General features: G+C 34.0%; 12 protein-coding genes and 1 pseudogene across 44 annotated transcripts in view; 3 read left to right on the top strand and 10 right to left on the bottom strand.

Moving 5' to 3' along the window:
* LOC112702537 (THO complex subunit 4C) overlaps positions 1-3,912 on the bottom strand; it is a 5,142-nt gene extending 1,230 nt beyond the window's left edge. Inside the window, exons 1-7 of one of the 3 annotated variants that reach the window (XM_072199163.1) lie at positions 3,612-3,902; positions 3,026-3,280; positions 2,414-2,768; positions 2,034-2,177; positions 1,875-1,943; positions 356-546; positions 68-118 (exon numbers count right to left, since the gene is read on the bottom strand). In XM_072199163.1, coding sequence (XP_072055264.1) covers positions 68-118; positions 356-546; positions 1,875-1,943; positions 2,034-2,177; positions 2,414-2,500 — 542 coding nt within the window. In that variant the 5' untranslated portion in view covers positions 2,501-2,768; positions 3,026-3,280; positions 3,612-3,902. Of the gene's footprint in view, positions 1-67; positions 119-355; positions 547-1,874; positions 1,944-2,033; positions 2,178-2,413; positions 2,769-3,025; positions 3,281-3,611 lie in introns of all 3 variants that reach the window. The other 2 variants (XM_072199164.1, XM_025753622.3) reach the window with 2 other exon arrangements.
* A 2,962-nt stretch (positions 3,913-6,874) lies between these two features.
* On the bottom strand, positions 6,875-10,880 carry LOC112702536 (tRNA(His) guanylyltransferase 1). 19 transcript variants are annotated; one of them, XR_011863696.1, is made up of 4 exons: positions 10,254-10,495; positions 7,711-9,343; positions 7,389-7,566; positions 6,875-7,305 (listed from the first exon to the last, which is right to left on the bottom strand). XR_011863696.1 is itself a non-coding variant. In XM_025753616.3 (3 exons), the coding sequence occupies exon 2, from the start codon at positions 9,277-9,279 to the stop codon at positions 7,711-7,713; it is 1,569 nt and encodes a 522-aa protein (XP_025609401.1). In that variant the 5' UTR covers positions 9,280-9,338; positions 10,258-10,880; the 3' UTR covers positions 6,875-7,566. The 19 variants fall into 19 exon arrangements, 11 of the variants coding, with proteins under 11 accessions (XP_025609401.1, XP_025609399.1, XP_025609405.1 ...); XR_011863700.1 differs by having other exon boundaries at positions 7,389-7,541; XR_003154174.3 differs by having other exon boundaries at positions 7,711-9,338; positions 10,254-10,467.
* Positions 10,621-18,147, top strand: LOC112702535 (DNA repair protein RAD4). Of its 2 annotated transcripts, none has more exons than XM_025753613.3 (14): positions 10,621-10,760; positions 11,606-11,638; positions 11,747-11,832; positions 11,998-12,291; positions 12,378-12,470; positions 12,653-12,745; positions 12,850-12,951; positions 13,227-13,276; positions 13,493-14,242; positions 15,459-15,702; positions 15,777-15,971; positions 16,094-16,246; positions 16,923-17,132; positions 17,528-18,147. In XM_025753613.3, the coding sequence occupies exons 1-14, from the start codon at positions 10,718-10,720 to the stop codon at positions 17,936-17,938; spliced, it is 2,757 nt and encodes a 918-aa protein (XP_025609398.1). In that variant the 5' UTR covers positions 10,621-10,717; the 3' UTR covers positions 17,939-18,147. The 2 variants fall into 2 exon arrangements, with proteins under 2 accessions (XP_025609398.1, XP_025609397.2); XM_025753612.3 differs by having other exon boundaries at positions 10,664-10,760; positions 11,514-11,638.
* A 3,023-nt stretch (positions 18,148-21,170) lies between these two features.
* LOC112702534 (HMG-Y-related protein B) lies at positions 21,171-22,829 on the bottom strand. Its single transcript, XM_025753611.2, has 2 exons — positions 22,342-22,829; positions 21,171-21,931 (listed from the first exon to the last, which is right to left on the bottom strand). The coding sequence occupies exons 1-2, from the start codon at positions 22,390-22,392 to the stop codon at positions 21,437-21,439; spliced, it is 546 nt and encodes a 181-aa protein (XP_025609396.1). The 5' UTR covers positions 22,393-22,829; the 3' UTR covers positions 21,171-21,436.
* A 30,914-nt stretch (positions 22,830-53,743) lies between these two features.
* On the bottom strand, positions 53,744-60,879 carry LOC112701159 (myosin-binding protein 3). 5 transcript variants are annotated; one of them, XM_029287902.2, is made up of 6 exons: positions 58,476-60,879; positions 58,158-58,379; positions 57,956-58,084; positions 57,785-57,886; positions 56,256-57,680; positions 53,744-54,332 (listed from the first exon to the last, which is right to left on the bottom strand). In XM_029287902.2, exons 1-5 carry the CDS (start codon positions 59,749-59,751, stop codon positions 56,299-56,301), a joined length of 3,111 nt encoding a protein of 1,036 aa, XP_029143735.1. In that variant the 5' UTR covers positions 59,752-60,879; the 3' UTR covers positions 53,744-54,332; positions 56,256-56,298. The 5 variants fall into 5 exon arrangements, with proteins under 5 accessions (XP_029143735.1, XP_072055255.1, XP_029143738.1 ...); XM_072199154.1 differs by having other exon boundaries at positions 57,785-57,880; positions 58,476-59,810; XM_025751956.3 differs by lacking the exon at positions 53,744-54,332 and adding an exon at positions 55,824-56,027 and having other exon boundaries at positions 58,476-59,810.
* Positions 60,880-77,167: 16,288 nt separating this feature from the next.
* On the bottom strand, positions 77,168-83,968 carry LOC112702533 (senescence-associated protein AAF, chloroplastic). 8 transcript variants are annotated; one of them, XM_072199151.1, is made up of 13 exons: positions 83,668-83,968; positions 82,206-82,598; positions 81,465-81,593; positions 81,085-81,158; positions 80,548-80,624; positions 80,373-80,444; positions 79,592-79,660; positions 78,945-78,991; positions 78,735-78,864; positions 78,556-78,624; positions 78,346-78,449; positions 77,876-77,951; positions 77,168-77,797 (listed from the first exon to the last, which is right to left on the bottom strand). In XM_072199151.1, the coding sequence occupies exons 2-13, from the start codon at positions 82,535-82,537 to the stop codon at positions 77,591-77,593; spliced, it is 1,386 nt and encodes a 461-aa protein (XP_072055252.1). In that variant the 5' UTR covers positions 82,538-82,598; positions 83,668-83,968; the 3' UTR covers positions 77,168-77,590. The 8 variants fall into 8 exon arrangements, with proteins under 8 accessions (XP_072055252.1, XP_072055253.1, XP_072055249.1 ...); XM_072199152.1 differs by having other exon boundaries at positions 77,168-77,764; XM_072199148.1 differs by having other exon boundaries at positions 81,456-81,596; positions 83,668-83,934.
* A 7,156-nt stretch (positions 83,969-91,124) lies between these two features.
* LOC112702532 (protein RSI-1) lies at positions 91,125-92,582 on the bottom strand. The gene is made up of 3 exons (XM_025753603.3): positions 92,389-92,582; positions 92,037-92,067; positions 91,125-91,588 (listed from the first exon to the last, which is right to left on the bottom strand). The coding sequence occupies exons 1-3, from the start codon at positions 92,470-92,472 to the stop codon at positions 91,407-91,409; spliced, it is 297 nt and encodes a 98-aa protein (XP_025609388.1). The 5' UTR covers positions 92,473-92,582; the 3' UTR covers positions 91,125-91,406.
* A 2,476-nt stretch (positions 92,583-95,058) lies between these two features.
* On the bottom strand, positions 95,059-96,052 carry LOC112701158 (uncharacterized). Its single transcript, XM_025751955.2, has one exon. The coding sequence runs from the start codon at positions 96,050-96,052 to the stop codon at positions 95,429-95,431; it is 624 nt and encodes a 207-aa protein (XP_025607740.1). The 3' UTR covers positions 95,059-95,428.
* Positions 96,053-97,209: 1,157 nt separating this feature from the next.
* LOC112701157 (transcription factor bHLH51-like) lies at positions 97,210-98,302 on the top strand (annotated as a pseudogene).
* A 7,833-nt stretch (positions 98,303-106,135) lies between these two features.
* LOC140174290 (uncharacterized) lies at positions 106,136-106,816 on the bottom strand. Its single transcript, XM_072198703.1, has one exon. It carries the CDS (start codon positions 106,814-106,816, stop codon positions 106,136-106,138), a length of 681 nt encoding a protein of 226 aa, XP_072054804.1.
* A 1,811-nt stretch (positions 106,817-108,627) lies between these two features.
* Positions 108,628-111,872, bottom strand: LOC140174289 (uncharacterized). The gene is made up of 8 exons (XM_072198702.1): positions 111,862-111,872; positions 111,638-111,782; positions 111,277-111,544; positions 110,289-110,373; positions 110,052-110,184; positions 109,884-109,942; positions 108,896-109,019; positions 108,628-108,792 (listed from the first exon to the last, which is right to left on the bottom strand). Exons 1-8 carry the CDS (start codon positions 111,870-111,872, stop codon positions 108,628-108,630), a joined length of 990 nt encoding a protein of 329 aa, XP_072054803.1.
* An 11,893-nt stretch (positions 111,873-123,765) lies between these two features.
* LOC112702531 (uncharacterized) lies at positions 123,766-128,348 on the bottom strand. The gene is made up of 10 exons (XM_025753602.3): positions 127,597-128,348; positions 127,338-127,475; positions 126,762-126,953; positions 125,897-126,034; positions 125,679-125,800; positions 125,399-125,531; positions 125,151-125,280; positions 124,935-125,014; positions 124,693-124,827; positions 123,766-124,365 (listed from the first exon to the last, which is right to left on the bottom strand). The coding sequence occupies exons 1-10, from the start codon at positions 128,134-128,136 to the stop codon at positions 124,141-124,143; spliced, it is 1,833 nt and encodes a 610-aa protein (XP_025609387.1). The 5' UTR covers positions 128,137-128,348; the 3' UTR covers positions 123,766-124,140.
* Positions 128,349-138,467: 10,119 nt separating this feature from the next.
* Positions 138,468-140,483, top strand: LOC112702530 (DELLA protein 1). The gene has a single exon (XM_025753601.3). The coding sequence runs from the start codon at positions 138,593-138,595 to the stop codon at positions 140,201-140,203; it is 1,611 nt and encodes a 536-aa protein (XP_025609386.1). The 5' UTR covers positions 138,468-138,592; the 3' UTR covers positions 140,204-140,483.
* Positions 140,484-144,179: the final 3,696 nt, after the last annotated feature.

Raw genomic sequence — 144,179 nt, 5'->3', positions numbered from 1 at the left:
ATCTTAGGAAAAAGCAATTTCCATATCTATAGCATGCTAAAGCTAAATGATAATAATGTAAACTTACGTGGCAGCGCGACTGAGCCCAGCACCACCTCCAGTTTGACCTCCACGAGACCTGCAATTCCTAACATCAGCATACCATCCAAGATAATAGATGTCTTGTTCAATACATATACCAAAAGATGCATTATTTTAAAGCAACTTTGCAGAATTGTAATACAAATAAAATCCATAAAATTTTCCCATATGTTTCCAGAATACCCGTGGAGGGGACCAGAAAAGAAAAGAAAAAGGAGTAACTAGACGACATATGCATCTAGAAACATATTCAGAGTCCATAGAAATCACATACATCATCACAACTGTCCTTTTCTTCCTTCGCCCATTTACCCCCGATACATTTACCCGAGCAGTTATAGGCAATTCTGCGTTGGCACCAACAATCTCAATCTTCATGGGCTTTCCATCCAGAAGCACATTATTGTATCGTTTAAGAGCAGAAAATGCATCACTTCTTCTTGTATAGACAACTTCAGCAGAACCCTGCAACCCAGTTCAATTCATCATAGAAACAAAAGATAGTGATGTCAAATTTGTTTTCAAAAGTAAAATGAACAAACCAATACTGCCAAACAGCAGATCTTTGAAGCAAACATTTTTTCACATAAGTTAGCGCAATTCCATAGGAATGTCAGACATATATTCAGGCAACAATAAACCAATTGAAAATCACCCCTCTTACTCAACATGACTGTAAACAGGTTCCTCTATTAGACCATAAGAATGTATCATTTACATTTGAAAGAAAAGCAATTAAAGTAATCAAACCAAAATAGCTCATCATGTACAACATGTCCACACCCCACAGGTAAGATTCATCCCCATAGTTTCTAATAACTAAAGCTGTTATAAAACAATTATAATGAAACAAAATAAAATAAAATAAAACTACTATTTCTGTAGTCCGTAATCATCGTGTATTTCATTCTCCTCTATTAGGTGGATGAATAAGTCCTATTACTATTAGGTGAGAGAAAAGAACAGGTCCAGACATTAAACTATTGGAAGGAAGACAGAGTTTCAGATCTCAAAACTTTCAAGTGTCATGGGGTAACATTAGAAAGTAGGGTAAACTGAGTAATGGTCAAGTAGGTTCGTTACAATACAAATCCAAAGGCCACTTCATTTACCCTTCCCTTCCCCTTCATCGTAAAAGCATCTAAAAACATAATGGGGGAATTCATGCCACTTTTCCATTGGAATCATTTAGTAAAAGAATCCTATTAGAATCCAAATGAAAATTACGAATTCAAATTTGTCCTGACTTTCAATATCAACCAGAGGTGCAATTCTGAAAATCCTAGGGCAAAAGATTCACCCATTTATTTTACTCCCTAAAGTGGTGGCTTCTTTAAGAGATGGTCAGTAAGAAGTTTTGATGCTCAATACTTGTATGTAAGAAAGAAAAGAAAGAAATAAAATTATAATCAGAGTGGCCCTAACATCCATGTTTGAGAAACCCTATCAAAGTAGTTGAAGTATTTTGTTGATTATGATAGTAAAGAATAATATACATTACACTGCCATAGTTTATTAATTATTATCTGATTGCTAGTGGGAAAGTTCCACCTGTCAAGGCAGAGTGACAATCTAACGATATGTTCCTTGGTGAATGCCAGTGAAATCAAATTAATATTAATATTGGATACAGAATACAATATCTACATCTACAGAAACATTTGTTACATTGTAACACAACTCTCAACAAGGAAAAAGTGGTAGAGTTTCGACATTCCGTCAAAGTCCTAAAAGCCTAAAATAAAGCTAATCAACAATATCAAGCTCAAGTTGAAGTGCAGTATGATACTTACACTTGGATGTCCAGTTTTATCATAATGAACAACACAGCGCTTCAAGTCTCCAATCTCAGAAAAAAGCTCCTGCATGGTAAATTAAGATTGAAGAGAACTTCAAGAAATATTAGCAGGAAATAGAGACTACTAAAAAGGAAGCCATGACAAAAGTTGTACCCTTATGTCTTCATTGGTTACTCCATGGTCCAAATTTGAAATGTACAACTTTGTACCAACTTCAACCCCTTGTATCCCTGCAGCTCTTATGCTATCCTCAAACAAATCTTGCTGCCAAGGAAAAGGCCCGGTCCTCCGGATGGACTGGAAAACAAAATCAGATGAGATTCTTGAATCTTGAGTAGCAAAAAAACACAACTTCTTAGGTAACCACCATTGTTCAAGAGCAGTCGTGAGAGCAGAAACATCAACATTAAAAGACAAAAGTATAAAGCACGTGGCAAAGTAAATGTAGCCAAAATAATATACACAGAAAGACACACTACATTCAAACACCAATCTTTTAAGTAAATGATGAAAACCAGGAGTAAGAATTCAACCAATTTCAAATAAACTTGTGATATGAATGCTACAATTGAAGCTCGAGTTCTGATGTAAGTGGAGGAAGCTTCATTGCAAAATACCATGAAAGAGGGAAGTAAAGAGAAATCTTGCACTGTAGAACCAAACTTAGCCAGAGGATCCAATAAAACATCTGTCCACACACCCAGCACTCGAGCATTTTAAATCATCTGATCTTAAATCAAATGGATTAGCATGGTTTAGCACTTGGCCCAACTTTAGAGCTACAAAATTTTGCAGCTAGCCATAAGAGCTCCATTTTAAAATTCATGCATGAAGCTCCTTCATATAGTATGCTAGGCAGCACCAAAAACTCCTGAATACATCAGAGATCTGTAGTCATGCCCCCAAACACAAAAGCAAAACTCTTTAGGTTCACATTATTTGCAATGTTAAAGAAACTATGACAATTGCATCGAAGATGCAGAATGATCAAGCTTTAGCTTCTCTTTGGAACAAATACTAATGTATCTTTCCTCTTGCATTTTTTTGAGTTTCTATAATTTTCCTCTCTGGAATAGGATACTAGGGTATCCAAGTATTCCAGAATCTCAAGCACATGTATAAGGATCCACTGTTTTTGAGCTTGCCTTGGCAATGGCATAGGATGACGGCCGGGTATTAAGACCTCTACGAGCAGCACCAGTTATTCTTCCACCAACACCAGGATTCCTGCCTGTCCCACGGCCAGTGTGAGCTCGGGCTCTGCCACGTCCTCTACCTCTTTCTCTGTTACTCCTGCTGCTCTTTATCCTATCATCAAGTGACATATCCAAGGAAGAAGCCATTGCAATTTCAATCTAACAAAAGAATCAAATTCCTCCGAAACTGAGAATAATTCAGCCCTGCAACAAATAAGAAACAAATTAGTTCAATTAGACTAATGTGAATAACATACTCCGAGCTGCTTTTAAATATATATTTAAAAGTTTCTAGTTTTCTTTTTCGTACTTTTCTATATCACCTGAAAGGGGGAAAAAACCCTTCAAATTTATTGTTAACTAAGTTTGCAAACTCTCATAGGTAGCTCAAAACTCCCAACACGTTAAATTGAAAAGCCTAATCAAATCCCAAACCATATCGCAATACCCAAAAATCAAAACGCTCGGGAATTCATATCTTGTGTTGCGGATGAGAGGACATAGTTCAAAAAACAAAAATGAAAATTAGAATTACCTAGAGAAATAGCCGAAGCGAGGGGTGCATACGCAGAAGGGAAAAAACCCTAGAATCCGAACGGAAAAATGGGATGGCAGGAAAGAAAGAGAGGGCTTGAGTTGAGTGCGAGTATTTGGGGGCAGAAGCTTCAACAGCAAGAAGAATAAGAAGGCGCAAAGATTATTAGAGTTTTGATGATCGAAGAAGAGAAAACAGATTCATCCTTCGATTTGTGCGGAGTGTGGTTTCGCTTCTTACTTCGCAGAATAATATAATATATATGAGTAAAGGCGGTGTTCTTCCTCCAATAATTTTGAATAGTTATCATGGCTTTTATGTCATTATACTTTCTCAGGTTTGCCCCCTCGGAGCTTTTGGTAATTTCAGTTATGAAGGTAAAGATAACAATCAAATAAGCTATTTTAGTTCCCAAAATATATAATTCTTTTATTACAAAATAGCCTTTAAAAAAATATAGGAAAAGCCGTAAACAACTTTTAAGTTGTTAATATAATTAATTTTTCCTTTCAATTGTGAAATTATTATTATTTTTATCTTTTGAAAATTTTAAATTTAAGTGTTAGAATTTAGAATTTAAAATTTAAATTTAAAATTTAAAAACTAATCCATATTAGTTGAAAAAATTAACCCTTTATTTGAGCTAAAAAAAAAACATTTTGTCCCTTAAAGTATCTTAGTTTGATAAGATACGTATTCACAGAAAATTTTTTTAGAAATTAGACTTCGATAGTTTTTTATAAGCTATATGTTTAAAAAAATAAAATTTTTTATTCTTTAAATTTGTCTTGATCATTCATATATTGCCTCGTTTCCTGTTCCATTACCCATAGGTATCTTAAGTTTTGCCTCAAACCTAATTGATTCATAGTTTTTCTCTTTGAAAAAATTATAACATAAAGATAAACAAATTAAACTGAAAACATGATTAAGTGTTTCAAAAACATAATAAAGTACAAAAATAATCTCAAATTGTTTACAACAACATATATACGAGTCAGATCGGCCAATACTCATCATAGTCACTCCTATCCAATCAACTATTGAAAAAACTTGTCATATTCGAAGTAGGGTTAGCTGAGTCTACTTAGGTCGGTCTTAATTGCCATCCCTTTTCTCTAGAGACACTAAGCTTTACTTTAGTTTTAGTCTCCTACTATAGTTTTTAGCAACGTGGAATTAGTGGTAATTTTAGGGTGTGTTTGGCAACCACGTTCAAAGAGAAGAAGTACGTTTAGATATCTTGAAAACTGTAATTTTTGGTTTGGCAAATTTTTGATTCATGAACGCAGAAGTGATTTTGCATTCAAAACCACGTTTTCAAGAAGCAACAATTTTAAGCTTCTGCATTTCACCAACCAGCTTTTAGCCATCAATACTCAATCTTTATTTATCTTTTACTAATTTTATCCTTTATGCATACTATTGTATTATTTATATTATTTTTGTTTATATGAACTATCTTTTTCTATTATTTACTATTTTTTATTAATTATTTATTTGATATTATACACTTTTATAATTATATTTTTTTGTATTATTTTTATTTTTTTAATATAATATATTGATCCTATTAAGAAAGTAAATTAAACAAAAAATTAATTGTAAATAATAATAATAAAAAATTATAACATACTAAAAAAGAGTACTAAGAAAACTAAAAATATACTATATAAAAAATATCATAAATTTTTTTTGATTTATTTCAATTACTACCAAAATAAATATTTAATTTTTTTATTATTTTTAGTACTCTCTAAAATTTATATTTTGTTAGTTTTAATTAAAAGTATATTTTGTCAATTTTTATATATTATTTTTATTTTAGTGTATAAATATTAATTTTATTATAGAATTAATTAATAAGATCTATTCAAATATCTAAATTAAAATAATATATAAAAATTATTTAAGTTGATGTCTATTTTAGTAATTTTGTATCTAAAAGTGATTTTAAATAGTGTAATCCAAACAACATTTATTTTACTATAATCCATTTTGATATAAATATTGCCAAACATAAATCACTTAACACAAACTTACTTTTCATCAAAATCAAGTTTGCAAAATCAATTTTATTCAAACTTCCGTTTGCAAACTGTAATCCAAACACACACTTAGAAGTTGGTCATCTAGTTTTAAAATTCTGCAGAAATTAGTTTTGGAAGTAAGATGGCTGAATAAAATCTTTGAATTTTGAACTAGAGTATCCATACAATTATGACCTTTAGTTTGTTAAAAAACTTAATCCAAGACCGTTGTTTCAAGATAAAATTTGCATAATTCTAAAGTCATTTTCTATTTTTCAAATAGGGAAAAAAAAAACTGCATTGGCAAAGCAGTTTTAGTGACAACATTGGTTTAGACTTTAGACTTATTTGATTGAAAACGAAGAAAGATTGTTTGATGACAGTAATTTTTAATCATTTTAAGAATAATAAAAATAAACTAAAATATCTGATCCAAAAATTATTAAGCACCAATTTAAACGTTTACTCTACGGTTGAAAAACAAGAAAGCTTTGAAAAGTCGCAAAAATATCATCATCACCACCATCATCGTCAAATTATTATTATTATTATTATTATTATTATTATTATTATTATTATTATTATTATTATTATTATTATTATTATTATTATTATGTTCCTACGTCACTTGTTAACAAATCTCCAAATTGTTACTCCCAAGTCCCAAGGAAAGAAACTGAGACTGAGAGATTGAGACTCAATATCGTGTTTGTTAGTTCAGAGACTGGTACTAAAATTTCTGTCTCTGTCTCCAAAATTTCAGTATTTCAGTACCTCCAAAAAGTAGGGACACAAGAGACTGAAATTTTTAGAGATGAAGACTGAAACCTTAATAACATTTTATACCTAAAATACTTTCATTTCAATTAATTAATTCCAATTTTACCCTTTATGCAAATTAAATTAGAGTTTCATTCTTGTTTCAATTCCTGTCTCCCATTTTGCACCAAACAGAATACTGAGATTTGTTTCAATCCCTGTCTCTTAGTCTCTGTCTCTCAGTCTCAGTCTTTCTGTCTCTGTCTCTCCGCCAAACGCTACCGAAGAGAACATATCTAAGTTGTTCTGTGTAGTGTGTACAATTTTGCCAAAAAAAAAAAGGAATAATAATAACAAAATAATTCTCTTCCAAAAATACAACGTAGTTTTAGATCGTAAGACACAAATACAACCTGGTTATATATCCTAGGTTCCTAAACTAATTCAGGGACCCAAAGCCCGCATGAAAAGAAATTCGTGATAAATAAATATATTGCAGTAATAAAATTAAAATACAACATAGTTTAGAATCACAAGACACAAAGACAACCTAGTTTTATATCATAACTCATAAGACACAAATAAACATAGTTACCTATATGGCTATATCTATACGGATATAATAAATTTCATAATTGTACGATGTGATATTAGTGCAACCTTACATAAATTAGTGTGATACTAACATCAGATAGAAAAATTCTAAATTAATATTTAAATAAGTCAATAATCATCTCACGCCCGAAAAACAGAGAACATACCATTTTCTACACCAATATCTTCCCCTCATCATCAAAACTTTGGTCCACTGCCCAAAATTCCCTCCATGGTTTTTGCATGCGCTAGCCTCTTATTCGATCTACCGCTGTCCCTGTCCCTTTGCATCTTCATGATTTTCCAGGGAACTTCATCAAAACAATGAGACTGTTAGCGCAACTGCTGCTTCTGTTGAATCTCGAAAGTGTCTCAGGTGACATTGAGATGATACCATATTTGCACAAGACACAGAGCACTGTGAGTTCAAGGTAGGACCTCAACCAGCTATATCTTGAAGGATGGGAAGTGAATTCCAGATTTGAAGAAAGCAAGAAACCAGAAGTCCCTTGGCAATCACCAAAATAAAATGATCCAAGCCATGCATCTGAATCAAATGCAGATAGAAAACCCTGTATTTATATCGAAAGTGTGATTAAGAAAGTAGTTATATTTGTTGCAAAAGAGTCTCGCATATATCATCCTTTAAATTTGTCATAGCAAAAAAATAGCCAAAGACAAGTAATCAAATTTAATTTTCAGAGTGAGCATTATACCTATTGCTTCTCTTCAAGTATGCTTGGGTGTTCCAACCAAAATCCTGATCCAATGATATTGCAATGTTCTACAATGACCCTTCCACAACTTTCCGAAGACTTTCCATTCTGCTGATGAGTGAGAGCATTGTCCATCTTGTCCCAAAAAACTGAGGATCCTTGTCGGAACATGGCTGGTAAATTATTGTAATCAATAGCTAGTTCCTCAATTTTCTTTTGCAACTGAGCACCCTTCAAGTTTTGCTGGGCTTCCCTTTTCTGTTTCCCGGATGCAACAAGCTTCCAGAAACATGAGTTGTACTGATTGTTGATGTGGCAATCCACTTGTCTCCATGAAAGATAGTCTTTTAGAATCTCTGTAGATGGATAACACACTGCTCGTCCATCAAAGGAAGGAGGGTACTTCAACTCACTCTGCGAGAAGAAATCTTTCCATCTCATCACATAAGTGGACGTGAAGAATGACAGAATAGTAGAGACGATTTTACTAGCTCTTCTTTGAAAAAGTTCAGTGGTTTTCTTAAGAATAAAGCTATACTCATCGCTAACCCCATAGGCAAAGACTATATCGTGAGGAAACTCTTCTAACACAGTCATAGCACAAGAATTCATCAAATTAAGGGCTCTCTCATCATTTGGCTTCACAAATTCATGTAGCTCAGAAAATCTGTGGAAGTGGCAACCATCTATTCTAATTACAATCCATGTCAACGGCATCAACTTGCTATCAAACTCAAAGGACTTCACATACTCTGGTTTCACATTGTCAACATCCTCCACAAAACAACCAAGCTCTTTCAAAAGAACAGTTTGATCATTCCAAAATTTTCTACCTGCTATCTTCTTTGAATGCACTGTAATAATCTTTCTCCTTTGTCTTTTAATGGGAACCCCATTATCTGCGTACTTCACAATATCATCAACCACAGCCTTTAAGACACATGACCCTTGTCGGAATATGGGCTCCAGTGTATTGTAGTTGACATTGAACTCATCAAATAGAAGATTGTTTAGGTTACATTTCTCAGCACCCTTGAGTAAATCATGTGCTTCCCTAAAATCCATGCCACGTTTGACAAGACGCCAAAAGCATTGATCGTATTGATTATTTGCATGACAGATATTTTGCCTCCACAATAGATATGCTTGGAGGACATCTACCGAAGCACAACTCGTAACATGCCCATGGAAGGAAGGAGAATACTGCAGTTCCTTTTGTGGGAAGAAGTCACTCCATTTTGTCACAAATACAGATGAGAAAAAAGAAGTGATGATGGATAGCACTTTGCTGGCTCGTCTATCATAAAACTTGGAGGTCTTCTTGAAAACAAAAGTGTACTCATCACTGAACCCATAAGCAAGTACAATATCTGCATACTCTTCAAGCAGGGAAACAGCACAAGAGTTCATCAAGTTCAAGGCATTTTCATCATAAGGCTTGTGAAGCTGGTGGAGTTGAGAAAACTTGGTGAAGTTACGGCCATTGATTCGAACAAGAATGAAGTTGGGAAACATAACCTCATCCTCCAGTTCAAAATTCTTGACATACTCATACTTGCTGTTTGCCATTATGTTGTTTCAAAAATATTAATCAGATCATGCTACGAAGAATATTTTTCCTGTACAAACTACACTAGAGGCATTTTGAGTTAGTTATTTTCTATATGAAATTGTACTCTTCATTTATAAAAAATCATATTTTAATACTATAAAATCGTACTCTTCATTATAAAAGCATTACATCTTAATACTATATCAAAATTATTAAAAATATAAATAAATCACAAATTCAAGAACAAATTGAACATTTCCTCAATTATTTACATTTTGCAGGTTAAATGTATTGTGTAAAAGTGAAATAAAAATAAATGAATGGGTGATAATATTAACAGAAAAGTGATTATCAAAATCACTAGAAGCCTAGACAATTTTTTTCCCCCAAAAGAAAATGATTGTTATATCCAAAGTTCTGAAAATCGAACTATCATCGAACCATTCTAACTACTTGTTCACTGATTTAATGGTTCAACCAGAGTAACCAAATTATAATAAAATGATACATAAATTATAAAGTATGAGTTCAAGAATTTAGCAATTCTAATACATAAATCATAAATAAAGAGCAGAACTTCAAGAAGAGAGCTATGTAGAGTCAGCACCTAAGCATAAATATGCAGCATATACATATAGTATTCTTCCATACATTCGTCTTTGAAACAAGACTAAAAATGCACAAGCACAAGCACAAAAATCAAAACCATGTAAATAACATGACACTTATGTCTAAATTGTTAATAACCACAATACCAGCAGCAGTTTCAATATAACACCAAGAACAATACAGCAAGATTATCAACAAAAAAATAACAGTAATACAAATTATTAACAATAAATCAATAACACAGCAAAAAGAACAATTATTAACACCATAACAAGAACACAGCAACAGTAAAAAACACAGCAAAGAGGATTGCAAGAATTGCAACAGCACAGCATTCCGTACCATAACACAGCAAGAACACAGAAAAGAGGAGATGACTCACCTACCAGAATCTTCGGCGAGCACGGCAGAGCAGAGGGATACCTACGACGAAGGAGAAGGAGGAGCGACCGACGACTAACTGAACCCGAAAACCAACCACCACCAACGAACGGCGGCTGCCTGCGGCGGCTGGGGTTTAGGGTTTCACCGACAGAGCCTAAACTCTCAGTTCTCAGGGGGGGACTGGCGCTGTCCTTTCTCCACAACATGCACACAAGCCAACCGCGGTAATTTTGAAATTTTAATGGCTCTCAGGGGCTTTCGTGCCATTTTACTTCCATTGAGGCCTTGAGGGTGTTTTCGGTCATTTAATTTGTTGCGTGTGCATTGGAAGGTAGTGGTGCAGACGCACGCAGCGTAGCACAAGCGCGGTTTCCTACACAAGCAACAGCTTTGAGCGCGAGGAGGTTCACTTCTTAACCCTCGTCTCCCTCTTTCTCTGCAGAGTGAAGAACGAAACGAACAATGCGACGAAGAAGCCAGCGGAAGGGGCAATCCTCAGTCTCAGGTAGCTAACTTTATCCTTCTCTATCTATCTATGCTTTGATGTTCCTTTTCAGTGTTCCTCAGAAATCACATGGAAGATGCAACGTCATCATCCAAATGTCATTTTTAGTTCCATTGCATCTCATGACATTGAAAATGTACTTGTTTTCATCACTTGCTTGTGAAAATGGTTATTCAATTCTATCCACGTCCAAGATTGGTTTGCGCCGATAACTAATTAGTTAGGCCAATAACTAATTTATTATTCCTCCAGAAAACTGCATATCCATTCCTTTTTTCTTCAGGTGTACATTGTTATATCCATCTTGTGCTTCAATATATATATATATATATATATATATATACACACCTTCTTTCATGGGTGTCTCCCTGTATTAAACTTTTATTCCCCATGGAATTAGCAGCTTGCAGCATGTAAGAAGCATAACAGTGTCTCAAATAATTAATTTCAATTTCAATTTTTAAATTTCTAGTTTGTTAAGGATTATTTACCTAGTATTCTTCTGCTTTTGGGGTGGATGGATGTATGCAGTTTCTTTCGCACGGATTTTTTGACAGCAATGAAATTCAAATTTTGTCTTCCACGGTTGAAATGAAACTATAAATCCATAACATGGGAGCATTAGTATTTGTTTTCCTTAAATTTAAGTTGTCCTTGAGTCAGGAATCACTTTCTTAGTGAAATTGAAACGAAAACATAACAGGAGGTCAAATTCCCCCCCCCCCCCTCTCTTTTCCCTCTTTTTTTTTTCAGTTGAAGCATGTACAAAACCCAGTGCATATTGCTGATCCAAATGATTCTAATGGTCACACATTATTTACGGGCATTTGCTTTTGAAATTGCAGAAAATGAACCAAGATCACAACAAGATTCAGAAGGTCAGAGCAAGTTTCAATCACTTAGTGATAATGATTCTATAATATCATTTCAATTACTGAGCCAAATCATGTTACTCATGATTTGCCAACGTTTACACTGGATTTCAGGAAGTTTGGCGGAAATATCAAGGGAGGCAGTGGGGAAACTTTTACAGCGTGCTAATAAAGTTGGTGGCAGGAGGAGAAAGATGATGGTTGGTTTGTTAATTTGTTATCATTACTTATTCATAAGTTTAACTGCAGTTGTTTTGTTGACTTAGTAACATGGAAGTGGAATAACTTCATTGTCAGTGTTTGACGTTTTATAGTGATGTTGGAAAATTCTAGTGTTTCATGTTCTTCGTTTGATCTTCTTATAGCTGGAGTCTGAGACGGAACAAAATGGAACTCACATATTGGAACAAATCCTCCAACCGAAGACTTCAGAGGTTGGACATAATCATAGAAATCCCATAGGAAGTACTTCTGCAGAGGAGAAATGTAATAACGTAAGTATAGACCAAGGATACTTGAACGACAAGGGCGAACTAGATGACTCAGACTGGGAAGAGGGTACCATTCCCGTGGATGATAGCCCTGTGACTATTGAATTTGATGTGACTCCAGATCCAGCTGTGAAGAAACAAGCTCGTCGTGCTTCTGCCAAGGATAAGGTTAATTACTATCTTTTACCAGTAGCATAGTTGGCTTTAATAGTATAACTTTCAGCCACTTGCTAAAAATTTAGTAAATTCTTCAGGACTTGGCTGAACTTGTACACAAGGTTCATTTGCTTTGTTTACTTGCTCGTGGAAGGTTAATAGATAGTGCTTGTGATGATCCTCTTATTCAGGTTAATCCTTGATAACCTTTTAATCTTTTTAATGAATAAAAATTCTTAGTAACATTTTTAAGTATAAAAAAACTGGATATTATAAATAACTTAATTGTGTTTTCATATCTTGCCTCCCTAATATCTATTATTTTATGATAATTAAATTGCTTCTGAAATTGAGCACTTCTTGATAATGGCAGGCTTCTTTGCTTTCTCTACTCCCAGCACACTTGCTTCAGTTGTCAAATGTCACAAAACTCACATCAAGAGCTCTACATCCTTTAATTTCATGGGTATGCTTTGATTCAGCAATTATATGCTTTGTTTTGTTGCATTTAGTGCTTAGTTTGTACCACGCATTCTATCCTTTTTGATTCCTAGTGTGTAATGTTTGCAGTTCCATGATAACTTTCATGTTCGAAACTATACAAATGCAGAAGCATCACTACACTTTGCTTTGTCATCAGCTTTAGAATCACGTGAGGGTAGTCCTGAAGAGGTGGACCTTCTTTTACTAGAGCCTTGTTGTTTCAATATTTACTTCCTGACTAGTGACTATATATATATTTGACTAGATATTTAGTTTATACTTCAATAAGGGTTGCATCGATCATCATAATATTAATATGATTAGGGAGGTGTATAACACATGCTATTCTAAATAAAATAAAGTTTCTTCAGATCAGATTGGTTGTATCATCTGTAGAGTTCATGCAATATAATCCTCTAACAAAATTAACATGAATTTCTTAAAAAATATTTATGTAATTGCAGATTGCAGCTTTATCAGTTGCACTGTTTAGAGCTTTGAATTTTACAACCAGGTATTGCAACATTATGTTTTCCTCTCTTTTCATCTTCTTTTCTTTCATCCAAAAGTATTCTAAAAACAGAAATCCACTCATCTTTTTTCCTTTCGTACTATTTCCATTCTCTTTTTTATAATATTAATTATTGAGATAAGATTGGAAGAATTTAATTTCTTCTGGTAAGCATTTATGTGAAGTTAAGTTAAATTTCTTGTTGATGCTATATTTTAGGTTTGTATCCATTTTGGATGTTGCATCTCTCAAACCAAATCAATCCATGGGATCAGATGCAGGTAGATCCAGTAAGGGGATATTTAATACTTCAACACCAATGGTGTCTAAGAAAAAATTGGATTTTAATTCAACACGAAAATCATTAACCAATGAGAAAGAAAAAGTCTGTGAAAGCTCTTGTGGGAATTCACGGAGAAGTAAAAAAGGTCGTGCAACAAGCCATGTGTCTGAGTCTAATAATCCTCCCACTGCTGAAAACTTGAATGATAGTGTGTCCAAGTCACAAATTTCTGAGACACAAGATAAGAACTCCAAACCGTGTCTTTCTGAACAATCTTGTAGATCAAAGAGAAAAGGGGATCTTGAATTTGAGATGCAGTTGGAAATGGCTCTTTCTGCTACAGCAGTTGGATCCTTGAATAGTAAATTGGAGTCGGATACAAATGATGATGCAGCAAATGTTTCTTCTCCATCAAAAAAAATGAAGAGAGATATAAGTGGAGAATCTTCAACGCCCCCTCAAGTAATTTCCACAGCACTAGGATCAAAAAAAGTAGGATCACCTCTGTATTGGGCAGAAGTATATTGCAGCGAAGAGAATTTGACAGGAAAATGGGTGCATGTTGATGTCGTGAATTCTATTATTGATGGGGAGGACAAGGTTGAAGCTATGGCAGCTGCATGCAAAACATCTTTGAGATATGTTGTTGCCTTTGCTGGGCAGGGGGCCAAAGATGTGACCCGCAGGTTAGAGTTTCCCCTTCATTTGTGTTCATTTTGAAGCTTTATTTAAACTCAAATTCCCAACAGCTGTGTTCATCGGATGCTTTACTGCTCAAGCTTTCATTTTATTTGTTTTGGGAGATTACTCTTGATCGTAGGATAGAGTATTTGTTTCTCTGATCTGATGAGCAATACTGGCACAAAAATCCATTGAGTTCATGCTGGATGCAAAATAGGCAGCATGACAAGTTTTGAAGTGAAAAAGCATAGCAGGCTTAATTATATTAATTGATATACTGGTACACTAGTATATATTTTCAGTCATTCTTACCCTTGTGAGAGAAAAATTAATGGAATATTTATAAGTTATGGCAAAACCTTCATGATTATTACTGAATTACTTATTAACAGGAAAGGAAAAATAGCTGTCACTACACAACAATTAGATACACTAGATGTGTGTCCGAGATGTTTACAAATGATACCATAGAGCATATTGGACGTATACTAAGCCAGTCATTATACCATAAAGATTGAGACCCATTACCAACTTAAACCGAAAATCCTCTCTGAGGAAGTTTACTGCATTGATTATACTCTTCCAAAATAAGACCCGTTAATAGGAATAGTATTAGTAGCTTGCAAGAATGATCCTTGTTTGACATACTCATCACACAACACTGTAACCCATGGTTTATCAGTTTGTGTCAAACAATTCCAGACTAACTTTCCCAAAAGTCCTACGTTTCTTAGTCTTGTATCCATAGTTCCCAACCCGCCGTACTCCCTTGGAAGAGTAATATTATCCCATCTTACGAGATTGAAACCTTTATCATTGCTCTTGCCACTCCAAATAAAATTTCGCAAGCAAGCATCAATGGAATTACAAATAGATTGTGGCAACCACATGGCTTGCATAGAATAGATGGGTAAAGAGGAAAGAACAGACTTAACCATTCTCTGCCAGCATGATTAAATAGTTTACCTTTCCATGAAGCTAATCTTTGTCCGATTTTTTTCTTGAATACCATAAAATTGAATTGTGACATAGTAGAGTTGCCTAATAAATATTTCATTTCCTGTCAGACATAGCTGTATTTTTCAGAAGGTAGCTCATGCATTTTTACCTCCACTCAACTCTTAAATTTTAATGCTGATTAGTAGCTTCAATTAGTTGACTAGTGATTCATAAGGGTTATGTCTCATTTCCTGAAGATGCTTGTTCATTTTGTTGTATTAGGTATTGCATGAAATGGTATAAGATAGCATCGGAACGAGTTAATTCAATGTGGTGGGATTCAGTATTGGCACCGCTGAGGGACCTGGAATCGGGGGCAACTGGAGGTGTGGTTCCTTCGAGAACAAACCACATCACTTCTACACAATCCAACATGAGTGACTCTTTCGTACCTACACGGAGCTCTCTTGAGGATATTGAGTTGGAAACTAGGGCATTAACTGAGCCTCTTCCAACTAACCAGCAGGTATTTCGAAGTGACCCTTAAAACATGAAGAATTATATTGTGTATATAATTTAAGGCTCTCTTTCCCCTTGCAGGCCTACAAAGCTCATCCACTTTATGCCATAGAAAGATGGCTTACTAAGTATCAAGTACTTCACCCAAAGGGTCCAATTCTGGGCTTATGTGGAGGTTTCCATGTTTACCCTCGGACTTGTGTGCAAACTGTTAAGACGAAAGAGAGATGGCTCAGGGAAGGACTGCAAGTTAAAGCCAATGAACTGCCTGTGAAGGTCTCATCTTGCAAACACTTTTTAGTGTTGTTCCCCTGATTTCCTTGTATTTTTTCCCTTTTGATTTACATCTGTTTGATTCTTTATCCAAAATTAAAAAAAAAATGTAAAAATCCATTCAGGAGCTTAAACCTTCCGTGAAGGCCCAGAACTTACAAGATTTTGAAGCTGATGACTATGAGTGCACTGATTCTAAGGAAAATATTAAACTTTATGGGAGCTGGCAGTTGGAACCATTAAATTTGCCTCATGCTATGAATGGGATAGTACCTAAGGTATTTTCTGTTACTTTCTGCAAAATACTCGGAAAAAGTATAGGTATGAAGATAATTTGATGGTAGAAAATTAGAAATTCCTTGCTAACGTCTTAAACGGTTTATCCTTCAAGATTTCTTATGTAGAAGTATGTTCCATGCATTTTGCTCCTTGGATCAACACTCGATATACAATATAATAGTTTGACATTTTCTGATTTGGGTCTAGCCAGGCTTATTTTCCATAGCAACTACATATTCGAACAGGTTCAGTGTACTGCCCTGATGAAGACCGTCTTGCTCTAAATTACTGTATTTTGTAGACAATGAGGTTGAAAATAAATAAAATAAAAAGAAAGAAGAAAGGAAAGCCAAAACCATCTTCCAAGTCCAATAAAGGGAGTTTGGCAAGTCAAAACCTCACCAGTCAGTTTAATAAAACAGTGCTTTGAGGCCCCATCTGGTGTATGTGGAGCACGGCTGAAGATGTATTTTTTGTATGATTGAATAGAGACTTACGGAGCTCTGAGTAAATTAAGCTAGTTGCCCCTATGTACTTACTGGCTTACTGCACTGCATTTATAAGATTATAATCATAAATATCTGCTAGCTGGAATATGCACATATGTACATCTTGTTTTATGTGATTGCATGAATTCTATTATTATTGATTGTTGCATTTCCTGTTTTGAATTAGAACGAACGTGGTCAGGTAGATGTTTGGTCTGAGAAATGTCTTCCACCAGGGACCGTGCACCTGAGATTTCCAAGGGCGTTTTCAATTGCAAAGAAGCTAGAAATTGATTATGCTCCTGCTATGGTTGGTTTTGAATTTAAAAACGGGCGTTCATACCCTGTCTTTGATGGTATTGTGGTGTGTGCCGAGTTCAAGGATGTACTGTTAGAGGTATTCTTTTTTCTTGCTAAAGAAATAATATTGCTGCAGATAAACTGAAATTTGACATGTGAAAAGTTTGTCACATTATCAACTAAGTAAATGGCTCTTTAGTTCTTTAAATCTTATGAATCTAATGATTACTGTGGCTAGCAAGCAGTTCATGAAAATTGCGTATGCTATATAAAGTAGAAAAGTAGAAATCTCTTGGCCTTCAAAAAAATAATATTAATAATAATGATAGAAATCCCTTAGCCTCTTTAGTTACAATAAAGCACTCAATTTCATCTTCACCCCTCTAAAATTTGGTTTTTTTCCTCGACTCCAGGATGTTAAATTGTTACTTTTGCATCCTGCTTTTATAGTTCTCTGCATTTACCTCTTCCTTGATTTTCTCCATTTCCCAGGCATTTGCCGAGGAAGAACAAAGACGGCAGGCAGAAGAGAAGAGAATAGATGAAGCTGAGGCTCTTCGTCGGTGGTACCAGCTGCTTTCATCTATCGTAACGCGCCAAAGGTTGAAAAATCGATATAATAATGGTTTGTCATCAGAGATTTTGACTGAAATCCAACATGTGAATGATAAGGAATCAAATGCCATAGTGAGTGATAGTTATGACAAGAATCAGACTCCCAAAAACCAGCAAGTAAACACAAGCAAGAATGATAGCGGTCTCGATCTGGAAGCTTTGGTAAGTACTCCTGGTAAAGCACATGAGCATGTGTTTTTGAAAGAGTATGAGAGCTTTGATGAGGGAACCTCTCTATTAACAAAACGATGCCAATGTGGATTTTCAGTCCAAGTAGAAGAATTGTAGCATCTATGCGAAACACTTTCATGTAAAACACCCACCCCCAACAAAAAGAAAATGTATAAAACACGTTTTGTCTGGATGCAGAGTTTTGATGAAACTTGAAAGCAGTTAAAACCTTGTATTTTTCGGGACTCACTTTTCCAGATATGTATATTAAACATACTTCAGTTTGTGAATGCAATTTCACAGAATATAGAAGACATGTTTGTCAACTAATCTTTTAAGAGGGGACCAAATAAGGCCCCCATAAAAGGGAGAAAAGATGGAGCCCAATTGAATTGCTTAACTATAAATCTGTTTAATACCGCACTGAGTATCACAAATTTCAAGAGGGAATAAAATCAGAACCAAACAAAGTGGAGGAAAAATTAGAGGGGGTGTAGTCCAAATTCTAATTTCACTAACCAAGTCCCAGCCGAGGAAGATAGTCGTTATCATCATCTTCTCCATCTTTTTCTTTTGTTTGATTTCGTTGACGTCTTCTTCTTCTCTTATATATGTATAGAAAACTAGAGTATAAAAATTTTGATGCACAACACAATTTTTGTGTATAGCACACAATTTTAAAAGACCACGTACTTAAAATATTAACACTTAACTGACAAAATACAAATAACACAAAATTTGTATGCATAAAATTTTTTAAAGATCATAATTAACTCACCATACCAACAAAATATATTCACAATAAAAATTAATGTACCAAATAAAAATTTTTGTTATGAATAAAAATTTCTATACTTTATTGATAAAATTTTTACTATATACAAAAATTTGCGTACCATGTTTAAAATTTTGTTATATTAATAAATGTGTTTTTCAACAAAATTTTTTGCGCTAAAAAACTGCAGATAAAGAGAAGTAGTGATGTATGCGTGCATATTTTTTTAATTAAATTTGTGTCAATTTAATTAAACTTGACTACAAAAATACTTATACGTGTAACATCACCGATACGAATATTGTTCAAATACAAACTATTTTGTCAATTCATGATAAAACCTCATGTGAATTTAACTTCTGTCTAAATAAATAACAGGTTGCATATGTCCTGAGGAATAAATAAATAGAATCTCACATTTAATCAGAAATTCAAATCCAAAATCTTTCTCAATAAAAACAAATATCCAAGTATTTGAACTAAGCCTTGATGATTATAAAAGAGAGAAAGTTGATATACAAATAGTAGTTGGTAGCTATGTATGTTATCATAGATTATAATAAAAAAAGTTACTTATGGAATGAGACAGAAAAATGAATTGAAATTGAGTAATAATGCCAAATAGATGACATTATATTTTCAGTAAAAGTTGCATGTGGAAAGTGCTTTCAGTTTTATTTATCCATATAACTTCTTCTCTTCTAATACATAAACATCAACACAAGCACATTTAATTATACAAAAAAGTAAGTCAAAATTATTGCCAGTATAATGTGGTACTGCTTTTCTCCAAATAAATGGAACCTACCATTTCATGTCATCAAAACCATCACTATTTTTGCCAAACGTTCCAAATATAATGTAGGGACTCCAAGAAATTAATTCAATTTTTCTCTGGTTCCACATGCATGATGACATAATACCAACAACAACCACAATAATAATTGTAAGCATTACAAACTTTCTCTTTTCCTCTTTTTATCTTATTCACTCCTTAAAATTGGTCAGACTTTTACCTGCTCTTCACATGGACAGATGGACTTTTAATGAAAAACAGCAAAAATTACTGAAGCAAATTGTATTATACTATTACATTATATAGTATCATAATATGTTCGGCCAAAAACTTCAAATTTTCAGTTTTCCTATTGCCGATTTTGCCTAATTTTATGCTATTTTGCGTGAGGCACTACCATAATAAGTCAGGAACAATGGGAGCATGCACGTATTAAATTATAATAGGTCAATAGGATGTAGGAATTATCTATTCCTAAAATTCTGCTTGATTGAACACATTCCATACTTTAGCTGCTAGAACAAGAATACAGGACAAGATTAATTACAGAATATATCAGTTGATGAATGAAATTACATTGGGAAAATAGCTACCACTCAGCATCAAATGAAAGAAAGTGAAACCGTCACATCCAAGATAGTAGAGTTCATTTGATAAAGCTTTTTGAAAAATAACTTATGTTTATTAAAATTAAAAAGTTTAATATAATTTTTTACATTATTTAAATTTAATTTTTAGATTAATGTCAATTATAATATTTTTTAATTTTAAAAATTATTTTACTAAATACACTTATTGTTATTTGTGCTTATTGAAAGCCATTTGTAATTTCATTTACCAAGTATAGAATTATAGATACTATAACTTTTAAAAAATAATCTTCTAAAAATTAACTTATATAAGCTACTTTTAAAAAGTAAGAATTTTACTAAATCAAGTCTAAATAACCTTAAACAACAAAAACCCAAGTAATTTGTCACGTTTAGAATTTGATAGTCATAAATCATAATTTAATGCATCTATAGTTCTATTACTTCTATATATGTGGTAATGACTGTCAATTATGTACTCTGATTTATTCCTCATTCCATTATCTAAAGACATTCAATTAAGATTTTAGAATTAGAATTATGACTATATCATATTTTCTAAACTGACATATCATGTAATCGTGCATAATGAAATAGGTATCATAACCTGATATGAAAATTAAAATGTAGTAAAACACAAATCACTTCTTTCTATTGAATCCCAAATACATTTACCCTTTTCATTTCATGAATTCAATTTGATTCCAATTGTGACAAAACTCCTTAGAGACCACATAAATATCTTAATTTCCACCAACACAAAGTGTGCCAACATCTACCAACATGATTACCTGAGAGGACGAAAAGTCAACACAATACGATTAACTTAAAATGGTTAAACCAAACTAGGAAAGCCACTTCACAAAATATAAGAAATTTTAGTGACACACTTCATAACTGCGACAACTCATACCCAGGTCTTATCAAAGGGGAACAGAAAACAAATAGAGGAATATAACTGTACAACTATTCTGCGCCGTACGAGGTTATACATTCAAATTTCTTACATCATTCTTCATTGAGATCCTTTCTTTTCCCTTATCCTAGATACAGTGCCACGTTGACTCAATTAGGGGTTAACATTGCATTGACCATTGAAACTTAATAAAATCTGAAACAACACCATTTCCTTTTCTTTTCAACAATAATATGAATTTCTAAGTTAAAAGAAACTTAAGAGAACACAGCTACGAGAAAAACCAAATCATCATCATAATCAGCTCAAGTCACTGTCCCTCTTCTTTTGATAATTAGGATAAGAGAAAAGATAATAAAAAAGAAAAACAAAGCCTCATCATCATAATCTAACTACCACTACACAATTTTACAAGGCAGTAACAAAGAACACAAGATTCTAGACATCACACACACCCCCGCCCACTACTACAAAGACCAATCTATCAAAGCATGATTTTTTCTTCTTTCTTGACCACCCAAAAGAACTTATATTCTCTCTATATCTCAACACTCACTTCTGTCAATTGAGGCTTCACCTTTGGAGGCCTACCCCTACCCCTAGGGGTAGAAGGAGCACTCAACGGCGACGGTGGAGGCGGCGCCGCTGTCCGGGGAATCTTCTTAGGCCTTCCTCTAGGCCTACCACTTCCACCTGAAGGCTTTGCTTTCGGTGACTTTGGTGGTGCATTTGGATCCTTTGGTGGCCTTCCCCTTGGCCTTGGGGATGACAAAACAGTTCCCGGAGGAAGTGGCTCCTTTGCCTTCGGCGGCCTTCCACGGCCTCTTTTTGGTGGCGGACTACCATCAGGTTTCATGTAGTTGTTCTTCAAGAACACAAGCTCCCCACTGTCTTTCATCTTGTTGAGGTGGTGATTGAGGAGTGTTGTGTGTCCCTCTGGTAATTCTCCATAAGTGGACTCTATGTACCTCGATATGGCTGATTTGTTGGATCCATTTGGTTCATTGAGTCCGTCCAATGCCTCCATTATCATCTACAACAAGAACCATACCATGATCAGTAACAGCTACACCCAGATGGAATAATCAGTTTGTATCTTCAAAAATGGAATCTTTTTCAGTAATAGATCTTGCCTACTGTAGAAACCATAGATTATTTTACTGGGTTTCCAAGTTTGGGTAAAATTCGTTACAGAGAGGGAGGAAAAATGGATTTTTTTTAAAAAATTGAATTACCCAAAAACCCTAATTCCTTTCCCTTTCTCTTCCTAAAAATGTTTAAATTTTCAGCTAACTGAACAAAATCTAACACCAAGGTCAGTGCAAATGTCAGATCCAAAATAAAAATTCCAACTTTATTATAAAACTATTCGAGTTTTTTTTTTTTTTTTTGAACAAAAGGTAAAAAGTAAATCTTGATTTTTGGAGTATGAATTGAATTTACCTCAGGATAAGGAGGAAGTGATGGAGGCTTATTAACCTCTTCGGTTGCCATTGAAGTTGTTTGTTTGCTGATGAATGAAGAATCTATGAAAGCTTTTTGTGCAGTTCACTCACGCTCACAACAAGGCCTTAAAACTGCAAATTCTAAACAGAGGAAGTTCTCAAAAAAAAAAAACCGAAAATTTTCAGGAAAGTGTTTTGATATGGGTGACACTGCAGTGATCTGAGGATTGAATTTAAAGGAAAAAAAATAAATTTTAAATTGGGAAAAATTTAATTTAAACAAAAAATAATGCTACCCTTCCTTTTTTATTTTTTCAATCTTCTATTGTTCGTTCATCTATCGAGAATATGGACGGCCAGGAATCACCGAAGTGAAGGTAATCTAACGGTGGAGGTTTTTTGTGAAGAAGGTAACTTGGATCAATGACGTGGCATATGTTGTGCTAGTTCATAGGAATTTTTTAAGGTAAGGTAGGGGTGTTGTCTGGGCGAGGATCAATTAATGAAGAAAAAGGTCAGAACTCACAAGGATCGATGACGTGGCAGGTGTGTGCGTTGGAGTCACGGAAACTTTTGGTTGGTACACTCTTGTCTTTTCTTTCCATGTAGCTTTTGAATGAGAATGAATTCTTTCTATTGCGAAAAAAAAAAAATTTGAAGAGTAAGGTGTGATTTTTAATTTTTTAAATATTTTTTATTTATAAAATTAATGATAAAAAATAATATTTTTTTAATTATTAAAATAAATTGAGAAGATTTATTTCTATTTTAAATGAGAGTCTTAATTTTTTAGGGTGTTTTTTTTTTCTTTAATAAGTTTGTTTATTATTTTATTTGAATTTTGCTAACTTATGTTTTAAGACCATATTAAATATCATAAAAAAAATATATTTGACTATAATTATTAAAATTTAATTATTTTTATATTTTTAAATTTTTATTAATATTAACACGTACTTTTAACATATATATTAACTAAATTTATTTATTTTTTAAAAAAACTGAATATATCTATTTGGATTTTGGAAATGGAATCACTAAAGAATTTTGAGAGATTATTTTTAAAATACAAAAAAAAATTATTATGTATAAAATAATTTTGGATACAATATTATTTTTGTTTTTAATATTTGAATAACCCTAATTTTATTTTTAACATTTGACTTTTTATAAATATTTTATTTTATTTATATTTATCTTTTGATAAAAATTAAAATAATTTTTCAAAAATATATTTTTGTCTCGTATTATTTTTTTTATTACTCTTTTACCACTTTTATGCTTCGTTTGGAAAGAAGAAAAAATAAGAGAAATTTTTTTTTAAAAAAATTGAAAAAAAAAGAGAAAGTTATATTTTCTTTTCTATTATTGGAATGAAGAGAAAAAAATAACTAATATATAAAATGAGATATTTATTCTTTTCATAAAATAAAATATAACTGTTTATATTTATTTATTTTTATTGGTATTTTTAAATATTATAACAAATTATAAATGTATATATCGATATAATTAATAAATATAATGTTTAAGGAAAAAATTATTTTGTGATAATTTATGAAAATTATTAAAACTAATTTTATAATAATAACAATATATAATCAAGGTTACTATTGGAAAAATACAAAAAAAAACCACGCACTTTAAAAACACTCCTTTTTACTATAAATTTTACAATGATGATTTGGTTGCCTATTTTTTTTACCTCTACCACATCCTTCTTCTACTGTTTATCCATAATAATGACTACTCTATTTTTATTATTTACCTTTTCTGTATACTAAATCTTAAACCCTGAAGTATATAACTCCATTGCCTTCATCCCTACCCATCTCGTTTCTTGCAGGCGCATTATGTTAATCTTTTTCTTTGTTATAGTATTTACCACTTTCATAGACTTTTTTATTAGTGTGCCTATATTTCATGTCTCAAATAGAAGAGTAGGCCATATCTCCAAAGCCATATCTCCAACATAAGAGTAAAATATTAACCCTAATAATATCACTCCTCATTCCCTTGTATCATATTCATATAAATATCACACCACTTTAAAGATAAAAAAGAGAAAATGGGGGATATTCATTTCCTCAAGAAGAGAGGAAAGAAAAGCAAACATGTCGCAACTCCATTCCAGATCCATCATCGCCGTGTCATTCCAGATTCATCAACGCCATGCTATTCCGAACCCATCATATGTTCCTGTACCGTTCCGAATCCACTGTGTCCGCTTTCCTTTTTGTTTTGCTCTATTTGTCCTCTCTCTTTTTTATATTTTTCTCTTCTTTTTTTTTATTGCACTTATTATGGTTTTCTCTTATATGCATTCTATTCTTTTTTCTAAGGAGAACCCACCCAAAATGACATAATTTTGGGGACAAGTTACATAAATAAATCATTTAGAGATCAAATTTACGCAAATGTAACTTTCGTAAACATGTTACATTCTTGTCCTAAACCAACTCTATGTAAATTGCTGTACCCTACCACGATTTACTATTTACACATAATCTGCTATAGGGTATCACAGATTACACTCAAAATATAAAATCATAATCTGCTACACCCTATCGCGGATTATAAATAAAAAATGCAAGGTGATGGAATTGCTAGAACTTGCGAAGGGGGTTGAATCAAGTTAACTCATAAATAAAGTTCTTATGCTCTATTTTTGCGGAAGCTAATTATGCAGGAGATTTTTCACGTTTTGTCTCTAAAACCAGATAAAACACAGAGAATGGAAGAAGAGAATGAGACCAGCATGTATCCTAGTTCGATTTTCAAGTGCCATAAAACCTACATCCAGTCTCCACCATAACTATGGTGGAATTTTCACTATAATCAAACTGATTATAAACACCAAGACTAATGAATTACAACCTAATTTATCTAGTATCTTTCACTAAGCTTTCTACCCCAAAGCCTAACTACCCAAGTGTTGTCCCAACTTGAAAGGAGAACCTAACTAGATTCAGATACACCAAGTGCTATCCTAACTTGGCAAGGGGAACTAATCCTAGCTCAACAAACACAAATACACAGAAATAATTTTTTGGCTTTTTCATGCATCTCTCTTGCCTCTTCTCTCATGAATTTTTCAACTCACATTCATAAGCCTTTTTTTCAAATACAGAAAGATGACATTAGATAACCATAACAAAGAAAATTTGGAATGAAGCACAAATTGAAGGGAAAAAGATTCAGCTCAAGTGTTTTGAGATGATACTCTTATATCACTCTATTTTCCTTGTCTTTCAATGTTGAAGTGAGGCCATCTTTATAGATGTAGCTTGCTCTTCCAATTCTTCTAATTGCCTCTTCCAATTCCTTGTACCTTCTTCCCGTTGAAGCTGTCTCCATTGGCATGCAATGCTTTTTCCATTATGCTCCACTTACTTTGTTGTCTGAGGAGTCACTGCCTTCTTTGGCATGCACAGTATTTCCATTTTCATGCCATACCAACTGTTATCCATAGCTTTGTGTAAGAACCGCAATTAATCGAACTGATTAATTAAGTGGTTATATTGCCCAAATTTGATTCTGAAAAATTAGACTAAGAATTTGGTGTTTTAAACATCATTTTTGGGCTCAGTGGGCCTGTCCGAGTCAGAAAATGTGTTTTCTGTGAAAAACTGTGAAAAATCGTAAATCGGCAGTTGAATCAGTTGAACCGGTTTAAGTCTGCCCGGTGCTACGCAAGAAAAAGTTGAAAGAGTCAAAAACCTTATAAAAACATTAGAAACAGAAAACCGGGCGTTAATTTTAAAGGTTTGGCCCGAAGTTAGGCCAAACGGGCTAAAAACGCTAACGGATTGAACTGGTCCCAAGTTGGGCCCAAGTCCAACATATATAAAGGTTCATTTAATGAACCCTAGCCTCCATAAACACACACACTTCAGATTTGAGAGAGGGAAGGAGAGGAAGAAGAAACCCTAATCACCTCAATCTTCCCAAGCTCATATTTTGAGCTACAGAGCTCCGATTTGCATGTCGTCAGCGGCTACGCATTCCTTGTGAAGAGCTCTACAAAACTCATTCAAGAAACTCTAGAGGTAAGCTCGAAATCCTTCTAGTTCTAAATTTTGGGTGCCTAGGGCTTGGGGCTTAGTGAGTTCTTGTGATTCTTGGTGTTTAGGTTCACCCTAATCCTTGCTTAGCTTTGGGTTTTGCCATCCAAATCTGTTGAGAAAGGTAAAAGGCTTTGATCTCTTGTGAACTTTTGATTTATGTTGAGCCCTAGGTTAATTTTGTGGTGATTTATATGTATATAGCTTGATTATTGTGAGTTTGGAGCTTGTTGGTGTTTGTTGGAGCTCCATTGGTGGTTGAATTTTGGTTGAAAGCTCATTTGGTTCATATTGGGGATCATCCAAGGTATGATTTTGGTTTTCTCTATGTAGTATATAATATTCATGGACACTTAGGCTAGTGACCCATAGGATAGGATTGGATTTGAATGGTTGGTGAGTTGTTGGATTTAATTGTGTGATTATGATTGATGAAATGATGAATTTTGAGTTGATAATGATGATTAATAGTGATAGGTTGAGGATGCATGATTTGTGAAGTTGAGTAGTGGATTATGTTGATAAATGTGATATTGGTGTTGATTTATTGGTAATATAGTTGAAAATTTGTTAATGTTGGATATATGAGATATATTGATATTGATGTTATGGATAAGGAAAAATGTGGTATGTTTGGTGTAATATACCATAGAGTGTTGAATTTGATGAAAATTGGAGTTTTGGAGTGGTTTGGTTGTGTTTTATGAAGGAATTGTGGAAATTCTGATTTTGGATAAAAGTGGAATTTTGGTAAACTTTGTCTGATCATAATTTCTGCCTCGGTTTTCAAAATTTGTTGAAATTTATTTAGAATTAAAGATCTTTGAAAACACTTTAAAACGGTATAAAGTCTGTGAAATTTGGAATTTTGTAGAGGAAGTTATGATCATTCAAAGTTGGTGTTGAAAATTTGAAAATTCTGCAAAGTTACAGAATTCTGAATTTTCTGATATGTGCGGACGCACAGCCTTGTGCGCACGCACACCCTGCGAGAATTTGGACATGTGGGGACACACACACACTTGTGCGCACGCACAGGCAGGAAAGTGCGTTATGTTGGCAGCGCTAGCACAGCTTGTGCGTGCGCATATCTAAGGAAGAATTTCAACCTGTGCGGACGCACACGTTGGGGAGAACTGTCTGTTGGGGGCGCTAGCATAGGTTGTGTGAGTGAACAGACCTTTTGTGTTTTGGCACCTGTGCGTACGCACACCCCTGTGCGTACGCACACCTTTAAAAATTTCCTGGGCGTGCGCACGCACACCCCTTTGCGGACGCACACGCCCTATTTTTCAAATTTTGCTTTGTTTTTAACTATTCTACTTCTCCAACAAGGTTGCAAGCTTCTATAACACCATTTTAAGACTTTTGGGCCTAGTTTTGAGTATTAGAACATGTGATATAACTTAAGGGTTCTAGTATATGATTTTATGATAGATTAGAAAACGGAGGCCTAGGTTTCTGGTGTGCTGAGAATGGTTTCACATTAGGTAAAGGATGATTGATACATGAGACGAGGAATGATGAACTTTGATATTTGGAAACTGAGTTATGAATGGACAGTGGTTGAGATGAGTCGAGGACTCGGATTGAGATGATGGATCTATGTATACTGAGAGTGTTTTCTAAAACCACTGATATGTTATTTTTACTGTGATTATGAGATGCTATGTGCCCGGCAGGGACTGTGGTTAATCCCGCTTGCGCTTAGATGTGAGGACGGAGGCAAGAGGTCCCGCTCGCATCCCTTCAGATCTATAGGGCGTGCAGGCGCCAGTACTTGGACAATGATCCGAGCACTATATCTCGGGGGTTCCCATATGAGAAAATCCGAAGGGCGACGTCTCCATGGAGATGTGTCAGGTTGGCAGTTGAACCGACAATGTGATATCACAACCAGTAGGGCAGACATTCATCATATGCATTTTCTATCTGTTTGTATGCTTTGTTTACTTATAATGGCTTGCCTAATTGAATAAGATGCTTACCTGCTATTTGACTTAATTGGCTTATATGCTTCTACTTGTGTTTTACTTGTATTGTATATACTTGTGTTTTCACTGGGATTGAGGAGGTTCGGAAGGCAGTGGCAATGGGATCGCATGGAGGATCGAGTGGTGAAGGCTGTGGGACAGCGGTGTTTGATTAGAGCAGAAATTCTCTAAGATAGATTACCCTTTTATGGTATTACGGCTTAAGTTGTATTAAAGAATTACCTATTATGCTGTTTTGTTTTAGAACCCTTTAAACTTGAATCTTCTGATGAATATGAAATCTAGGATTACTTTTGGCGTCCCGGGATCTTATATCCTACATCACTGGGAACTGTTATCATATTGAGAACCTCCGATTCTCATACTATATTTCTGTTGTGTTTTTCAGATGCAGGTCGCAACCCACCTCGGTGAGTTGTCTGGTTGGTGACAGGAGTGGAGGATCTGAATATCTTTTGCAGTCCTTTTGATTTACTATATATGTGTGTGTGTGTGTGTGTGTGTGTGTGTGTGTGTGTGTGTGTGTGTGTGTGTGTGTGTGTGTGTGTCTCACTTTTGTACCTTGTTTAGCCTAGAGGCTTGTATTTGAGAGAACAAAAATTGTATAAGCTGTTTTTATTGTCTGGTTTCATACATGGTTTGTATTTGGCTAGCCGGCTTAAACTCCGCGAGTCGTGGCTAGTGTCTTATGATATTATACTATATACTATGATGTTTGGTTATTCTATACCTGTTTCTTATGCTTCAAGTTAGTAGCTTCATTAGTACGTTTTGCGCTTTTGAAATCCTGTTTTGAGCTATATACCTTCATTGGGCTTCTAGATATTATAAATTCCTTCTATATATCTTATGTATAAGCTTAGAACTGCCGTAACCTTTGATTAACCCTTGATTTACGACATGAGGTAAGGCTTAAGGTAATTAGGGTGTTACACTTTGTATTTTTGTTTTGCTCTTCCAAACTTTGCTAGTGATCTTCTGCATTTTAATTTTGTTTTGTCCTTGTGTCATTGTTGCTTTCCTAGAGCCACAGTTGTCCCATAATAGTGCCAAATATCTCTTTAACTTTTTCTTCTTTTGTTCAAACCATGAATGTTTAGGAGCCTTCTCTCTTGGCTTGTATATCCTGAACGGTACTTATTAGGAGTATTGGGCTGAAGTTTTGGAGTTGTGACATTTGAATTTGATGAAGCAACATGAACTTGGGTTGAGAAGTGAGTAAATGAGCCTGCATCACTAGCACACACATTAAACAAACTTAGCCTTTTAACCCAATGAATGTTTGTCATTATTTATATAAACCCAAAATCAAACTTAACTCAAGAATCTCCCCAGCCCCTTGATGACAAACATAATAAAAGAGGATAATTGAATTTAAAATATTAATTTAAATGAGTTGAGAATAATTCGTTTTGATGATCATCCAAAATGTGTGTTATGTGTGTTATGTGTTTTCAGGTTTTATAATGTAGGAATGGCTTAGAGGATGGAAAGGAAGCATGCAAAAATGGAAGGAACGCAAGAAATTGAAGTTTTGAGAAGCTGATCGCGATGCGTACGCATGGATGACGCGTATGCTTGACTGAGCCAATGTCCAAGTGACGTACACGCGTGGCTGACGCTTACGCGTGGCCAGTGAAAAGTCCAGCGACGCGTACGTGACGAGCGTCACGTGCTGCAATTTACAAAAAACGCTAGGGACGATTTCTGGGCTGCTTTTGACCCAGTTTCAGGCCCAAAATTACATATTAGAGGCTAGGAGTGGAGCAGAATCATTCATTCACTATTCATTCAAACTTTTATTCACACAACATTAGGTTTAGATGTAGAATTCTAGAGAGAGATGCTCTCTCCTTTCTCTAGGTTTTAGGATTTTTAGTCTTGTTTTTTCTCAAATTCAGATTTCTATCTTACTTTAATTTAGTCTTCTACTTTTATTTGTTCTAATCTTTTAGTTCATCTACTTTTCTTATTGGTTTCTTTATTTTTCCAATTTAGTTTATGAACCCTTATTGTTAGATTCAATTTCCTTTTAACGTAATTTGAGGTATTTCATGTTTATTGCTTCTTCGTTAATTGTTGTTATTGATTCCTTGCAATTGTTAGTCTTAGATTTTACATTATCTTATTACTTTTCTATACTTTTATTTTGTACCTTCCAAGTGTTTGATGAAATGCTTAGGTGGATTTTAATTTAGATTTTTATGTTCTTGACTTGGATTGATTATTTAGAGACTCTTGAGTTATCAAAAGTCATTTGTTGATTGGTAATTGAAGATTGCCGGTTAGCTTGAACTTCACCAAAGCTAGTCTCTCACTATGAGTTGACTAGGACTTGTGAACTCAAGTTAATTGTGTGTACTTGACCTTCCTCCATTGGTTAGAGGTTAACTAAGTGAAGGCAATTCACATTTACCATTACAATTGACAATGATAATTAGGATAGGACTTCTAATTCTCTTCCCTTGCTAAGAGCTTACTTAGTTATTAGTTTACTTTCTTGTCATTTACATTCCTTGTTCAACATTACAAAACCCAAAAATATACTTTTTCATAACCAATAATAAAAACACTTCATTGCAATTCCTTAAGAGATGACCCGAGGTTTAAATACTTCGGTTAATTTTATTGGGTTTGCTTAAGTGACAAACAATTTAAAACATTGATTGAGGTTTAATTGTCGGTTTAGAACTATACTTGCAACGCGATATTTTTGTTAAAATCTTTACCGACATTTTTCTTCCGTCAAGCAAACATAACCAGTGAATCACAGAATGAGAACTAACACTTGGTAAGTTGCAGAAATGTGAAGAATTAGGTGAAGGAGTGGAGAGTGGTGTGTGTGAAACGGTGCATGAAGAGGAGCACTAATATAGACTTGGAGAAGTATAAAGGTCTCAGCTTGAAAGTGTTTGAAAATTTTGAAAATAATTAAATTTCACAGCTGTAACCAATTGAACCAAGTTTTCAGAAGATGAAAAAGTTAATTGTTGAAAACAATTAAAAAATTAAGTCTAAGTTAAAATGGAAAACAATTGTTTTAAATTCCAAGTCCAAAGTAGACCCAACACTTTGGACACAAGTGACCTATTTGAGAGTAGACAAGCAAACATCCTAGGCCCACCAAATCTAATAAGCCTCCAACAATTTCAAGTAGTGACAATTTAATAAATGAAGCTCACTCATCATTTGTCCAGAATAATCTCATCTCGACCTGTGAGATAAAACGCTAAACCAGAATATCATAAAAATCAAGAAATATTAGATGAATCAATGATGCCCAATGTATTTCGCAACTTGCAAAACCTCTCTTCAATCAGTGGTTTAATGAAAATATTAGCTAGTTAATCTTATGATTTAACAAACTGAGTATCTAAATTTTCATTTTGCACATGTTCTCTTATGGAATGAAATCAAATATCAATGTGCTTTGTCCTTGAGGGCAAAATAGAATTTTTTGAAATATTTATAGCACTCATATTGTCACAAAATAAAGGAATATTAGATGCATTCAGTTTGTAATCAGCCAATTGTGTTTTCAACTACAATAATTGAGAGCAACATGAAGAGGTTGTAATATACTCAGCTTCGGCAGTAGACAATGCTACTGTTGCTTACTTCTTTCTTGACCAAACATTAAGTGATTTACCAAGAAAGTAACAACTGCCACCGGTGCTTCTTCTATCAACCCTATCCCCAACAAAATCTGCATCACAATAACCCACTAATTGAAAGGAATCAGTAATAGGATACCATAAGCCATAATTAGTGGTACTAAGCATATATCGAATAATTTCTTTCACAGCTGAGAGGTGGGATTCCTTGGGATTTAATTAGAATCTTGAGCACACAACAATACTTTGAATGATATCAAGCCTTGAAGAATTAAGATAAATTAAGGAACCAATCATTCCCCTATATATTGTTTCGTCTACATCTCTAGCATGTTCATCTTTGTCTAGCTTGATGTTGGGATGCAAGGGAGTTTTCATCAGCTTGGCACATTCTAGCCCAAATTTCTTGACAAGTTCCTCAACGTATTTTTCTTGATGAACAAAAATACCCTCTATAGTTTGCTTAATTTGCAAGTCTAGAAAGAAAGTGAGCTCTCCCATCATGTTCATATCAAATTCACTTGTATTAAGCTTAGCAAAATCTGCACACAAAGCCTCATTAGTAGAACCAAAAATGATATCATCAACATAAACTTGTACAAGAATAAAATGATAATTAGAGTTTTTAATAAATAGAGTGGTGTTAGTGGCTCCTCTTTAAAAATTATTTTTCAACAAGAATGAGCTAAGCCTCTCATACCAAGCTCTAGGAGCTTGTCTCCAACCATGCAAGGCTTTAGCTAGTTTGAAAACATGATTTGGAAAGTTTTTATTTTCAAATCCAGGAGGTTGAGTCACATAGACCTCTCTATCTACTTCCATTTAGAAAATTACCTTTTACGTCCATTTAGAATATCTTGAAGTCACAATGAGTCGCATAGGCTAAGAGCAATCTGATGACTTCCATTCGAGTTATGGGTGCAAATGATTCATCAAAATCAATACCTTTCTCTTGATCATAGCCTTGAACAACTACTCATGCTTTATTTCGGACAACGGTTCCATCTTCACCCAATTTATTTCTAAAAATTCATTTTGTACATGTGACTTTCTTCCCATTTGAATGAGGTACAAGGGTCCAGACTTGATTCTTTTCAAACTACTGTAATTCCTCCTTCATAGCTAACGCCCAAGATGGATTAACAAGTGCTTCTTGGATATTTTGAGGTTCAATCTTTGAGATAAAAGATATATTGTTGGATTAGGCTCTTTTCAAAGATGATCTAGTTGTCATTCCTTTGGAGGGATCACCAATTATGAATTCCTCTGGATAAATTTTCAGAAATTTTCATTCTCTTGGACTTTTGGTTTTGGTTGAAGATTCTGGTTCATCTTGATCCACAATTGCTTCTGCATCAAGATTTTCTGCTGCGACAGGAGATAATTCAAAATTGTCTCCTACAGAATTGAGATTTTCGTTGCTTGCCGGTGCAATTTGTTGAGAACTTGAAAGTTGTTGATATGTCTCAGCATTCTTGGTCAATTCAGCTTCAAAACTTGGACTATCATCAATACAAGCACTAAGAATAATGTTAGATTCACAACATGTGACATGCATAGTCTCCTCAATAGTCTTAGAGTTCTTGTTATAGACTCTATATGATTTGCTATTTGTGGAGTAACCAAGAAAAATACCTTCATGTATTTTAGGATCAAATTTTCCTAAATTTTCTTTAATATTCAGTATAAAACACTTCCAACCAAACACACGAAAGTAATAGAGATTTGGAGGATGTCATTTCCAAAGTTTATATGGTATTTTCTTTAAAAATTTTCTTATGAGAGTTCGATTTAAAACATAACAAGCTGTATTTACAGTTTCAATCCATAAGAATTTGGAAACTTCATATTCAGACAATATAGCTCTAGCCATTTCTTGCAAATTTCTATTTTTTCTTTTCACAACACCATTTTATTATGGTGTTCTAGGATATGAGAAGTTGTGAGATATGCCATGTTCATCACAAAAAGATTTAAAATGTTGGTTTTTAAATTCTTTACCGTGATCACTTCTAATTAAAACGATTTTTAGATCCTTTTCATTTTGAATTTTCTTGCTGATTTTTTCAAAAACAGAAAATGCTTCATGTTTATGTGCTAGGAAGAACACCCAACCAAACCTAGTGTAATCATCCACAATAACCATTCCATAGCTTTTTCTTCTAAGACTTTAAGTTCTAGTTAGTCCAAATAGGTCAAGATACAACAATTGCAATGGTTTCTTAGTAGAGACATCTTCCTTGGGTTTGAAAGAAGTTTTTGTTTGTTTATCCATTTGACAAGCATCACAAGTGATGTCTTTATCAAACTTAATGTTAGAAATACCTTTTACTAAGCCTCTTTTAACAAGCTTAGAGATTTAGAACATGCTAGTATGACCTAATCTCTTATGCCACATTCATTTTTCAGATTCCATTGAAGAGAAACAAGTTACATTTTGAACCTTAAGATCATCTAAAGTGAGACCATAAACATTGTCACATCTTTTTGCAATAAATAAAATAGCCCTGACTTTTCATTTATGACTCTACAATCTAATTTCCTAAAGGTTACTACATATCCAATGTCACATAATTGACTTATACTCAATAGATTATGCTTTAGCCCATCCACTAGAAATACACTATCCATGCAAGTAGAAAAATCTTTGCCAACCTTACCAATGGCAATTATTTTACCTTTACCATCATTTTCGAAAGTGACAAATCCTCCATCATACTTGTTGAGTTTGATGAAGAAGGTAGCCTTTCCGGTTATATGCCTTGAATATCTACTATCAAGATACCACATGTCCGATTTCTTCTTGAATGTAAGACAAACCTGCATGTTCTTTAACTAACCTTAAGTATCCAAATCTATTTACATCCTCTTATGTGAAATCTTCTTGGCTGTCCAAGAGCTTTATAATCATGAACAACTTTATACAATTTGTTATCATTACCAAAAGATTTTAGAAAAATGAAGCATTGTTGAGGAACATGACCATTCCTATTGCATTTATAGCACTGTTTCTCATTTGCTGAATTTTGAGGCTTGCTTGAAATTTTTGGCTTAACAATCTTGGAAAAGGAAGCTTCAGGTTTTTTGAATATTTGTTTGAAAACATATTTGCTTTTCTCTTTAAATCTAAGTCCAGATTTTTTAAATCTGGTTTTTTGACAAGCAAGTAATTTGTCAATATTTTGTGAACCTTGAACAAATTTTGCTAAGTCTTCATTAAGATTGTTAATTTTCTCATTCAACCTTTCATTTTCAGCAATTAAATCAATAGAGGCAGAAATCGAATGCTTGAGTTTGAATTTGTTGAATTCAGCTCTAAAAGCATTAGTTCTTCTTTCAAAGATTTTTCATTACAAGCTTTTTTCTAATAAAAATTCATTTTCAGCTCTCAATTCAAAAAAATTTCTTTGAGTTCACAATGAAATCTTTGATAATATAGTGCAATTCATCAATGGATAAGTCAGAAAGATCTACCTCATCCATGTCCGTGTGATCAGCCATCAAGAACATTTGAGCCTCTTGATCAGAATCTTCTTCGTCTTCAGTGTCATATTCCAAGTCTTCCCTTGTTGCCATCATCACCTTTTTTTTGTCCGTCTTTGATTTTTCGCCTTTCTACAATTGAGGACAATTAGACTTGAAGTGACCTGGTTCCTTGCAGTGGTGACAAGTAAACTTGGATTGATCTTTCTTGAAATATTTGTATGAAGTAGCTTTTGCTTTTGAATCTCATTAGTCTTCTCATTTTTCTTGCAAAGAGTACCATTTTTTCATCTAAGATGCTGTCATCATATTCCTCTTCTTTGGCTATCATTCTTGATTTCAATACTACGCTTTTCTTTTTACCATCTCTGTCTTAAGACATGTGAGCAGTTTCATATGCCAGCAGCTTACCTCTTAGCTCATCATAAGTGATTTTCATTAAATCATTTCTTTCATAGATGGATGTGCTTTTTTACTTCCCACTTCTTAGTAAGACTCCTCAAGATCTTCCTTACTAATGTTTCTTTGGAATAACTCTTCCCAATGGCATCCAAGTTGTTGATGATTATTGAGAACCTTTCAAACATTTGATCGATGCTTTTATCCTCCTTCATGTTAAACATCTCATACTCCTTCATCAGCATATCAATTCTGGTCTTTCTTACTTGTTTGGTTCCTTCATAGGTGAGTTTGAGCTTGTCCCAGTTTTCTTTAGTCATTTTGCACCTTGAAAATTTTCTGTATTCTTTAAAACTAATAGCACAGTGCATTAGGTTGATTACCTTGGCATTGAGTTCAACCTTCTTATTTTCTTCCTCTGTCCACTCATTGTCTTCCTTTGGAACCACATCTCCATCAGCATTTTTCTTTGTTGGAATGTCAAGACCATTAACAATAATCGTTTAGATATTGTAGTCGATTGACTGCATGAAGATTCACATTCTCTCTTTCCAATATGAGTAGTAGTTGTCGTTGAAGTAGGGAGGTCTATTGTTGGACTTTCCTTCGGTGAATGTGTACCCATAATGTTAGCACCCATATTATTGGCCATGGATCTTTACTCCAAACTGTGAAGCTTGACTCCTTGAGACTTTTCTCCTAATACCAATTGATCGAACTGCTAGAACTTGAGAAGGAGGGTTGAATTAAGTTAACTGAGAAATGAAGTTCTTATGCTCTATTTTCGTGGAAGCTAATTATGCATGAGATTTTTTATGTTTTTTCTCTAAAGCTAGATAGAAACAGAGAAGGAAAGAAGAGAATGAGGCCAGCATGTATCCTGGTTCGATTTTCAAGTGCCATGAAACCTACATCCAGTCTCCAACATAACCATAGTAGAATTTTCACTATAATTAAACTGATTAGAAACACCAATATAAATGAATTACAACCTAATTCATGTAGTATCTTTTACTAATTTTTCTACCCAAACCCTAGCTACTCAAGTGTTGTCCCAACTTGAAAGGGGGACCTAACCAGATTCAGATATACCAAGTGCTATCCCAACTTGGCAAGGAGAACTAATCCTAATTCAACAAAAAATGAATACACAGAAACAATTCTTTTTGTTTTGTCCTTGTATCATTGTTGTTTTTCTAGAGCCACAGTTGTCCTATAATAGTGCCAAATATCCCTTTACCTTTTTCTTCTTTTGTTCAAACCATGAATGTTTAGGAACCCTCTTGTAACACCCTAGGTAAAATACTATCCTTGAGTAGATAGGGTGTCACCCTTGATAGAAAACCAATAAACTCAATCGTTATGCAAGGAAGGAGGGAAATACACATGAAGTTTTGGGTAGCAATCGAATAGCACTGAAAAGACGGAATTGAATACACTCAAAGAAGTTCGAGCAAATAGAATAAAAATAAAATTTCCATGAGCATGGTTCTAAAATAAGAAAGTGATTAAAAGTAATTATGACGAAAGGAAAAGAAACCAATGCATCCTAACTAATTTCATCGAAGAAACTCCCGTCCTTGTGTCATATCCTATCCTTGGTTAGGACCCTTCAGTCTTTCATGAATCGAGTTACTAGCAGTCCTATTCCTGGCTAGGGCTGTTAGACTCCTCTTCCTCTTCCTCGGAATCTGATTCGAGATATACCACCTCGGGTGACCGTTTCTTGAGTGCTGAAGTGTTCGTATCTAGGAAGGTTATGACAGGCAGTTAGGGGTCTCTTTCTATGAAATCACGACCTAGGTAGATAGTTTGGAGCACGGTAGTAGTGGTCGTAACTGCCCACGCGTGCTTCGAGGGGTCATACTCAAAAGTTATCCTCGGGGGGTGCTGCATCGTCTCCATCCGCTGTGCCATGTTCCTCTGGAGATAGTATGGAAAAAAGAAAGGATGAGAACTTAAAAAGTCTCGGTAGGAGTGCTATGTAACACCTCTATATCTATCCCCAACCCATATACGGGATTTAAAAATCATATGGTATGGTATGTATTATGGACCTTTCTTGTATAACGTAAAATATAATAGGAATAAAAGAAAAGTATGTAATGTTGACATAGACAAGTCAAACAGAAAGGATAATAACTTATGAAACATCAATATAATCATAACTCAAAAAAGTAACCTTAAAAATGAAATTATAGTCAATCTTTTCTTTAAACTTCTCCTTTCTTAACTTGTAGCTTTTATGGAAGGTATTAAGCTTAAATCGGTATAAAAATGAGAGTCCCCTTCCCTTACCGAAGGTTCTTATCCCGAACGTTTTGGCGATCACCTTCCTTTATCGAAGGATCATATCGATATCTTGTGTTTGGAGTCACCTTCCCTTACCGAATGATCATTCCCTCAGTTCAATTTACAAATAGAGTTGTTTAGGCATACACAAGAAGAAAATCATACAAAAAGAAAATCATGCAAGAAGGTGGACAAATATGATGATAAGAGGGACCTGTGAAATAATGAGACCCTAGTTATATGGCACAGCATATGCATGTACTCTCTAATTAAAGAGATATTAGTAACCTAATGGCATAAATTGAAAGATCATATTAAAGTACATAAAATAGGGCATATGAAATAATTGAACAAAGCTTATAAAATGGTATGTACTCTTGATTCAAAAGGAATATAATAACATAATGACATAAATTAAAGGATCATATAATTGCTCATAATAAAATATGGCATATGAAATAATTGAACAAGCTTATAAAATGGTATGTACTCTTGATTCAAAAGGAATATAATAACATAATGGCATAAACTAAAGGATCATATAATTGCTCATAATAAAATAGGGCATATGAAATAATTGAACAAAGCTTATAAAAGGGTATGTACTCTTGACTCAAAAGGAATATTAATAACATAATGGCATAAATCAAAACATCATATGAATGTATATAATGAAAATACGGTATTTAAATAATTTGAACAAGACTTAAAAAAAGGCATGTACTAATGGCTTAAAAGGACATGAATAACATAATGGACAAACATGATCTATGTGGATAAAGAAAAGTAAAAGATGAATAATGCCATAAGACAACTAAACATGATAACATGCATAGATGGTAAAAATAATAATAGAACATAATACATGCCAAACATAAAAGGCATAATTTCTTACTCTTTTTCTAACGCCTCTTTATTGCCTATGAGCTTGCCTCTTGTGTTTGGACACAGAATATTTTCGTAGAGAGAGAAGGGGGAGGATTAGTGTTTAAGAGGGGTGATCTTCTATCTATTAGTGTATCCCTATTTATATACTTTCAGTGGTAGGGTGGTTGGGATAATTTTAAACATAGTTGTCAGAACCGAACCAGTGATTGAACCGGTCAAACTACTGGTTCACTGGTTTATTGGTTCAACCGATAAATCACTGGTTGAACCGATAAAACCAATTTCACATAAATATAAAATATAAAATAGTTAAAAACTTAAAATTAAATTTGAAATACATATCTTCACTAACATTTTATGATGAATCAAGTCTCAACTTCTAAAAATAACTAATATAAAAAACCATAAAATTTATCAATAATACTATAATAGTATCTTAATTTGACACAATAAAAAAATAATTAATTCATAAAACCTATCATCTAACTATAATATCAGTAGATTTTAACACTAATATCAAAACAAATAACCTTAATCACAATACTAGCAATAAAATAGATCAAGTAAATTAATAAATTTTTAGTAAAATTCATATTTATATTAATAATGGTATATAATTAAAATATAATTAATTTGAAAAATAGAAAAAACAAAAATTAAATTAAATTAGATATTTATGTATACTGTATAATTAGTATTTGTCAAATATGATAGTTAGAAGTGCAATGGCTGAGTGGCAAGTGGAGGTTGTTTTTGCTCCAAGGTTCTTGGTTCGAGACCTGGTGGAGACATTTTAAAAGTTTTTTCAAGCAGACCGGTTTGGTTAGACCGATTTGCACCAATTCTCATCAGTTTTGACCGGTTTGATCCGATTCTTACTGGTTTACACCGGTTTTCTTCCTTAAACGGTCCAAGGAGTAAATCAAACTGGACTATGGTCTGGTTCACCGATTTTCTGGTCGAACTGGCTGATCCGGTTCGGTTTTTACAACTATGATTTTAAATTCAAAAGAAGGGCAGTTATTAGATTCCTATCCATAATTCAAAATTCTAAACCATCTTCTAACTGATTTTCAAATTTCGAATTTAATTTTATTTCTAGACGGGGTGAAGGGCGGTTGTTACACCTCTCTCTTGGCTTGTATATCTTGAACGATGCTTATTAGGAGTATTGGGCTGGAGTTTTGGAGTTGTGACATTTGAATTTGCTGAAGCAACATGAACTTAGGTTGATGAATGAGTAAATGGGCCTGCATCACTAGCACACACATTAAACAAACTTAGAATTGGGCTGAAGGGCAATTATTAGATTCCTATCCATAATTCAAAATTCTAAACCATCTTCTAACTGATTTTCAAATTTCGAATTTAATTTTATTTCTAGACGGGGTGAAGGGCGGTTGTTACACCTCTCTCTTGGCTTGTATATCTTGAACGATGCTTATTAGGAGTATTGGGCTGAAGTTTTGGAGTTGTGACATTTGAATTTGCTGAAGCAACATGAACTTAGGTTGATGAGTGATTAAATGGGCCTGCATTACTAGCACACACATTAAACAAACTTAGACTTTTAACCCAATGAATTTTTGTCATCATTTATATAAACCCAAAATCAAACATAACTCAACATAAGGTATAAACCGCTGCACCCTATCGCGGTTTATGACCAAATGATGTAGCATAATTCGCTAGAATAATAATAATAATAATAATAATAATAATAATAATAATAATAATAATAATAATAATAATAATAATAATAATAATAATAATAATAATAATAATAAATGTATAGTTGGTGTGGAACTGAGAATGCCCACAGCTTAACCGGCAAGTGCACCGGGTCGTCCAAGTAATAACCTCAGGTGAGTGAAAGTCGATCCCACGAGAATCGTCGAACTAAGCAAACAATGGTTGTCTAGCTGGACTTGGTTAGGCGAATCAGAAAAGGGTTTAAAGGTTGCAATTCGCATGAAATAGTAAACAGACAAGTAAATAAAGCAATAAACAGTTTGGTGTGAAAGCAGTGTGAGAAAACAGTTAAGGTTTCGGAGATGTTTATCTTTCTGAATTAAAGTTTCTTACCAACTATTTTAACAATGAATGATTCATTCTATGGCAAACTGTAAATGTCTAAACCCTAATCTCTTAGTGATTTAGCCTCCTCTAACCTTCATTAACTGCCACTCTCGTGGTCACTTAATTCCGATTAGAGGGTGAAGTTCAGAAAACTAGTTTAGCTCCACGAAAACCCTAATTACCCAAGACTAACAGGATTATATGTCACATATCCAAATTAGTTCATGCAATTAGCGATTTAAGAAGAATTTGTTTTCAGGCTGTAGTTTAAGCGAGATAACTCTCTCGAGAATCACAAGAACTCATGTAGAAAAGGGTCATACTCTCGTTCCACCCAATTCATAAGATTAAGAATGAAAACAATTCTTAGAATCGAATCAAACATAAATGAAAATAGAAGAATAATAGTTCTAATCCATAGAAATAATCAGAGCTCCTAACCTTAATCAAGAGGTTTAGTTGCTTATGACTTACAGAGAAAACACAAGTGTTGTCTAATGATGCTTGATTCCCTAGATATGGTGCATCTTATTCCTTAAATACTAACCTAATAATAAATGCTAGACCTAAAAGATATTAATTGTAAATAAAAAAGTTACAAAAAGAAAATAAAATAAAACTAAGAGGTGCTAAATCCAATTGGAGGTCCAAGAGAAGGTGTTTCGGATTGGTTGCTGGTGTTTTATGCTAGAGATGGGCGTGTAATTCCCCATGGAGAGTAAAGTTGTACACGCCTGAGTCCTCTGCTAGCGCTAAACGCCAGGTGGGCGTTTAGCGCCCAGAAGGGGTGTTGCAGCAATTCTTCCTTTTAGTTTCAAACTCCGCCAGATTGCTCCGAATTTCACCTGAAATCATAAAAATACAAAAACAACTCAAAGTAGCATCCAAAGAGAATTTTTGCACTAAAATCAAGTAAAACTAAATAAAATATAACTAAAAACAACTAGAAAATATTATGAAAAAAGGGTATAAGATGCTCACGCATCACAACACCAAACTTAAACTGTTGCTTGTCCTCAAACAACCAAAACAATGTAGGACCAAGAAGAGAAAATATCTGAGACATGAGTTGGCATTTAGGCTTAGGTTTAGTTACTGAATGGGACTTATGATGCTCTAATTCTGAATAGCTTCGACATCTCACTTTCCTTTGAAACTTAGAAATATTAGTATCCTTCAGAACTAGAACTCGGATGATATTATAGATTCTCTTCTTTAGGCTCTAATTAATTCTTTAACACAGCTCTTTCTTTCTTTTTCTTGGTGCTTTGCACCTTGAGCCTAGTCGTGACCCTTAGTGTTTTGTCTTCAAGCTTAACTTGATACAATAACACCACAAGCACTTAACTGGAGAACTCCTTGAGTTCTAATTTTTCTTTTATTTCTCTCAGGCAGTAGTGCTCAGAGCCTTAGGCATACTTTGTAACAGCAAATAGTCACGACTTTAAGTGTTCAGTTTCAAGGATTACTTGACACTTTTACACTACAAGCATATGGTTAGAGAAAACCACTCTTTTGAGTTTTTAGATCATTTTTGACCCTCCTAATCATTGATGCTAAAAGCCTTGGACCTTTTTCTTTTGATTTTTCTTTTTCTTTCCAATTCTTTTTGCTGTTTCTTTTGCTTCAAGAATCAACCTTTTTCTTATTTGAGAGAATCAGTAATACTTCTCTAAGTTTTTATTCCTCAAGAACCAATATACTTAATTCCAATATCAAGTATGCACAGTTAGTTCATACATTCAGAAACAGAGATAGTGTCACCACATAAAAATAACTAGAACACAAAATATATAACTCAAAATCTCATGCATTTTACTACTTCTTTTTCTTTTGATTTTTGTTTAAGCTCAATGCAGAATACATGAGACATATTTTTCAACTAAACATAAAATACTGAAATAGATAACTAAACTAGAAAGCAAAAAACTCCTAATAGTGCATGCAAGCTTAGAAAAGAAAACAGAAAATAGAATGAAATACTAAAAATAGACATAAGATAACAGAAAAGGAGAATGAAACTCAACCACCTCAGTGATTGTGGCTACTGCTCCCTTCGAAGAATCCTCTGGAGCGCTTAAGCTCCTCTATATCACGCCCCTGCCTTCTCTGCTCCTCCATCATCTAATGGAGGAAAGCAGAATGATCCTGATGCTTTAGACTCAGCTGATCAAATGATGATGTCAGTTTTCCTAAAGATGTGGTCAACTGATCCCAGTAATCAGGGGGAGGAAAGTAAACTCTTTGAGGCATCTTCGAAAGATCATATGGAAGTGGTGGAACTGGCTCCTGCTGCGGTCCGTGTCCAAGCTCTCTAATCTACTCCATACCCTTCTTTGTGATCGGTCTCTCAACTCCAATCGGGGTATCTCCATCAATGTGAGCTCCAGCTGCTGCACATAGGCAATAGATGAGATGAGGAAAAGCCCGTCTCGTAGTGGTGGAGGGCATGTCAGCTATTTTGTAGAACTCTTGAGAGATCACCTCGTGCACCTCCACCTTATTGCCGAGCATAATACAGTGAATCATCACTGTTTGCTCGGCTGTAACCTCAGAACGGTTACTAGTAGGGATGATGGAGCGTTGGATGAATTCCAACCATCCTCTAGCTACTGGCTTGAGGTCATGCCTACACAGCTGGTACGACTTGCCTCTAGAATCCCTCCTCCACTGAGCTCTGGGGAGATAAATGTCCTCAAGAACCTGATCCAACCGCTGGTCAGTATTGACCCTCCGAGTGTATGAATGAGGGTCCTCTCCGAATGGCGGTAACTGTAGCACCACCCTCACACTCTGCGGGCTAAATTTCATGATGTGCACTCTGACCATGGTGCGCTAATTCTTTGGCTATGGGTTCACGCCTCTGACATGCTTGTATGTCACCCAAGCATTGGTGTAGAACTCTCGCACCATCAATGCTCCAACCTCAATAACGGGGTTGGCCAGAACTTCCCAACCCCATTTCAGAATCTAATATAGGATCTCCGAGTACTCATCATCCTTCCAATCGAAGCGGAGCTCGGGGATCACCTTCTTTTTGTGCACAACTTCATAAAAGTGGTCCTCATGTGTCTTAGAAAAGAACCGGGTGAAGCCCCATGGATCGGAGGTAGGCACCTTTTCCTGCCTTTTTTTATGAGGATTCTCCCTTCTTGGGTGCCATGGAGATAAAAATGAGAGAGAAAGCGGAGCGCCCAATACCAAACTTAAAAGCTTTGCTCGTTTACGAGAAAAATAAAAATGGAACTAAGAAAAGAAAAGAAGGAAAAGAAAAATAAGATAGGAAGAAGATAAAGATAGATGAGAAGAGGGAGTGGTTTCGGCCTTGATAGTGGGAAAGAAAGGGAAAAGGGAAAGAAGAAGTGTGTATGGTGAAGAGGTAAGTAAGAGGAATAGAAGAGTGTGAGATGTGGTGAAAGTGGATGAAGAGAGGGTATTTATAGGTTAGGGGGGATATGGGTTTGGTTATGGGGAGGGGTGGGGGAGAAGTTGAATTTGAATTTGGGTTGTTGGAAGGAGAGATGGATGGGATTGATGAGAGTTGATTGGATAGAGTGAGAGGTGGGTTGAGAGAATCAAGAGAAATGATGGGTGATGGGATGGATGAATGTGGATGGAAAAGTGGGTGAAAGAAGAGAGAGAATGCATAAAGTTTGAATGGGTAAAAAGTGGTTGGGATCCCTTTTGGACGTTAACGTCCAAACCAAGAATCCATCTCTCGAGACTAAACGCCCTCTTTGGCGTTTAGCGCCTGCAGCGTGTCCTTTCTAGGGTGTGCTGTTTTCTCGCTAAGTATTCTTGTTCTTGTTCTAAGTGCTACACATGATCACAAAAGTTAGAAAAACTAGGAAAATTATGAAAATCAATGACAAATAAAAATCACCAAAAGAAAACTCAAACTAAAAAAAAAAACTGAATTTGAAATAGAATTAGACTAAAGGATACTTGTGGTTGGATTGCCTCCCAACAAGCACTTCTTTACCGTTATTAGCTTAACGGTCAGCTCTTTTAAGAAAGAGGATCATAAGGGCTCAGATCTTCACCCCTCATGGTGAACTTCTTTCATGTACTCGCATGAATCAGCTCAACATGCTCCAAAGATAGGATTCTGTTCACAGTATGCGGAGCTCTAGACCCCCTCCCTGACCTTCCATTCCCTTCTTTACAACTTGGTTATCTTCCGCCTTGTCTTCACTTCGCAGCTTCCTTTTACTCCTTCAGAAGTTGTCCACCTCCTCAACCAATGGGGCTTCACCCCTGATTCGTCCGAACACCAGGGAGGCCGAGCTTAAGCACTTCCGAGCAAGCCGTCAACTGGGAGGAAGAGCTTCACGTCGGCCAAGGTCAAACACTGCGGCGGGAATACCTGCAAAAGATACTCCGACGCTCAAGTTAGTAATGATCTCAGAAAAGAGAGAGAGAATAATTAAGTGAGAGTGAGATAAGTGAATCTGAAGATTCGTAGTAGAACCTGACTTTTGCTGAGGATATTGGTTCGACTTTATAGGGATTGTTTTACCGTTTTCGTGTGGATCAGTCCTAGTTTTTAGGTTGGTTACGATATTCTGTTATTATGTGATTTGGCTTGTTTGAGCACGTGTATTATTGCTTCAAGTGGTTGAGGCCGAGCTTATCTGCGCACCTGCCGAGCTTATCGGGCGGTTGGCGCAACGTCGGCCTCAAAGTGTTTGATCGCCGAGTATGCCGGGTGACCGAGGATGCAGGTAACGTATCATAGCCCCCAAGCTAGCCTTGGTGTGGACAGGACTAAGGCGAGCTTTCGGACCAAGAGTACTGGGTCCTCGGTTGCCGATTTTAGCTATCGCGTATGGTCCTTGTAGCCCCCAAGCTCGTCTTAGTGGGGTGTGTGAACGTTGTGATGTTGTTGTAACATGTTTTTCTCCTTTTTGTCTTAGGTGATCGGTGCACGAATCGTGGCTGTTGGTCGAGCTGAAGAGCTTGCTCTTGAGAAGGAGAATAAGTCTGCTTTAGATGTCACCCAGCTCTCCATGTCTTTGGAGGAGAAAGAGAAGACTATCACAGAGCTGTCGTCTGATCTGGCTGAGGAAAAATGCCTTCGGCTTTCATCTGTAGAGGAGGTGAAGACTATGAAGGCCGAAAATGTCTCCCTGGGGTCAAGGGTTAGGGAGTTACAGAATGAAGTATATGAAGCTTTTGCACAAGGATTTGATCGTGCTGTCTCCCAAGTGCGGGTTCTGTTTCCTGGTTCGGATGTGGAGAAGCTTGATGCGACCAAGGTGGTTGTGGGTGGACAGCTTGTGGAGGATGAGGCTGTTGCCGGGAGCGAAAGTGAAGGATCTAGCATAGGTGATAAGGCAGAATAGGCTTTTATTAGTTTGCTTTTTTTGTTTTGTACAAGGTGTAGTGGTTTTTAAACTTGTGACTGTTTTGTTTCTGTTAACCAACTCCGAATATTAATCTTGGCAGCGGCATTTTGTGTTCCGAGTGTGTAGCTCGGCTTGATTATGACTTATGTCGTTGAAATCAATTTTTGTATTTCGATAAGTTATAATGGTACGTTGTTATTGAAAAAATGATTGTGTGTGCGTATTGAAGGTGGCGGTAGCCATCCTTTGTCTAATCGAATTGTCAATAAGGAGAACTGAAGTAATTATAAGGCTTGCGTTTGAATGAGGTTTTAAGATTTTGTTCGAATAACCTGGTGATTGCTTGTGTTTGTTTATATTTGCATGTGCTTCTCCGAGTATTATTATCGGAATGTACGCATTGTTCTCCGAGTATGAAGCTCGGATTAGCGTTCAAATGTTCATTAGTTAGAATTGTTGGAAATGTCAGTATGTACTTGTCCGAGCATTATGCTCGGCATGCGCATGTTGAATTCCGAGTATGAAGCTCGGATTTGGTTAGAAAAGGCTTTGACTTGTTTTTTTGTGGCGGAGATTTTCCGAGGAATAGGCTCGGCTCGTGATGTTAGGGTTCCGAGGTTTATACTCGGATTATTCGAGGTGTCCACTAGCTCAAATGTATGGTAACTATCAAAATGAGAATCGTTTTGATTGCTCATTAGGTTGTATGATTACAATGATTTGTTGCGTCCGGCCTCATTAAAACCCTCTCCGAGTAAAACCCATGTATTTTGGGAGAAAACCTTCGGATGGGAAAAAGAGTACCATCATTCGCAGATTACAGACTACATCATGACTGATATTTCCTTAGGGAGGAGACGTTCCATGTCCCTGGGAGTTGATCTCCTTGTATGGTTTCGAGCTTGTAAGCCCCCTTTCCGAGATTTTGGAGTACTCGGAAAGGTCCTTCCCAGTTTGCCGCCAATTTGCCGTGTGCTGGAGGTTTCCGGGCTTCCTCTGTGCGCCTAAGTACGAGGTCTCCATTGTTGAAAGACCTGCAAACTACTTTTCTGTTGTGTCTTTGCTCTAGGTATTATTTTCTGGCTCGCTGCTTTATAGCAGAAATGTCTCTTTCTTCTTCTACGAGGTCTAATTCGGCTGTCCGAGCTTGTAGGTTATTCGTTTGATCATAAAGCTCGGTCCTTAATGTTGGGACGCTGATCTCTACTGGGATAAGTGCTTCTGCGCCATATACCAGTTTGAAAGGAGTTTCTCCTGTGGCGGTTTGAATGCTGGTATTGTAACTCCATAGAATTTCTGGAATGAGGTCGGCCCGTTCTCCCTTAGCGTCGCCGAGCTTTTTCTTTAATCCCTGCAAGATAATTCTGTTAGCTGATTCAACTTGTCCGTTAGTTTGCGGGTGCTCTACTGAGCTGAAATGATGTTTGATGTTAAAGTTCGTTAGAAAGGCGGCGAGCTTATGATCTGTAAATTGTCTCCCATTATCCGAGATTATCTCTCTTGGGATACCGTATCTGCATATGATATTTTTCCATAAAAAAGATCGTACTTTTTCTGCCGTTATGTGTGCTAGTGGTTGTGCCTCTATCCACTTAGAGAAATAATCTATCGAAACCAAAAGGAACTTTACCTGGCTTGGCGCTTTCGGGAAAGGTCCGAGGATGTCTAATCCCCACCTATCGAAAGGCCAGCTTACCTCTATGGTATGGAGTTCTTCGGCCGGAGTCTCTGAGAGTGTGGCATGTTTTTGACAATTATCACATGCTTTGACTTTTGAGATGCAATCTCGCTTTATCGTCGGCCAATAATATCCTGTTCGCAGGATCTTTGCTGCTAAAGCTCGGCCACCGATATGGTTGCCGCAGACTCCTTCATGTGTTTCGGCCATGACATCCTCGGCCTCCTCATTGCTAATGCACTTGAGTAGTGGTTGTGAATGCCCTCGTCTGTACAGAGTGTTTCCTAGCACCGTATAAAAGCTTGCTCTTCGTCGGAAGAGCGGCAAGTTCGGCTCGTCATTTGGTATAGTGCCTGTGTTGATGTAATTGAGGAAAGGTGTTCGCCAATCTGGGACCTGTGTAATACTCAGAATTGTATCCTGCTCAAAACTCGGTTTGTCAAGTGTTAGCTGGGACAGTGCCGACGTGTTTTCGGCCTGCCGAGTTGTGGCTAGTTTGGATAACACGTCGGCCCTGGTGTTTTGTTCTCGGTTTACATGAATAATATCAAATTCTTTAAATTTTGAAATTAGATCCTTTGTTATGAGCCAATATTTCTCTAACAAAGGATCTTTTACCTGGAATTCGCCCTTTATTTGATGTACCACTAACGAGGAGTCGCAGTAGGCTGTTATTCGAGGTATTTGCAGTTGTAGGGCGAGCTTTAGTCCAGCGAGTAGGGCCTCATATTCTGCTTGATTGTTGCTTGTGTTGAAGCGGAACTGTAGTGACTGCTCGGCCACCACTTTGTCTCCTTCTTTGAGTAGTATCCCAGCCCCACTGCCTTCTTTGTTGGATGCTCCATCTACATGTATGGTCCATCTGACTTCTGTATTATATGTGTCATTTGTCATCTCTGATATAAAGTCGGCTAGCACCTGTGACTTTAGTGTTTTCCTTGATTCGTACTGAATGTCGAACTCGGAGAGCTCGACCGACCATTTTATTAATCTGCCGGCGAGCTCGGGTCTGGTTAGTATCTGCCTTAATGGTTGGTCCGTTCGTACTATGATTGTGTGGCTCTGAAAATAGTGCCGCAGTCTTCTTGCTGTTGTGATTAGTGCCAGTGCCAATTGTTCTATCTTCGGGTACCTTGTTTCTGTTGGTTGCAGTACCCTACTGATGAAGTATACTGGGTTTTGCTTTTTCCCTGTTTCTGTTACTAGGACCGAGCTTATAGCATGGTTAGATACTGATAAATATAAGTACAATGGCTTACCTGTCTCTGGTCTTTGGAGGATTGGTGGTGATGTTAGGTTTTGTTTGAGTTCGGTGAAAGAGTTCTCACATTGGTCTGTCCATGCAAATTTCTTGCCTTTGGAGAATGTTTGGAAAAAATGATAAGATCGGTTTGCCACTGCAGGTAGGAAACAAGATAAGGCGGCTATTCGTCCTGCTAGTTGTTGGACTTCTTTTATCGTCTTCGGGCTCGCCATATTCAGTACAGCTTTGCATTTTTCTGGGTTGGCTTCGATGCCTCGCGATGTTAGCATGAATCCGAGGAATTTCCCTCCTTGGACTCCGAAAGCACATTTGTTCGGATTGAGTCTCATGTTGTATGCTCGGAGTTGTTTGAAGATTTCTAATAGGTCGTCACAGTGTGACCCCTGCATGGGTGTTTTGGCTACCATGTCATCTACATAGACTTCCATGTTGCGGCCTATCTGATGTTGGAATACTTTGTCCATCAGCCTTTGATATGTCGCACCTGCATTCTTTAGACCAAAGGGCATTACCTTGTAACAAAAATTCCCATGTTCTGTTATAAAAGCTGTTTTGCTTTGGTCTTCTGGGTGCATTAGAATCTGGTTATAGCCAGAGTATGCATCCATAAAACTCAAAGCTTTAAAACCAGAGGCATTATCAACTAATTTATCAATACAAGGCAATGGGTAAGCATCTTTGGGACAAGCTTTATTTAAGTTTGTAAAGTCGACGCACATGCGCCATTTACCTGAGTTCTTCCTTACCATTACCACGTTGGACAACCATGTGGTGAAACGAATTTCTCGGATGAAACCTGCGTTGAGGAGCTTTTTGGTTTCTTCTAGTGCTGCTTGTTTTTTCTCCTCTCCGAGGTTCCTTTTCTTCTGTGCTACTGGTCGGACTGTTCTGTCAATTGCCAGTTTATGGCAGATGACTTCTGGGCTTATTCCGAGCATATCATCTGGTGTCCACGCAAAGAGATCGGCGTTTTTGCGCAGTATCTGTATGAGTTTTGCTCGGTCTTCCCCTTCTAATGCTTCTCCGATGTATGTGTATTGATTGTCATCTGTCGTTAGTGTTATTCGTTGGAGGTTGTCCATTGGGCGAGGTCTTTCGCCGAGGTCTTCTCTTGGGTCGAGATCGGCTAGCACGGTGGTGTCAGCCGAGCTATGTATGGATTGGACCTGGGGCCGAGTTATCTTTCTCGCCTGGTCCTTCTTTAGACAAGCGTTGTAGCACTGCCGAGCTTCTTGGTGGTCGGCGTGAACTGTAGCTATCTTGTTTCCCTGCACTGGAAACTTAACACACAGATGTAATGTGGACACCACCGCTTTGAATATATTCAAGGCGGGTCTCCCGAGTATAATATTATAAGGGCTATAACAGTCTACTATTAGGTATTGAATATCGATGGACTTTGACATAGGGATTTCTCCCATGGTGGTCTTTAGCCATATGTGTCCCATGATGGGGACTCTTTCTCCGGAGAACCCGATTAGCTCTCTAGAGGAAGGTTGTATTAATTTTTCAGATAATTTCATTTTTGTGAAGGTAGAGTAAAATAAAACATCAGCACTACTACCTGGATCTAATAATGTCTTTCTTACCAACAGTTCTCCGACTTGGATTGAAATTACCACGGGGTCGTCGAGGTTAGGGCTTGCCGATTTGAAGTCTGCTTGGTTGAAGGATATTGTGACATCCGACTCTTTGTCTTTCCTTGGTTGTATGGTTCCTTCGATTGCCAGCATTGCCCTGTAACTTCGTTTCCTGGCCGAGTTTGTTTCTCCTCCACCTGCGAATCCTCCTGATATGTGGTTAATGACTCCCCTTGGTGGATCAGGAGTCATCCTCTCTTTTTTGTCGTCTGTCTTTGCTTGCTTATGCTCTATCCTGTCCGAGTTTCCTCCTTTGCCCTTCCGGGTCTCGATATACTTGTCCAAGAGCCCTTGGCGTGCTAGCCTTTCCAGGAGGTCCTTCGCGACGATGCAGTCATCCGTAGTGTGACCGAACTTTCGGTGGAAAGCACAATGCTTTGTTTTATCCACGAACCTTTGATCCTGGTAGTTTCCTGCTCGAGCTGGTGGCTTTATGATTTTGGCATTGAGGATTTCTCTGATAATGTTTTCTCTTCTGGTATTGAATCTGGTATATGTGTTGTATTTTGAAGCGGGCTTGGAAGGTTTCTTACTGTCCCTGTTGACTTGCGATCGGAAAGTTCTTTCTTCGTCCCTCCGACTTGGTTGTTTGTCCGATTTTTGGGCTTCTCAGAGTTCTTCGATTTTCATTTGACCTGCCGCCCTTTCTCGGAACTCCTCTAGCGTCTTTGGCTTTGTTATGGCGATGGTCTCCCGGAATTTACCAGGCCTGAGGCCGGCTTTGAGGGCGTGCAGGTGAACGGCTGGGTCCAAGTCTTGGATCTCCATGGTAGCGTCAGCGAATCTGGTCATGTAGTCTTTCAGGCTCTCGTGCTGGCCTTGTTTGATGGTGCCGAGATAGTCCGATCCGTGTACATAGATTCTCGACGCGGCAAAGTAATCGATGAATGATCTGGCAAGGTCTTCGAAGGAGGAAATTGACCCTTCAGGGAGTTTAGAGAACCAGAGTAGTGCGGCACCATCGAGGTAGGTTGGGAATGCTCGGCAAAGGACGGGCTCGTTCTTAGGGCCGTTGAAAAACATCATCGATTGGAACTTCTTTATGTGGGCTCGGGGGTCGCCGAACCCTTTGTATGGCTCCAGTGCGGTTGGGAGAGTAAAGTTTTTTGGCATTTGATAATTTGTGATCTCCTCGGAGAAGGGGTTGTCGAGGGTGAGCTTCTCCTTTGGCGGGGCGATGTTCAAAGGGTCTGTAGCACCTTGAGCCGAGTTTTTGGAGCTTTCTCCATTGTTCTGAGTAGACAACTCGGCTATTCTTCGTACTTCCGCCTGTAGCTCGGCGATTCGAGCCAGGAGGTCATCCTGTGAGAGTTGTGGACTTTCCTTGTCAGCCATATCCGAGGATCGGGAATCCTGCAAAATAGGGTAGAAGACTGAACAAAGAAAAGAGTGGGGTTAGATGTACTCCGGCCCCACGGTGGGCGCCAAGTGATTCGTCCGAACACCAGGGAGGCCGAGCTTAAGCACTTCCGAGCAAGCCGTCAACTGGGAGGAAGAGCTTCACGTCGGCCAAGGTCAAACACTACGGCGGGAATACCTGCAAAAGATACTCCGACGCTCAAGTTAGTAATGATCTCAGAAAAGAGAGAGAGAATAATTAAGTGAGAGTGAGATAAGTGAATCTGAAGATTCGTAGTAGAACCTGACTTTTGCTGAGGATATTGGTTCGACTTTATAGGGATTGTTTTACCGTTTTCGTGTGGATCAGTCCTAGTTTTTAGGTTGGTTACGATATTCTGTTATTATGTGATTTGGCTTGTTTGAGCACGTGTATTATTGCTTCAAGTGGTTGAGGCCGAGCTTATCTGCGCACCTGCCGAGCTTATCGGGCGGTTGGCGCAACGTCGGCCTCAAAGTGTTTGATCGCCGAGTATGCCGGGTGACCGAGGATGCAGGTAACGTATCAACCCCCATCACGACCTTCACCGATAGTCAGCATGAAGAGATATACTTTTCGGTTTAATGTAAAAAATTTCTAAACCCGGCATTTGTTTTTCATTTCTAATTTTTGGTTCATTTTGTATTAAACCTGATAAGGTGAGGCCCTGTCCAAAGTGAGTGGTGTTTTGGATCTATTGGAATAAATTGTGACTCAAAACAAAAAAAAAAAGAAATTGTGATTAGAAATCAGTGATAACGACGGTAGCCTTGTTCACCAAAAAAAAAAAAGAGGACAGTGTAGTGGGTCTCTCTAGTCTTTACAAAAGTTGTTTGACAAAGATTGTTAATATGTACTGTGTTTCGAGTGTAATAACCTTCCGCTTAAAATAATAATATTGATTGTGGAACTGAATTGAATTCAAGTATTTCGAATGAATTAGTAGAATTACAAAATCAATATTTAAAATATTTATCAAATGAATTAAAATCTTTTAGTTGACAACTTTATTTTTTATTAACATAACCTTATATATTTAAATAATAAATATACTTATTCATTAAATTATAAAAAATATCCAAATATAGCCTTTTAAGCGTTCAAGAATAATAATAAAACACAAAACATATCACATCATAACACTTATTATATAAACCAATGAGAATATTAAGCTCAAGAGTATATGAACATTTTGCCCAACAACAAAAGAGACTACTTAGCACTACAACTAGTCTTGAGTTATTGACCAAATCGTCACTCAAGCGAGTAAGCAATATGAACTAATTAAAGCAAAGACGGCAGATTTAGCCTTTACCATTTTATACCATTTTATATTACACCCTATTTTGAAAAGGACAGATACAAAAGAAAAAAAAATTGACACTCTTTTAGTCTTTACCATTGAGGCATTGACAACCATAACTCCCAAATAAATACACATTATACAAGATGATGGACGCATGATTTTTCTATGAGGTTCCGAAGCACCCATTCCCACCTACTTCTCCTTCCCAACCTAACAATGGATAATCAAAGGAGATGTAAAACAACGATCTTTGATGTATTAATAATTTTTTAACTTCCTAGATTGATTAACTGAATAGTCGAGAGACCAAAGGTTCTCACACCATATTGCAAAATTTTGGCCTTTCACACAATTTTGTCATTTATGTGGCTCAAATCGACACCTTAAAATAAAGATGAACTTGAACTTCGTGGTTTGCATTTTGTACTAGTTTCAACAAACCATGGCATTGGCATGACACCATAAATCTCTCCCGCCAAGGAGAATTTTTTCCTAATTGTTTTTGCAACAAAATTTGGTACCATGAAGTGTGACATATTCATCATGATCCAACAAAAGCAATCTGCAAACAATAAAAAAAAAAAAGAGAAATCAGTACTTGGAATAAAGGTAATTGGATGTATAAAATAATTCCATTATTTTTAATAGAATATATAATGATTTTAATTTTGATGTACAAAATACCGTCATTTAATTATATCCATTTTTTTAGATGACTATTAACATAATCACTATAAACAATAGTTATTTTTACTGATATAATACTATCATAATTAATTGGATGTGCATGTAAAATTACTTTGATATAGAAAAGTTTTCAAATGATCCAGTCACTTTTACTGGTACTTTGCTATGCCATGCTGCAGTACTGTTGAGATATATAGTTAAAAATGTTGACGGTATAGATTTATTGAAATTATTATGAGCTAGAATCATAGAAGGATGGTGTAAGCTCTTCCCTAAACCTATTCAAAGCGTGACCTGGAAAGCAACAGGGGTATTAACATTGAGGGCGGGTGTCTGTGTGTTGTCAATTTATAGAGCGTGAACTCAGCTCACAAGTGGAGCCGTTGGAGTGAGTTGGGTGTTTTTGGACTAAAAGGCATGGGCCTTCGATTTTTTTTTTTACAAGTATCACGATTGATTGGGCTATGTGAGATTTAAGTATTGATGGTTCTTTCATTAGTAATGTTGTGGAGCAAAGTAATCCTAACCAGAGCCAAACACCCTCACCGCCTTATTCACTCACATGTTCTTCCAACCCCATTCTTGAATCAGAAAGCAACCCTGCGAAGCCTACCCTCTAGACTCGAAAGGCGGAAACGACAACTTGTTCTTCCAAGACCCTACTAACGGTGAAAGTTGATGACCTACTCAACTGACGGTAGAGGCAATAACATATCAACGCCCACCACCCCAAGGACCGGGGGTTGTTTCGTCTTTAGCTACTGTCAGGAAAATGATCGCAGGAAGGCAGCGACTAACCTTCAGACGGGGACGACCTAGCGCGACGACGTTCACGCGGCACTGGTGAGTGCCTACCTTTAGAGACAAACGGCTCGTCTCGGCGTGAGCAGTCAGCTATCTGACGGTGACGATATGGGTTGCATGCGACACCACAACCGCCGTGCTAGAGGTGACACATCTTCAGGGACACAGTGTCCAGAAAGACATCCACAAAAAAGCAAGACGATGAGGGGTTAGGCCATCCTCCAAGATTCCACGGGTGGCTGCTTACCATAAACTTGGGCATTGGAAGATTTTGGAAACGACAACATTTTGGATTTCTTACCTAAAATAATTTAACCTTGCCCTACAATCTTTCCATGCATCATTATTATTACGGGCTTGATTTTCTTTCACTAAATGCATCAACAAGACACCAACACCCTCATTATTCCAACAATGTCAACAATGACATAAAGACCCGCAAATAAAAAAAAACCATCTAAATTTTTCTACATGCACTGATTCCTTTAAGTTTGCTCTTCTTAGGCCCATTGTCTCCCTGACAAAAAAAATCAAATAAAGCCCAATTGGACCCAGATCGTATATCAGCTGGCTCAGATGCAACTTGGCTTCATTTTTTCTTTAAGCTGATTCCAACTCTCCGCCCCTTGTGGTCACTTTTCACTTTATTCCAAGGATATCAAGGATATTACACAACGTGCTACACGACAAAATTGTAACCTGTAACCTTACCTTACGTGGATCATCAGAATTCCAGTAAAGGTGACTGGATCATTTGAAAACTTTCCTATGATATATGATGATATTTTAAATAAGTGTAAATTTCAATCATTTAAGTAGCATATTGTTTTCATCAAGTGTAAATTTAGTCTTAGTAAATATCTCGTTCAAGTTTTGATTTGAAGAAATTTTTTCATAATCATAAAATACTTTCAATAGAAAGTGTGATTCTATTTAAATCAATACTAATATAATGAGTACGAAATAATTTTCCGTTTATCTGTGAAATGCATACCTTATAGTTGATTTCTACATGTCTATGGTTGCTGAATTCTACTTCACATCAATGGATCAGTGCCCAAGTTCTTCAATCTGTGTTCAACGGCTTTAAGATCACGAAGATGTTGCAAAATTTCTTGAAGCAGACCCGTTCCTTTGTCACCGTTCTGTATAGAGCCCACACAATTTTGCAGAAACTCTCTATCAGATTCAAGAGCTTGTAACCGCTCATAAACACGATCCACTTCTTCTTCAACTGAAACCTTTTCAATTGCACCAACTGAATCTTGCACATCTTCAACTGATTCAGGTTTCATGATTTGTGTATGATCAAGTGTGTATGCTTCTTCCTCGTTCTCATTTTCCGCGGCATCTAGATATGGTAGCAGCCTTTTTGCCAATGATCCCATTGTTCTTCTTTGAATATTTTGTTTATCATCTGAAAAATTATGCATATTTTCCTCTGGACTGCTATAGTTGCTGCAATTCTCATTCAATTCTTTGTCACAATGTGTTGATGAATGCTCAGTTATTTCGATATCATCGATGAATTCTTCGCTCTCTTCGAGATTCATAATCTTTTCCTCCAATTCTCTTAGCTGATCAAGAATCAAGGCTCGCTCTTCTTCGAATTCGGCTAATGAATCATCAAGAACACTAATATGTTTCACACAATCCAATGCCATCTCTTCCAAATTCGAAACACCATCAGCAGTAGTTGCCTTGTTGTTCAAGTTATCTTCTTCTTCTTCTTCTTCTTCTTTGTCCCTTACTTCGCGGTTGAGATCAATGGATATATCAGAGGAAGAAGAAGAGTCTCTGCTTCTTGTGGTTCCATCTTTCATTCTTCTCAACAGCCTTATCTTCTCTTTCGCCTCGTAATCCACGACCTTCTGTCTATACTCTTCCAGTTCCTTCTCAAGCTCTTGCTTCTCTTTTTCCCTTTTCAACATTAGCTCGTTCAAAAGCTGCAAAGCTTCTTGATCATACTCTGCTTGTTCTTCCATCATTCGCTGGTATTGCAGCGCTTCCATCCGCATCGCGGCCTTTTCCTCTTGCAATCTTGTAATCATTGCCATTGTTTGATTAGCAGCTACAGCGGATGCGCTTCGCTCTTCTTCTAGTTCTTGATATATAGCACTCAGAGCCTTTCTTTCAGATTTTAAAGCTGTTTTTAGATTATCAATTGTTGATATTGGATCGCCATATTCTAGCTCGCTCGCAACGCTGCCATCCATTGAATCCTCAGCTCCTAATTCTCTTTGCATCAATTTCCTATGCGCATATTGCAGGCCATTTACAGAACTGGGAGTTTCAGGAAGTTTATCTTCATCTGCTTCACATGATTGATGGCTTGTTTCTTCATGATTTTTCTCGGCTGAGTTTGTTTTCTCAATCATTTCAGCATAGTCATTATCTTTTGCAGCTTCTTTATCTGAACCTGCATTGTGAAACCATGAATAGCTAAGAATTTCTATATTGAAAAGTTACAGAATTAGAATGAAACAAAAGGAAAATCAAAGAGTAAGGTGCAAGAAAACTTGCATAGGTTATTCTGAGAAATGAATTTATCAAAGGCATTGTCAACTCCATCATCATTCACAATCATTTCAGCATAATCATTATCTTTTTCACCTTTATCTAAACCTGCAGAACTTAAGTGCTTCAGAATTAGAATGAAACAAAACGAAAAGAGTAAGGTACAAGAAAACTTACATAGGTTATTCTGAGAAATGAATTCATCAAAGGCATTAGCAACTCCAGTATCATCCTCGCTTTCTGAAGATTCATCTTCTGCTATGCATTGACATGAGAATTCTTGTTCTTCAGATGGAGGCAAATTATCTGTGTAAGCAATTGTTGAAGTCACATAAAAGATTGAAATGTTAGTTCTTATAATTTATGTAATTGTTTGTACCTGTTGGATTTTTGTGTGATTCTTCCATATCATCTTCTATATCATTGTCACCATTGGATAAAATTTGAGACTTGCTTAGATTATTCTGAGCAATGAATTTTTCAAAGGCATTTCCAACATCATCATCATCATCACTTGTTGAGGATTCATCATCCATTGAAGATTCATCTTCATGTGAGCTTCCATATGAGCAAAGTGGTTCTTCAGATATAGGCAAATCAACTACATGACCAAAAGGTTATTTCTACTATTGAATGAATTTCACTTAAAAAAAGAAAGTGTAAAAGAAACATGAAAAAATCATGAACATTCTTGTACCTCTAGTGTTATTTTGTTCTTCTGAGACAGCTTCAACATTGTTGTCTTCATTCGACGAAGTTTGAGCTTCTTCAAAAGTAAAAAACTTCTCTCGATGTACCTTTGCTACTGAATCCTGTTTCAACTCTTCAAATTCAAAAACTATAGAATTCTCCAAGCTTGATTCAGTTATATCAAACCTTTCAAGTTCATCAATCTTGCATGGTTCAAAAGGCAAAGAGGTAATAGAATCTATGAACTCAACAGGTATCAAGCGATTCGTTTCGCATTCCACATTGTTCTTGAAGTGTCTATCGATGACTTCAATTGATCTATCTTCCCAACAATTGATAGAACCATTAGGATCCAGCTTGGTGATGATGATAAGATCATCTTTTTCTCCTTCCTTTTCATCAGAGTGCAAGTTCGAGACAGAACTCGAACGATCCTCTGCCACTTCCCTGAGGATAAAACTCTCAATATCAGAAAGTATCTGATGCACATCATCATGATCTTCTTCTTCTTCTTCTCCATTGTTAATCTCAAACTCAATGTCTTTATCAGCTTCCTTTTCATCATGTATTGATTCTACAATGAAAGAGCCTTTTCTTGCATCTCCCCAAGAAGGCTTCAACAAAAGATAAGGAGGGTAAAGCTCTCTCCTCAAGCTCTCATTGCAGCAGGAGCATCTCTTTGTGTCATCATCATCACCGTTTTCATGACTAATCCAAGAGATGAATGCGATTCTGTTGTGTCCAATTCCAACTGAGTTTTCGTGCCGGTTCGGCCTAGAAGCCAAGCAATCCTCACACATGTGCTGTGTCTCAGCAAGCTTTTTATGGTTTGAACAGTAACCAAGCTTCGAAATCTCAGCTGCATGAGACTCACAAACAAGATCCTTATCCAAATTTCCACTTTTTCCATGCTGCAAGATGTGATCAACCCTTGAGCACCAAAGGCATGGTGGTTGGAGGCCAACACATTTTGCAAATCTTGAGATGAGGTAGCTGAACAAGGAGTTGAGGAGAAGAAGTACTATGAGGATCCATTCAAGAACTGCATACACAAGAATCACCACAATTTTGTTGGTGTTTCTGTGTAGCATGCTGGCAAACTTGTTGGCGGCCATTGATGGTTTTTGTTTTTTGGTTTTGTTTCCAATTTTCCGAAGCTTTGTAGTTTCTTTTGCATATGTGTGTGTGACTGAAGAGTGTGGAAGAGAATGTGAGAAGAGAGAAAAGTGTGGGAAGGGAAAAGAAAGAGCAATGGAAAGAAGGAAGGATGTTAAAGAGTACATTAAGGGATAGTTTGGTAATTATCACATCATGGTGAGTCAAAAATATTGTCATTACAATATACGATATTCTTTTGACTGTCTGTCCAAGTTTGGATCGAATTTATAACCAACGATCTAAATTTAAATTACAATGGAAATTAAAAATAATAAATACAAAAGTTCTTCCAAATATGGATATAAGTATATAGATACTATTCAGAAGGTGATAATAGGATTATCTCTTAATAGAATATAAATTTACGGATCAGATTATTAGGTTGCAATGCTCAAGGAGTCAAGGCAGTAATAGAGGTATAAGGAGGGGAAGTAAATAACGAAATAGTTTAATTAGTACTCGGTTTCTATAATTTTATCAAAATTTTAATTAAATTTTTAAAAATTATATCAAATTTTGTAATTAAATACTTATCATTACAAAAAATTAAAATTAATGAAATATTCTATTAAATAAAATAAATATACTACACATACAACAAAAATAAAAAAAAAACTTAAAAGATAACCATTTTTTATTTTTTAAATTATCAAAGTGTCTCAACATAAAATAAAAAATCTCTACTCTCTCTCTCCTTCATCTCTTTTTTTTACGCCATCCACCTCTTCTATCAAATTCACCACTTCAAACTTCATTGAGGAAAAAAATATACCAACTAATATACTCTAAAAAATCTCGTATTTTATCTGATTAAAGAATTTACTGAATTCGAGACTAATAAGAGACGAAATTGTGACTTACGATTGGAAATATAGTACTAAGGTTGTCAATTTTGGTGGTGAAAAAAGTTGGTGGAGTTAGAATAATCCTCACAAATAGAATCTCTAATAGTGAGAGTTGCGTCAGCGATGCTCACCTCATCCCGACATGCATTGTAGACGCGCAGATGAAGGCGGCATGATTAAATCCTACATCTTATTTACTGCAAACCTTATTGTAACTCTCAAATTCAAAGGAACAATCTTCGGAATCAAATTGGCACTGGCATCGTTCTCTGCAAGAGAACCTAACGGCTTGAACTCTGAAATTCTCAAACCAAATTGATTGTTTCTAGTGTCAACATCCTCGCGGCTTGGACCGATGCTCTTAGATCTACATGTCTCAATTTAAGTTCAAGGAGAACCGAATTCAACACTTTATCTTATTTCTACTTCTGTTTTATTTTGTTTTTGTTTCATTCTACTTTTACTTGGTTTTATTTTTGCTCATTGATTATGTTAAAAAAAAATTGATTGTGTTAAAAAATTCTAATTATGAATTCTAACTATATATTTTGCTTGTAATTATGACAAAAATTTTGGTTCTGAATTTATATTGATTATGACAAAAATTCTGCTGTACAATATAAGAAACTTGTTGGCATAGGAAAGTGGGTGACAGAAGAGAAGGATGAAGGGATGGTGGATCAAGGGGAGAATAGTGAAGGACAGCGAGGGTAAAAGAGGGTAGATGGTGTGGGTAAATAAGTAAATTTATATTTTATAAACGTTTTTTTTAGTGTTTACTATTAATAAGGAGTTAATTATAAAATTTGATATAGTATATGGATTCAATTAAAAAAAATTACAGAAACTTAATTGAAAATTCGATAAAACTATAAAAATCGACAGAATAATTAAACCTTTAAAGTTTGAACGTGAATTAAGCTTTTTTATTTATAATATTTTGAGGATGAATTTAAAAAGAATTAACATAAATCCGTGTAGAATTTATTTAAGATCCGTAAATATGATCAAAATATATTTTTTATGGTCTTGATATACTTCTAAAAGAATGTTTTTAAATTAGTCATAGCTTTAAGTTTAGTATGAGAATTGAACTATAACATATATAATTTTTATGTTTTTTTTTTTAAACGAAATTCAAGTATCACATCATGGTGAGTCAAAAATATTGTCATTGCAATATACGATATTCTTTTGACTGTCTGTCCAAGTTTGGATCGAATTTATAACCAACGATCTAAAAATAAATTACAATGAAAATTAAAAATAATAAATACAAAAGTTCTTCTAAATATGGATATAAGGATATAGATACTATTCAGAAGGTGATAATAGGATTGTCTCTTAATAGAATATAAATTTACGGATCAGAATATTAGGTTGCAATGCTCAAGGCATTAATAGAGGTAGGTATAAGGAGGAGAAGAAAATAACTAAATAACATAGTTTAGGGTTGGTTTAGTTAATTTCTTGATACTTATAATTTTATTAAATTTTTAATTAGATTTTTATATTTTTTTTAATTAAATTTTTATATTATATTAAATTTTGTAATTAAATTCTTATTATTATAAAAAATTAAAATTAACGAAATATTCTATTAAATAAAATGAATATATTACACATAAAATAAAAAACCTAAAAAATAACATCTTTTTATTTTTTAAATTATAAAAGTGCCTCAACATAAAATAAAAAAATTTCTACTCTCTCTCTTCCATCTCTCTCTTCCATGTCATCTACCTCTTCCATCAAATCCACTACTTCGAGTTTTATTGAGAGAAAAAATGTACCAACTAATATATTTTAAAAAATTTGATGTTTTATCTAATTCATTCTGCATGAAGAATTCACTGAATCTAAAATAGTGAGAGGCGAAATCATGATTTGCAATCGGAGATGTAGCCAATTTTGATGGTGAAGAAAGCTGGTGGAGTTAGAATGATCCTCGCAAATGGAATTTCCAATGGTGAGGGTCTCGTCGGTGATGCTCACCTCATCCCAACATGCGTCGTGGGCGCAAATGAAGGCGACATGATAAAATCCTACATCTCATCTACCGTAAACCCTACTGCAACTCTCAAATTCAAAGGAACGATCTTTGGAATCAAAGCGGCATTAGTTCTAGCATCGTTCTCTACAAGACGACCTACGGCTTGAACCCTGAGATTCTCAAACCAGATTTGATCGCTCCTAGTGTCAACATCCTCACGACTTGGACCGATGCATTTAGATTTTAGAAAAATCGAATTCAACACTTCATTTTGCTTCTGCTTCTGTTTTATTTTACTTTTGTTTCATTATACTTTTACTTGATTTTACTTCTGCTTACTGATTATGTTAAAAAAAATATTCTGATTATGAGTTCTAATTATGTATTTTGTTTGTAATTAACTGATTATATGTTATGATAAAAATTTTACTTCTGATTATGTTAAAAATTGATTATGACAAAAAATTTAGTTCTAAATTTGTGTTGATTATGACAAAATTTTACTATGGAAGAAAAGAAACTTATTGGTATAAGAAGGCGGGTGACACAAGATAAGAATGAGGAGATGATGGATAAAAGGGGAAAATGATGAAAGGGTGAGGGTGGAAGAAGATAGATGGTGTGGGTAAATAATTAAATTTATATTTTATAAACATTTTTTAACGTTTATTATTAATAAGGATTTAATTACAAAATTGATATAGTATAAACACTCAATTATTAAAAAAAAGTATAGAGACTTAACTGAAAATTCGATAAAATTATAGGAATCAGCAGAATAATTAAACCTTTATAATTTAGACGTGAGTAGATTTTTATTTATAATATTTTGAGGATAAATTTAAAAAGAATTAAGATAAATTTGTATGGAATATAAGTAAGATCTTCCATAAATATGATTCAAAATATATTTTGTATGGTTTGACATGCTTCTAAAAAAATATTTTTAAATTAGTCATAGTTTTAAGTTTAGTATGAGAATTGAATTACAACAGATATAATTTTTATATTTTTATTTTATTTTTAAAACGAAATTCAAATATAACAAAAAGATCTTTGCGAGATTTGAAACAAAAGTTTTACCAAATTTTCTGTTTATAAACAAACTAAATAGAACAAAGATAACCTAAAAATATATATCTAGAGAGAGATTAAGAAAAGGTGATGTTGCTCAAGTTTTTGAGGAACAGCAAAGTCTCTAAAGTAATTGGAAAGAGAGGCAGGGCCTGCGGAACGTGCAATTGTTATATTCACTCACTGAATAATGAATATTATTATGAGCAATGTGCAACATTATTATTAGTAGCTAGCTAAAGGCTTAAAGTAGATCTCAGCAGTGACATAATACTATCTTTATCCGTAACTGTTTCAATGCCAGTCGACACTATAATAGCCTCATATTTGATTATTTGGTAATGACATTGCATGTATACTTTTATTTTCTTCTGCATTTCATATTTGTGTCCAAAATGAATTGGATAAGTTGTAAGGTTACATACTTACATAATAAAAATCACTCGTTCGCTTAAGTAAGTGTCTGAGAGTTCGAATTTTGTCTTGTGCATACAGCAATTCATTGACCAGCGATAAACTTCTGAACATAGCTCCGATCCGCGATAGATTAGTCCTTAACCTATTGAGTTGGGAGATACCGTGGACAACAAAAAAAATCATAAATGAGAGTATTAACTAGTAGTCAATTTTTTGGATAATACTATACATCTATAAAGTCGGGGAATGAGATGTGACAATGAGTGATTAGAGAGGTGTCTGTATTTTTTAAAAATATAAATATTTTATTTAATATTTGATAAATTAAAATATTATGTAATTATTGTTTTATTTTTTAAAATTTATGTATACTTATAAAAATATTCATGATGATACTTTTTAAAGTCAATTTGTATTTTTTTTAAATTAAAATGTTTTATATAATTTTATAAATTATATCTATTAAAATTATTTTAAATTTTAAATTTTGTAGTCTATGTTTATTAAAAATTATTTTTATTTTGATTTATTAATTATACCTGCTACATTTTTTGAAAAGCACATACTTTTTCAAATACATCCAAAACTAATTTAAGTAAAATTTATATTTTATTTTATAATCAATAAATTGTAATTTGTAAGCCGATATAATATTTTTCATTTGAAACTTTATTTAAACGATTTTACAGTCATAATTAGTTACTCTCATTTCTATATAGCCAAAGTAATGGCCTTTGGTTCAAATTGTGTCATAAATTATGCTAAAAAAATTGTAAAGTTAATTTGCTAAAGAATATACCGTTAACACTTAATATCATGAATGACAACACTCTAATATTATATCAAGAGACAAGAGCAATAATAATCAAATCAAATTAATATTAAGAAAAAGAAAAAGCAAAAAGATAATTTTTCCTTTTCTCCAACACCAGTCCAACAATTGTGATTCTTTTCCCTTCTATTTGATTACCATTGGGAAATAAATACAGGTATCCGTACATACAGCAAATTTAGTATAATTTTTCTTTTCTTTCTACTTAAATAAAAATTTCCAAAATAAAGAAATAAATAAATAAAGACAACTAGACAAGCAAAGACAGCTTTATAGTTCCATGAATTTGGTTTGGACCATTTCACGCGCAAGATGGGCCCCACCACTATCCATGAAAATGGCTTACTAAGTCATCTATGTAAAGGTTACCGAAGCCCACTTAATCAGTTCTGTGGCCACCTTTGGAACGGAGATTAAAATTAAAAAATGTAAAAAATTAAAAATATGAAAAATAAAGATTAAATTAAATTTTTATATTAGTGTAAAATATATTGATTGAGTTATATTTTAATATTATATTAATTTAAGATAAATATAAAAATTGAATAGTAAATTTATAATTTAAAAAATTAAATAAAAATATTTTTTTAAAAAAAATATTATTAGTTTATATTTTTATTTTTAAAAATATTAAAAAAATTAAAATTTTATATTTTAATACTAAAATTTTAATGCTGATAATCAAATATAATACTGAATTTCAATTCTCTAATCTCAATTTCAATATTTGAACAAACGACCTAATATGACGCTCTTACATGACACAAAACTACTACGTTCATTATTCACTAAGCTCCTCTTGCTTTTTCAAATTGCCATCATTGCTTCAATGCAGTTAAGGCTCTACCCTCGAGTACTTATTCTCTAACATCCAAATTATTCGGCCAAATGTATCAATTCCATATTATACTGTTGAGTTGATAGGCATTCCTTTCTTTCTTTTGTTTCTTTATTTGATTTCTTTATCCACTTAAAAATCCAACTTAAACAGTAAAGTATAATTAGTTTAATTTTATACATGTCTAAACTCACACGGTCATTGTGATGATACACACAATCCTCCTCTTTTAAGAGATGACACGATTGTATTTATAATTCTTCATACACATGTTAGCAAGACTTTTTTATTTAAGTAATAGTTTAAACGATTAATGTGAACTCAAATGGGAACGGAATATATGTTACAAAGTTTTTAATACATTAAATACATAAAAATTAAAAAAAAGAATATCATTATACTCTTAATATATGTCTAGAAACGCATTTTATTTAAATCTTTAAAAAATAAAAGATTGTCATATAGTAAGTGTTCATACCCTGCCCTAACGACAAGGTCCAGGTCCAAATGAAAGGCCCAATCCAAAGGGTTGAACCTTGCCCTGTACCGACCTCCTCCCTACGAAGTCGATTCTTACCACGATTTATCCTAAAGAAGTCGGGGACGAAAATTAGCTGGCAAATAGCCACTCATTCAAATGAGTAACTGCCCCTAAAATCTCTCTACCCACTTCCAGGAGCCATATCTCAACCTCCCTAAGATAAAGGGACGGTTATCCACCTTAAATGGCGGAACTACTTCAACAGTGGTTATGGGTTCACCACTATAAATACACTGGCACCTCTCAGGTATCTCAGAAGCCCAATACTCTCTAGACCTGTTTTGCCCCTTTGCTGACTTTGGCATCGGAGTGTTTTTGCAGGTACCACCCCCCATTCTCCCTTACACAAGTCGGACGGGGGCCTTGGATCACAAACTCACTTGGACGTTTCATCGTTCAGACGATTGGGCCAGCCAAACTTGTCCAACCCATTAATCTCCGGTTACCCATCGTAACATTGGCGCCGTTGTCGGGGACCCGAGAGATCAACCAGTAATGGCGGACATGTCACAATGTGGCATCAGATTCTGAACAAGAGAATCTAGATACCGGAAATAATGACGCAGACCTAACCCTTCACCAGGGAACCAACGACCAACATAGGGAAGGCACCTCCGGATTTAAAAATCCGAAGATGAACTCCTCCGAGGGGCGTGAATCGGAAAAGGATGGGCCACCCCATATAACCAAACTAATAGGGCTATTCCATGGCCACCAAGGTCGCTTGGAACAACTGGAACAGGAGCGGGAGTGACAAAAGGAAATAGAAAAGCACTTAAGAGAGGAGATGGAATGATGAAAAGAGTTAGAAGAAAAACTCTTAAAGTTAGAATCCTCCCTCAAAAGTCGGAAGTCCCATGGCGACCGAGAAGAGTCGCCCCCAGGAAGGGAAGACCCTTTTAGTGAGGACATAATGAGGGCAAAAGTTTCAAGAAACTTTAAAAGCCCCGACATTGACCTCTATGATGGAACCACATATCCAAAGCATCATTTAAGCAACTTTAAAAGTCGGATGTATCTGGCTGACACTTCTGATGCAACACGCTGCAAAGCTTTCCCAACCACCTTATCGAAAGCAGCGATAAAGTGGTTTGATAGCCTCCCTCCAAGGTCGGTCACCAGCTTTGAAGACCTCTCGAGAAAATTCCTAATGCGGTTCTCCATTCAGAAAGACAAGGTAAAGCATGCACCGAGCCTCCTGGGAATAAAACAGGAGGTCGGAGAACCTCTACGGGATTATATGGAAAGATTCAACAAAGCATGCTTAGAGATTCAAGACCTGCCCACCGAGGCAGTCATTATGGGGCTGGTAAATGGGCTTAGAGAAGGACCCTTCTCACAGTCCATATCAAAAAGACACCTCACCTCCTTGAGTGATGTACAACAAAGAGCTGAGAAGTACATCAACATGGAGGAAAACGCCAGACTAAGAGAGTCAAGTTGGCGACCTGGACACCTCCCCTCGATAAAAGATAGAGAGAGGGAGCCAAAGAAGAAAGAAGACCTCAGTCTCGACAGACCCAGGAAATATCACTCTTATACTCCTCTAAAAGTTTCCATAGTGGACGTATACAGAGAAATTTGCAATATTGAAAGGCTGCCGCCTCCCAAACTCATCAAGAATAAAAAAGGGGGGGAGTCGCAGCGACTACTGCGAGTACCATAAAATATATGGTCACTCAACAAACGACTGTTACGACCTCAAGAATGTGATAGAAAAGCTAGCCAGAGAAGGCCGACTTGACAGATATCTCATGGAGAGGTCGGACAATCATGGAAAGAGAAAGCGAGATGATGCGGACAGAAGAGACCCACCACCGCCGACTCCGGAGAGACATATACATATGATCTCAGGCGGATTCGCGGGAGGGGGCTCACCAAGTCCTCTCGCAAAAGACATCTCAAGCGAATCTACCAGGTAGGAAGTGAATCGCCCGACCTTCCTACCATCTCATTTACAAAGGAAGATGGGCAAGGAATAATCCCCGGACACGATGATCCGGTGGTGATAACCATGATCCTAGCCAACGCCCATCTCCACAGAACTCTGGTGGACCAAAAAAGTTCAGCAGCATCCTTTTCAAGCCTGCGTTTGATAAACTAGGGCTCGACGAAAGGGAGCTGAGAGCCTACCCCGACACCTTGTATGGGCTAGGCGATACGCCAATAAAACCACTGGGTTTCCTGCCCCTCCACACTACTTTTGGAAAAGGAGAAAAATCCAAAACTCTGAATATAGACTTCATAGTCATCGACGTGGGGTCAGCATATAATGCCCTAATCGGAAGAGCTACCCTAAACCGACTAAGAGCAGTGGTATCTACCCCCCATCTCTGCATGAAATTCCCGACATCAGCGGGAATAGCAACGGTGCGTGGGGACTAGAAATTGGCAAGAAAGTGCTACAATGAAAGCCTGAACCTAAGGGGAAAAGGCAAAGAAGTCAACACCATAAAACTCGGTGGCGCAAGGGCCAAAGAAGAGTTGCGACCACAGCCAGGGGGAAGAACCAAGGAAATACAGATCGGCAAAGAAGAAGGAAAGAATACCAACATAGGAGCCGGCCTAGGGGAAACCCTGAAGCAAGGGTTGACTAAGCTCCTAAGAGACAATTCCGACCTCTTCGCCTGTAAAGCCTCCGACATGCCCGGGATAGACCCCAAGCTAATGTCGCACAAGCTCTCGGTGTACCCAGGATCCCGACCTGTACAACAGAAAAGGCGCAAGCTTGGTCCTGAACAAGCTCTAGCGGTGGAAGAGCAAGTACAGACACTCCTAGAAGCCGGCTTCATCAGAGAAGTCAAATACCCAACATGGCTAGCAAATGTAATGCTAGTCAAGAATCAAAATGGCAAATGGAGAATGTGTGTCGACTACACCGACTTAAATAAAGCATGTCCCAAGGACCCTTATCCACTTCCAAGTATTGACGCTCTAGTAGACTCCAGCTCGGGATATCAATACTTGTCGTTCATGGATGCCTACTCGGGATATAACCAAATCCCGATGTATGAGCCGGACCAGGAGAAGACATCGTTCATCACGCCCAGAGCAAATTTTTGTTACGTGGTCATGCCATTTGGACTAAAAAATGCAGGGGCCACATACCAAAGGCTGATGAACAAGGTGTTCGCCCCCTATCTCGGGAGCTTAATGGAAGTCTACGTAGATGACATGCTAGTGAAAACTAAGGAAAAGGCTGATCTCTTGACAGACCTCTCGCAAGTCTTCGACACCATAAGGCTACACGGGATGAGGTTAAATCCCGCAAAGTGTACCTTCACAGTAGAGGCTGAAAAATTTCTAGGATTCATGCTAACACAGAGAGGGATCGAGGCAAATCCCGACAAGTGTAAAGCCATCCTTGAAATGAAGAGCCCGACTTGCTTAAGAGAGGTCCAACAATTGAATGGCCGACTAGCAGCCCTTTCCAGGTTCTTGGCAGGATCAGCACTCAAATCCATTCCACTGTTTTCTTTATTAAAAAAGGGATGCTAGTTCGAATGGACTCCAGAATGCGAAGGAGCGTTCCAGGAGTTCAAAAAGTTCTTGAGCCAACCACCAATCTTGACCCGACCTCTAAGCGGGAAAGATCTCGTCCTATACCTGTCAGTAGCAGATAAAGCTGTCGCATCAACCCTGATAAGGGAGGACGAGATCGGACAGCATCTAGTTTACTTCATCAGCAAAGTTCTACAGGGCCCTGAACTAAGGTACCACAAACTAGAGAAGTTTTCCTACTCCTTAGTAATAGCCTCACGAAGGCTACGGCCTTATTTTCAAGCACATACCATAAGAGTCCGAACGAACCAACCCATGAAGAAAATCCTCTAGAAGACAGATGTTGCAGGGATAATGGTTCAATGGGCAATAGAGCTCTCCGAGTTCGACTTAAAGTATGAAACTCGGACAGCAATCAAGGCCCAATGCCTCACCGACTTCATAGCAGAATACGCAGGAGATCAAGAGGAAGAACCAACTACATGGAAACTTTATGTAGACGAATCCTCAAACAAGACAGGAAGCGGCGCAGGCATAATACTAGTCGACGAAAGGGGAACCCAAATAGAGGTGTCCCTCAAATTTGAATTCTCAGCTTCAAATAATCAAGCAGAGTATGAAGCCCTGATTGCAGGGTTGAAACTGGCAGAAGAGGTCGGTGCAACGAAAGTGATGATATACAACGACTCTCAAGTGGTGACCTCCCAGATAAATGGAGAGTATCAGGCCAAAGACCCAAACATGAGAAGGTACTTGGAAAAAACTCTGGAACACTTAGGGCACTTCATGGAAACCGAAGTTAAGCATATAACTCGGGACCTCAATAGCAGAGCAGATGCCCTCTCCAAGTTAGCAAGCACCAAACCAGGAGGGAATAACAGAAGCCTGATCCAGGAAACTCTCCAAGAACCCTCTGTAGTAAAAGAAGAGGACAAACGAGATGTCCTAGAGGTAACTGGGCTAAACCTCGGATGGATGAATCCCTTGGTCGAATACCTAAAATTTGACATCCTCCCCAAAGAGGAAAAAGAGATTAAGAAAATCTGGAGGGAAGCACAACATTACACTCTGGTGAAAAATATCCTTTATAAAAGAGGAATATCAACACCATTGTTGAAGTGCGTACCGACCTCAAGGACCACTGAAGTACTAGAGGAGGTTCATAATGGGATCTGCGGAAATCATCTCGGAGCCAGGTCACTAGCCAGGAAAGTAATCAGAGTTGGATTCTATTGGCCGACCTTGCAGAAAGATGCCACAGAATTTGTAAAAAAGTGCCAATCATGCCAAATGCACGCAAATTTCCACGTGGCTCCCCCCGAGGAGCTCATCAGTATAACTTCTCCATGGCCCTTTGCAAAATGGGGGATGGATTTGTTAGGTCCTTTTCCCCAGGCCCCAGGACAAGTCAAATACTTGATTGTGGGAATAGACTACTTCACAAAGTGGATAGAAGCAGAACCATTAGCCACCATCACAGCCCAGAGAAGTCGGAGGTTTCTCTACAAAAATATCATCACAAGGTATGGGATACCATATTCCATTACCACAGATAACGAAACCCAGTTCACCGACTCTACCTTCGAAAGCCTAGTGGCCAGTATGAAGATCAAACACCAGTTTACCTCGGTGGAACATCCACAAGCAAATGGACAAGCCGAGGCAGCCAACAAAGTCATACTGGCAGAACTAAAGAAAAGACTATAAGATGCAAAAGGAGCCTGGGCTGAAGAGCTCCCACCAGTGTTATGGGCCTACCGGACGACGCCACAATCTGCCACTGGAGAAACGCCCTTCCGACTCGTCTACGGCGTAGAAGCCATGATACCAGTAGAAATCAGCGAACAAAGTCCAAGGGTGATTCTCCATGATGAGATTGGAAACATACAGGGGCACAAAGAGGAGCTTGAACTGCTCCCTGAAGTCCGAGAGCAAGCCCAGATAAGAGAAGCAGCATTGAAACAAATGATGACTACCAGGTACAACAAAAAAGTCATTCGAAGAAGCTTCACCCCAAACGACTTGGTATTGATCAGAAACGACATTGGAGTCAACAAATCGGGGGAATGAAAACTCGCTGCTAATTGGAAGGGACCATACAAAATTAGTGAGGTTTTAGGAAAAGGTTATTATAAGGTGACCGACCTAAACGGCACCGAGTTACCAAGGTCATGGCATGCTTGCAACATGAAAAGGTACTATAGTTAAAAGCGAACTCTACTCCCTGATGTACTCTTTTCCCTACTTCACGATTTTTTCCCAAAAAACAAAGGATTTTTTCTGAAGAAGGGTTTTTAACGAGGCATCATAGTAGAGCCTAAGGGGAATAAGTTGCTAAAAACCCTTAATAGCAGTAAAAGCACCTTTCCAAATAAATAAAGATCTTTTTCAAATATCTCTTATAAAAATTCCTTCTCGTTTATTTTCTTTCTACGAAACGCGCTGACTTAAGCTCGACAAAGCGTGAAAATCCCATGAACCGACTTAGATGGTCGTCAGGATAAAACGACGAGGTACAAGTCGGTGTAAAGAGGTTATAAAAGTTGATCGTAAGAAACTCGGAAACACTCCGACTTATAAGTCGAAATGAAAACCCGAGTAGAGAAGTTTGGAAACACTTCGACCCATAAATCGAAATGAAAAACCGAGTAGAAGAAAAACGCATCGCAAAAATAACCTAAGTCATAAAAACTCAATAAACTGCAAAGTTGAGTATAAGGAATAGTGAAAAAGAGATCGAAAAACCTATTAAAAAAGCCAAAAGACTGTCCTAAGTCCTCAAAGCGAAAAAATCTCAGAAGGACAGACAGGCCAAAGGAAAACGTTTTTCAAGAAAAGGTCGAAGAAATTTTCTAAGTATCAAAAACAGAAAAAGCATGCACACAAAAGATAACTTAAACCCTTATCCAAAAAAGGGTATTTCTAAAATATTTTGTTTACGGCCTTAAAAGGCCAAATAAAATGTCAACTACCACCACCAACATAAAAAAAGAGAGAGTTTAAAAAGAGGGGACCCACAGGCCGGGCCCCCATATAGCCAACAAATTTTTAAGCATCACCACAGGGAGTAGTCAGATCACCACCAGAATCAGGAAGATTGGTCGCAACGCCATTAGGACCAGGGAGAGGGGCACCCACAGGAGTTGGAAGAGAAGTATCGGGAGCCTTGGAAGAACTCGGAGCGTCGTCTGGTCGGGGAGGAGACTCTATGATTCTCTGACCCCGAGTCTTCAACTCGGACTCAGACACAGTTCGGGGAGGAGACACAATGACCCCATCAATGACAATCTTGTCAGGGTCCAAAGGACAGAGATCCAGATCGGGAGCAAGGACTCCGACCTGCTCCTTAAAAATCCTCCAAGCCTCCTCGGCTCCCTCAGCAATAGAGTCCTCCAACTCGGCGTAAGCAGTCCGAGAATTCAACAAGTCCTTCCTCACCTCCACGAGGTCCTTAAACAAGCTCAAATAACTCTCCTGCGCCTTCTTCCTCAAGCCCTCCTCCATATTGCATTGGGCTTGTAACTTGCTCCCCTTCTCCCGGAGGCCATCCCTCTCTTCCTTCAATTTAACGACCTCCTCCTTCAACTCCTTCTCATGTTTCTGATACATGAGAAGCCTTTCCTCCAACTCTTCAACCCTCGAAGTTGAACCCAAAGAGCTAAGAGGAGTCTTCTAAAAAATATCAAGAAACTTAGTGCACACCGCCGCCGCCCTGATATTTTCCTGAGCCAGAATAGTGAGGCGGTTCCGGACAGAAACATCATCCATACCTATACGAGTATAGGGATAGATGTGTTTCCGGATAAATGCAGGAGCATCCACCTTAGCCTCACCTTCAAAAGAAGAGGAAGACTCTAAAGTCTTGCGCTTCTTCTTGTCTGGCTCAGGAAAAGATCGGGGGGAAGGGGGCGGCTGAGAAGAGGCCGAGGAGAAAACAACAATAGGACAAGAAGAGGTCCCCAAATTTTGGGAAGAAGGGGGAGGAAGAGGAAGAGGAGAGCTAGTTACCCTGGCGCTGCCGGCCCTGGCACAGGACCTCGCTTCGACCTCCTGGACCCTCTGGTTGGATTCACTGGAATTCTTCTTCGCCATCTCTGTAAAAAGCAATTAGTAGCCAAAAAAGTCAGACAAGTCGGAAAAACAAGATACAAGTCGGAAATAAAAGCAGAAAAGACAAAGGCTACCTAATTGTGTCTGGACAAAGGTCGGCGACCCCTGGAGAAATTTTTTGGTATCCAGATACGGGGTCCTCCCCCACACTTCTCGGAGGAATCCCACAATGGCTGCATCCACCTCATCCAAGTCATCCAAACCATATTTCTCATAGGGGGAGGCCTCCAACCAGTACAGAGGAAAGCAAGGAACAGAATTTTCATTCAGGAAAAAGGGGTGGTGACCCTCTACACCTTGAACTTTGAAAAAATAATTTTTGAAGTCATGGAAGGATTCATCAAAAAGGGTGAAAACTCTCCGACCTTGTATGGCTCGGAAAGACACCCATTGCTGCTTGTTATTTAGCCCACTGAAGGGCTTGGTCATGTGAAAAAGATAGAAGAAAATCCTCAAGGAGGTCGGAAAATCTAAGGCGTGGCTGATAAACGGGTAAATTTTCAGAAAACCCCAAGAATTGGGGTGAAGTTGGGTAGGAGCAACTCGGCAGTGACGTAAAACAGCTATTTCAAAATCAGAAAATGGAAGAAAAACACCCGAACGGGTAATCATACTCTCATACATATAGAAAAAATGAGGGACCTCCTCAGTGTCCCTCCCGAAACAAACCCGGTCCCGGGACCACCAATTCATACTTTAGCTCGTCCTCCTCAGAAGTACAAATATGGTGATGAGTGCGAAGGTTGGTGATAAACTCGACATCAACCAAGGGTTCCTCCCCCAAGACCGTAACATCAACCCACTGAGCAAGAACTTCTACAGAAGACATTTTTCCTAAGGTATGATGAAAACCTACAAAGGAAAAAGAAAAAAGAATAAAAAACGAGAGTTCCTAAAGGGATATGGAATCTAACAGAAACCTACGGCGTCATGTTCTCCCTCTCCAAAGAAAATAAAAGGCATGCAAACAGAAGCACTTAATAAAAGGGAAGAAAGAACCAACCTTTGCCTGAAAAGGGGTAGAGGAAGATGAAAGCCTTCAACGAAAGTGTTCCACGAACATATGAAAGGGAAAATTTGAAAAATCGAAGAAACGAAACAACGAAAGAAGGGGGAAGCACTTATAAGCACGTTAGGGGCATAATGGTAAAAATAGAAGCGATCATTAATGAATGCACCGTTACCAAGGTAATTAATACCTACGCATACCCCTAACGGACGCGACGTTTGATTAGACGTAACTGTGAAAATCAAAAGTCACGAAAAGTCACGTCGGTTGCGAACGATCACGTCGGTTCCCTCACAAGTCGACCACGACCCCGAGTAGAATACTCGAACCCAAGTCTTAAAAGAAATTAGGCTCGAGTAGGGGCACTGTTCATACCCTGACCCAACGATAAGGCCCAGGTCCAAATGAAAGGCCCAATCCAAATGGTTGAGCCTCGCCCTGTACCAACCTCCTCCCTACGAAGTCGGTTCTTACTACGACTTATCCTAAAGAAGTCGGGGACGAATATTAGCTGCAGATAACCACTCATTCAAATGAGTAACTGCCCCTAAAATCTCTCTACCCACTTCCAGGAGCCATATCTCAACCTCCCTAAGATAAAAGGACGGTTATCCACCTTAAATGGCGGAACTACTTCAACGGTGGTTATGGGTTCACCACTATAAATACACTGGCATCTCTCAGGTATCTCAGAAGCCCAATACTCTCTAGACCTGTTTTGCCCCTTTGCTGACTTTGGCATCGGAGTGTCTTTGCAGGTACCACCCCCCATTCTCCCTTACACAAGTCGGATGGGGGCCTTGGATCACAAACTCACTTGGACGTTTCATCGTTCAGACGATTGGGACAGCCAAACTTATCCAACCCATTAATTTTCGGTTACCCATCATAACAGTAAGTATGATTATATGGGGAGTGTGATAACCGTATTATAGTTTAGCTGTAGTTGCGTCCAAATATAGCCTTTTTTATTTTTTATTTTTTTACTAAATGGGAATCTTTTATTAGATTTATGATATTTCACCTTTGCAAATGATAATAAATCAAAATTAAATTTTATGTAAATGAAATAAAAAATTTTCCTTATTAGATATTTATACTTGGGTAGGATAGTAGGGAACACACAAAAGAGATGGGGTAACTTGGGATTCTGCCTATTAAAAATCTAAAGTGAAGGGTGGGAAATGGGAATGATGGAACAACGGTGTAAATAGTGGATGGTATGATGACAATTCTAAATAAGAAAGAAAAAGAGAATTGATAAAGGAGGGGAGGGAGTTGGATCAATTGGGGGCACTGTGACAGTGATTTAAGGACTTTTGCAATTGAATAAAGATTGGAAATGATGTTATGTGGGGATCATAGTCTTACCTCCTTCACCTTTTGCTTTATTTTGGTCTCACCCTTTATCTTTTAGCTTTTGAAAAGCTCATTCTTAGATTTAAGAAAAGCGAAAAATCTCGTTAACCATGTAATCTAATCAGTAATCACAATAGTCTACCACTCTACCCCAACTTATAGATCAATTAGTTAATAAATTAATTAATCAAATTTAAGGAAGGTGATGGCGGCATTAAAGCCACGTTTGCTAGCCATCATTAGGGTTTTTGTTAAATTATGACATAAAAGAAAAAAAATGATTGCCCCCACTCTCACCTAACTGGGGTTTCTCTATATTAATGCTTGACATGAATAGTGTAATGGGGGAGGTTCAAATTAATGAGGGTTGACAAAAGTTTGTTACTGTGAAGAATTAGAAGTGCTTCATTTGGATGATTTGGTACCGTAAAGTCATCTAAGCAAATAATTATACAAAATCATTTTCTTCGATATCCAAGTATTATTTTTTGTCTAAGATGTAATTTTTCATTTTATCAAGCTAGGCACACATTATGGGTCATAAGATTTGTTATATTTTGGGGGAAACATGGTCTTAATTCTTAAAACAGTGATGAATCAATATGTTTCTTTTTTTAAAAAAAATTAATTATTCTGTTGATTTTTATAGTTTTAAATTCTAACTTTTACCAAATTTATAAGTAGATTCATATACTTTTTTTTAATTAAATTCCTATAGAACTTTTAATTTTCTAATTAGATGATTGTTAGTGTAAAAAATATTAGAATTAACAGAATATTTTTTTTGTAAATTAAAGTACTCACAATTTAAAATCTAAGTCTTTATCACATTTTTTGGGAAAAATATTCAATTAATTTTTAGATTTTTGATACGAAAAAAAACAATTATAAAATTAAAAACTATGTAAAAACCTAATTGAAAGGGAAAAAAAAGTATAAAAACTAAATTACAAATTTAGTAAAATTATAAAGACTAATAAAATAATTAAACCACAAAAAAAAAGTTGAAACAGGTTGTCCCATTTTCCATAATAACGTTTATATCAACCAACACCGTGGGAGGAAATTAATCTAGTACATTGTACATATAGAACACTTACATGAAAACAAGCATATTTATAAATTGAAATCTAAGCAATTGTGATGAAAGCTTTGCATTTTATTACGCGTATCACCAATCTAATGGTATCCTAGGGTGTGTTCCTGGTTGAGGAGAAAAAAAAAAAAAAAGGAGGGAATCGAAAAGTTTGAAAAATAATATCATTCTACAAACCTTTCTCTGCTCTCCTTTTTTATTTTAACCTCGGACTCACAAACACACCCTTTTAGAGGAGCACAAGGGTCACTTGCTAGTGATCATGTTGGGGTTAATATACTAGTTAGAATCCAATCCGTGGGATGCATCTATGCTGTACAATGCAATGTTTGTTTCCATATATATTTTTTCATCTGGTATCTTCCTCACTATCTGATTTTGTGCCCTCTTTCTCTTCCATGATGCTTTCATCCATCATAAACCTCCAGCTATCCCCTTCTTCTATTTCCCATTGTTTTTTCAGTTCATAAATAGCTTTCGATGCCGCAGCAGCAATGGCTGGGTTGCTGTCTTCTGCCAGTCTCTGCAACATGAACCCAAGACAATAAAAATCATTCTGCCAAAAGGAGAAAAAATTATGAAACTGGTAACAGTAGTCGAAAGTACAGATGATGATAGATTTGCATATACCAACCTGCAGTGCCCCCATCCCAGCATTTCCAAGAGTCCACATGGATGGTGCTGCTGCTAGTGCATTGGCTAAAGCTCGTCTGGAAACGCATAACATTTGAAAAGAATATAAATGAATATGGATTGAGGTTGCTTTTAATGTTTCTCTTCTCCTCCTCCTACTACTACTATTGCCACCACCACTATATATTTCTTTACAAGTAATCAACGGAATTTTTGCTTTGTTATGATTGCATTTTCAGAATTGAACGACATAGTGAAAGGGAAATTTTAAAATTTCAGAATAATATGTAACTTTTGTTTTGTAGCAGAAGGATCAAAACGTGTCAATGATGAAGCCAACCAAGCTAATTCTATTAATACTAGTTGAATTAAAGCCAGGTATTTTTAGCCCAAAAAATTGATCCTTTTTGGAGAAAAACAAGGCAATGCAATCATATTCCTTGAAAGACTCCAATATCAGACAAAGCTTACCGAGTACTGTCATCAGGAGAACTGGAACACTCCGCCAACAATGATACACTTTGTTTACCATCCATTGCATCAAGGTCTATAAGAGTGGTAACCAACAACTCAAGCTGTTCCAGGTTTAAAAAAAAGCCCAAAAAAAATCAATGCTTATTACTTGCATATTGAGTTAGTGACTAGAATCAGACAATAAAAAAAATAAACAGTGAATCAAACCTCTTCAGGGTCAGTGTAATCAATTCCATCTGCTTCGGATAGTGCTGATGCCATAATCCAGTAAGCTTCCTGTTCACCTTAAAAGCTTACCATATGATTGATACTTTCCCTGATACAATTCGGTTACAGAAATTGATCTATACGTAATGAGGAAAATAAAACAGCAAACATGAAAAGACCTGAAGAGCAGCGATCCGTTCTGTGGTCACATCCCCGGGGAGGAAATTTACAGATTTTCCATTCTTTTCAAGCCTTATACGACCTCTTCTATTATTAGCTGAAAGAGATCTTTTATCTCTACGTAGAGGACTGCACCCAATATCATCAGAAAACAAATTTTCAGTGCTTATTATTATATAGAAGAAGGCATTTGAAGTTACTTGACTTACAATTTATACATCTTGCTCACCATCATGTCATGGATGTTTACTATGAACTGCAATATTTACATAATACAAAATAAATTTCTTAACTGGGAGCTCAAACAAAATATGCATGATATTTCAAAAACAAGTAGAGTAGCAATTCATTTTAAGCAGAATAGTTCCAACTGTCAGTAACAATAAGTAGGGCTGAGTTTGGTTTTGATAACAGGACAAGACAGAACATTGGAAACAGGACACAAAGGACAAAGACACAAAAATTAGTTCTTCTATATTTTGTTTGGTAATAAACTGAATATAAGATAGAACAAATAATAAAAGTCCAATTTACTTTAAATTTTTTCTTCACACAAAATTCAGAAAGAAAAATAAAATGGTAAAAAAAATAATTATGAAAAATTAATAGTGACAATAAAAAGAAAAAAGAAATTGTGTCCCCGTCCAGTGTCTTTGTGTCCTTCTTGACAGAAAGGACACAAAATACACTAATTCAGTGTTCCAGGACATAATGTCTCTGTCCATATCTCATCTGTCAAATATGTTCTTGTGTGTCTGTGTCTATGTTTCAGTGTCATGTGCATGTAAATAAATGCAGCCTAGTAGAAAAGAGAAATATTCCAAAGTGAAAACTGTTGTAGAGCATAAAATGTTACCTCCAAGGCCATAAGGGCATCTTCCATAGCACGCTGCTTAGCACGGAAATCAGCAAGACGTAAATCAGCCTGATAGTTCAAAGGTTATGTCAAAAGGGGTTTTGTATTTTTGGCTATAGACAATCAAACACTTGTTTCTCTTGCTGCGATCTTGCAAAAGGATCTAGAGGTTCATATTAAGATCTAATGGGATGGGATAGTCATAGTTTTACACAAGAAACACTTTTTATTGCCCCAAGGGAAGACAAAATAATTTGTACTGATCACGAAAACAGTTTTATAGTTGTTTGAATTCTTAATTAATGGACTACAGGATTATACAAAGTAGCCATATGGCTGCTTTAGTTTTTAACTTAATGAAGAATAGCTAGGGAAGACTGAACTTCAAGTCATACCACCCCCTAGGCATACCTAAGTCGAGCCATGAAATTAGATTACAGGACAGATTTCATATTTATGACCACCCATGAATTTGTTTCTTTGTTCCATAGAAGTAATGGAGTTTCAGCAAGACAGGAATCACAAGGTTTATTATTATTATTATTATTATTATTATTATTATTATTATTATTATTATTATTGTAGAAGAATTTCTCTTCTATGTCAACAATTAAGACACATTTAACCAACAAATCGTGAGTGTAGAATAGTGACAAGGGGATAGGCAATGTATCAAAGACAAAATCACTTGATGCAAATTATATCAATAAAAATCTTATATCATATTAACCAAGCATATCATTCGGATGAAAAAGGAAAACTAAGAGGATAAAAGGTTCACCTCTAAGGCCCCATCACTCCAATGCTCATCAGCAGCACTTTTCAATCTGGACCGAGCTTTATCCTTTATTATCTGCGCAGTACATTTAAAAAAAAAGAGTGAAAAACCAGGACAAAGTATACCACCAATCTGCAATCTTCAATCAAAAAATGTGAAGATTCTAGATGATACAGACAGCAGCAATGCTATTAAGCCGTTTAGCTTTCTCCTTGACATCACGATCGATTTTCTCAGTGTCCTCTCTTGCCCGAGCTACACAGCAAAATAAGAAGAAAAATATATGTAAGAATAGAATCATTCATAAAGATGATGCACCTATTGAATCCTTCCTCTTCAGAAGCAATAAAAGGAAGAAAAGATCCATGCACATGGAATTTTGTTGTAAAGCACTTCAACATTCCCCAGATGCTCGAAGAAAAACACTTCAATAAGTAATAACGTAATCTCTTTTCAAACTGAAGGTGCTTGCTAAATATAATTGCAATCTCAATTGACTTATTTGTTTCTTTATTTCTTTTGGTTGGGCAGAGGGGATGCTCTAGGTTTATGGGTGGACATTGCTGTCCTCACATGAAATACAAGTATCGCTTAGAAAGTATATTTACACAAGTATCACTTCTAATGAAACATTTATTTCAACTTTCATTGTATGAATAAGGATGCCATGTTTCAGTACAATATCACATTGCTTAAAACGAATGAATTGGCTAACCATCAAGCTTGAGAAATTCTGTCCCTAGAAAAGCAATATCTTGGCGCGCTCGAGCATCCAACCTCATTATGCCTCTGACAAAATAATAATTTAAAATTATTTTCGTTGCCTAGGACTCAATTACATTTCTTACTCTTATATGTATATAGGAAATACAATATATAAAACGGATAGACATTGAGGTGAGAGGCATTATTTAAGTCAGCTACAGATAAGTCCTATATCGAAATTTGCAAGCCATGATTATCAAAATATCTAGACCAAACACATTATTTATACAATTGATCAGATAGTGTGATAAAAAGACAGCTAGATGAACAATAGTTAGAGCATGTTTCAAGCAAAAAAACATAGGACTAAATACAGCTTACAGGAAGTACCGTGAGAGCAAGACAATGTCATTGCGAGCCCTTTCATTGACGTACTTTGCATCATTATGAACGAACTTACAAGCTTCAGCCAAGCCACGAACAGAATGAATGCGATCAATTTTCTCATCTTTGGTATGTCTGCTGTACACAGAAAAATATCTCTAACATTTAAGTTTGAATACTCAAATATGAAATAGTGATAAATTTACATGCTATCATCAAAAGTTGGAGAAAGATAAATGCTAGTTTGACATATGATAGAATTGGCAACTGAAATGCAATAACTAAAGGGTACTAGGCCAGGCATAAGAAATTACGGAAGAATTATAATGGTAGAAGGATGGTTAATTATAGGGTAAAGTAAATTTTTTTGTCCTTGAAGTTTGCAAAAATTTTAAAGATATCCTAAGTTTTATTTTATTTCAATTTTTTCCTAAAAATTTTCGATTTGCATCAAATATACTCCTGATGGCCAATTTTTCAAAAAGCTTAGGACCAATTCAGCAACAATTTTACAAGAACAACCATCACTACAAGCAAACCAAAAATAGTTGTCATGCATTATTGCTAGTTAGTCCTTAAATTTTTGAAAATTTATCTATCAGGGTATATTTGATGCAAATCGATAAATTTTGGGACAATTTGGGACAAAATTGAAACAAAGTAAAACTTAGGGTATTTTTAAATCTTTTGACAAACTTCAAAGATAAAAAATATACTTTACCCTTAATTATATTTTAATTCTATTACCTAGTTAAATCAGAAATGTCAGCGTAAGTTGTAACACGATCCTTCTCTTCCGTATTGTTTGCTCCAGGTGATTTACATAAGATAGAATATTTTTTTGAGATTGACCTATCTGATTTTCCATTGATGATCAAAACCGGGTCATTGAGTAAGGTTGATCTCCCTGTGAGGAAACATCTTTGGTTCATATATCCATGTTCTAATCCATTCCCTGGAGGCTGTATTCTGTTGATCTTTGTGGACATGGAAGAAGAATGTTTTTCGTGTGATCTACAAAGAGTTGTTTTATGAGTCACAATAGGACCACTTGAAATTTTGTTTGCAGTAAGTGCCATCAGAATATCAAGAAAAGAATCATGTATGCCTGGTCTTCATCACACTTGAAATATCTCAGTTCTGCAGAAGAATATCACAAACGAGCATGAGGACATAGAACCTACCTATAAATGGTAGATAGTAATAGTACAATCCATTTTTTTAAGGAACTACAAGTTCCATTAAAAAAGATGCATATTGTGAGAAAGAAATACAGAAACAAATTCGTATTCAAGAAAATACAATCTGGGGTCTGATTGATAAAATAAACTGACAGATTAGAGTATAAGTGAAGTTGTGTGTTATATTGTTGAGAATCATATATACCAATCACAATGCCACTAATTTTGTAATTCAAGTGCCGAAAAAACTGGTAGTCAACATTAAGCATGACTTCTTAGAAGACTCCTATGACAATCTTGAAAGTTTGGTTTCACTTTGTGTTGTTTCAAATATTTACTAATAGTTAGTGTTTATGCAGCAATCTGCTGCATCTTACCTCCCTAACCCCTTTTTATAAATTTTTCAAAGGGCACCTTAGCCCCAACCTCATCCAAATGTTTCTTCAAAGAATATGCATTTGATAAAAACACAGTATGTAGTTCATGTCTCCAGAATTTCCAGAAATTAATCCAAAGCAACTTATATCTAATACCCTAGATTTTAATAATATTTTTCCAACATTTAGATGTTGAAAAATCCAAGCGGCAAAGATAGTATCAAATGCTTGAAATACTAGCTAGCAGGTAGCAGCTACATCTAGTTGGCAAGTCTGAAATTTTCCACAAACAGTTATTTATAGTTGAAGTATATAACTATATATTTCATTTTCTAAAACCGTAGAGCAGATCAGCATGTGATTCACCTCATCATTTCTCTATATCATCCTAAGTGATTATTCAATGAAATCAATCAATCAATTAATACTACTATGATCACAAGTAATTCCAGTTTGAAGCTAAAACTTCAAATGCAGATGAATTTTCCCAACTATTCAGATACATAAGCCACATCTCAAGTTCACTCAAATTTCAGAGTCACCACTACAACACCACACTAGCAAAATTAGAGAATCATCGAAACAAAGAACAGCAACAATTCATAAGATAAATTGGGGAAGCAATAAGAAAAGGGAAGATGGGGAAATTACCTATGGAAACAAAAAGAGAGGGAATTTGTGCGGAAGGAGAAGAAGCAGCAGCTAATAAATTAGGTTGATGGAGTGAAAGAGAGAGTAAGAAAATGAAAGAAGAGAGTGTGAAGGCCAAGAAAATTGGAGAAGATAATTGAGAACCACAAGGAGAGGGTGTGGTCCTTTGAAGGCCAACGACGAACAGTAGAAAGAATGAGAAATGGAATGGAGACAAAGAGTCACATTGGAATACTGGAACATGTGAGGGGTGAAATGAATGTCCACGTCACTTCATAAATGGGCATTGTTTTTTCAATTTAGTTTTGATACAGGTCACTGGTAGTATTATTGTAAAATAATTTTATATATATATTTAATGGGAAAGTATAAGAATATGGACAATGAAGATTTACTGAGTATTAGATATATAACTATTAATGTTATATTTTTTTATCAGTTAAAATTTTTGGAATGAGTGGTATTATGGCATGGTATTAAAGTTCTAGATCCGAAAATCAAGAGCTCGATCTTTGGTAAACTCTAAAATTAGTTTAATTTTTTGGGAAGATGTTTATTATTTCTAGTACTCGAATGGTTATTCTAGATAGTATGGGAATGTTCATTTTGTAATTTAATAGTCCATTGTATAAATAGTCTATTGTCTCCCTAGCAAAATTCATATTTAATTATGTAATATTATATCAATAAAAATAATATTTTTAAAAAATAAAATTATTTAATATAATTACAATTAGATAGATTTTATAAATAAAAAATTAATTTACAAAATACGTATTAAACACATATTAATATTCTAACCAATATATAAAATATATATTGAACACGTGTTAAATTGCAATACCAAACTTTTTATATATTATATTAATATTTTTTGTACATCTATAATATTGTAATACATCTTAAATTTTAATATTCAATTAAATATTGTATTTATTACTATATTAAAAATAATTTTTATTTTTGTGGGACAAGATGGGTAAATGACACTTTCAACACTTCATCATCCCAATCCATTTTGGATAAAAGATCCGCAGCCGCTGCTATGTCTTGCTGGGCATGGCAAATTTTTAGCTGATTATAATTGTATGGGTTGGGACCAATATAAATAGTGGTTGCCTCGCTTTTGTTGCTTTTTGTATTTGTTTGGAAGTTCCACAAATGAATACTTGAGTTATGGTATCATAATGGATGAATTTAGTTTGATGACTTTCGAACTTTTTTTTAAGATTGTTTAAGATATTATAATGTGTATATCTAAAATTTATATAGTATTTTTAGTACTTAATATTTTTTTTATAGATTATTGGTTATATTTCAGATAGATAGAAGAGATATCATATAGAAAAAGACAAATTGTATCATATTTGAGATGAATATGAGTCTCTAAATATCTATCGATATAAGTTTGTAATGATAAATAAAATACATACTGATAATAAAATAGGTAATAGAACAAATAATTAATATTTGAGTAATGCTATTACTGTGTAGATGGCTAAAAATTTCTACATGTATAAATTTGAGGTGTTGAAATGAGATTGAAATTTGTCTATAATAATGAAACCCGCACTAATGAACAAATTATTATTGATGGGTCCACCATCTGAATTGTTGTAGGGAGAAACAGTATATATGTAGAAAATGTTAACCATTTTACTACTTTGCATCCTTTAAATTAGATAAATTAGATTTAATTAGTATTAATAATTTTTTTTGAGTGTTCGACTATAACATTAGTTGAATTCTGGACTTGAACTTGATATCATACTTTCTATGTCAATATAAAATTTTTCTTTATTAAAAATTATTATTTGTATTGATTTTGTTAAATAAAATTTTATTATATTATATTTTTGCTATTCTTATTTTATATTATAATTATGAATATTTACAAAATATTATTATCTTTGAAAAAAAGTTTTGAACAAAATTTTCTAATTATATATATAATAAATTAAAATTAGATTGATTTATTAAAGAGATTTTTTTTATAATTTCAAATAATATAAATTTAATTTATCCTAAATGACAAAAAATAAAATGAGAAGTATTTTAAATTATTTTTTTAAAAAAATAATGGTGCAAATATACTATATCTTTAAAATAGTCTTGAAATAATGTCTATTCTCTCTTTTACATGATTTATTACAGTTTTTCTCAATTAAATGCTAATATATATTTCTATATTAAAAAAAAACTATTACTATCATTTTTTATTTTTTTTTACTATTACATCAAATTTATGTACGAAGAAAAAGAAATTTACCAAATAAAGTTTTAAAGTCATAGTATTTTTTGTTACATAGGATAAATTAAATTTATATTATTCAAATTGATAAAACGAAATTTCTAACAAATATAGTTTTATTAATTTTATTAATTAATAATAATTTTTAAACCTAAAATTTGTTATCACTGCAACAAAACATTGAACTAAGTAAAATGTTAGTCCCAAGTCCAATCCAAAAATTTCAGTAACTGGTCCAATACAAAAGATTTCATTAAATATTAATTAGAAATATTAACTAATTTAAATGAGACACAAGCTAACCAACTTAGGTTAGTCGAGTGGTCAGCTCACTTGTCCGCTTAAACAAGTGTGGATTTCATTATTATAGACAAAATCCAATCTTATTTTAACGCTTTAAATTTATATATGTAGAAATTTTTGGTCATCTACATAGTAACATTGGCCTTAATATTTAGAACGGGTGTGAATATTAAAATATCAATCTTTTATATATTGTTAGATTGGAATTCGTTTAAAAAATAATAAAATTGTTATTTGTATACCAAAATCAGTCACCAATATATTTGTGTATAAATATATGTGTGATTTAATTTATTTTTAACATGTATTTATATTCTAGTATGTATTTTATACTAATAGCTGATTTTAGTGTATACGTAATATAATCCAAAAAATAATACTTAAAATTGTTAATTAAATTAATCTTTTTATTCATTATAGGATAACTTGTGTTCGGTTGCTCGTGTATCAAACGGGTCGGATGTGCTAAATGCTCAGGAATGATGGAAAAACTGGATTCGGATTACCTTCATGCGTGTAGAGGAGAAGGTCGGAACTCGAGATCCTCTCGGATTGACGATGTGGAGTGAAGAGGAGGGATGCCACCTGTAAAGAGACTCTGACACTTTAACCAGTATTCGTACAAAGTCGTCACTTAGGGTAAGGATTAAGTGACGTACCTCTGGGTAGAACCCTCCCCTTATACAGTCTACATTAGGGCGAGTCCTATAGGAACAAACTTACATTTCAAAAAGTTTTTTTCCCCAGTTGTCAGGTACCTCATGGGAGGGGAGGTGGCGTTTTGAGTCGCCTTTCGATTCAAATTTCATATACTCAGCGGATCGACCGATCGCTCGGATTAAAATATTGGGCCAGTTGGACCGAGCCAAAACAACTTGTCACCTTAAAAAGATAAAACATGCTAATATAATAAGTTAGTATCACATCTTATATGATATATCCTCGGTTTATATAAAGTAAAATTTGTCTGTACAAAGTATAAGTAATTTTAGTTCAAAGATTAAAAAATGAGCTAAGAGCCTAAGACAATTTTTTTTTTTTATATGGACTAATGGTCTAACGAACATTTTCTACAGAACAATAATTTCTGCGGTTACCTATTCTTTTTAATTTTTTATTTTTTGATAGGTAACGGGGCCAAAGGCCCAGCTGCAGTTACCTCTTCTCAATCATAATTGATGTCAGGTTAATAAACTAATTCTATTTTGCAATGTCTTGATTGTCTTGCCATGTGATGATTCTTCCATAATATTTGTACCTTTTTTGGTACCATTTTCTGGTCAATCTGTACCTTTTTAGACTAATTTGTGCCATTCTTTTTTTTTTAATCCATTGTGGTATTTTTATTGTGATAGTAATGTTGTAATATTATGATCATTTTGCAAATTAGAGATTAATTTTCTAATTTAATTGGTGATGGCGAATTCAGTTTCTTGATTGATTTATCTCTTCTATCTTGATTCACTATTTTACAAATTTCTCAAAAATGGTTTCAAGTTCTATTATTCGCCAAGAGATTTTAGTTTTTTATTTATAAATTCTTAATTCATCATTTTTTACTTGTAGTATTAGTTTTATTACTATTCTGTTTCAATTTAGGTTTGTAAATTGTAATTTTAGAGTTTTTTTTTTTTCAGTTTTGCATCAGCCATCTATTATACTATAGTGTTTGTAATGATCTTTTTGGAGTAAATGCCCAAAATAGTCCCTGAATTTCAAATCGGTATTCAATTTAGTCCTTAATTTTTCTAAATGACCAACTAAATCCCTTAAATTCAGAAACGTGCATCTCCGATAGTCCTTCACAGAAGTGCCGTCAAAACATTGCTGATGTGGAACGTTAACTGCCATGTGGGCATTCCAGCTGTATGCTGATGTGTGCCAAGGTTGAATTTGATTCAAATTGGTATTTGAAATTGTCTAATATTACCCAAATTAGTCCATTTCAATTATAAAACCCTAATTGTCTTCCCTTCTTCAAACTGTATGCTACGTTTTTCTGTTCTTCGACTTTCCTTCTCTTCTTCAGATGAAAAAAGTAATGTTATTTCATTAAGAGTAAAGTATCGTTTTTGTCCCCAACGTTTGGGGTAAGTCCTATTTGTGTCCCTAACGTTTAAATCGTCCTATTTATATTCCTAACGTTTATAAAAGTGATTCAATGTTATCCTATTATCAATTATACTAACAAATCAGATTATATTTTTCAATTATTCTCACTTAGATGTATTCATTTTCAATTAGGTCTTACTTGTATGTGTTTGATTTTAATATTGTACCCACTATTTGTGTTTAGATTCAATTATGTTCCTAGAGAAGTGAATTATGTAAATGTTGTAAGAATTAGTTTCAATTTTTGATGAGCTATTTTTCAGAGTGGATCATCGATTCTATCCCAGACATTTGTATTCTAATTTCAAGAAGAGATTTTTAAAACTCAAACTAAAGCGTTCATGATGTGTAATTGACGGTAGGATAACATTGAATCACTTTTACAAACGTTAGGGACACAAATAAGACGATTTAAACGTTAGGGACACAAATAGAATTTACCCAAAACGTTGGGGATAAAAACGATACTTTACTCTTTCATTAACAATCTGCTATTACACAAGCAGCAAGTATTTTGATTAGCAAAATAACTTACCTCCACCACCATTCATGGTCTTCCACAAATAATTGAATTTATGTCAGGCCAATATTGACCAATGCAATTATGACAATGGCAGCGATAAATGTGATGAACAAAATGGTAGAAAGAGTGTATATTTTGTAGTCCTACATACTAGCATATTTCTAATGTAACTACAGGACAATTGCACTAAATGACACAAGATCACCAATAAACATTTGAAATGGTATTTTCCTATATCAAGCAAATTGCTGAATCTTCCTAGAATATCTCTTTGTGGAAGAAGGGTTTTAAAACTCAATTCTAAAGTCGTATCCAACAACTCCATCAAACACGAGCAAGGGGATAGCAAGGACTATGAATATAACAAGAATCACAATAATGAAGTAAAACGTGAGAGCAGTTGTGGCACCATAAAATATTGCAATAATGTTGAAGATAGAGGCTATAACAAAAACTAGTCTAATGTAAAGAATTACTGCTAAATTAACACTCCTTTTCTGGAATTATAATCAAGTAACACAATAGACATAGGATGTTGATAAAAAAATATAATGAGACATCATTTATTTTTCATGTTAATTGTATATGAAATTACCATTCATTTCCAACAAACTAGCCATAGAAGGATGCTGATGAGTACCTGAACAGCAAAGAAATTTTTGAGTATCTATCCATCCTATTCTCAAAATGCAGTGCAGTTGCATTTCAGGTAATTGAATAAGTGAACTTAAATCAACATCAACATCAACATCATTACTTATATCAATGGCACCATTTGGATCACCAAATACATTCACTTCTATGACTTGGTCTCCATTAAAAGAACATCAAATTGAACATGCATAAAAAAGTAATATTTTGTCCCTCCCTTAGCAGGACTCCAACAATCCTCCTCAAACTTCCCAATAAACCCCCCAAAATAGAAGGTAATCCAAGTAAAACTGGAAGTAGTAGTCATAGTTAATAGCTTCGTTGAAGCTTGCAACCTCATCAACATATCCATTTTTGGCACAATATCTCATCAATTTTGTCCTCCCTGAACTTAAATTCATACAAAGCATTGCTCAAATAAAAAGCCACAGTAACAGAATTGAAATCCCCATCTTTTTTATGCTTCACTTTACCAATAACTCCCTTTATTCCTTTATTCTTTTTTCTTTTTCTATCACTATAATGTTTTGAACATCATTGGAGCGATTTATCTCAATATAAATTACATCCAAACATTCAATATTTGTATCAAAAAGAGTGATAGTGAGCGATAACAAAAACCTAAACACTCACCTTTCACCTTCTGCAATGTGCGAATACAATGATGCTTCATGCAAAACTTGCTTCACTGAATACAACCGGGAGTGCCACGGAGGGGCACTTGTGAAGCTCGACAACTGCGAGTTGAAGGAGATGAAGAGATGATGCAGAAGAGAAGAAAGTGTTTTTGATAGCAAACGGCATCGTTTGGCCTATTCCCCTTAAACGGTGTCACTTTTTAAATTGCCAACTAAGCATTTAACTGCACACATCAGCAGTGTTATAACGTCTGGTAACTTTTGGACTAACGGAGATTCACGATTCTGAGAGTCAAGGATGCATTTGGTCATTTTAAAAAATGGAGGACTAATCTGAAGTGAGTTGGGAATTTCAAGGACCATTTTGGGCATTAACTCGATCTTTTTGTAATGAAAAAATCTAGAGAACTAATTAAATTATGAGCCAACTCAAGTCAATCTCTCTTGTATTTTTAGTTTTAAAATTCGAAAAATAAAAAATAATGAAGGGTTGTTTTTTTTTATAACAAGCCTCTTATTATAAAATTAATTGGTTCTAGTTGGTTATATTCTTAATTGGTTCCTGATTTGTAATTCATCTTTCAAACGAGTAAATCCTATTTTTTACTAAAAAAGAAAATTCTAATACCTTTTCCTAAACCAAAATTTAAAAACGTTTTTCGTATGTCCTTAAATTTTAATAACAATATCTGCTCAATCATTATTTACCATACTAAATTGATAGAATTCATTAATTAATACCAATTAATACCGGAGAAATATAATTCTTTTCAAATTATAATATGACCCGAGAGCCATTTGCCTTGAATTCTTTGCTCTCTTGATTCTTGAAAAACTTGCCAAATGCCTACTATTAATCAATATTACAGTTTCGACTTTTGCTTTGAAAAAAAAAGGCGACAATGTGCCAAAGACAAAAATAGAAAGTGAAAATTCACATATAATTTTTATATAAAATTAATAGCTAAAAATCGATAAATAATTTAATATATTTGACTAAATTATCATCTTTAACCGTTATCAACTATTAATTTTATACAAAAATAACTACACATAAATTTACTAAAATATAATTGCAGCAACAAACACAATAAGCTCTAATATTTCCTCTACGTTAAGGGAAAACTAAAATACATAGCCAAATGTGCCCTTGTATTGCCAAGCATGGCATTGTAAATATATAATAGAATATTGAAGTAGTATTACTAATTAACTTATATATATAAATTTGATATGATTAGGAAAGAGAGGGTTTAAAGTTTTAAGGGCATTTGGGACCCCCTTCCTTGGTCTTCCAGGTGTTGTAGCAAGGGCACACTTGCTTGTTTCCATATGTACCAGGAGGAACACACAGGCATTTGGCGCAACATTTCTGGCAGAAAAACATGCATGGCTTCTTGTGTGAAGTTGCTGAGCAACGGTAACTGCACCTTGGTTTACAATCTGTGCAATATAATTAAAATTATATTTTCTTACCACTATTAGTTAGCAAACTAAAATCACTAAAAAGCTAATTTATAAATTATAACTACCACTTGTCATGTGTACATAACTACATATCATAAAGATCCAAATTTTTTTAAAAATTAATTACTATTAAATTTATATTTTTTATGATATACAAAAAACTAAGGTTGCGTGCGTTTATACTATTTCAGAACAATGAAGACGCATGCACAATATACACAAATATATACCATTTGTTGAGTTATTAAAACACTAATAAAAGAAATATAAATACATTTGTTATTAAAAATTAATTTTACTTTTATTATGATTGGTAAAAAAGCTACTGAGAGTAGAAAGTGAAATTTTTAAAAGTTTGTTCCTTCAAAATTTTGAATAAGCAAACCTATCGAGTGGCATAAGAGCTAGTGAATCTATAAGATACCTGAAGGGCGAAGTCTTGCACTTCCATAAGCCTGGCCAAAAGGATTACACAAAAACAAACATTTTTTTGCAAGAATTAGAATAACTGGGATCTTAATTTGATAGCATAATGCTGCCACTGGAAAGAAAGCCATGACTAATTAATTAATAAAACAAAGCAAATTAAATTAGGAAAAGTATAGATAATCAACAACATTTTTTAATAATGTGTAAACAATGTGAATTAATAAAGTTAAAAGAGTAAATTAATCTTAAATTTAATTAGTAATATTAAATTAGGGTGTAGTATATTTTTATTTGATTGGTAGTTGTTAGTATTTTGAGGCGTAAATTATTATATGCTATGTAAGTACCTCAGCCACATTGGAGAATGTGAGCAAAAGAAGCAAAGAGAGAGCAATGAAGACGATGGAGCTGGTGGAAGAACGTGCTGCCATTGCTATGATATGCGGAACAAATTGGATAAAAAGCTCACTTTCAGAGTAAAGGAAAAATAAAAAAGGCAAAAACGAGTAAGGAAGTGTTACTGATGATGTAGGAGTTGGAATACTTGGGTAGATATTTATAACGAAAGCTAATAATCATTTAAAAGAAAGAAGTAAAAGAATTTCCGTTGTTTATGGCGTTGAAAAGGGTGATTAGGAAGTGATTGGTAACATGGAAAGAAATGAGGTTGCAAGAGTGAAGTGCGCGGTAATAGCGGCGTGTCTTTTGTTTTCATTTGCATTTTTTCAACTCAGTAACATGGTAGGGTCCTTTCTCCATTCATATTTGTTCTTTCTTTTTGTTATTACCATTTGTTCTTCTTTTAAAAGAAAAAATATTTTACCCTTTTTTCTTTCCTTGCTCAAAAATTTTTAGAACGAGTAATGTTGATAAAGAAATAAAAGATAAACATAAAAACAAGAATTCAAACAGAATAAAAAGAAATATTGAAATTGAAAATAGAAATAAAAAGGATAAATTGAAATTGAATACAAAGAAAATCACTCTACTTCTATCTAATTTCTTTACGCAAACAAGAAATGACTTTTTAACCTAACTTGTCAATGTCATAGTTTGGGAATTGAATGAAAGGACTCCTCAATCTTCTACCCAATTCTCCGATGCAACAAGAGAGTAACTCCTCAACCTCAATTATCCACACCATAGTTTCATCACAATACCAAAAAAAGGATTTTAAAACCTCTAAATCATTCTATACTCTGACTATCCTAGTTTATGAGGTATTTATAGTCTCTTATTAAGTTAAAACAAAGAAAATCTTAAAATTAATAAACATAAGACCCAATCTAAAAATTAAATAAATAAAATAAAAATACATCAAATTAAATTAAAACATTCTAAAATAAAAACTAATATCTTTAAAATAATACTTGAACTCTTCATATCGCAAATATGTAAAGCATATATCAAATGCTATTCATAAGATTTCTTTTTATTAACATATACATATACAAAATGTAACCAAAAAAATTTGAGTGGTATAATTAAAAAAAAAAAGAAAGAAAGAAAGAAAGATAATGTATATGAGTCAAAAATTGAGTGGTATAATCTACAATTAGGGAGAGTTTCGTAAAGTTAATTATTGGAGAGAGGTTAATACAATGAATAAAAAATGGTGAATTAATATATAGAGTAATTATATATAATAAGGATTTGGAGAAATTTCATTCATAATTTTTCTCCTTAAAAAAAACTAAAATATGTATTGTTTACACTAAATTTATATTACTATTTAATGAATTTTAATTTCTAACAGAAAAATATTGTATTGTGTTCTAAAATAATTTTATTAGGAGTCAATATATCTTTTTTTTAATAGAGAGCCTCTTGTCTTTTGAAAGAAATGGACAAGAGTATAATTGAATATTTACTCTAATACTCTTATTCATAACATATGACTTTTACTCAATAAAATTCAATATTTTAGATTTTTAGTTATTTATACATAAATTGCAGTTGGATATTGAACATTTTTCTCTTTGTACAGAGATCGTATTAGACTAGTATATTTTAAGTATAATATTAAAAATCTACTATGCTGCCATGATTTATATATTAAAAAATAGTATTGAATTTATGAGTAAATAGTGACCAGTTACCACAATTTATATAGTTTTTGTAACCAAATTTTTATTTTTTTTTTGACATCATGCATATTATTCACCGCATGAGGAAATCATTCACTTAGAGATCATCACGCATTATGTATAAATAATCCTATTATATTATCAATAGTATTTTTATCAATTTTTGGTAATTTTTATTCATAATTGTGTTTAATAAAAATATCTTTGGAGATATTAATAAAACAAAAAAGTACATAAAAAATACACAAAAATAATAAAATTATAAAAAAATAAGAAAAAAATTATTAATAATTAAATAATTGAAATTATAAATTATAAAGGTGAAACTAAATATATATAGAATCGCCTATATATTTAATTTTACCTTCATAGTGATTTTGCCTATATATTTAATTTTGCCTTTATATTTAATTGCCGAAAATAACCCCTAATAATTATCTCAAAAGACAACGAGACTCTTGACAAAAAAAATATCAACCCGGCTCCTAAGATTTATTTTTATAGGACTGATTAGCCTTTGTGCCAAAAAAAATTAATGTTATTTTTTTTGCACATGAGTTAATCAGTCCCCAAAAATATATCAGGGACCGAAGACGTCGTTATCCTTTCGAGATAATTGTCAAGGATTGAATAGAGTATTTACTCTAATTTTAATAATTCAACTATCAATAAAATTTCTTTTTTCCTTATTTTTTTTAACGGAAAAGACAATAATTCTGCACTCAGATTAATCCAACTCAGCAAAAAATAATGTTACAGCCATGCCTCTTGGAAAATTTTAGATGTCAATTGCAATAAAGTATTAGAAAACTAAATGATATAAATGTTCTATGTAAACCTCTTCTACACTGTACTTGTGGACGATGATTTTCAGCATCCTCTATCAATGAATAAAACTATTTTGTTAATAAAACGAAAAGAATATATAAAGAGTACGGAAAGATGATAATAAAATTGTAAAAGAATAAAAAAAAAAAATTTATTAATTATTCAATAATTGAAATTATAAACTATGAAGATGAAACTAAATATATATAGAATTGTATATATATTTAGTTTACCTTCATAGTTTTTAATTTCAATCATTCAACCATTAATAAAAAAATTTTTCTTTCCTTATTTTTTTTAACCGGAAAAACAATAATTCTACAGAGATTAATCCAACTCGGGAAAAAACAATGTTACAGCACATGTGCCATGCCCCCTTGAAAATTTTAGATGTCAATTGCAACAAAGTATTAGAAAACTAAATGATATAAATGTTCTATGTAAACCTCTTCTATACTTGTGGATGAGGATTTTAGCACCCTCTATCGATGAATGAAACTATTCTGTTAAGCCCTGGCTGAGTCCTCACTTGTGTCGATCGAAATTGTTCCTTTGTCCTACCATAATAGACAGCTTCCTCCCCTGAAAAGGTGATGAAATTCCAGCCAAATGCCGATCCACCAACTACATATGTCCCTTGACCTTCTTCAGCCAATGCCATAATCTCAACTTGAATCTGCTCTGGAGACTTCATATGTTGAGGCTGCTGCTCTTGCTGTGTTTTGTGATCCAAGTTTTGGCCATCTTGCTTATACTTTGCCAACGAAACTGCTTCTGCTTTCATATCGTCATATAACTTCACAACAATCTTCAATTGTTCTCGAATTTCTCGGGATTCTTTGCTACTTTTGTAGTCGGGAGTTCGTAGAACCTGGATGAAATGGGGGCGAAGGTCTGGAATAAGTGCGCGAATCTTGTAGTAGTTGGAAAAAGAATCAGATTCGAGAGGCCTCTTTTTCGTTGAAGAAGGAATAGCAGCACCACTCGTTGTTGGTGGTGGTGAAGGAGGAGGAAGGTGTGAACTTTGAGTTGTTGGTGATGGAGAAGCAGCAGAAGAAGGAGAAGGAGAAGTTTCAGCTGCTTTTGGTTTTTTCATTGATGTTGATATCATAATAAATCAGAAAGAGTAAGGAAAGAAAAAGAATTTTATTAATTGTAGAATGATTGAAATTATAAACTATGAAGTTGAAATTAAATATATATAGAATATTTGTCTATAAAAGATAAAAGCAAATAAAGATAAGATAAGGATAAATAAAGATAAGATAAAGATAAGATAATAATAAAGGGAGCCATTTAGATAAAGACGTCTAAAACGTCTTTTTTTAAAGATGTTTTCTAGTAATTAAAATTTAACATATATAATCGATTAAATCGTATTATTTTTGTCAAAATTAGGCCAGATAAATTAATTTGACCAAAAAATAATGAATCAAATATTGAACTGGTCTAAATTAATTTCATTTTTTTATAAAAAATGACCACAATACCCTTATTATAGTAAATGACTAAAATATTCATATATATATATATATATATATATATATATATATGTTAATTTCGAAAACTCTAAATCCTAATCTTATAATGGCAGAAAAATAAAATGCTAGAATTTAGGATTCTCAAAATTAATATATATAATAAGAGTATTTTAATCATTTTCTATAATAAGGGTATTGTAGTCATTTTTCATATAAATTATATTAATTTAGATCAGTTCAAGATTTGATTAACTATTTTTTTGGTAAAATTAATTTGTTTGGCCTAATTTTAACAAAAATAACACGGTTTAATCAATTATATGTATTAAATTTTAATTATTAAAAAACATCTTTAAAAAAAAGACGTTTTAAACATCTTTATTTGAGCGGCTCCCAATAATAAAAGACTAAAATTATCACTGAATTTGTGCATTCTGTTGGGCTAAATTTGTGGGTCGTGAGACTTCTTTATTGTTGTCATGAGTTGAGGTGAAAGAGTGGTTTAATAGATGTGTTTAATAAAAAGATTTTGTTATGACTGCGTCTAATAGAAATATCTTTATAAATATCAAGGTTGCAAGAACCGGACCGGTCAATAAACCGGTAAGGTTACTGGTTCAATGATTCATTGATTCGACCGGAGTTCAACCGGAATTCAATCGGTTTAATTAAATATTAAATAAAATTATTAAAAAACTTAAAATAATCTTAAGTATATAAATTCAATAATTTCTAACTTAATAAAATTTAATATTTCACATAATAAATTATCCATTACTCTGCACCAAACAGTAACAATAATTCTTTCTTTTCAGTACCAACACAGATAGTGCCTCATGCCTATGACTCAGCATTTGCCTCTCTTCAATTCCAATATCTATGGCCTTTAGTCTTTGAAGGATTTCCAGAAGATAGACCTGCAAGTGCTTCTAAGAGCCATAGCCAAGCAGAGAAAAGAAGAAGGGACAGAATCAATGCACAGCTTGCAACTCTTAGAAAACTGATTCCTAAGTCTGATAAAGTAATATTGTTTTTCAAAATTTATATTCCAATATTGTCATAGACATAGTTAGTTACTTCTCTCCTTTTTGGCAAAGTATATTGTTTACTTTTACTTCTATCAGTTATGCTATTCAGAGTTTAGATTTTCTTTTTCATCCTTTGAATTATAGCAAGAAAATAGAAATTACCTACCTAAGGAAAATGACATGATATGCAAGGTATCATTAGTTTATGCTATTAATAGCTTTAATAGGTTCCATGATAGAACTTAAAGCATTTGAATTCTACTTCATCAACCTTGATAGATAAAGAACTAGAGAAGCTATATATGTTTTTGTTTTTTAGACTGCATAAATTCCATAATTGATTATGCTTTCAAAATCAATTCAACTAGAAGTGTAAGAGTAATATAAGTTCAACTTTGAATTATGCCGGAATGAATACTACAAAAGCAGAATCAAATTAATTAAGTTTTGTTGCGAATGCAGATGGACAAGGCTGCATTACTAGGGAGTGTAGTAGATCATGTAAAGGATCTAAAGTGAAAAGCGATGGATGTGAGCAAAAGCATCACAGTTTCAAGTGAAACTGATAAAGTAACAATAATAGAGTGTGACCCTGATCAAGATGAAAGCTATGCTAAAGTGAAGATACTGAAGCACAACATTGTAATTTCAGTTTGCTGTGATGATAGACCAGAACTTTTCAGTGAACTCATTCAAGTTCTAAAAGGGTTGAGGCTCATAAATCAAGATCAGAACATATTCAGAAGCAGCAAACAGAACAGGCGAGCTCATAAATCAAACATAAATCAAGATCAGAACCTCAGAAAATCAAAAACAAAAATCAAGAAGGCAGCATAGAACAGGCGAGCTCATAAATCAAGATCAGAACCTCAGAAAATCAAAATCAAGAAGCGTAGAACTCATAAATCATAATCAGAATTCAGAAGGAAGCAAGTTCAAAATCAAGAAGACAAGAACAGAGTCTTACCAGCGAATGAGGAGTCGGGCTCGGCGAGCTCGGCGACGAGGAGGCGGGCTCAACGCGGTGGTGGTCGCGGCTGCTGTGGATGGCTGTGGGTGGCGAATGAGGAGCGCTGCTACTGTGGATGGCTGTGGGTGGCTCGGTGGTTTCTGGAATCTGGAGCTTGGTGGGCGGTGACAATGGTGGCCTTGGTGGGTGAAGGGAGAAGAAAGGAGAGATTGGCTGATTGGAGTAATGGGGTCAGTGGCATAGTGGATTAGGGTTAGGTTGGGTTACGCGTACGCCTTTCTATTTTTTTTTTTTAAAAAAAACCAAAACGACGTCGTTTGGCATATGAATTTCCAAACTACTAAACCGCCAAAAAATCGGACGGTTCTTCTGGTTCACTGGTTAACTGCCGATTCGACCGGTTTTTTTACCGATTCTTTGCTATTCGGTTTTTGAGGTTATCCGGACCGGCTAGGTAACCGGTTCCCAGTTATTTCGGTTGAATCGGCTGATCCAGTCTGGTTTTTAAAACCATAATAAATATATTTTTTGGATATGTCTCTTTATACATGTATTTAAAATATAATAATTAATTATTATTGATAATAAATTGACAAATAATATATTAATATCATATACTTTTCTTATAAAACAAGAAAAACATTCATGTAGATTTAACTTTAAGGACTAATGGCGACGGCATTGGTGGTGATAGAAGGCCCAGGCAAAGGCGGAAGTAGGCGGCCAGCGGGTCGAGTGAGTGGACGAGGATCGGAGAAAGATTAAGCACATGAAGACCACAATTATTATTGTAATGACAACGAAAAACTCCAACCAATGCTCGGTGGTGTGGGTGATGGAGGAGGAAGAGGAGCCATCCTCTAAACCTATTTGTTATTGGTTTATCATCATTTGAAACTGTGGTATTTAAACTCTTCTCATTTTTTCCTCAAAATAACATTTCCTCTCAAGAAAATATTATTGTTTCTTAATTACTTTCGCTGTCAAACAATCTTTGAGAGTTCGGAGGGATTTTTTTTACATTTTGGGTGAGTTTGAACTATTATAATCACCATTTTCAGCTACCAAATTAAAGTTTGAGAAACACCAAGGCTTAAGTAAAAGATAGAGCTAATGTACAATTTCTTTTTATTCATAAAGGGAACTACGTACTAATTGAGCTTGTTTAATTTTATTAATTTTTTGGCACTTCTAAACTTTTTTTTTTTAGTTTTTTACGGTATTCTTCCGTCTGACAAGCTAATGATTAATTTGTCGTGAATCGGAGCTTCATTTAAGAATTTGTCATTAGCCAATAAATTACTGCATACAAAAAATAAAATTCGAACCCCTAACACTTATTTAAATAAACCAATAAGTTAACTATTAGGTTAACCCAATTTAATCTTTTGGCACTTCTTTTTTTTGTAAACATATTAACGATCGGTATATGCTTCTCATCAATGAACAACTCATAATAGCAGGGAATAGTTATATATGTAATTTTTGTTTCTATTAAAAAACATGGATGATGACTTTTTAATAGCTAAATTCGTGCAAGTAGATATTTATACTTAAACCATAGGGTATCAAACCCCTTTTAATTAAATTCTAATGAATTTTTTGTCTGCTGAGTTTTAGATTAGGTATTTTAACATTAAAAGATTAAAAGTTATCTTCTAATATATTTTGGCTATTTCATGATTTCATCCTTCTTATAAGACCTAGAATCTCTTATATAGTACTTGTTTTTATCATAAACTGTTTCAAACTTCAAAGTGAAGTTTGGTGACGAATATAGACTCCTTTTTAAGTGGTATATTGATGTTGCTCTAATTAGTAGTATTATTACTATTATTATTAATGTTTTTTTTTTTACAAAAATGTTACTCAACATATATTTTTTATATTTTTGACTTTTTGTCTTTTACTCAATAAAATTTAATATATTAGATATCTAGATTGTGACAGGGTATTGAATGTTTCTCTTTTTTTATATATAAATCATGTTAAACTAGTGCGCGTTTTATGTATAATTTTAAGAGTCTATTATTCTACCTCGATTTATGTACTAAGGAATAATATTGAATTTATAAGTAAATAGAGGTCAGATAAAACAATTGAATTTCGATCCTCTAAATTTTTAATTTTTAATTTAGAGGATAAAGTGTGATTTTTTATCTTTGAATAATTTTTTTCTCATATTTATTTTTAGTTCTACCTATAAAATGAATAATGAGAAATTACACTTTACTCTTTAAAATAAAATTCAAAATTTAGATGATTCAAATCCAAAACAATTTATATACTTTTGTAAAAAAATCCTCACTGGGGAGTAGCTTGTGCACTCATGGACCTATGATGCAATTAGTTTTGCATGTGTGAAAAACGTGTGTTTAATGGAGGATTAACGCGATAAAATTATGAAATGGTTAGAAATAAATAATATATTTCTTATAATTATTTAGCTGAATTCCTATAAATAATGGTCGAATAAACTGATCTAGATTCCAAATCCCAAAAAAAAAAAAAAACTGATCTAGATTAATTATCTAGTTATATTTTTTACTTATTTATTTTTTAAAAGATGAAACTAGTATAATGCGTGTATCTTAAGATTTGTGTATATCTGTTTCCTATTGATTGAAATAAGGTGAGGCGAAGACATCTTTGAAACAAAATGAGTCAATTTTTAAACCATCAAATTCAATCTATCTTAATTAAACATAATAATACTCTAAGGCGTACTTACATTATCTCCTGAAGCATGCATGACACAACCATTTACTAACTTTATCAATTCAAATAGATGACATTTTAACCATACTTATACTTTAGTTTATTATTGAATCAGGTGTAAGTAGGAAAAGGTTATAATATTTAAATAGGGATTATTGGTTTGATCGAACTGTGATAATCAAAAGAGCCTGCGCAAATTAACTTATTATTGAATTATGCAATTTCTAACGTATATGTTACTATGTTAGTTTCCTATTTATTTTTTTTTTTGCTAATAGTTTCATATTTTTTTTTTTTTTGTTATGAATTATAGTTCTATAACCCATCATTCGGCAGAGTTAGGCAATATGGGGGTGTTTTTTTTAACAAAAAAAGGTTAAAAAATATATGGGTGAGTTAGAAAAGGAGGATCTATTGAAAGAGTTTGAGTAAGATTAGCATGAGAAAAAAAGATAGTGGTTTAAATTTGAAGGACTCTTATATTCAAAATTTGACTCATCCAACTAAGTAAGTATGGAGAATGATAGAAAATCCAAAGGCTATATAAATGCAATTGCTAAAAGTTATCTATTTTTCTGATTGAGAATTTTGGAAAGCAAAAATAGGAAAACAAGTATCATGGACTTGGAGAAATATCATAGAAGGAAAGAATTTTTTTGAAGAGGAATGGTAGATGGAGCATAAACATTGGAAAAAACATTAAAATATGGGAGAATAATTAGATAGTTGAAAACAGAGAACACAATGAATGAATTAAGTCAAAAATCTCTTAATTGAAGGTATGGACTGAAATGAGAGGATGATTAGAACTCTAGTTAGTCTCGTAAAAAAGGAAGATAAATTCATTTGGCCTCACAAAATAAATAGTATATATATATATATATAATATGAAAACTGGTTATCATATAGCACAAAAAGAAAAGTAATAAGACAAATGCTCCTCCAGCTACAAGTAATAACAAGGTTCTTTGAAAATAAATTTAGGGAAATCATTTATCACAAAAAATAGATGTTTTTTTTAAAAGCATCGCATGCATTATTTCAGTTTTTTTTGCGAATCTATATAAAAAGAGGGCTCAGTTATTTGTATATTAGAAACCAAAGTGTGTTATTCAATGATATTTGGAGAGCAATGTGTATTACTCTACTATGGGCCTGCTTTAAATTTTTGAAAGAAACAAAACGTTGAAGACGTTTTGTGGCAGAGTGATTTTTCTTTTATAATAAACTAGGCAAAACGGCATCGACGACTTGATTAAATTTCTTTTAAAATTTTGTAGGAAGAAAACGTCAGTGATGTAATGTGTAAACTTTTTTTTTTAATTTTATTTTAAGCAAAACGTCAACGACGTGTTGTAAATTAATTTTTTTTAAATGAAAACGTCAGTGACGTTTTGTTAGAATATATATTTTTAAATTATTTTTTGGTGAAAACGTCGTTGACGTATTGCAAAAAAGTAAAAACGTTAGTAACGTTTTGTGAAAACGTGAGTGACGTTTTGTGGTGGAGGAAATAAAAAAATATAAAAGTAACTATAAAAGAAGTTCTGGATTGTGTTAAAACGCAAAAATAGAGTATGAGAGTAAAGTTTAAGTGAAGTAATGAGAGCTTTGTTCTACAAAATGTGGTCAGTTTGAGAGTGAAAAAAATTTGTGAGTGAGTGTGATGAGTGTATGAAATGGAGGGTTATATTAGTTTAAAAATATATTATAATGGTCAGATTTTATCTCATACACATGAAGGTGTGAGTTTTTTATGTGAGAATCCATGTGTTATTGTTGTTCCTCTGTCAATAACATATGAAGGACTTAAGAGTATACTTTCTCAAAGTGTAGATCATCAAGTGCAAAAAAGAGTCATAAATATTCTGTATAGGCAGTCTGTGTTAGTATTTGGTGGTTTTGGCCAATTTCAAATAATGCATGTGACTGATGAAGATAGTATGCAAAGAATGTTTTTTACCTATCATCAAACTAGAGCACAGACCTCACTTATTGAGTTGTATATTGAGTTCGAAAAAATCGATGATGTTGACTTTCCAGAACCCAACATAGACTGAGTGGGTTATAATACTGAAAGCGATGAAGAGTTTGAAGGTAATATAAGGCTTTGGTTTAATTGTGGTGAATGGTCCCCAATATGGAAGTTGCCGTTTTGTTTTGTGGGTTTCTTTATTTTTGGTGAGGTAAGGTTGATAAGGATGGAAGGAGACATTTTGTGGTAGAACTGAAGAGAAGATGAAGAAATGAAAAAGAGAAGGGATTAAAAATCTTCACGCCGGTGAGAAGGAGATATTTTCTCCCACGTGTTAACTATGCATACATAAAACGTCACTGACGTTTTGTACAAAACATCGCCGACGTTTTGTTGAAGAATGAAATTGACGTCGCTGAGAAAACGGCAACGACGTTTTTCTGTATTCCCACAATGGCGTTAAATACGTATTTTTGGCCATTTCAGTGGATAACACTAACATAGGCTCAATATTAAAAATAAAAAACTCTAAAAAGAGAATAGCTAATTTATCCTTATATAAAAAAGAATGAATGAGTTTGGGGCGGGTAGTGTGGGAGCATGGAGCGGATTTGGGTTTTGAGTTTTTACTCATGTCAATTTTTTTCTACTACCTTCTTAAATGGGTTTAGAGAAGAAGTTTATACTTCACATACTGTAGCCACATTAAAATAAATTCTAATTTGAAAAAAACAACAATAAAAAGAAAAGGATGGACCCAACCCAGTTTCCATTTTAAAGTTTTGTACTAGGCCTTAGTAAAGAAACCCAACCCAAAATATATCTAATGTTTTTTGTACATGACCCTAGTAAAGAAAAACAACTCTTTAATTGGCCAGCGGGTGGTGGCAGATCTTCTATTATTGTACTCTGTCTTTTCTATTTTTTTTTATTTTGTTTCTATTTATTTAAGTTTTATAATTTTTTATTATAAATTTTATTATTTTTATCTCATATAATTTAATTGATCATAATTTTTTATGTGTTGAATCTTTTTAATATTTAAATTATATTTTTTTTGTATTTAATTTTATTTCTAACTTAAAAAATTAAATGATAAAATAACATTGATATAAATTGTTGTGCATTTTTTTCTTTATTTTTTTTTGGCTTACCTTCCTTTTTTAGAAATTATGAGTAATTATATATAATAGTATTTATGCATAAAAGGTAAATATAAATTGTATCCTAACTTTTTTTAGTAAAATTTTTATTATCTATCTCAAAATAAAAAAATATTATAAATTATTTTAAACCATTGAACCAATAAATGTGTCATTATTATGAACATCGATAGAATTTAAAAAAAATTATAATTATTCGAATATATTAATTCTTTTAGTCAAATATTACCTTAGATTTGTGTTGGACAAATTTATATGCTTATTACAATAGTTAACGCTTTGGATTAAGATAAAAAAATAGATTGAAGAATTGGTTAAAAAAAAATAGTATTTTGGAAGAGTTTGAAAATAAAGCATTTGAATATTGGATAACTTTTAATTGTGTTTGTTCCTATTATTTTATATTTTACTATCTTTTGTTTGAGATTTTTTAATATTGTTTCTTTATACTTTGGTATTTTAAAAAACTTTTTTTGGTTTAATATATTTATTTTTTAGTCTAGTAACAATTTCATACAAAAAATAATATTAAATTAAACATAAATTAATCTCAAATTAAAAAGTTATATTAATTAATATAAATATTACTTGATTTAATTTGATTTAATTTATTCACACTTCAATATAGTTGATTGAAAATGAATGATAAATAAACATTAAAAAATAATTAAAAAAATAGAATGTTTGTAATTATTTTAAAATAGATAATAAAATAAATTATAGGGTATTATTTTATTTACATCGTTAATAATTACAAAAATAAAAGGTTAGTAATTATATTAAAATAGATACTGAAATAAATTTTATGGTACTAAATTTATTTAAATTATAAATATAGTCTTATAAATAGTAACTTTGTATAAGGAGATTGTTAATAAAATTTTATAATCTCTATACTTATACCTATTTAATTTGTTTCATATATTTAATTTTATTCTACTTTGTATAAAAAATTGAGGCTTGCCTTCTGTAATTAATTATTTAAAAAAAATAGTGAAATAAATTATATGGTATAATAAATTTTAAATAACCAATAACGATAACATATATCTTAATAATATCTTAAAAAAATAATAATAACATAACAATAAAAATAAAATTATAGATTAGTTAAAATAAATAAATAAATAAATAAATAAATCTTATTTTAAATTTATAAAATATTTCTAAATAATAATGATATATAAATAATATAAATATATATAATAAATTAAACATATTACACATAAACTTTTAAATATAATAATAAAATAATAATATTATAGCAAATTATTATAACAAATGATGCGATAGATGTGTCTCTATATTTTAGTGTAAGCGAGTTTTAAATTTTTTTTTTTTTGAAAAACACAAAATATCACCTATGTTTTGTGTGTAAAAAATATTTTTTAATTATTTAAATACAAAACGGTGCCAACATTTAATTAAAAATTATTAAAATTTATTTTTTACAAAACGGCAGTACCGTTTTTATTTCATAATTTTTTTAAATCTAAAAATGAAAAACATCAATGAAGTTTTGGTTGTTTTTAATTTTTTTTAAATTAAAAAAATTAAAAAAAATAAAGAAGAAATCATCAAACTATGAATGACCTAATATTCTTTTTAAATAAAACTAGTGTATAAACCCATGCTCAGCACGGAAAAATTTATAAAAGTAAGAAAAAGTTTATATGTTTCGATATTTAAAACAAAAATACAAATAATTATTATTTTAAAAAATATATAAAATTATTATCAAAATCAAAGTTTAACTTAAAAAAGGGAGTAATAATTATTTTATATTTTTTAAAGTAAAATAATTATACACTAATACATAATTTAAAAAAATTAAAATATTTACATTAGAATACTATTTTTTCAAACACTTCTCTATAAACAACATTGATAGTTGAATTTGCAGACATTCCTACGTGATTCATAAGTAAAACTTTTAAACCTCTCTTACTCTTAACTCTTGAAAGTGCCACATATAGTTGGCCATGTATAAAAACTGGTCTGAGCAAGTACAATCTAACATGAGATAAAGTTTGTCTCTGAGACTTATTAATTGTCATGGCAAACGATACTATTATGGAAAACTGTTTTCGTTGGAATCTAACTGGGACGGTTTCATTTGTTGGTACCATATTTATTCTTGGAATCAAAGCAATATGACCAACATTGTTACCCTTTAAGACTTCACATTCTATGACATGATTTCTAAGCTTCCTAACTTGTAGCCTTGTACCATTACAAAGACCACTGGATTGGTCAATATTTCTCAGTAACATCACCGGAACACCAATCTTGAGTATTAATTTATGTGGAGGCAAACCAGAACAATTTATGCTATTCAGTAATTCAGAACCATAGAGATCTAGTTGACTCTCCATATTCCCTTCATCCATACATATGGAATCTGAACTAAGATATAATTTTTCCCCTCCAGGAATGATAGCCATCAGATGGTTGTTGACCTTTTCAACGATGTCTAATGTGGAAGCCAGTATAGTTCTTGCTTTGAAAAAATCCTTTGAGGACATGTTTTCCAAAATATTTGGATAAGAAAAATGAACTAACTCATCAAATGCCTGGTCCGAAGAAGGAATAACAATATCTCCTAGAAGACATCCATATTGTCACCTATTAGACCATCACCAACTTTCAATAATCACTCACCAAATTGCTCTGTCTCATCTTGATCTGAAGCAGTCGTCCCGACAGAGAGTCTCATATTTTTTGTTAGTTTGAGCACCTGACAAAACTTTCAAAGGTAAGACGAATTCACGGTTGAATGAACGATATCTTGTCTCGATCCTCGTGGAATGACAGGAAAAATTTATCTAAAGTCTCTACCTAGTACAACCACTTTTCCTCCAAAGGAAAAATCTTTGCTATATGTTGGAGAACACCTCATGATATCACCTAAGCATTTATCAAGCGCTTTATAGCAGTACATGCTAGCCATTGGAGCCTCATCCTAAATTATAAGTTTAGCTCTCAACAGTAACATTGCTTGAGGGGAACCATGTTTGATGTTACATACAGAATCCTCAGTTATATTCAGCGGTATTTTGAACCTTGAGTGTGCCGTTCTTCCATTTTTGAAGAAGTAAAGATGCAATACCACTCGAAGCAATGTTTAACACTATATCACCCCTTGAGCAAATCTCAGCAGACATAAGGTTCCAGAGAAATGTTTTTTCAGTACTTCCATGACCATACACAAAGAAAAAACCCCCTTCATCATAATACACAGCTGTAACAATTTTATTGAATGCATATCTTTGCTCAGGTGTTGCGATGACTAACATGTCTGAGGTATTTTTCTTTAAATCATCCCTGTTAAAGTTTAGCTCTTCCCTTATAATCCTTTCGGTTAACAAAGTATTATCAACTTCAGTTGCTAAAGGCATAGAAGGATAGTCTTTCAAGGTTTTACCATAGGAATGTAAGATCTTGTCTATATCCATTAAGCACCATTGCTTAATCTCATCATCTGACATTGTTAACTCTGCATATTATACAATACCATAAAAATTCAATCAAACTAAAAATGATTAATAAGGAAGAACTTTTATCATTGTAATTAATAGAAACTCACTGCTCATGTTCATCACGGCTCTCTGTCGATACAAAATATCATCTGAGAGTTCATGCCAACATCTATCCCAAACATGTTCTGGTCTTGAGATATTGTTGGATGTTAATAGAATGATAAATAACCTCCTAACATATGATCCTGAGGCCCATGAGCTTGCTTCCTTAATTGCATCAATGAATTCTTTGTCATCTTGCAAGAGTCTAAGGGCGAAACATGCATCTCTATATGTAGCATAAATTGTTCCTCCTACTGTTCTTATATCTCGAAAACTCATACATCTTCTTTGAGTATTCAAGAGAAGTCGTTGGTAATATTCTTCGGTATTTGCTGCAAAAAACTTAGTTAAAATCTCACTTTTAAGTTGCTAAATGGATTAAGCTACGCTATTTTAATTATTATGTAGCTTCACATCCGCATAAGAATAATTTTTCTAAAAAATATAGAAAAATAAAAAATCGTATAATCTACAAATTATAACTGTTAAAAGTTATTTGAACATTTATTTTCTAGTGTAGACAAATTGAATAAAATGGACGTGGGGTACAGGCTGTTAAGATTTTAATTAAATCCTTAAATAAGTAAGATCAAAATTGAATGTAGACTCGTCATTACCTGCAGGTACATGAGTCAACCTTCCAATTGCGAAGCCTTTCTTTCGAGAAAACCACTTTGAAGAATCGTCCTTCCAAACAAACTTGGTTGGAAACTCAGCATAAGTCAGATTTCGAGCATAAAGATATGACATGTTCGCTACCATCCATCCCATAAGAGTTCATAAGGATATGACATTTTCAGCACATGAATCACATATGGTTCATAAGAGTTCAGATTCCTCATTTTGAGTTGCACTTTGAAGATGAACTTAATATCCCTAAGCTTATTAATCTCTTCGGGACAGGAATTTTTCCCAACACCCTTCACAATTAGCGAAAAAAAAGTTCATTCATGCTCTCATAAGTAATAAAAATTAAGGTATAGTCCACACTATTAACACAAAAAAATGAATATGACATCAAACCTTAGTCACACAAGACTGCCTAAGGTCATTAACAGAAACTCCAAAAAACTTTGCAGCTTCTCCATCAAACAAAACAAAAGAGGCAGCATCAGTGTGGTCTATCACCCTTATGTGGATGTTGTACCTATTATTCACAAAAAAATATACAGTCCAAGAACAACACACTATGTAAATCTTACCGATAATCAGAGTATCTCTACTATGTTATTATTGAATTGGACGCAAATAATTTTTTAATGGCTTATCCAAAAGTCTCCATCCCACAAGGAAGAATAAAACGTATCAAATGGAATTAAAAAAATCTAAAAGCAAGTGACCCCGTGAACAAATCAAAGCTAAATAAATCAGCAGCCAATAATTTTTTTTTTCATATTTCCTTTGTGAATCAGAAACCAAAAACACAGAAATAGCAAGCCACAAAAGTAACTCTGTAATGTGATTTCAATAATAGTTAATCTAAATCTCCAACCCCACATTCACACAATTAACACCGATTGGCCATAACAAAAGCAAAAATTATGAGCAATGCCTTTTAATTAAAAAAAAAATAGTAATCAAGTAGAATTTTACAACATGTAATCAAGAAAAAAATAATAATCATGAACAATGTGAAACTTCACATTAAACTCAAAAACAACACATAAGATTCCATATTCGATTTGGAAACTTAGAAAAGGGAATTATCCAGGAGTCTCCATCCCACAAAGGAGAATAGTTCAAAATAATTCTTATTATATATAATTCATAAAAAATGTTATAAAAATACCTATTAAAATAATAATAATTTAATAGTATCTGAGCAAATAATACAAACGATTAGATTACACCATTATCTTCGAGGACAAAGAGTATATAGTGTGTGAATGTTAAAGAAGTATCGTGAGTCATACCTTGGCTCATAGAACTCATAGTCTCTAATGCAATTAGGACAGAATATCTTTTCTCAAGTTCTCTCAAGTTACGACGACACTTCTTACATCCTTTGTACCACCAACCAAATTCAGTCTCAACTTCTTTAATCGCCCCGGCTGTAACAAATACAGCATCCTAAAATCGATGGATGCGAGGGTACAACACAACAATTGAGATTATGATCCAACAAACATTAGAACTAATACAATGAAAAAAGGAAGACTAATAAAGAAAAGGATTTTACCTGATTATGCTCCTTTATCTCTGCAATTGTTTTGTAGACTGACAGACGTAAAAAATCTTCCTCATCTGAAACAGGTTGATCACAGACCAGCGGCATTATGCCTTGTCCATCAACAGAATCTAATTTGTTCACCCTTGCATTTTTAAATCAGAATTTAAAGAAATTTGTTAATAGTTTAATAATCAAAAGCATGGTATAAATATTCTGCTGGCCACAATACTGATCTATACACTGTACCTCGCAAAGAAATTCCTAGCAGCTGGAAACTCAACATTGATAAACAGTTTCGAATTGTAGTTTGTGTTGGATACACCCATGACCCCTACAAAAGACATAACAAAATAAAGAAAATACCATAAGCATATGATGACACAAAACATGCATTCAGATACCAGTAAAATAAACAAATAAATAAACCACTATAAAATTTCATCTTGTCCATTTGGAGAATAACCACATAGGTAAGACATGGGTGTTCCTCCAGATACTTGAGCAATTCAAAAGCAAAAGACTACCACAACATTACCCTTAATTTCTGTCCATCCCTATAAGAAATAGAAATTCTTGTAGAGTAAAGAGAGGCACAAAATTCCAAAATAAGATTTTAAAACAAAAGTCAATATCAAAAAGATATTAAGCATTACTCAAGATCATTCAAGTTCTATGGTGATATAACTTGATGGCTTCCCGTCCCGTGTGAATTCGACCAAGTTATCCTTAGAAGCAAGCTGACCTATCACATCTACAAAATAAAGGCACCAATCTATTCATTAACAAAACTCTATATGCCCAAATTTTTCTCTTTAGAATCAACGCATTTTATTTATGTTGAAATCAGATCCTTTTAATTTTCTTAAAAATAAAAATATAAAAGACTGTTAATAAATAGTTAGGGCCTAGAAATCGAAGTTCGTGAAAAAACAAAAAATAAATAGGTTACTACTTGTGTTTAACGATAACTTTAAAGGTACTAATTCTTTAGTTGCTATATATATGAAAGCGGTCTTTAGATGTGTTAGAATAAAACGCATAATAATAGAAAACAAAGCCAATAACAAATTGAAGAAAAATTTTAATAAATACATCAATTGAATCCATATCTGTCCACTATATGTTCATAATAAAAAAGACAGCAAATGATGCAAAACAATATATATACATAAAAATTAGACTTCAAAGAATTAAACAACACATGCATTATAGATTAATCTAACAAAGTACTTACCAACTAAATAACCTTCTTCTTTAGACTCTGATTGAATTGTTTTGAACGGAACAAAATTGAATCCGTTCAATGGAACTGAAGAATCTTGTACCGGACACACAATCGTTTCCCTCTTGAAGTGGATTCTAAATTCATGTCTAGTAGGCTTGAACTTGATGGTATTCAAAGCAACTCCAAAATTAGTGACCACGTACACGTTGCCCTCAGCGAGTAAGCCCTCGAAGATAAGAACAAATATGTCTTTTATAGTGCATTGAATTGTATCTCCCTGAATGCATTAATTTTATAGAGTCAGAGATAAATGAGGTTTATTGCTCAGTCATCACAAAAATAAATCTGAAATGCAAAGAGAAAATTTTACCTCTTCATCAAGGACAACCATCTCAATAGGTGCCTTCATCCCAGATCTTGCAAATTGAGAAACGGTCCAAAGTCTAATGACACGTACTTTGAGCTTCCACACCTTATGCGCTGGACCAGCATTGATACACTTGATGAGATCATACCTAAAAATCAAAGACCTCATATTTAGCAAAAGATAAAAAAAACTTATTGTGAAACAATCTACATGGCACATGAACTCACCTAGCTGCCATTGCTACCTACCACTACAAAATTACTCAAATATTATGAATTTCAGTATAGATAAAGAATAAGTGTGGTGATCACCTATGCCATACTTATAAAGAGTCACGGCACTGTTCAGCCCCAGTATTAGTAAGGATTGCAAGAATCTTTATGTTCCTATCAAAATCCAACTAAAAAAAAGAAAATTTTTTTGGACTATTCAGGATTAAAGAATCTGAATCATATCAATAAAATCAATAAGATAATTATCAAAATTAGGTTAGAAATTAACAGCCAACATTTATTGTGTTCCATTTAAATGGCAAACAGGAGTTTAATTCTGAAAAATCAAAATAAGAAGCAATATATGCTGAAGAGAAAATCACTATATTTACATACACTAATTAGGTACTGTAAATCACAATAAGTTTCGAAAAGGCATGAAATTATTTTATTTCTGTATGTTGTCAAATCATTTTATATCATAGATATTGACATTTCAAGAGGTACAGAATAAAGGTGGTATGAGAATTAAATTTGATATATAGCACCAATTTTTTGTTTCTTAATCTGATATAATTCTCAAAATGTTTGTTATCAGTACCTTTCATATATGACCAAAGATTGTGTTGAGAGCATAGTATCATATTTTCTATAATTTAAAATTTGAGGCATTGATTTTTATTGACTCCAAAAAAATATTGCAACATAAGACAAATAAAAAAATATATAAGATTTAGACAAAATAAAAAAATTTACGTGAAAAGACGTATTAAAATAAGGATCAATTGTATGATAAAATTAATTATATATGGGTTGCATGCAATTTGGGATTAGGATTTTAAATTACATATATTAATGAATTAGTTTAGAGACTTACCATGATTACAACCAAGGTTCTGAGAACAGGGGAAGGACCCAACGAAGGATCCATTGGGAAGCTACCGTTAGGACTAGGCATGTTTGTGTGTAAGTGTTCCAAGTAATTGGTTTTTTTTTTCTGTGTAATCTAAAACACAAAACACAAAACACACAACCCTGAGCTGAATAATCAAATAATCATCTACAAATTTTACAAAAAACACAAAGCAGCAGCAGTACAACAGAGCCAAAACCCAAAAATCAAATCATCATTCAACGATTTCAGCAAAACACAAAATCCTATAATCATTCAATAATTTGTTGATTTCAGAACAGAGATTCAGAGATTAAAATGAAAATCGAAGAACAGGTGCACACCAAAGCCACTGACCTTGGAGACAATGACGCCGAGACGACAGCGACAAGACGACTGCGAGCAGGAAGCATCCGATGGAGGATGGGCGCCGAGTGATGAAGAAGACATCAAATAGGGGATTTGACTTGAAAAATACCGACAGTACAAAGAGAGACTTCTCGGACAGCCACGGACGGCGGCAGTCGGTCACTCCGTTCAGCGGCGGTGGAGGCTAGCTAGGGTTTTCCCTCTTTGTTTTCTTTGAATGAAGAAATGAATGAAAGTAACAGCAAGGAGTAACGCGTTATTCCTTCCCCTTGAAACGACATCGCATTAGGCAAACCGAGCGGACACCGGTCCGGTCCAAACCGGTCGTTGGGCTTTCATTTTTTTTAAGTCAATAGATTATAAATTAATGTATTATAAATTAATGTTAATTCATAAAATTAATGAAAAGATTAATATTTATATTAGAATAAATAACAATTATGAAATAACAATTTTATAAATAACAATTTATTTATTTTATTTTAGACTTTATAAATGAAAAGATTAATTCACTAATACAACGAATTATAATTAATGTAGTATAATTAATTAAGTAATATAAATTATAATAAATTATCTAAACTATATTAATTATATTAATATTTAAATATATAATCAAATCAAATAAAATCAAATCAATTAAATTGGGAAACACTCTCCGAAGCATGCCACGTCAGCTTCATTATTAAGTGCAAATATCCGATTTTTATATAATAAAATAGATTCATTATGACCCTCATTAATAATTTTAGCATATTTTGTCTTTTTTAGCGTTTTTTATTTTTCTTAATTCTCCCAAAAATAAAGAGATAAAATAATTAAAGAGAATAATTATTAACAAAAATAATTCAATAAATTCATTTATTTTTATTATTTATAATTTTATTTTAAATTAAATTAAAAACGTACAGATCTACAAATTTTCTACAAGTATTTAATCCTATCATTTGATGATTCTTTTTTTATTTTTTTTTTAATTTTCTTAACTAAAAAAATTAAAACAACCAAAACGTCATTGGTATTTTTCATTCGAAATTTAAAAAAATTATAAAATAAAAACGACACTACCGTTTTGTAGATGAAAATTTTTTTAGTGTTTTTTTTAATCAAAACGTTTGTGCCATCTTATATTTAAATAATTAAAAAAACAACAATGCTAAGAACCAACTCTATATAAGCCAAGAATCAGCCAACTGATAAACTAGAGGTACCGGTGACTTTAACCGAATGTTACTATTGATAGGCACACGGATGTTTCTTTTTCTTATAAATTTGATGGTTTTGGATATAATTTCTATGTTTCATGTGTTACGCATTAATAAAACATAATTAATTATATGGAACCAATTAATGAATGATCAAAGCATCTGTTCTGTGATTCTCTCCTAACACTAGCGTATCTTCCCTCATGTTTTGAAGGTGGTCAATAATAATTTAACAAATAAATTAAATTATAAATTAATAAAACTAATTATAATTAATTATGTTGTTTCATTCTTGACTGATTATTAGTTGGTTCCATATACTTTTCCTTAAAAAAATATCTTTTACACACAAAACTTAGGTGACATTTTGTGTTTTTCAAAAAGTAAAAAGTCCTATAACAGTATAAAATTCACCTACACTAAAATATAGAGACACATCACATAATTTATTCGATTTTTCAATTTATATAGTGTTTTAAAAATACAATTTAATCAAATTTAAATTAATATAATTTTAATCATTTTTTTAATTTAAATTAGATTGAACGAGAGTTTAACTTAAATGGATTTAGATTTGTTTCTCATGCTTAGATTGAATTAGGAGCTTATCAAAATTTGTTAGACCCAAACAGACTATGGCTCCTTTCTCTTTATTAAAATTGAGTATATAGTCAAATTAATTGCCGAAAAATCACTTATTTTTTAAATTAATTTTAGAAATATATTTTTTTATTAAATTTATTTTTTAAAAATTTTAAATTAGTCATATTAATTTTTTTGTCATTTTGTTTGTTGATAATGTTAAAATTTACTAATATAACATCTTAAGTGATACTCTAGCACACACCTAAAATCTTAATTAACTATTAACATGATTAATTTATGAAATTAAGTAAAATTAATTTCAAATTGAGAAATTCTAATATCTCAAATTCTCCTCACAATTAGATTTTAAGTTGATCTAATTTTATAAATTTATTATAATAATAGTCAATTAAGACTTCTAAGTGTATATTAAAGTGTTACTTAATATTTTACATTAACAAACAAAATAATGAAAAGACTAACAAAACTAATTTAAAATTTTTAAAAGATGAATTTAATTAAAAAAGCTTTCAAAAATAAATTTAAAAAACTAAAAATATTTTAGAGACAAATTTACCTATTTAGTCTAGTAAAATTCTACCATCCCCCAATCTACAATAAAATGTGGGTTTTTTATAATTCAATCGATTATTTATACTACCCAATCGATTGAATGCTTCAAAATAATCTGAGGTCTCACAATTCAATTGATTGGTTGTGTTACCCAATCGATTGAATTCATCAAAACAATATGGATTTGCCAAATTCAATCGATTGGTTGTGCTATCCAATCGATTGAAGTGTGTACTATGCCTATTTCAATTTTGTTATTGTTTTTATAAATTATTATCTTATTATTCATCTATCTTATCTTTTGGTGACTGAAATAAATTAAACAAAGAAAAACAAAACAAACAAAACAAGAAACTGCTTAAATAGGGGGACAGTCCCATTTAAGACTACTATTAAACTCCTCCCAAGGTGAAAGAAGCTCCACATGCGAAAGTTGTAACTTTATCGCCATCTTTGCCATAGTATCTACCATCGTGTTTGCATCTCTCATAATCAAACGAAAGTCAACACGCCAATTTCAATGCATGATATCTCTTATTTTGAGTACCAATGGATCACTAAACCCAAAACCATCTTGTGTAACAAGATTAAATGCTTCCACACAATCCGTCTCATAAATAACATCTCGTTGACCCACATTCCAAGCTAAGAGATATCCTCTCCAAATAGCAAACAATTCTCCTTGAAGAATATTATTACTCTCAATCATTCCCAAACACCCCCTTTGCCAGCTCCCATTACAATCTCTAATAACACAAGTAAAACCAACACTATCACCCGAACCAAAATAACTAGCATCACAATTAATCTTAAAAGTACCAATGGATGGGGATTCTAAAAACCATCTAGAGTAGAGGGAATGGACATACATTGTAATTCAAAAATATTCCTAAACTCCTTTTCTGAAGTTAATGCCAGACAAATCACTTTTTTTGGAGGCAAAGTTTCATGGGGATTAAAGATGTCATTATTCCTTGCTCGCCATATCCACCAAAGTCCCGAAAAGAACTTTAACGAATGCTCTCTGCTATGATACAAGAACCAGTTCTTCAAATCTAAAGGATGACAAGAAATATCTAACCTATGCCAGACAAGCTGAGCTTTTGGACAATCTCGAATACAATGTAAAACCGATTCCTGACTAGAAAGACATCTTGGACACCTATCCGATGACAACATCCCTCATCTAAAGCAAAAACTTGCAGTAGGAAGAGCCTCCTTAAGACACAACCAAGCAAAAAACTTATGCTTTTCCGAAACAAGCTGACGCCAAAGCCAAAGCCAGTTTTCCCGCTCCTCCCAACCAAACAGCTGCTTACATAACCACAAGTAACCATTGCGTGAGTCATAGACTTTGGCAGCAGACCCACTCCAATACCAATCCACTTTCGGACCTGCCTGTTCATCTGGATTGTAAGAGAGAATATTACCTCTCAGATTTTGAGGTAAAGGAGAATAAAGAGTATCCAAATGCCACCTACTAACTGACCAAATATCCTGTATCCGAAGATTCGAATAAAAAATGTGAACATAATCCATCTCATTAGATAACCGTCCTTCTCTCCTCCAGCTAGAAAACCAAAAATTCTGGTTCAAATCTCCAATACACCAAGCAAACCCATCCTTCAACACTTCCCAAGCCTTGCAAAAACACCTCCAAATGAGAGAGTCCTTGTTCTTAGAATAACTAAAACAGTCATATAGAGATGATTGGTATTTGGCATCCAATAATTGGACCCATAGCTTGTTTGGCTGCTGGAAAAAAGTCCAAACTAGCTTCCTAAGAAGAGCAATATTTACACAACAAGGATTTCTAATCCCCAAACCTCCATATTATTTTGGAGTAACCAGTATCTTCCAACTAACAAGATTCAATCCTCTTCCATCAACTTGTCCTTTCCAAAGAAAATTTCTCATCATAGAATCCAATTTACTAATGATTTCTTTGGGAAAAATAGAGATCTGCATTTGGTACGTGGGAATCGCGGTGGCAACAGAATTAACCAAGCAGAGTCTACCAGCCCGATTGAGTAAACTCCCTTTTTAGCTTGCTAGCCTACTCCGAATCTTATCCAGGACACCATTGAAAGCTAAACGAGTCACCCTAGAATGACTAAGGGTAACTCCAAGATTCTTGCCCAAGTCTTGGACAAATCTGATAGAGGATACCCCAGTGAAAACCTCTTTCCTTGTTGCAGAGACATTCTTGGAGCAAAGCGCTTTAGACTTCTCCACATTAATCTTCATCCCAGATGCTTTGCAAAAAGTCTCTAAAACCAACATCACATTTTGCACTTGTCTCTTTGTAGCTTTACAGAATAGAAGCAAGTCATCCGCAAACATTAAGTGGGATATTCTTGGTCCCCCTCTAGAAATAGCAACTGGCTTCCACAAGCCCAAATCAACCTGATGACTAATAAAGCATGCCAATTGCTCCATACACAACACAAAAAGATAGGGTGACATAGGGTCTCCTTGTCTAAGACCTCGGCTAGAAGTAAAGCCATTCAGATGACTCCCGTTCCAAAGAATAGATAAGGAAGAAGCAGTGACACAATTTATAATCAAATTAAGTATAGGAATAGAAAAATCAAAGTTCTTAAGGGTATGAGCTAAAAACCTCCAGTCAACTCTGTCATAAGCTTTCTCCAGATCAATCTTAAAGGCCAGTGTGCCTTTCTTTGATTTAGTCTTCTTCATAAAGTGGAGGACTTCTTGAGCAATAATGATGTTGTCAGGAGTTCCTCGTCCCGGAATAAATTCTCCTTGAAGCGGGCCAACAATCTCCGCAAGATGAGGACGAAGCCTATTAACAAGGACCTTCGTGATGATCTTGTAAACTACATTGCAGAGACTAATCGGCCTGAAATCTTTCATAGATACCGATGATTCAACCTTTGGAATGAGAACCAGTAAAGTCTCTAACATTCTCGGATCAAGAGTAACACCAGAGAATGCCTGCTTAACCATCTTCCAAACATCAAGACCAATGATCTCCAAATATTCTTTGAAGAAGAAAGCTTGAAACCCAGAAGGACCCGGAGCTTTAAAAGAGTTCATGTGAAAAACAGCTGTTCTGACTTTCTCCATATTAACTGGTGCCATAAGATTATTGCAAGCTTCCTCATTCAGATAAGGAAGAGGCACATCACCAAGGCAACCCAAATCAACATCATCCAAATGACAGAATAAACTTTTATAGAAAGACTCTACTTCTTGACTCAGAACCTCTGGATCAGTTTCCCATACTTCATCCTTGAGAAAAAGGCCATGAATCTTATTATGCTTCCTTCGCGCAAGAGTTTGAATATGAAATAATCTTGTATTCCTATCCCCGAACCTTACCCACTGCTCTTTGGACTTTTGGAACCATAGGAGCTCTTCTTGCACTAGAGTATTATTATAATCATCAAGCAACTGTTGCTCTTTCTGATGCAAATAAATACTATTCACCACTTCCAAACGCTTTTGTAAGTAATTAATCTGCTGCTCTAATTCACATTTCTTAACAAAAATATTACCAAATACCTTTGAGTTAAACTCTAGTGAATTCTTCTGTACTTCCGAAAGCTTGCCATGAACCCCTCTATTATTAGACCACCATGACTGGTTCACAATATCCCTATACCCAGGATGAGTAGTCCAAGCAGCAACAAATCGAAAAGGTCGATTCCCTTTAGGCTGAGGACGACCTTTACAACGCACCAAAATAGGGCAATGATCAGACTGAAGCCTATTTAAAACTTCTGCATAAGCCTCTGGAAAGATAGATAACCAACTACTATTTATACAGACTCGATCAAACTTTTTTGCCACGTTAACATAATTTTTCACCCTCCTATACCAAGAAAATCGCCTCCCAATAGTCTTCAGATCAAACAAACCACTATCCCCTAATGAAGTAGCAAACATGTCTGCTCTTTGATGAGAAAATTGACAGTTCTTAGATTCATGAGAAAATTTGACTTCATTAAAATCACCAAGAACAATCCAAGGTCCTTGAAAAACCATGGATTGTGCAACAAGATAATCCCAAAGGGGAACCCTTTTATTAAATTGAGGACTTCCATAAATACCACTACACCTCCAAATTAAATTATCAAAGTGAACCTCCACAGTAACACCGTGATCAAAAGCATCAATGAACTTACAACAAACACCCTTCATAGAGGATAGAAACCAAATACCTCCCTTATGCCCCTCCGCTTCTACTATACCAACAGAGTGATACCCCAACCTTTCCCAAAATAATTTTAAATACTGAAAAGGGGAGTGAGTTTCAACCACAATAAAGAAAACAGGTCTAAATTTTCTAACAAGTTCCTTACAATGCACTCGGGCTAACTTATTAGAAGCATCCCTAATATTCCAAACAATCATATTTAAACTATCCATAAATAACAGAGACAGAATAAATAAGAACATAAACTCTAAACAGAATCACCAACCTCAATAGGTGGTTTGTCCTGCGGTACTGGCACACTCTGATCCTCAATAATTGCCACCTTCGGACCCCCCGACATTGCACCTGCCATGCTTCCATCTACTAAGGTTTCCTCTGTTGTGCCACCATTTTTATCAACTGGCGAGTTCTGCAAGGAGGAAGGCCGAGGACGCTTCCGTAGAGAAATTCCACGACGTGCAGGAGTTCTGCGCGATGGAGATGGCACAATTTCATGTTTTTCTCGCTTCTCCATCCTAATGCCAATTGATTTTCCTCCATCACCATGCAAATTGGGCCTTGGAACCCTTCTCGAACTAAACTTGTGCTGTTTTCCATCTTGGTCCTTCAAATCTGATGACTGGCCCATTGTGAATTTTTCCTTACGCAGCACTTGTTGCCAGCCTTCTCCATCATCCATGCATGCCTCGTTAACATGACCATCAGGCACGTGAGGAGCCAATGATTCCGTAACCACATCCTTCCCTTTAAAAACTCCTAATTTCTCACCCAAATTATGAGGATTCTCACCCTTCTGATTCTGCCTCTTTTTGAATCTCATGATTGTTGTGTGGCACTAGTGTCAGGGCTTCATTATTTTTTCCATCACCAAAGGAATTTCTGTTTTCTTCCAAGGACTCCTTCTCCATGCACAACGATTTATCATGCCCATACCGTGCACAAGTAGCACAAATCAACTGTAAACTCTCGTACTCCACTTCATAAGTCACCCCCTCCATTATAATATGTTTGATTACAGGTAACTCAAGATTAATTTAAACACAAGCTCGGGCATATTTTTCTCTTTCTGCAAGCTTAGTGGCCAAATCTACTTTTACCGGAATCCCTATTGCAGAAGCAATTCGCAGCATTGCTTGTTCCTGGTAGCACCAAATTGGAAGTTCCGAGACTCGAATCCATACCAGCGTTGATCCAAAAGATTTTCCGCATGGCCTAAAATCCATATTCCATGGCTTTACTGCAACATAGTGACCGTCTATCAACCATGGGCCACCAAGAATGACTTTCTCACGATCCGCAGCAATATCAAATTTAACCAAAAAATATCCAAACCCCACATCCAACAAATCAAAACCTTCTTTGATGCGCCATACTATCCGAAGCTTATGCATGAGAGCCGTGTAGCCATAATGCTTATCCAGCACCTTGATCACGATGGCTTCCTTATAAGGTTCAGCTAGACAGCTCTTTGCCTCCTTGGTAAAACTGACACTCGATGGACGAGAATCACCCTGCTTACATGTCATCGTCGCAATACCATCTCCAAATAAAGATCCTACTAAGGCAAAGGCCTTAGACTTTTCTGCACCAATGACTTTATCTCTAAAAGAGACCTTGGATGACTTTTTTAACCCCTCTCGAGAAGAACCCTCCTTAACACCGGATACACAGCCACCCACGCTCTCTCCCTTATGGCCTGACCATCTTCCTCACCGTGTTTCACCCTCAACCGCTCGCCTCCGCTCTCTCCTCTCATTCTCCTTGAGTACGGAGTACATCATCTATCTTATCTTTAAAATTCTATCTTTAATTTTTAAGGTTTTATTTTGATTTAGATACTCTAATCTTATCTTTTCTTTAATATTTTGATTAGAGTATCTAAATCAAAATAAAATCTTAAAAATTGAAAATAGAATTTTAAAGATGAGATAGATGAATAATAAGATAATAATTTATAAAAATGATAACAAAATTGAAATAGGCGTAGTGCACACTTCAATCAGGTTTCCATAACTCAATCGATTGGACTACAGGTTGTTATCACAAAACAATAGATTGAAAATTGCAAGGCAGGATGGTTTTCGCAAAAATAAATCGATTGGTCATATTACCCAATCGATTGAACGATGAATAAAACGTGGGTTTTTTATAATTCAATCGATTGAATGCTTCAAAATAACCTGAGGTCTCACAATTCAATTGATTGGTTGTGTTACCCAATCGATTGAATTCATCAAAACAATATGGATTTGCCAAATTCAATCGATTGGTTGTGCTATTCAATCGATTGATTTTCAAAGAAACACGATTTCACAACCCTGGACGAACGTCACGGATCAAATATAATCTTTTAATCAATTGAAATAGTCAAGAAGTTTATTACGATCAATGGAAGATCTAATTTCGTTATTGTTTTTGTTTTTTATTGTTAATAAATATGATAGATTAATGATAAAATAATAATTTATAAAATAAAAAATAGTTTTTATGATTAAATAAAATATATGGGGTTAATTTATAATTAAAATTAAAAAAAAACTATTTAACAATTATTAAAAATCTTAAAAAACATATTTTATTCTGGAACCATTTAATGGTCCAAACGTTCTGGACCATCGAATTCTTTGAGAGGTAAGTTCAATTTATTTTTCACTTTTTATCCTGACAAAAAAACTTGACATAGTTCATAGTACAGTTGGGATTTTTATACCCTTAGCATGAATCTCTCCTTTTTCTAATTAGCTTTTGGTTAACTGGTTGGTAAAATAGAAGAAGCAGAAGTTCCAAGGGAAGCAATAATCAGTCATTTTCTTTTTCATTTTCACCCATGAATAATTAAGGAAGATGGGGGCGGAGATCCCTCCTTAAGTTCCCCATTTGCCTCGGAAATTTTTTTTTTTCTATTTTCATCTTGTCGAAAAAAATTTTCATCTTTAAATTTCTATTGGCGACAACATTTGTGTCTTAGAAAATTTTACCACCTCTATAATTAGGTTCAATTTAAATAAATAACTTAAATAATTTTTTTTAAAAGAAGGATTCAAAATATAAAAACTTTTATTAATATCAGTTTATAAGTAAATTATTTTATATTTAAATTTTTAATTATAAAAATACTTATTTTAAAGTTATAGCGTTTGAATAAATAATTAAAAATATATATTTTTTTACGCAAGAAAATAGATATTAAAATATGATGATAACAAATACTTTTTAATATTAAATGTTGATTTTACATAACATAATTACTAAGATTACAATTGATTAGGCAATTAATTCTTTATTTATTCTCTTATTAGCTTCATTTTTCTAGAACTTTTAGCATTCATTTTTTCTATGTAATAATATCATTCTACTTCACTTCACCCATAATGGTGTTCTTGTACGTGGTGAATAGTAACAAAATTCTAATTCACAATAACCTTGATGGCAATGCTAAAGAAATTATTATGTAGTTAGTGTTTCCTGATTTATTGTGTATGATATGGTAGGTGAAAATGAAAAATAAATGTGAAATGTGTGTCGGTGTATATTTTGTTGCTATTTTTTATTTTTTTATTTTTTACTCCTATTAGAACTCCCTCCTTTTTTATTGGGGTCAAAAACTTGCTATAACTAACTATAAAAATAATAGCAAGCTATATAAAAAGATTTAAGTGCTTCTAGCAGATAGAACCTTGCATAAAAATGGTAGTAGAAGGCCAGTATTTCCAGCAAATAGAAAAAATATTTTTCACATAGTCAAGAATGAAAGTAGATTTTTTTTGTTTTGAATTCAATTTTTTTACGGAAGTAATAAAATGACTTATCAAAAAAGCGAAGTCATATTTCTACTTCTTCAGGAAGTTGTGAATTAACCTTTTAAAAAGTTCAAAATTTTTCTTTGACAAATATGTGTATTATGACTTTTCATAATACAAAAAAAACACTTATGTTACTTCTCAAACGGACTCTTAATGCTTCGTATTAAGGATAAGATTTTTGCTAAAAATGTTCTTGTGGACATATAGTAAAAAAATTTTGAAAGAAAAATTAATTTTTTCCAACATGTTAAATATATAAAAAATAAATAAAATACATTTAATTTATATTTACTAGTGCACAGGTTCAAATGTATAATCTCAAAATAAAATATTTATCGATGCCAGTCCCAAGAATGTGCATAACAAAGAAATACAAGAATAAACCAGAATGAGAACAAATGTGAATTGAAACACTTCAAAATTTGCTTCCAAGCACAATTTGTTTCAACTTCATATAAATTTCCTCTATAGCCATTTGGGCACACACTTATCTTAGATCAATAAATAACAAATCCTTTTTAACTGTGGAGAAAGTTATTTCTCAAATTGACCTAAATCTAGGGAACATACATGACCCCCAACTAATTGGCCAGCGCAAGCATCCAAGTTTTGTGTACTCCATTTTTGTTTGATTTCACTATGTTTTGGACGGTTGTAAATTAAATGGTCCTCGTCCATGCCAACCTAGGACAGGTTCAACATCTCTGACAATTTCTTATAATCCAAGAAATGCATGTTCTGCGACAAGAAAACAGCACCAACAGCAAGTACAACAGAAACAAATGCCATGCTCTTCATGCATCCATGACCTTGTGACAATCGCCGCAGAATAACTTTGCAGTGCTTGTCGGCATCCTTCAATAATGCAAGGCGAGCACCGTCCTCCACCTTAGACAAACCCTCTTCATTCTATGAAAGACAAATTAAGCGAGAGAGATGAAGTTTGTCCGGTCACAAATACAATGAATCAACATCAGGATTAAGATAAAATAAAATTAATTCCTCTAGAATGACTTAGCTGAAACAAGAACATCACATAGGTTCTCTGTATTGAACTACAAATTTCCTAATTATGTCACACACAATCTTATTGAAACATATTACATTCAATAAAATTTAACATCTAAATCTGACAACACTTATAATGCTTACCAATTAAAAATGCAACAGATAGGTCGACTTTCTAAAGGGTCGTGATGCAAATGTATTGACTTAAAAGAAAAGAAAACAATTTACCTTTTGGATGAAGCTTTTGAGAGCTTCACTTAAAAGATCAGAACTGGAATGTGTGATGGTGTGTTCCTTCCAGTCATCAGACAGCTTTTTCAATACAACAATACTTGCTTCAAGGTTATCCATATATAGCAAATCCTGTTTCCAAGCATTCAATTACGTATTCATATTAGTAAGTAGGGAAAGAGTCATATGAAAAATTCAACATCCAAAAAAGGAATGAAATATTATTCTGTTGTGCTCACCCATTGCTTGTAACATTCAGGGTTCTGAGCCAAGCACCACATAACAATGTCACTGGCTTCCTTTGATAGGTCAGAATTGGCTGTAAGAGAATAAACCATCTTAGCTTTCACACTAAAAGGAAAACACCAACTCCTTGAACTCTTCAGTAAATACTGAAGACAGCATGCAAAAGAAAAGCAACACACACTATACAATCTACATTAACTGGGCATCACCTTCTCCAGCAGCTTTAATTGCAAAGCTTAATATCTGCTGCGCAAGTTGCTTTGTTGCTTTGCTTCCAGGCGATCCCGCCAGGGCTACCTCCTTTAATGTTGGATAAACAGCTGCGAATCTCTCAGTGGCCTTAAATAGATATACGAGGAAAAGAGAAAATAACAGATGAGTAACTAAAGGTTGCAATCCACATCATTAGATGAATTACAAGATTTAATCCCAAAAAAAAAAATAGAGGAAGTTCTACTTTGACCCGGGCTGAAGGAGGAGGAAAAGTGATTCTCAATAGAGTGTCAAGAGCTGATGGCGGCACAACGCGCTCCCCCTTTCTGACAGCCCCATTTAGCAAGATAGGCCGAGCTTTGGGATATGCAATAATTCTGTTCAGAAAAGAAATACAACAGAGCAAATTCATAAAAAATAAAAAAATAAAACAAAGAAATAAAATAAAAGAAGAAAAGGATCAGCGATCAATTCTGCACCTCTTACATGAAGAATTAGGGAAAATAGATAAAAAGATTCCTAACCTTTCAACCAACTGCAAAATCAAGTCTCTCGACTGTGGATTACAACTGGATTTGCCGCAGAGCATAGGTAAGAGAAGAGAGACCCACAAGTACAACCCTACAACTAGATCTCCTTGAGAAGCCTAGACAAATTATTTATCAGGTTAAAAATCCATAAAAAAATAATTCATATTTTCAGTTGTGGCAAGAAGGTGCTAAGTCATGTTGAAAAGAGTCACCTGAGCTATCACCCAAATAATGAGAGGAAGTTTATCCTGACCTTGATATTTTTGACTCTCCTTCATTATTGGCAATAAACTAATCATGACATCAGGTTTTCGTCGAATTATCATCGCTAAAGCCACAAATATGGCAACCTGTAGTTCAAATGATATACCATGTTAACATCAAACAGAGGTTAATCATATGTTGTATAAGTCATATGTGGACAATAAGCATAAAGCAATACAAGGTTTTTGACTGGTATTTCCATAACTATATTTAATTAGGGGCAATGTTCTAACTATCAATAAGTAGTAAAAAAGTATTCGAAGTATGCTTAAAGAAGTGACACTACAGATGACCTGATAAGGACATATACCCTTTCCGAAATATCATAGCGGTGAGAGACTAAGAGTACATTTTTTCACATTGAACAGGGCTATAATTACAGAAAATCAAACCTAAAATTATCAACAGTTGAGGATCAGACTCTCATGCACTACTGTCCAAGGAGGCATGTATTTCCACCAGTCCACTAACATCCGAACTTGGTTCTAGCCTGATAGGATAAATTAACCCCCCCCCCCCCCCAATTTTCATGTAGTTTTTACAAGCTAATCATGCATTAGTAACTCTTGATAACAAAACTATGGGTGTTCGTGAGTTTTTGTTTTGAAGGTGAAGGAAGGCAAGAGCTTGAAATGTAAAGTCTTTTTTACTTCTCAAACCCTTACCTTACATCCCTTCTCCAAAACTCTTAACTTGCAAACCTTGTAAAAACACTCTAAGGAACCACATGAAAGATTTTCAAGATCTGAGCCTAAAAAATTAGTCAAAACCAATAAATAAAGACAACATAAAAAATCTGCTGCAGTATGGTACCTGAGATTTTGCCGAAGGTTGCTGCTGGACCACCTTTTTATTTCCCTTAACAACACCCTGATGAATTGCAAGGTCTGCAAGAATGCTGTCCAACGACCATAGCACAAAGGACCCAAGTGCTTCGGATGATCGATGGCCAATCCATTCAGTTGATAATTTATAAATATCCTCCGAGATATGTGAAAGAGGGATCTATGGGGAAACGCAAATAAGAAACACTTAAAACAATTAGTTAACAGAATTGCTACTATCTAAGCAACAAAAGATGATGCCGACCATAAAATAGAGAACCAGAGACCTAACAGATCAATCATTGAAAAAAATCTGATAAGTCACGGGAATCAACCTTTTCAAAAAGCAATTTAAAATGTCAAAATAAATAAATCAATCAAAACATTCCCTTCCAAACCAAAGCAAACAAGCAATACTTGCACTTCACAGTTGCAAACATTAGGTGAGAGAACAAAGCTAAATCCAACAAAAAGCTTACATCTTTCACCTTCTAATCATAAGCCGAATAAAGCCTTTTGTTTCTTTTCTTTCGTTATATAGGAAGGGGAAAAAAAGACAACTTACATCAACAATCTTTACAACTGGAGATTCTTTGAAAGTCTTAAACCATGGGAATTGAGCTCCTCCGACAGATGAGAAGGCGCGGCCAAAATAATCAGCAAATCGCATCAACAAAATGTCTTCCTGAGATTCATATGAAGCCTGCACCACCAAAACACACGCACATTCAAATTTCCACAAATCACAATTCAGATCAATCTCAAACTTGAAATCAGAAGCAATCTCAAAAAAATCAAAACCGAAATTGAGTTTCAAAACTCACCGTGATCTCAGCGAGAAACGCGGCAAGATCATCAGCATTGATCGTTGAAGATGCCTCTGACACCGTCACCTTTGGCTTCTTCGGCTTCTTTTGTTTCACCTTCTTCGCCTGAGAAGAGCCATTCAGAGCACCTCCCTGGTCGGCATCGCCACCGTCATCGTCCTCATCATCATCGGAATGCCGCAGCGATCTCTGCGGAGCAGCATCGGACGAGGCATTATCGCCGGCGATCTGAGCCTCAGCGATCCGGCGTCGACGCTCCTCGGAGTGGCGCTCAACGGAGCTGAAGACAGAATCAGAAGCTGCAGCAGAGGAGGAAGAGGCGGCGGCACCGTCAAGATCGGCGGTTACAGACTGCTTAGAGGATTTGTTCCGGTTCCGTTTGTTATAGGAAACCGTTTGCCATTGGTTGTTCAGCTGCGGCGGGGGTACATAATTAAACGCTGCTCTTCTTCTGTGAGCTTGATCTTCTTCCTCTTGCTCCCTGAGAATAGCTTCTATTAGTGCTGCGTTAAGTGAATTCTCTTCTTCTGTTTCCATCTTGTTTTATTCAGAATTGGAGTTATGTTGTTTCAGAGATAGAGAGTGTTGGATTGTTGTGATGAGTAAGGTCGTGTTTGGCTTATGACTTATGAGATTCAGAAGTGATGACAGAGGAACATGGAGACAGAGCAGAGGGAGCACTAGGGAGTGTGGGTGAAAGGACACGTGGGGGTTTTTTTCGTCTTCTTCTTCACTTTGACATCGATCCCTTCTTGAATTACGAGAATAGCATTTTATCCGTTTCCTTTCGGGGAAAAAATAATTAAGAGAGTAACACGCTGCCAATTTAAATTGGATATTTTCATACTTAAATTTAAATAATATTTTTATAAGATAAGTTAGTATCTTTTAAGATAATGGAAAGATGAATTATCATTAATTGCAAAAGATAAAAATTCATTTCGTATTGTTGGATAACTTTATGTGGTTGTTAAAGAAATTTTTTTAGTTTTTGTCAATTTTTTTTCGTATTTTCGATAGTTGAATTTTCTTGTTCTGTTTCTTTTTAACTGTGATCTTCTCTATCTTCGCCTCATCCTAGTTTCAGAGATGCCAGAAACTAGCATTTTTTGGCGATGTAAACCAGCATTTGGATTTCGGTTCATGCATCATTCATTCTGGTTACGAATTTCTTTTTCAGGAAAGTAATTAATTACAAGATTTTGCAACGCCAACACGTTTGCAAATCTGAGTTTGGGTTATATATGGATATAAGCTACTACCAAAAAGATAAAAATAAAAAATTGTGGTTTTAAAAAAAAGGAAATACAAAATTAATTTACATTCAATAGATTTTGACATTTTGTTTTATTATTGAATAACTTTTTAAGTTTTTATAAAAATTAATTTCTTTTTTCAAAAGAAGAAAAGTTAGGGCTTCTAAAAAAAAAACTTCTCCTATACTTTTATTGATTTTGATTTTGTTAAATAAAGAAGCACTTAAGGATATTTTTTATTTAAATAAAATTTTGATGTGAATTACCAATTTAAACCAAAATAGAAAAATGATATATTTGTGTTTTACGACGATTCTATACATTGTGGAACGAGATATGTATAATTTTGGGCAGAAAATACGGGCTAATAAAGAAAAGGGAAAAAAATAAGTAGTGGCCATTTGATTTATATTAATTTCAAAAATAAAATCAATCTTATCTAAAAGATAAAATATATTACGATTTGTATTACTTTAATTTAATTTTATTTTTAAAATTGAATTAACCAATTTAAATCGAACCGATCTAATCCAATCTTATCAAACTTTATCTTTTAAATAGATCGATAATCAATCTAAACCTTGGTATGACTTTTCCTCTATTTTTTTCATACGTGCTAATATCTTGTTGGCCAGAGAAACTATACATATAGGATACCATCAAGATATGTTCAAGTTAAATTGCACGATCCCTCGTTGTGTTATGAACTTAGATAGGTGTAACTTTGTCATTTAATGCAACCAGATTATTCACAAAACACACTCTATAAATTTATCTACTACTGTTTAAATGGCTAAATCATATATTCATTTTATTTAAATAAAAATATCTATGTTAATAGAAATATTTGTTGAAAAATAAAAAATTTAACTTATAAAAATATTTATTGTATAAAAAATACAAAAAATAAGTTTTTCAGTAATCATTAATCCAAACAATAATGCTCCTGTTAGCCAAAAGAAAAGCCCTTATAATAAACTACCTGAACATTCTAAAAAGTTGCGCTTTATTGAGTATTTGACCAATAGAGTTTCTTAATAATGTGTTTTAGATCTGATTAATGTGCATCCAGCAAATAAGTCAACGATAATAATACTTGTATTTTAATTAGGGAAGAAGTAAATACAAAGAGGCCCTCAAATGATTTTGAAGCTGGTAAAATGATAAATAATTTTTGTTATTGATAAAATAATTTAAAAAAATTAAAATTTGATAAAAATATTTAAATATAAAAATATAACCTCATATTAAACAAAAAACGCTAATCTAATAAGATAAATACTGGTGTTTAAAAAGTGGTATTTATTTACTTAAAAAGAATTAAAAGTTATTATTTAATTTAAAAGACATAAAAATAAATAATTTTTAAAGAATTAAAATTTATTACAAAAAATAAGTTAAGCAAAATTTAGACAAAATTTCATAAACACCATAGAATCGGCCATCTAACAATATGAAAGAGCTTTAGTGATGACAGTAAAAAATTTCGATAACATTTTCAGTAAAGAGGAAAGCTTGCACATGCGATAATGGTATTTCCACATCTCATTCTCTCTCAGTCTTGCATCCCAACTCTTGTTCGTGGGGAACACCCAGCCGATATTAAACACTAAGATGGCACGTGGCTGAAGAGAGGTGAAGGGTGACGAAGTAAGATTAGAGATGGAGTCGGAGGTAATGTGTGGCAGAGTAGGACTATAGATGGAGTCGAAAGTGGCGTTGATGGTAGGTGGTTGAGGAAGAGGAGTCGTAGACTTGAAGTACTATTGTCATTAGCCAATTACTAACACCAAGAAGACGCCAACAACTACACATAGCGACAACTATAGGTATAATCATCACCTTTGGATCCATTTCAAGGGAATTAAAGGGAGAGGAAGAAGGGGATGCCATTTCAAAGGGAGAGAGAAGAAGAAATAATACAATATATATATATATATATATATATATATATATATATATATATATATATATATATATATATATATATATATATATATGAGTAATGCTAAGGAGTCAATAGTCTAAGTGTACAATGGGCTAAATTTTTGGTTCATGAATAAAATGAACATCACCCATACTATTCAGAATAACCATCCGAATACCAGGGATAATAAACATCTCATGTCATAAAATTACTCATCTCAAAAACTTAAGTTGATTTTGGAGTTCACCAAGGATTGAACCCTTGACTTTTCGGATCTAGAACTCTAATACCATGTCATAAACCCACTCATTCCAAAAGCGTAATCTGATAGGACAATGTAACACTAATGGTCATATCTATAATACTTCCTAAACCTCCATTGTACACATTGTACGCTTAGATCATTAGCTCCTTATACTTTATATATATATATATATATATATATATATATATATATATATATATATATATATATATATATGACAAAATAACCCATCGTTAAATTTTTATTAATAATTTTGTAAGAGTACTGTTAGAGATGTTCATGTCATGATACCACTCATCCCAAAAACTTTAACTAATGGGAAAAGATAACACTAATGGTTATATCTCTAATACTTTATAAACATCCATTGTACACATTGTACAAATATTCCATTGATTCCCTATTCTTTCTCATTTTGTAAATATTCCTCTCCAACCCTGAATCAATTTATCCCCTCTCTCTCCCTACGACCCACTGCTGCAGCTGCCACCACCCTCGACAGACTCAAATCGGAGTGCAAATCCCGACAAGTTCTTCCACTTCTTCAACGCCAATGCTACCTCTTCCGCCTCTTCAACGTCATTGCGGTATATCAGGCAGCAGGCCATGTCCTTGCCATGGCAAGGGTTGAAAAATGCAATTGATGGGTGACGGATGAGTGGTGAAGCAAGCGGCCATAGGAATGATATATTTAGAGAAGTACTTTGCATTCTATGGAGCATACCACAGCAACACCATAAACATATTTATACACATGCTCTTCATGTCGCCCATCCTATTTAGTGAATAAATACTCCTATATTTCATATACCATCATTCTTCTCCTTCTCTTGCACCCCACTCCCTTCGCCTTTTCTCCTCAACTACACCTTCCTCTTTACCACCATTTACGCCTCCCTCGACATCAAAGCTGGCTCACTCGCGGCCCTTCTCACTTTCCTTTGTTGGCTTGCTTCCTCTTTCCTCGCCAATTACCTCAGATTCTCCCTTCCCTGGAAGGTAGCCCCTTTGTGTTTTTCATCTTGTTAATGCTAATTGATTTCTATTTTCACCTTCAGATTGTGTTGGCTTCTTGTTATTGGTCACAGTGTCTTTGAGGTGAAGGCAACGATTGAAGCCGAATGCAAGCAATGGCAAGACAAGAAACAAAAGAAACTTTCTATGCTAATGGCATTAGCGTTGAGGAGGTGGAAGAGCTTGTCGAGATTGCACTCCAATTTGAGCCTGTCGAAGGCGGTGGCAGTTACGGATGCAGGGGCAGCTGCGACATGGGTTGCGACATGGGTGGCAGCTGCAGCAATGGGTCACAGGGAGAGAAAAGGGATGAATTCATTTAGGGTAGGAAAGGGATATTTATATAATTATCAATAAAAATTTAATAATTGATTATTTTTATCAAACAAAATTTATCTTATATGAATATAATATTAGTTTCAAATTTTTCATGATTAGTTTTGTCGGCGTCTGAATCTTTAATGATCAGAAATTGCTATTTATTCAAGAAAATGAGTGACGAGAAGAGAGAGTGTGTGTGACTAAAAAGACAAGGATAAGATTTTTTTAGGTTAAAAGTTATTAATTGGTAAGTGAAAATCGTATAAAATGGTAATTATATTGAATGAGAATTTAATTGTTGTAGAGTAGATATATTAGGAACATAAAATCTTGACATTTGTTTCGATTAAATTATTAATTTTTAGATATTAAATATTATATTAATAATTAAATAATGTTATTATTTATTTATTTAAATCGGTTTAACTATGGTCGAACCACAGTTAACCATTAAATGTTTAAACTAGTATCTTGACTGGTTTAGTTCTCAAAATTTTGATATAAATATTATAAATTATTTAATTATTGGTAGGATTCAACACCTCGTAGTTATGAAGCAGGCATATATCCTATATACGGAGACAAAAAAATTAGAGATATGTGTAATAAGAAGAGGGAGGACAGAGAGATGGATGAATTATGTCTGTTCTTTGATCATTCAATTGGAAACCTTGTGGCTAGTGGCCACGCTTTTGAAGCATGTTGAAAGAATTACAGAAAATAGGTACGTTTTTAAAACGTCATTATGACAAAACTATGTCGTTATGCTTTAATAGCGTGCATGTTTCTCTCTAAAGTGTGGCAAAAAAAAGTGTGTCCAAATTTTTAATCAATTGCCATCTTTAGAAAAGTGTGGCCATTGACCCTATTCGCCATGCTTTTGAAGCGTGACAAGAAAAAATGTGGCCAAATTCCTAATCAATCGCCACCTTTATAAAAGTGTGGTCATTGATCCCTTTTGGCCATACTTTTAAAGCGTGACAAGAAAAAAGTGTGGCCACATGTCTTTTTTCTTGTAGTGGCCAATGTCAACCACCAAATTAGAAGGAGTTTGGTCATCAACTTGGTAAGATTGTTGGTCCCGCATCCTATAAAACTTGATGCAACCTTTTAATTTAGTCTTGACTACAACCACTTAACTAAACATACACTTTTCTGGATAAGACAAATATATACTTATTGTGTATTTTGAGATAAAATAAAAGGATCATAATGTATATTTTTTGACACATTCACTTCGAGATAAATCTCAAAGTAGTTCCTGAAGTTGTACTCGAGCCTTAAAGTAATTCATGAAATTAATAATTCCTCAAATTCGTCTCCGAAATTGTACTCCGAGACTCATAGTAGTCCCTGAGACATTTTCTGTTCATCAGAACCTTAAAACGACGTCGTTTTGAATAAAAAAATAAAAAAAGGGTGTAGCGTAGACCCCCCAATTCGAACCAAAAAAAAGAAAAAAAGAAAAAAAAGCCTAGCGTAGAACAACCCCCTTCCCCCAACCCCATTCTCAATTCGTTCCTTTCCCATCCCTATCTCATCTCCATCCCCAATCCATTTTCCTTCCCTTTCCCCTTCCCCTTCCCCATCCTTGTACCCAACCCTTTCTCCTTCTCATTCTTTTTCTGCTTTCCCAACTTTTCCCTTTCTCTTCCCCTTCTGCTTCCCCCAATCTTCCCCTTCCCCTTTCACATATATGCTCTAATTGTTGTTGTTGTCGCTGCTAGATGAGAAGATGAAGGTGGAAAAGGATGAAGAGTCAGAGGCGGGTGGTTGTTGGTGCTACACGGCGGAGGTTGAGCAGCGGACAAAGTGTGAGAGCGATGATGAGAGTGGAAAAAATAGTATTCAGGATTTAATTGATTTCAGAAATTTTGTTATTAAATTTGCCATTTCTTTTTTATTTGCAGTGGTGGTCATTGATAGTAAAAAAATTTAAAAGAGTTTTTTCGGTTTGAAACAGAAGAGTTGAATGCTTTGGAATGAAGCTAGTTACATGACCCATTTAATCAGATGAGGAAAGGAAAAGAGAAGGGGATGGAAATGGGAATGGGAATGGGGAAGGAGAACGAGAAGGGAAAGAGGAAGAGGAAGGAGAAGGTTGGGAGTGGGGATGGGAACGGGGAAGGGGAAGGGGAAGGGGAAGGGGAAGGAGAAGGGGATGGGAATGAGGATGGGGAAGGAGAACTGGAAGGGGAAAGTTGGGGATAGAGATGGAACAGATTGGGAATTGGGAGGGGAGGGGTGATTCTAAGCTACACTTCTTTTTTTTTTCTTTTTTTGGTTGAAATTGAGGGGTCTACGTTGCACCTTTTTTTATTTTTTTATTTTTTTGTCAAAACGACATCGTTTTAAGGTTTTGATGAACAGAAAATGCTTCAGGGACTACTATAAGTCCCGGAGTGCAATTTCGGGGACGAATTTGAGGAATTATTAATTTCAGGGATCACTTTGAAACTCGAGTGCAACTTCAGAGATTACCTTGAGGCTTATCTCCATTCACTTCAGTGATATTGTAATTTTCATGTTTTTGTGTTTTATGTCACAGACTTGGATCAAATTATTCACATTTAAACACAAATACTCTTGTATACATAGTATGATAAAAAATATTATAATTAAATTATGTTGTATAAATCGATAAAAAGAGACAATAATAATTATAAAAAGAAGATGAATAAGAAAAAAGAAATAAATATTTACAACATAATTATTAACAAAAATTTAATAATTAATTAATTATTTTGTCAAACAAAATTTATCTTTATATGTATATAACTTTAGTTTTATTTTTTTTTTTATATAATCAATTTTGTGAGCACGGGAATCTTTTCTAATTTGAATATAAATAACGGCGAAAGCTAGTGCACTCCAGATAAAGTAGGGAGTGCAGCACTCTTTAAAAGTTAACCTACTATCAAAAGTTATCAGGTAAATTTAATTTATTTATTATTGTTATTATTTTTTTGTCATGGGCTGAACAAACAAACCAGCACTAACAAAAAGACTAATTCCTCTGTTACTCTGTTATTGTCGATGTGATGTCTTCAAATATTTTTACTGTTTTGTTTGATGGCAGGTGCTTCCACTATCGTTTTAGCTAGCTATAGATTTTGACGCTCTTGAACCCACCCTATTCCACTTCTACCATAAATGACCATCAAAGTCCTAAAAATTGCTGCTATAGAAAAGGAAGACGCATGTCTGTCGCCACTGCTGGTTAGCTAACTCCAAACGCAAAACGGATTCTGTAGAAGAACCCCGGTTTTCATGAAGGCGCATGATTCTCAGATGACGACGCAGTCAAAGCACAATATGCATGGCAGTTACAACAAATCCATTATCTTTTATTTCAAATTAACCTCAACGTGTACGTAATAGAATGAAAAATTAAAATACAATTATAGATAAACAATTATTTGTATTATTTTTTTATTAATTTATTCAAAAAATAATTAAATTCTGAAGCTAATTGGTATAAAATATTACAGATATAAAACTAAGAAAAATTTTTATTTGTATAAAAATGAGCCTAATAAATAATTATTCTATTTAATATATAATTAAGAGTATTTCTTTCTTTACCAACGAATTATAGTTCAAATGACATAATCTCTTTATATTCACCTAAGAATTGGTAAAAAAAATACTTCTTTCCTTTATTAACTTTTTTAAACATTAATTATTTATTTTACATACAATATAAAAATAAATGAATATAATATTTATTGAGTAGAAGCAATTACACAAAAAATTTTGTTGTCATAGTATTTGAGCGAAAGAAAAGAAAATGTTATTTTAAGAAAAAATAATAATATATTTTTAATAATATTCTTAATACAAAATAATAAATTTTAAATATTTTTTTAAATAATATATATTAACTAAAATAATATAATTATCTCAAATAATATATTATAAATATAGTAAAATAACATATTTCAATAAAAAATTGTTAATAAAAAATTATATAAATATTTTTTTTACATGAATTTTTGTTTCGCACAAAATAAAATTATTATATGTTTATTTGCTTTTTACGTTGTATAAATATTTTTTTAATTAAATTTATATAGTACTAAATCTTTTATCATTCTGTTCATGTTTAATGTTTTAATTTTGTTTCACACAAAATAAAATTATATATATATATAATACAAAATTTTTTATCATTGTATTTATATTTAATATTATAATTTTATTAAAACAAAATTTATTTAAATTTTAATATTATATATATATATATAACAATTTTTTTTATCATTGTGTTTATATTTAATATTATATTTTATTTCACACAAAACAAAATTTATTTAAATTTTAATATTATATACATAATATATATTTAATATTATTTTTTTTAAGATTCTAATATATCTTTTTTTTGAATTTAGTACATGAATTTTTAACTTATTTTTTATGTATTATTTATTTTAATTCTAAAGTCCAATAATTTTTTTTTGTACAGACATATTGTTTTTAATATTTATATACTAATTTTTTATTTTGAACTTCATCCCAATATCTGAGACTTGCCAAAAAAAAATTAAAATTTGTAAAAAAAATAATTAACCTGATTAACAGGTTACCTTTTTAAATCCAGACCATTCAAATAAAATATAATAAATGAAGAATTTAGATTTAACAAATTCACAAGGTGTGCAGCACTCCATACTTAGCAAGGAGCGTTTAAGGATGAGCCATAAATAACCTATATCCAACTAAGTATTAACTCTTGAATTTTTTACTCTTCCTTTCTCATGTAACCAAACACACTTCGAAAATAATATAGGGTGACCAATCAAATGTTCCCCCTAAGCTGGTGCACTTTGGAAATGGATGAAAGAGATCATAGGATTCAGCATTGTTGATTGTTCCAACACCTCACTTCCATTTCACCAACCATTGTTACCAACAGGGCAACAATAACCCAGGTAAGAGCTTATAAGTTATAACAAAGCCAAATGAGAAACCGAAACTGCAAGACACGCGCGAAGTGAAGTAGATAGGGGTGAGTTGAGTCATGGGTGTGATGCAGTGTAAGTGTGTGTGAAGGGTGTGGAGCCCACATCCCCCGAATAGACTCAAAAAAGGTTTCAATGGCTTATGCGTACGGCGCCACCTGGTTCCTCTTGTGCATGGTGTGTACGAGCTCTACTCTATGCTCCATCCTCATCTTCGGGTCCTTCATCATCTTTCTCCATGCAATCTGCTCTTGCCACGCCTCTTTCTCTGCCTCTTGACCATTCCCCCCACCCGCATTCCTAACATCACACGTATCACCGCATCACCCCACCAAATATAGTAAATATAAAGATGAGCAATGTTAGGGACAGTCATTTTTGTAATTATTAGCTATCAACTAGTCATTAATAATAATTTGATAGTGTAAAATTGGTGTAAAATTTTATCTAATGACTCATCTTCTGTATTTTTTAAAATAATTAATAATTAATTTATTAAAAGTATAAAATATAATAACACCAAATTCAATAATAAATAGATAAATTTTATGATGTCTTTGTTATAATATTTAAATTGTTTAACTTATTTTAAAAATAAAAAATAAAATATTTAAAATAAAAAATAAATTATTTAATATTTATTAAATATTATTTATTTATCTCTTTTAATAATTTAAGTATAATATAATAGATATCATAATATTTATCTAATAAATAACAAATATATGATATAAAATAACTATTTTAATTTTCATGCATTAAAATAATTAGTAACGTAACTTTATACGTATATTTATTAAGTATATATTATTTTTAATGAATAGAATTATTTTTATTTTTTATATACATAAATATATAGTTAGTGAAGGACAGCATCACATTATATTAAGTTATGCTATATGTACATTAAAATTAATTATTAAAATTAATTATTAGTATAAAATATATACAAAAATATAAATACATATAAAAATAAATTAAATTACATATATATTTATATACAACTATATTAATGATTTTTTTTAATATATAAATAATATTTTTACATTATATTATATATTATTACAAGTTTAAAATGTTTAATTTAATAAAATTTTATACACAAAAAAAGCACCCTTATATTATATATATCCCCTCAATCCTCATTGCTTCTCATCCTTCCCTTTGCCACCTATCCTCTTCTCACACAGTCTCATTCCATTTCGGTGTCACCCACATTTAAAAAAGTTTAATCCTAGTTTATAAGATGATAACCGACGATAATATATTCGCGGGTTCTTCATCCTATGAACCATTTTCAATGTCCGGTGGTAATTGCATGGACGAATTGCTAGCAGCTATAGGCTACAAGAAGTTGCGATCAAAGGACAACATGGCTGACGTGGGCCAGAAGCTGGACCAGCAGCTCGAAGCGGTGATGATGGATAATAATGTCAATGCACGCGAAGACGGTACCTCTTCCAACGTCGCTTCAGACGACGCCGTCGTTCACTACGATGACCCCAACGATGTCTTCCCCTGGGAAAAAACCATGCTCACCCCCACGACCACCCACAACAATAACCAAAACGACACCACAATCTCCAATTCACTGCCGTTTACGCAAATCCTGGAGGACCCTCTACGGTTCAACATTCTCAACGGAAACTCAGCCAAGGACAACGATCTTACAGCGGTTACCGAAACCGTAAAATCGCAAGTGGAGCAACATTCAGACCTCACGTGTCTTTGTGTGGCGGTCGAAGACACTGGCGTGCGACTCGTCCACGCGCTGATGGCGTGCGCGCAGGCGATCCAGGAAGGGAAGCTTGACCTCGCTGACGTGCTCGTGAACCACGCGTCGGTCCTCGCGTCGCAGCAGGGCGGTGCGATGAGGAAAGTCGCCGCCAACTTCTCTCACGCGTTGGCGCGTCGAATCTACGGCGCGTTCCCGGAAGAGTCCATGAGCTCCTCGCTCTCCGACATGCTCCACGTCCACTTCTACGAGACTTGCCCGTACCTCAAATTTGCGCACTTCACCGCCAACCAAGCGATTCTAGAAGCTTTCTCCTCCGCAACCGCCGTCCACGTCATCGATTTCGGCCTGAAGCAGGGGCTTCAGTGGCCCGCGCTCATGCAGGCCCTGGCACTCCGTCCCGGAGGACCACCATCCTTCCGGTTAACCGGAATCGGACCGACATCGCCAGAGGACACCGACACTCTTCAACAAGTCGGTTGGAGGCTTTCGCAGCTTGCGAGAACGATTCAGGTTCGGTTCGAGTTCCGGGGATTCGGCTGTAACAGCCTCTCGGATCTTGATCCAACGGCTCTTGATATCAAACCAGGAGAATCCGTCGCCGTTAACGCCGTCTTTGAGCTTCACCGTATGCTCGCCAAGCCCGGTTCGCTTGAGAGGGTTTTGAACACAGTAAAAAATATCGAACCGGAGATAGTGACGGTGGTGGAGCAGGAAGCGAACCATAACGGTCCTGTGTTTTTTGAACGGTTCACGGAGGCGATGCATTATTACTCGAGTTTGTTTGATTCGATGGAAGGATCGGTAAATGAGGATGGGACTCTTTCGGAGGTTTACTTAGGGAGGCAGATATGCAACGTTGTGGCGTGCGAAGGAGAGGACCGTGTGGAGCGGCATGAAACGCTGGCTCAGTGGAGAGTCAGGATGGGTTCGGCTGGGTTCGAACCAGTTCGGCTGGGTTCGAACGCGTTCAGGCAGGCAAGGATGCTGTTGGCTCTGTTCGCCGGAGGAGAAGGGTATAGGGTGGAGGAGAACGACGGGTGTCTCTTGCTCGGTTGGCAAATGAGGCCACTCATTGCTACATCCGCGTGGAGAGTCGCCAGCGGCGCCCGCCGCCATTGAGTGAGCGAGCTAACGAGTTGACTGACTCGGTGGTTTCTCGGAATCGGTGACTTAAAAGTGTAACATAATCTTACTGTAGGTGAACGTTAGAATGGGCTGAGTTATAACTAGAGTAACTTGAGTAATAAAGGAGGAAGAGCCTAAATAAATTAATCAAATAAAATAGCTTGTCTAATCAGATTTCTTATTTGCAGAATTTTCGCTTTGTTTGTATATGTTGCTTGTATTCTGTTTGTTTTCTTAAAATGAATAGTTTTATAATCTAATAGTAATCCATGTATGTTGAAGACTTGAAGTCCTTAAGTTGGATTTTCATAGACAATTTATACTTGTAGTTTCACTTAATGACTAACTTAAAAAGTAAAAGTATTTAGCTAGAAGTACTTTAAAAGTATTGGTTAACAATAGAGATCAGATGGCATCAGTGAAAGGAAATGTGGACTAAGATAACTCCCAAGTCCCTACATCTTACTCAATAACCTCTGAAACTGTTCTCAATAGACAATAGACGATGGGAAAAGTTGCTCTCCATCTCTAATTTATTTGGTGATATATAATTTTTCAGATCTTCATAAAAATTATTTTATTCTATAAAAGTTATATAAAAAATAATATAATTAAGATACTTAAATAAATTTAATATTTTTAATTATTTCTATAATAATACATTTCAAATTAAATCTAAACATCAGATTATGAAATGTTAAACAATTTTGCAATGCACTTTTACAAATAAAACAAGTATGGTGGATATTACACAATTTCTAGTTGAAGTACATTCTAAACACCAAACATTATCGTCTTTATCATAAAAAGTGATTGCTACTAAATAGCTCAATTTAAAGCACTTAATAACTTAGTAAAAATGAGGGGATTATCGTATTACATTATTATACATATAATTATCTTTGGACATAGATTTCCATGGGGTTGGAGAATTTTTTCATCCCCACACTCTACTATCTATTCTTTTCCTATCCCGCCCCATCTTCATCTTCAAATATATCCTACAAATACTACCTAAGTTTACAAATTTGTCATCTCTAATTAAGAAGATTAAAGTAGAAATTTTTTATTTTTATAAATATATTTAATACATAGAAAGCATAAAAGAATTTGTATTTCACTAGTACTTTATCTTTAAATTCTTTTAAAATACTCGTTAATAACAAGACTTTTTTTATTTGACCTAAAATATATATTTAGAATTATTTTGAAAATTGAGCTTCGGTTTATAAGATTGCTACTTGATAGTCTTAGATTCTCAGTTGAAAAATCTAATTGATAAATGAATTTTACTACTAATGTCACATATTAAAATTAATATTGGGTTTTCATATTTTGTATTTTAGTAGATATATATATATATATATATATATATATATATATATATATATATATATATATATATATATATAAACTTCAATTTTATATATTTTCTATTAATTCGTAAATGCATATTAGCTAAACCACTGATAAATTAATCTAATTTTGAAAAACTAAATTGTAATGTTAGGTTTTCATGAATAAAATAATAGTGCATTTTCTTAGCCTGAAGTCAAAATGAAATTTAGGGCCTGCTGAAACTGATATTTCAAACATTACTATATATTAAACAATAAAACACTTCTTTCTTTTTGACACAGATATAATGAGTACTGCAAAATGATATAATGATATTCAACTGCAAAATGATATTCGACGATTTTCCTTTCGGATTGAAAATAATAAATTGGTTTTAAACAATTTAATATATATATATATTAAATTGAAACCATTTTGTTTATATAAAAATTATTAAAAATTTAAATGTTCATCATCTAATTTTAATTTTTATAGATGAATTTATATTTATTTTTAATTAAGAGAGTGATATTACCCTCCCAAATTTAATATTGTAATCTTGTTACTCATGTTATCCTCATTAGTTTATTTACGTAGATAAAGAAAAATTTATTGTAAAAATAATTTAAAAATAACATATAATATAAAAGTGTGATATGATCAATTAGAGATAAGAGACAACGTCTATGGTAATAAATTGTAATTTTATAAATAATAAAAACCTGTATACTTTTTTAGTAATTAATTTTAGAACATTAATGCTTATTTTTAATAGTATCGCAAAATTCTTATATACAATGTAAATACATAATTTTAATATACATTAATCAATATTTTTAAATTAAGAGATAATAAGAAAATATGTGGGTGAATAGTGATATTTAATTTTCTTTTTCTTGTTGAATGGTAAAAATGTGATGTAATCGCTCTATCGAAATAACTATTATAATATTGATTAACTTTTGATAATATCTTTGTTTTTCTTTTTAAAATTCTACAATGAAGAAATATAAGAAGCCAATAGAGTATCTGTATAATTTGTACAATGAAGATTTAGAGATGTTCAATTCAGTAGAATATCAGATGTTTATTATCCCTGATATTCGGATGGTTATTCTAAATAGTATGGGTGTATTATGTTTGAAAAATTAGTAATATTTTATTCTCGATGTTCATTTTTTAACTCATATTGGGCCAAATAAATAACTCATCATACACATTGTACAAATATTCTATTGACTCCCTAGCAAAATTCTTCTACAATTGGATTAAAATTTTATATATTATAAATTATTTTTATAAAATTTTATGTCAATTAAAATTACTGAAAACACATTTAATATATATTTATGTATGTAAATCTTGGATAAGATTTTAAGTTTTTTTTTATGGGACAAATTTCTAAAAGTTAAGATGGGGTCTTAGCTAGTCTCCGTTATACGGAGACATTACAACAATTCTAGCATTTTGCGGCGGTTTTTGGAGCTGTTTTACAGCAGTTTTGAACTGTTGTAAAATATTTCGCGACGGTTAATTAAATGCTGAAAGATAGGACGCGGATAAACGGTTAGCGGTGATTTTTTTCAATTGTTGAAATAACCGCTGCAAAATGTGAATTGGTTTTGCAGCGATTATCATCCGTTGCAGTATGAGGGTGAAAAATGATATTTTCATAAATGCCGCTAAATGTCAGTGATTTGAAAACAAAATCGTTTTATGGCAAGTGATAACCATCGATACATATCAGAAAAATGAAAAATATGATTATTTTGCGGCGGTTAAAAACTGGCGCCAAATTCAAAATTTCCATTAAAATTTTAGATTTTTTTATTATTTTACTTCTTTTAAAAACGCCTGTTTATTAAATATTTATTTTTTATTTTTAATTAATTTAAAAAAATCACAACCAAGTAAAACAGCCAAATAACATAACAAACTAAATTAAATATATGTTATAAAATTTAACATAACAAGAAATTGCCTCCCATTTTGTTTATATAAAAATTATTACAAATTTAAATGTTCATCTAATTTTAATTTTTATAGATGAATTTATATTCATTTTTAAGAGAGTGATAGTGCCCTCCCAAATTTAATATCGTAATAATATTGTTACTCATGTTATCCTCATTATTTTATTTACGTTGATAATGAAAATTTATTGTAAAAATAATTTAGAATATATATATATATATATATATATATATATATATATATATAACTTTTCAAATTTGTTGCATATATATAAACATTAGCCATCAAACAATTTTTCATATAAAATATATAATTAAAACATAAAATATACATAAAAAATAAATTAAATAATATATATTTATAATTTTATATATAAGGATAAAGTATACTTTTTGTCCCTAAAATTTGACAAAAGTTTTTAAAATACCCTTAAGTTTAATTTTATTTCAATTTCGTTCCAAAAGTTTTCGATTTGCATCAAATATACCCTTGACGGCTAATTTTCAAAAAATTTAAGACCGATTCAACAAAAACTTCATAATTTTTATTCATTATTATTAGATTGGTCTTAATTTTTTTAAAAATTTAGCCATCAAGGGTATATTTGATACAAATCAAAAATTTATGAGACAAAATTAAAATAAAATAAAACTTAAAG

The sequence above is a fragment of the Arachis hypogaea genome, chromosome 7 (assembly GCF_003086295.3).
Source record: "Arachis hypogaea cultivar Tifrunner chromosome 7, arahy.Tifrunner.gnm2.J5K5, whole genome shotgun sequence".
Taxonomy (NCBI): Eukaryota; Viridiplantae; Streptophyta; class Magnoliopsida; order Fabales; family Fabaceae; genus Arachis; species Arachis hypogaea.
The sequence above is the reverse complement of the archived record's forward strand: the minus strand, read 5'-3'. Positions and strand labels throughout refer to the sequence as shown.

Bases quoted from the DNA above. Each gene is read 5' to 3' on its own strand.
- LOC112702536 (XM_025753616.3), bottom strand. From the start codon at position 9,279: ATGGCAAACAGCAAGTATGAGTATGTCAAGAATTTTGAACTGGAGGAT.
- LOC112702535 (XM_025753612.3), top strand. From the start codon at position 11,521: ATGTACAAAACCCAGTGCATATTGCTGATCCAAATGATTCTAATGGTC. The intron at 11,639-11,746 runs GTCAGAGCAAGT...ACTGGATTTCAG, and splicing joins ATCACAACAAGATTCAGAAG to GAAGTTTGGCGGAAATATCA. The intron at 15,703-15,776 runs GTATTTCGAAGT...TTCCCCTTGCAG, and splicing joins CTCTTCCAACTAACCAGCAG to GCCTACAAAGCTCATCCACT.
- LOC112702534 (XM_025753611.2), bottom strand. From the start codon at position 22,392: ATGGCAACCGAAGAGGTTAATAAGCCTCCATCACTTCCTCCTTATCCT. The intron at 21,932-22,341 runs GTAAATTCAATT...TTCTTGTTGTAG, and splicing joins CACTTCCTCCTTATCCTGAG to ATGATAATGGAGGCATTGGA.
- LOC112701159 (XM_029287902.2), bottom strand. From the start codon at position 59,751: ATGTACTCTTTAACATCCTTCCTTCTTTCCATTGCTCTTTCTTTTCCC. The intron at 57,887-57,955 runs GTAAGTTTTCTT...TAAGTTCTGCAG, and splicing joins CATTTCTCAGAATAACCTAT to GTTTAGATAAAGGTGAAAAA. The intron at 57,681-57,784 runs GCAAGTTTTCTT...TTCACAATGCAG, and splicing joins CATTTCTCAGAATAACCTAT to GTTCAGATAAAGAAGCTGCA.
- LOC112702533 (XM_072199148.1), bottom strand. From the start codon at position 82,537: ATGGCACTTACTGCAAACAAAATTTCAAGTGGTCCTATTGTGACTCAT. The intron at 78,992-79,591 runs GTAACATTTTAT...TAAATATTGCAG, and splicing joins ATGCCCTTATGGCCTTGGAG to TTCATAGTAAACATCCATGA. The intron at 78,450-78,555 runs GTTTGATTCACT...AACCTGGAACAG, and splicing joins ATTACACTGACCCTGAAGAG to CTTGAGTTGTTGGTTACCAC.
- LOC112702532 (XM_025753603.3), bottom strand. From the start codon at position 92,472: ATGGCAGCACGTTCTTCCACCAGCTCCATCGTCTTCATTGCTCTCTCT. The intron at 92,068-92,388 runs GTACTTACATAG...CCTTTTGGCCAG, and splicing joins CATTCTCCAATGTGGCTGAG to GCTTATGGAAGTGCAAGACT. The intron at 91,589-92,036 runs GTATCTTATAGA...TATATTGCACAG, and splicing joins TGCAAGACTTCGCCCTTCAG to ATTGTAAACCAAGGTGCAGT.
- LOC112701158 (XM_025751955.2), bottom strand. From the start codon at position 96,052: ATGAAAAAACCAAAAGCAGCTGAAACTTCTCCTTCTCCTTCTTCTGCT.
- LOC140174290 (XM_072198703.1), bottom strand. From the start codon at position 106,816: ATGTCCTCAAAGGATTTTTTCAAAGCAAGAACTATACTGGCTTCCACA.
- LOC140174289 (XM_072198702.1), bottom strand. The intron at 110,374-111,276 runs GTAAGTACTTTG...TGTCTTTTGTAG, and splicing joins AGAAGAAGGTTATTTAGTTG to GGGTCATGGGTGTATCCAAC. The intron at 109,020-109,883 runs GTACAAAGGATG...TGTGAATAATAG, and splicing joins GAGACTGAATTTGGTTGGTG to GTACAACATCCACATAAGGG.
- LOC112702531 (XM_025753602.3), bottom strand. From the start codon at position 128,136: ATGGAAACAGAAGAAGAGAATTCACTTAACGCAGCACTAATAGAAGCT. The intron at 127,476-127,596 runs GTGAGTTTTGAA...TTGGTGGTGCAG, and splicing joins CGTTTCTCGCTGAGATCACG to GCTTCATATGAATCTCAGGA. The intron at 126,035-126,761 runs GTACCATACTGC...TTTGAACTACAG, and splicing joins AACCTTCGGCAAAATCTCAG to GTTGCCATATTTGTGGCTTT.
- LOC112702530 (XM_025753601.3), top strand. From the start codon at position 138,593: ATGATAACCGACGATAATATATTCGCGGGTTCTTCATCCTATGAACCA.